Below are 144,179 nucleotides of genomic sequence, written 5' to 3'. Positions count from 1 at the left end.
ACAAAATTACTGAGCATTCAGCAGGTCCCCTACAAGGAACAGCCCTGTGAAGCCTGCCTCATTCATCCTCCCGTTTCTCCTAAGGCTGAATGTCATCCTTGGTCCAAACCAGGAGATGCACTTTCCTTGGCTTCCAGGGCAGGTCAGCATGGAGATCTCACCATGTGGAGCCACAGCTCTCTGGGCTTTCGTTGTGTTTGTGGTGACATTAGCTCAGGCTTTGCCATGAAGAGCTGGGTGTGGAAAGACATGGAAAGGGGGATGTTTCCTACAGCTGAGAGCCTGAACGTAGCCATGACTGAGGAGGTAAACCTGCTGGCTCACATGGTTTCCCTGCTGCTCTTCAGGCTCCATCTCACACCGCAGGGAACCTGCTAGCAAAGCAACCCTGTCCAGAGCGCTCCTCTGTGGAGTTCCTCCTGTCCCTCCCAGGCAGCTCAGCTCTTGGCCAGCGGGGATGCAGAGGCTCTCTGCAACTCCAGCAGCTTTTCCAAAGGCTCAGATGGGAAAGGACCTTATAACCCTTCTCTTAAGAGAACCCTTAAGAGAAGGGTTATAAGGTCCTTTCCCATCTGAGCCTTTGGAAAAGCTGGAGAAGGGAAGAGCCCTTCTCCAGCAAAAACCATCTTTCATCTCTTGTGTATTACCACTGTATCTCCCTTGTGACGTGGTTCTGTGAGAGCGAAGGAAATGTCCTTTGGTCCCAGTACCCAGGTGAAGGTATGGCTCTCATGCACACATGCTAAAAGTACACTGCCTCGTGCTCCCAGGGAAATGAGGACACTTCCTACTCTCTCCCTGAGGAGCACAGCTGAACTGCTTGCAGTGAAAGTACTGCCAAGCTTCCCAGATGAACCGCATGTCACTTCCCACGTCTCTGGAGTAGCAGCTCTGACATCAAGTTAACAAGTGCTGCCAGCACGCCAGGAGCGTTCACCCTTTTGGATGTTTTTCCAAACCGAATCCTAGCTCTGAGCCCCTTTGAACTGGTGACCCACCATTACTGTAGAGTGGTGAGGCAGAGCAAACTACATGAGACCCAGGACAACTATAGCAGGGACCAGGAGAACCTTTGGAGCAAGTCCTTGGACCCATGTTTCACATTGCAGTGGGTGCCCACAGCAGCGGGATCTGCAGAAGATTGGTACTGTAGGATCCAGGTAGGATTGAGCACAAGGTGCAGCAGGACAACAAGGTTGTGCTGTAATCAGAATTTCTGCTCAAAAGCAGCTTTCCCACAAACAGCGCTGGGCGCAGCCTTACACAACCATAGCTTTCCCAGCCAGCCCACTCCTTATCAAAGGGGAGGGGAAGGAAGGGAAAAGGAATGAAAACTGTTTGATATTTCTTATATAAGGGAGACAGATTCAGAGGATGGACATTGGCCATGGGGCTTCAAAGACATGTCTTCAAGTTTCTTCTTTATGATAAACATCATGTGTGACCCTTGGCAAATCATAAACTTACATTCTGTTGGAACATCTAGTTTGATTTCTTGTTTGACACTGAATTATAACATGTAACCAGCTCCTCCTGTTGAGTTCAACAGCTTGTGTTTGACTAAAGCACAGATTTCCCATCTGTTCTTCAGCCTCAGTTCTTTTTGCTGCAACATCACACCGTGAGCTTGTACAGATGATCCCCCTAAATCCCTCAAATCCTTTTCTGGATAAGTTGAGTCCCCATCCTATAGGCACTGCCTGTGTTCCTTGTTCCCCAGTATATCCCATTGCATGGAGTGATACTCATCCTATGCTGTTGGAAGAGAGACAGGGCACAGTACAACTGCTCTGTCACTGCATTACGGATTATCCTACCAACCTTTCTGCAATCCCCAGCTTTTACCAGCAATGTTATTTATTTTTGCCCTCAAACTAGTGGCAGAGTTGAACAGTACTGGAATTAGCAGCTCTCCCTCCAGTTTCCAGTTAAGGAAACCAAGTATTTTATTTTGGCTGGAGCTATCTGCACCATTTCAGGCTAACTAGGCGTTGCACAGGTCATTCCTTTCAGTAGGCCTGGATCATCCTACACCCCGTGAGGCTCTCACACATGGGCTACTGCCCTATAGCAGCTCCTCCATGGGAAGGCCTCAAGAAGAGCCTGTCTTCTTTAACAGAAGAAGGGAAGGAAGCTGCTGGGAGCAATGCAATAGAAGGATATGGAAAGTCTTGGGCTTTAGCTTAGTGTAAGACCTTGTTGTCCTCTCCTATAACCTTGCTTCTTGCTCTTCTGGAAAATGGGCACAGTGTTCCCTAAAATCAGCACAGTGGTCCCTCCATGTCTCAGCAACAGGAGACACAGCAGAGGGGAGGTAAGAGGGCTGACAATGCCAGAGCAGACTGGGAAGCCTGATTTCCTTAATATTAGGCTGGGATTTGCAGAGTTATTTTCATGTGGAATTGGAGGCAAACCTCAAACAATGTTAATGGAACCAAAATCCTGCACAGTTTTGTTTTGGAAACACAGCAATTTTTGAAGACGAATCTGGCATCCAAGTTACCTGGCAGCATTTGGATAAAACTAACCGGATTCCCAGTGGTTTCAGGGCTGCTCAGGGGAGGGGGAGCTGCCAGGACAGACCATGGCAGATGCCTCCATTCAATACAATAGGTACATGGAGAATTGTTACTGATTTTGTTATTTTATTACAGAGAGCCTCTGAATTTGACGTTAGATTTTGAAGAAGGTCAACGATAGAGGTCATTGAGAGGGGAAGGAGGGCTCGTAGGAAAGGGAATAACCAATTTCATACCCCTCAAGGGGACTTAGCCAGGCCCACCTCAACTTATCATGAGGCTGGCAGAGCACAGAGGTGCAGTCAAGGCTGCGAAGGAGGCCTGAAGTGAACAAACATTTCTTTCAGATGTGGCTTTTCTCTTTCATTCCTGCACTCACAGGCAGCCAGCCGCATGGCCATGCAGCCAGAAATCCCCCACCCACATCACTCCCCTCATTGCTGAGGGTCTCTCCGAGACGTATCTTCTTCCGACCATCCAACACACGTGCAAGGGTTGCTGTAAGCACAAACCTGAAATCCAGGTCCACACCACACGCTGCCACCCTTGCCTCCGCTCCTCCACCCTGCAGGCCCTCGTTGTGCACAAGCTCAGGGTATCCCGATGCTAATTTGAGGCTCGGGGCAACTGCCAGGGGTAAATGTTGATGGTTAAATAGGGACAAGGGTTTTACTGCTGAGAGAAGAAGCTCCAAAGGCCCTGTGCTTCTGCATATCAGAACTTAAAATTGCAGCAATGCATAGCTACGCCAGTCTGCTCAGCGATGAAGGAGCTGCTGTATTCCCTGCTGCCGTGTACCAGCAGGCTGATGTGAAGATGATGCTCAGGGAGGAAGATGTTTCAAGGAAAGTGGAGGCTCAGCTGAGCTTTTGATTACAGATTTCAGCCCTTGAGCAATAACACAGTCAGGGTCCTGAGACAAATCGCCATGTCAAGGTTTTTAGACACAGGCTATTATCCTTTAGGGCTGCTTTGAAACACCTCTTGGGGGCTAATAAAGATCATAATTCTAAAATGGTGGAACCCATTGAACAGCAGGGTAAAGCAGGCATTAATACGTTAAAGTCTAGACATCAAACACACCTTTCATTCAGAAATGCCTGAGAAACTTTGCCATTTACAAGTCAGCCCAGCCTAGGATACTTTGGGGATGCCTTTGTATGCCACCCCAGGCCCCAAGACTGAGAGCAAGACTCCTTGTTGCCAAGAGTCATGAAGGCATCCTTAGGCAATAGATCCTCCAAAGATTTTAGTCCCCCCTAAGGCTGGCCCTTTAAATGGCATCAAGCATCCTCCTTGTGCAACGTTCACCATGTCCCATCCTGCCCAAGCCAGATGAGTAATGATAAAACCCAGCAAGGAGGCCAGTTCGTTTGTTTTTATTTTCAGTTAACAAGACTGAGCCTGGGGAGAAGGGCCCCAGGTTTTGGCCATGGTGTCAGTCTGGAGCCTGCAAAGGCAAAGGCAGATGAGTGGTTTGCAGCTCAGCTCAGTGGGAAGGAGACAGCGACCAGAAAAAGAGGAAGGGAGTGACCGGAGGACATGTGGAGACACAGCTCAGGAGATGGACGAGGAGGGAGGAACTGCTGTTCTTTCCTAAGGCTACTACCTACTAAAGCACTGCCCTAGCGCTATGCAGTGCTGTCCTGGTTTAAGTTATAGGATTGCTGAGCCCTGCCTTACTCCTCCTACACAGCCTGACTGAATGGTGCAAGGATGTCTCCTTCCCTGTGCTCAGGAATGAAGAAGTGAGGCATGGAAAGGTCGAGGACTTCGGGGTGCTGACAGCCCCGGGCAGCCTCTGCAGCAGCAGATTGCACGTGGCTTGGGTGGCCCTTTCAGAGCTACGGGGTTCCTCCAGAGGAGATGTTGGGACTTCTTGCAAATTGCTTGGTAAAAGCTAGAAATCTGAGCAGCCATTGAAGTCCCCTGGCGACTGCTGACATAGGTGACTTGCCCAAATGTCGACTGCAGTTAGGGGTTGGACCTCCTGGGATGTATCCTGCAATCTGGGCTCTTGCAACACAACACACAAGCTCTGCCCAATCCAGCCATGGTGCCTGACACTGCTCTGTCACCCCGCTGTGACCATGCCTCCTGCAAAAGCAGAGCAGGTGGGACAGAAGGGAAAGCACCTGGTGCCTTTCTTGCTCTAGTTCACAGCTTCACATTTCTACCAAACTGGTCCGTGACAGTGGGTTTGCAATAAGATGCCTGCATTGCAGTCCAGCCCAGCCAAGGTATGGACAGGTTCTGCACAGTCAGATCCATTTGGGGAGCTGCAGCTCCAGTGAGGACATGGGACTGAGTTGAAAAGCAGTCAAGGACTCTGTAGATGGATGCAGCAATTTTTTCAATGCATGTGAGCTGGAGCTCTTTACATTTCCCTTCCAAATCGTGCTACACAGTGCCTGTGAGACATCCCCCAGAGAAGCTGGTCCTGCTGAACGCTGGGCTGCGTTGGGCAGGTGGGAATATGCAAAGCGTGGTTTGTTCTGTGTGCTGGGCAGGCTGTGCCAGCGTCCCTGAAGGAATGGCTTTCGGCCGGGAAAGCGCTGTCTGTCCAAATGAACACGCTCTTGCCTTGATTCGCCTGGAATTTGTCAAGGGAGCCAAAACTCAGCATTGCTGTGAGAGAACATTTTGATTTCCATTTTGAAACTTCATCCCTTTCAGTTTTATCTTATAAAACTTCTTTGCCTTTTCTCTGACCTTGAGGTTGCCTGGTGTGGTAAGGCCACATCCATACTATTACACTTTTACCTTTTAAATGGGTGGGTGCATCCAATTTGCGGCTAGAGATGGTCCCTGTGTTGGGTTAAGTCTTGAATCCTCCCTGGGAATTGCTTGGGCAGAGCCGGGGCCAAATTTGTGCCCAGGACTGTCCCACCAAGATGAGCATGCTGACAACTGAGCACCAGTGGCTGGACATTGCACTCATGCAGATGTGGCCTTTGTGTCCCTCTTTGGTACCAGGCACACGGCCACCAAGCAAGTATCTTCTCCGGCACCTCAAGGGTGAGGATTTTCATTTGTGGAAATTCAAGTGGGAAAGCTTCTCGCTTCACTTCTTCATGTGAGCAAGCGCTCAGACATAGGGAAAATAGAAAAGCGGAACTAGTGGAAGGAAAGGCAACAAAATTTAAAAAAAAAAAAGCAAAATATTGATGACAATCTTGTAGTATCAGTTTAAGGTGAGGTCCCAGCTGTGGAAATGCTCTGCACAGGCAGAAGAACATGTGCCTCCTGGGGAGGGAAGGTCTCTGAAGGGGCTCAGCGTGGGAAGGGTGGTCTTTTCAGCCCGGATCTGATGACATGACCATGCTACCAGTTCAGAGGCAACCTCCTTCAGGTCAGTTCTACATGTTTCAGCCCCCTGAGGAAAAATTTTCCGTGCCTCTTCAGTACATGACTGTAGAAATGGCACCATCCACTACCTTGGTGACTTCCCAGACCTTTTCTAATCATACCCTACGTGGTAAGGGAGAGGACACAAAACACTGTTACAGGTGTAGTACCAGAATTTTAGAGAACAAGCCCATCTTTTTAGATGGATAGGTAAAGCTGCAACCCCGTATGCCCAGCCTGGATGCTACTGTGTAGGTAACGATCTGTTTACACGATTTAAACTCCCCAGGCTCCCCAGGCTTGCCACCCATGACAAATCTTCCTGCTATTGCCATAGCAATCTGCTGCAAAGGGCTCTAGCTGGAAAGGATGCACGTTTTCCCTGACTGTTCCAAGCCTATGCTGTTCAGATTTCCATGAGAGTGTTTTTTAAATTGGCTTGCATCCCCAACTTAAATGTATTATCTATAAAATGCAATTTTTGAATGTGCACGGTCACAAGAGAGAAACGCCAGTAAAACTGAGGTGCCAGATAGGAAAAAAAGTCAAGCAGATTGGACCTCTAGAGGCTTCCAGCAGCAGGCGTGGAAAAGAGATGATAAAACACTCTGTTCCGAGTTGTATTTTCTGCAGTATGTTAGAAGGCAGCCGCTGACTTAACCTATTCAGTGCCTGACAGTACGCCGCAGCTAACAGCTGTAGCTCTGCCGCAGGCAGAGATGTGATGCAGCATGTGTAAACGTAAAAATGTGAGGTGGCTCGGCAGCTGCAGGCAGGAGGGCAGGGCCGCAGCGCTGCCTGCCCAGGCCCGTGCTGATGTACTCACCCAGCTAATGTCATCGGCGTTCAGCTACCGATGTCGGAGCGCAGCTGAGATGGGGTATGATTGAAGGACTGTGTGCTCATCGTGGGCTGGACCTTCAGAGAGGACAGGATGGGAAGGATGTTTGTCAGAAAAGAAAAAGGTCAGGGTGGGAAAGATGTCAGAAAGAACAAGAGTTAGACAAAATCCGTGGTTGTTTGCAGGTTTTTGGGCACCTCAAATTTCCCCAGGCAGAAAGCAAGAACTGCACAAAGGCACGCAGCCAGGCTCCCACTCATCTTGAGCCTCAGCTGTCTCCACGATGCAATGGTTAACTGGGCAACACCATGGCTTGCAGAGCCATCTACTGACAGAGGGATGCAGGACAAGGAATTCTTTTTTTCCCCTAATGTGTATATTTTTTCCAACTTTGTCCATGCAATTAATGTTCCTTGAAGTACGCCCTACGGGCAGTATGGCCAGTATAGTCTGGCTCCTGCACACAACTCAACATAGGAATTGTTTTACTGTCCCAGTCTGATATGTGCTCTTCTCAATAAGAAATGTTCAAATATTGCCCCATCTTTAGATATGGATCTGTGGTGCAAGAAAAAGAAGGGAGAAATGAAAGTTACTGGAAATTACGAAACAGACCTTTCCCTCCTCAAATAGGAGCTATGCTTGAAAATCATGAACGGGTAGACGTGGTGCTTAGGGACATCATTTAATGGTGGACTTGGCAGTGATAGGTTAACAGTTGGACTCGATGATCTTAAGGGTCTTTTCCAACCTTAACGATTCTCTGATTCTATGTAAAATTATATATACTGTGGACACAGGCCTAAAAGTTGGTCAAGGACACAGCAGCGTCGGGAGAGAGAGGGACGAGCTGAACAGGGCTGTGCCGAGGCCGCAGGGCTGCGGACCCTGAGTTACCGTGAAGGCAGGGGTACATCCACTCTTAACCAAGTTTCCTTCCACGCAGACGCTGCTCTGCCACATAAGGCCCCTTCACTTGGCAGTTTTTTATCTGCTCCAAATGCATACAAGCTCCGGCACTTTTGTTTTACATCAGTTTGTATAGATAGAGGGCTGGACCTCTGCCACTCCACCTTCCCTCCCACAGCCGTAGAAACAAACCTTTTCTGCCTGATCTGGGTCTGCAAAACAGACTGCGTGTTTATTCCTCAACAATACCGACTTCTTTTATTTGTGTGCGAATAGCAGACTTTAGAATGGGTACGATTCCCATTTTCAAAGTGCTCCGTGCCTTTGGGGTAGAAATGCACCATTTCTTTAAAACTGTAAACAGATGCTGGGATTCTTAGGTTTGCAGAATTGGTGTTTCGTGGAAAGCAGAGCTTACAGTTATCTAGAAATAAATTCCTACCCCACTAAAATGCATCACGGCATTTTTAGTAGGGAAAACTAATTTTTTCCAAAACATTTTATTTGTTTATCTATTTTAAAATAAGGCAAAATCAGAATGAACTGTATGGCTCAATACTACAGGAAAGCGTTGACATTTTCCATTGACATTTTCTCCCCACAGGAATACTCAGGCTTCAACAGGCAATGCCATCTCAAAATGGAGATTCTGACTGCAGGTCAGTTTTGTCATCAGCTCTCTTGGTGAAGAGCTGCTTTTGCGGCAAAACGTGGACGCCTTCAGCAGCACATTAGCAGGATGGAGTTTGAGAGGATCACAGAATCATAGAAAGGCTTGGGTTGGATGGGACCTTTAAAGATCACCTAGGCCAACCCCCCCCTGCCATGGGCAGGGACATCTTTCATTAGATCAGGTTGCGCAAAGTCCCATCCAACCTGGCCTTGAACCTTAGGGTGACTGTCACTCTCCTGACTGCTGTAGTTGGCGCTCATCATGTCCCAGATGAGCATCTACAGATGGCCCATCTCCTCTCTGCTCCGGCCCTGGCCCACCCCGCCGGTTTCAGCTCTTCTGATACCTATCTGCTGCATGCACCTGCACCTGAAAGCCTCTTTCCTGCCAGGGCCTGGACTTGCTTTTGCAGTTTGGAAGACCCCTGGGGATTCAGCTTGTGATGCTTTGGTGGAGGTGAAGTGCTGTCAGAAATAAAGAAAAAAAATACTAATCAATATCAGGCTTAAAAAGTTAATGGTCATGATAGCCATTCCTCAAGGAAAAACAGGGGGGGAGGAAGAAAGCTTTTAAAAGGAAGGTGGCTGAGAGAGCTAAGTCTTTGCACTATTTTTGGCTTGCCCAGAGCAGTGCAGGGTGGAAGAGCCTGTGTGCTTATTAGAATATGCAGACAGGGTGAAATGCGATCAAGACACTCCTGACACAAAGGTTGTGCCCATGGCACAGAGCAGACATCTGACCTCTTTTCGTGAGACTGGCTTTCATGCTAGCATTACCTACGCTTCCATGGACAGGGGCTGACATATATGAAACAACTAAGTTTTTCAGTTCTGTGTTTGTACAGTGCAAATATGGGATCCCTGATAGGAACGGCCAGGTGCTATACATTACATAAATAATGAACATGCTAATTCTCTCCAAAAAAACAACCACATGTGAAATAGCATGCTACATACTCCGAAAAGAGCCTTAACTCTGCCCATCATAATGAAATGCACCTTCATTATGTGTGCCTACATCTTTGCATTTCAAGACCAAAGTGTGCAGAAAGGCCTTTGTGTAAGGGTTACTTACTTATAACTTTTTATTTGTTTGTTTTTAGAGGGGGGTTTTATGGTCCTGTAGCAAGCCTGGGCTGAAATGTCGTATCTCTGGAGCATTTTGGTTAAGGCAGCTGTTGCTGGAGTGCCTGATTTGCCTGACTGATGTGACACATCTCTCTCTCTTGCACCACGTTCCCTCTAAGGTTTTATTGTCTTATCTGGTGTTACGTTAAAGACCAGCTACAAGTCAGAGACATCCTTCAGCACCACCTAACAACAGGCCCGCTGTGACAGTCCTGTTCTCAGCCTGCTCCCAGTGGGAGACACCCAAAGGGACATGATGCTGCAGGTAAGAAGGTATCTTCCTTTGCTGGATGATGAGAACAGTCCATAATCCCATTCTTGGAGGGCCTGAATGGCTAAGGAGAAGTTGTAGCTGGTAAAGAACTAGGATCAGAGAAATACTGGAGGAAGTCAGACAGATCAGTCTCAGCTGGGTCAGTTTTCTTCTTGTTTTGCATCAGCTTGGTCTGAGTTGCAAATACAGACTTGTTTTCAATTTTCAGTTGAGCCCCTTCCTCCAGAACTGCTGCATGTCATGGACAGCAAGTGACAAACATTTGGTAGGGTCGCCTGCTTCCCTTCATCCCCACTGAGACCTTCCTGCATTCATGGAAAAGCAGAGAGCATTGCAAACTGGGTCACCATAGGCTGCTGTGATATTTGCTGTCAATCAGCTTGCAGCCTCCTGTCTCTTCTCTGTCCCTCTGCCAGACTGCAGTGGAGAACACCAAGATTACAAGAAGCAAGCGTTTGTCGGTGCGAGAAGCACAGGACATCTTTTCAAGCACCCTCCCACATGCTTGTTTGCAGCCAACCCTGTTCAGGTTTCCTCTTAGACCTACATGGACAGCAAGCCCTCAGTTTTCCTGGTGAACTTCACTCAGTCTCCCTTGATTGAGCTGCAGCACTTCAAGACAACTGTGAGCAATATCAGATTCCTTTTTGGCCCCGACCCACTGCCCCACGCAAATCAGCCAGCTATACTCTACACAGAGCTGTATGCGTGGACCTTAACCAAACTTGACAGCTCTGCATGGTGGGACGCATCAGGTTTGCCACACCAGCCTTGAGGCAGGTGGGTTTTGATCATGTGCAATGCCACATACATGTACGCGGTAAGCACCTTAGGACAGTCCAATGGCAGGACCATGGCCGAGCGATGTACCAGCTGCCTTTGGCCACGTTTCAGCAGAAGCACCATGGTGCTAGGTGGTACCTGGAGAAGATGGTCTCTCCTTATCTCTGGGGATATCTTGTATGGCCAGAGTGTTTACGGGTAGGTAACAATGTTCACCCAACCACCAATGCTCGGCACTTGGCTTCACATGCTTGGATAGAGGCTGTGGGACAGGCAGGGTGCAGAGCTCAAGGGGAAGTCAATTGTGGGGATGTTCTCCTGTTTGGTTCATCATATCGACAGGCCTGTGTGGAATATGAAAAAGGTGAATGCTTCTTGTGACTACCTCTCCTCCATGCTCAAGAGATAGGGTGAGCCTTGGTATAGAAAATCCATCTCCTTTGATTTTTCAAAGATCTTATTCCAGGCAGCTTCTCCATCTAAAATCTTTCCTGACTGAGTGCCATGTCCAAGAAACCAAGGAAAAATATGGGGGATTTTTTGCCAAATGCTTCCTTCCTCAAGGGAGTCCTTGTGAGATCTTAAGTTTGGCCTGGTTTTCAATGTGTTTTTTGAAATAATGTTACACCATCTTGGACAATGACCAGACTGGGCTTTGTGGACCAACGCTCCTGCTGGGTCTGATGAATGTGCAAAAATGGCTAAGCATCTTCGTAATATGGGTTGTGATCACATGGAAGGAAATTTTGGCATAAGGCTAACTCAGTGCATCCAGTTTTGCTTGGAGAGTTTTCCCAATATTTACACATAGGAAAGAATAGACAGAGAGAGAAATGTCTCTCTAGAGAGCCATGCTGGAAAGCGAATTATTCATGCATTTCCTTAATAAAGGATCTTTTGTATATTAAAGTAACTTCAATATTCCTACTAGAAATTTCCCATGGAAAACATCAGGTTCTCTACAAATGCTATGGTTAATTAAGGGTTGTACACATCAGCATTAGTTATTCTTTGTTAGATGATAGCTAAAAAGGTTTCATTTCACAAGTGATGTTCTTCATGCACTTTAATCTTTGGTATGAGTTTATTAAGTCATTCTGAAAAGGAAAAATATTTGGATCATTAAAAGAAAAAAAACAAACAAACCCCTCAATGTTTTTCATGTTCTTTTGAGATTCAGTCTTCCAATTTTACTTTGACGTATACCAGAACATATATATTAGATAGATGATTTCTAAATGACATGAACTTGTGAAATTGAATTTCTAGAAGTGCTTTTGTACCTGCAAGCATTTACACTAAAAACACGTATGATGCAATCTTTACCATCACCTGTCAGCATAGCCCAAATACTTCTGCACCACTGGCATACATAGTGGCATGAAGAACAGATGTCTATTTTTTATATCATTTATTCCCTAACCCAGAGATTTTACTAATGTGTTATCCCTTATGACAGGCATATCAAATATATGGCTGTAGAACAATCTATGCAGACTTTTTCCAAAATATGACACAGATATTTTGTTAAAAATTTCAAATGAAGAATCAGTCTGGTGAAATTTCACTTTGGCATTTAGTGGCGAAAAAACAAGGCCAAGGTTTGGTACAACGTATTTTTTTTTTTAAATGTCTTTCTCTCCTTTTGCAATTATGCAATAAACTCATGATTTCAACCATGCTGCTGAAATGAATCAGAATACACACCTGCCAACATCTCCTGCCAAAACACAGGGGGCTGAAGCGAGCGTAGTTCAAAACTGGTTTCATCTGAACACTGACTAGTTTTTTTTTCCCTATGCACACACAGTCAATTCGCCCTTTATTAGTTCTGCCTTCTTCAGCACATCATTCATTCATTAGTTGCCTAATTCCTCATGAACTTTGCTCCAGTACAGAGAGTAGCTTCCCAGGAATGTAGGCTCTAGCATGGCTCTTCACCCCTCCAAATTTTACCTTTCTGTATCTGCTACAATTAGAGCAGCTTTATTCTTCTCCTCTAGTATTCTTCCCATACAGGCTATTCCTTTTGTTTAATAAGTCAGTTTATTGTGGAAGAAACATGTTCATTCATGGACTTGCCCTGAAATAATAAGGAACGTGTAAGAACATTGATGTAATTATTTCAGAGTAAGCTTGTATGCAGACAAAAGCCAAAATTTGCTGAAAAGACTGTGCCCTGTGCTTCATGAATGTATTATACAGACATGGGGCATGTAAAAAAAGAGAGCACATCCACCTTGTATAATTTAGAAAAAAACTACTTTACAGAAATGGTGATTGAAGTTAAGAATTTAAAGACTGTTCACATTAGAGCTGTTGCTAAGGGACTGGGTATTAGTCAGCTGAAGCTCAACAATCCTGTAAACTCCAGCCGTTGCACACCCTGTATGGACACCACGCAGGGATACGGCTTCCAGGAGAAAGGAGGAGCAGCTCCATACAACACACGTACAGTGTGTGCGCACGTGCGCTTAAGTACCCGTATATGCAAGACCAATTGCTAGCATGACTGAATAGTCCTTTTCCCCCCATGAATACAACTGCTAACATCAACTAGCCATGAGACAGAAAAATAGCCACATCGCTGAGCATCCCACCCGTCCACCCTGAGACTGGACTGCATCTGGCTGGAGACACTGGTTTTGTCATCCTGATTCACACTGAGTAGCTGTAGTTAGAAAATAAAGCTTAGCTACTCTCATGAGCTGCGCTGGAGCATGGGTGAAGAAGGAGCTAGAGAACGGAGTAGGGCCATGGAAAGCCCAAGATTTTCCTGCTCCTTCTGCATCATTTCTCTGTCTCAGGAGGTTCTCAGTGTCAGCCGAGGCTGACTTTGGATGAGAAAACAGCCATTCTTCCCTGTCCTAAATTGAAGGATGGGTTGCATGGTGGCAATGGATGGGGACTAATCCTTCATCTGTGATTAACAGTACTCAAGGCTTGGAAAGTGCTAAAATTTGCATGTTCTGGGTTATGTTTTGATTCCAAAAAGCACAGGGATTTATTTCCATCAAACAATGGAAATCTGGCAGTTAAAGAGTTAGCGTGGAGACCTCTAAGATGTTTCATGCCAGAGCTGCCAAGCAGGTGGGAAATGATTGCTGGCTGGCTGTGAATCCTGCCACCAGAGAGGAGGAACCCCTTTTCTTGGCTCAGCCCACGAGGAGGTGCTACAGACTCGGGAACAGACCAGCTCACCCAGAGCAGAGACCGACCATATGCAGAGACCCAGCACCGCAAGTTATTACAAGTTATTTTTTAACAGGATTTTTTTGGTGAAACATTAGAACACTTACACTTTATCTTTTCCCATAGTTATTTTGTCATGATGCATCCAAAAAGAAAAGGAAGTATCAGCTGGTGTTCTTTAGCTCAAACAATATAGTTCTTGTAGAACTTCACAAGCAATTCATATCTGATTAAAGTTGGGCAAAACATCTTTTTCCCTAACTTCAGACCTGCCTTTCTATTATGCTTCTCATAAAGGAAAATGTTTGTTGTGAACAATAAAAGGAAAGTCCCACTTTCCTGTGAATAGCTGTAACATCAAACCTCAGCCTTTAATATAATGGGTTCCTATTCTCTCCCTGGACTAAAGGGCAGCCTACGTGAAACATTCCCAAGAAGACATGGGGAAAAAAATCCCCTAGAAACAATAAAAAAAAATTCCCAAACAAGGAAACACTCAGCCTCTGTCTTGTGCCAAAGCTCTCTGCTTTGCTTTCTACCTGACCGTCTGCCAAGAAATGAAGAGATTGTCCAAAAGCAAGACACAGGATCCTTTCCCCTGGGCCAGAGCTTTCACGGGGAAAGAAGAGATCAAGCAGATGGAAAAAAGAAACAGAATTTCTTTTGTAAAAAGCAAGGGGAGAAAGATGTGTAATATAGATGAGAAAATGTGAAAGAGATGGATGACATGTAGCCGTCATGTAAGGATTAATTAAATCATGTTCTGAATGGGGGCACTCCCTCTGTGGCTCTTCAACTCACTGTACCGCTTTGTCTCGGTTTATTGTCTGCAAGATGGGAAGAAAAAAATCTACCTGCATTGCTGAACTGTGAGAAATCAGTTAATGACTGAAGACGATTTTAAAGATGGGAAGTGTGCAGCATTAAAATTGGTCGTCGGTAACTACCAGGTGGCTCAAACTTTGCCCTTGGCTGACATAGGCAGCCAAGCATCTGGGCTTTTGACATTTTTGCTCATTAGTAAAAATATTTTAGAACAGGCTCACTTTGTGTTTTGAATCATGCTTAGAGAAATGGTACAAAGATTACTGTCAAATCTCTCATTCTGTTTAAACAAAAACATTTTAAACAGTAGAAATGAAAAATGACAGAGAAAAACAGTATTAAGGAAACACTTCAGAACTGTCAAAATACTGTTTCCTGGTTAGTGTGGGAAACAGGCAAACATTCAGAAAATACTTGGGTTTAGGTTTATCCAACCTTAACCAGAGCAGCTGTTTAATCATACTGTTAGGTTTCAGGTATTCAAATAGACTAAAAATATGCTTTAAATGGTCAAAATGTTCCTCTCTCACATGTTTATTAATAATCCTGGAGCAAAGTACTACTTTCACCATTGGCAATTAACCTTGAGTCATATATTTTGTTTCAATAACTAAGTTGCCATTACATCACAGTAGATGCAATATTCCTTCTCCTTTTACTGCACTTACCTGGCACCTCCCTGCTGACTTTGCACACATTGAAAATAGTCAGTGATTTTACTGTATGAGAGAGAAACACTCATATGTTATTTTACTGAGGCTCAGGATAATACCTTCACCTCCCTGGATGTAAGGAGGAGTTTCATCAGGAGTTCAAGGGGAACAGGACTAGCTGTCCCTTTGAAAAAGAATACAGAAGTGATATCATTGCAAAAAAATCTGTGGTATTTTACTTAAATGGTATTTCCTTACTATTATCTAACAGACAACAGCTAAGCTACTGCACTATGTGATGGAAGTCCTGTATCAAATCAATTTTGGCATAATGTGGATACTGATTGAATTCCTATGACGAGTAGGGACAAAAATGAAGAGCAGAGTAAAATACAACAAGGAAATGGAATGAAGAATAACATGAGGGCATTCTCCAAAGATATGAAATATGAAAGAATTAGTCCAACATGTGATGGGAAAGGAGAAATAATAATGGATGACTGGTTTAATGCCTTTTTTCCTTCAATAGTCACTTAAGAAAAAGCAAGTTTATTTAAAATGCTTAAGCAGCTGGTGTAAGCAGGATGAGATGTTAGTGATCATCCTTGAGAAGGTGGTGAGGACAGATGAGGTTCCAGGGCACTGGAGGAGAGCAAGCATGGTGAATATTTTCATAAAAGAAGGAAGGGAGGTACATAGCAATTATCACTAATCAGTCTGACTGCATTTTCTGAAAAAAATATCAAAGCAGTGTTTGTAAAATGCAGAAAACATCTAATTAATAACAGTCAATGCTGTTTTGTAAAGAATCAATTTGTTCAACCAGTGTATGGATGGCATGGAAGATGTTGAAATAATCTTTCCAGTCTAGATAGCATTGCTAAGGCTGCAGATGGAATAACTGTGCTTGGTTCGGCAAAAACACTTCAGAAAAGATGTGGACAATTCATCCATTTCTAGAAACTTGTAGACAATTCTAGAAAAGAGAACAGATGGAGAAGGTTGTAACAAACTTTATATAAACAAAAAGACTTCTGAAAAGAGGAAAAGAACTGTTCTTCCTCTATACTGCGAAGGGACATAAAATAATCAGCTTAAATTACAGAAATGACACTTGCACTAATGTTTTGAAGTCCCAAGTGACTGAACCGTTCCAGCTTGTGTTCAGTGTAATAAATTCTGTCCTCTTTCTCACTGCAAACCTGCTCTACAGTAACAGATTTGTTTACACTAAATGCTCTGCTTTGTTGGAAGTCGATCTGGCAAAAATCATTATGTTATACCTCAAACAGTGAGTCACTGAGCTTCCTCTTTAGAAGGACAAATGAGATACGGTTCACAATAAACTACAAATAATCCCCACGGATCATGAGTTCTGATTGTTGGAAATCATTGCAGATAATCATTTTAAAACTTCCTTCCTCTGTACAGAGCCTCCTTCTGAATAATAAAGAGTGGTACAGAACCAGTGTAACCATACTGTATTGCTCCTGGTAGAAGAATATCTTCCTACGAGCGCTCCACCATCTGTGGAAAAGCTCTTTTCTTTGAACCTGCGCACAAGAGGGTAGAAGATGGCAATAGGGGTAAGGTAGTAGTCTGGGAATCTAAAGATCTTGGCTTGCTTTCCACAGCATGTTCCTAAGACAGACCTGCAAAGGCGGGTGGTAGCAACCGACGCTTCAGGAGCAGAATTCACAATGCCCAAATTCTCTGTGTGCTAAATGGGGAAGTTTCCAGGTCAATGTGAGGATGTTAACCACCAGCAGGAAGCTCACGATGAGGGTAAGAACTGCCTGAAGGTCTCTCTTTGCTCTTTACCAAATGATTCACGTAAAAAGCCAGAAGGCAGTTCCCTAAGGCTCCCCAGTCCCAAATAAAGACCCCTCAGTCAGGAAAAGTGTTTTGGTTGCAAGCAGTCTATGTTTATGGGCTCATAACGGACTCACCTTAACAGAGGTGGAGGAGGAGTCTCTGCTGAGATGATCTAGTTGAGCAGAGTATGGTAAGGTGGGAATTCAAAGCATTTCAGGAAAAAAATGCAACTGTAATATGAAGTCTTCCTCCTCAGCAAAAGATCTGGGCAGCAGGGTTCTTACAAAAGGCAGGCATTGCCTTCGGCTGTGTACAAGAGAATACAACGTTGTAGTGTATGTTACACAGCCAGAGAGAATCAGCCCTGCCAAGGGTTGCCTAATTTCTAAATTCTAAGTAGCCCTTGGCCAAAAATTAGGTCCAGAGAGGCTCGATCCAGACAAGTGTTTACTGTAAAACGTGTGAGTAATCCTGGGATTCACATGTACCAGGTTCCCACTGAAAACGCTGAAAGCTCAGAAGCAGGCTGTGTACTTCAGATGTCCTCCTCAGTGCTAGCGAGGCTCTTCATTTTTTAGACATCATAATTTTAACTGAGCTTGCTATGGCACGGAGCTCCTGGTAGTTAATTTTAGATTGTGCCACTGTGAACAGAAATGTGCCGTTCTGATGCAGCATGTGTGCAGTGTAGATATGGGGCAATTTACTGCCGTGGCCTATTGCCATATCACAATATTATTATCCCTTGGGAGGGAAACAATGTAGATTTATGACTTGCTTGAGTTCTTTGTTTTGGTTATTTTTTCCTGTGAGGTTATTTTTAGTGCAAAATTGTTCCAAGTTATGTCAAGAACAGGAGAAGCTGAGCTAAAACCGTGATCAGAAATGCTGCTGTATATGAGGGATGGTTCTGCAGACAACAAGAGCCAGTGATATGTTGTATTGCATAACCCTAAAGAAATCTCTAGAAAGCAATGTGTTACCTCGATTATCTTCAGACAGTCCCCAATCCAACCCGCCCTGGTGTGAAGAAGCAGCTCCACTGCCTGTCAATTTTAGCAGCTGCAGGGTCAGTGAAACAGCCACTTTCAAGAAAAAACATGTCTCTGAGTAAGGAGACAAACTAGCTGACACAGTCCCCCCTCTTCCACTGCTTTTGAAGAAGACACAATATTCAAACCCTTAAATCACTTGCAGGCTTGTGTCCTCTGTTCAAGACATTTTACATCTCCTTGGGCTATTTGCTTTCAGAGACAGAACCATGGTGTTTCTCAGAAATTAATTAACAAATTCACAACTTCTTTTAGGTGGCTTGGGAAACAGCAGCATGGATGAATGCTCCGCTGATATGGTTTTAACGTTGAGCTGTCGGAGGTACAAATACCTGACAGTTCTTGAAACCTAATTACGGAGCACAACTTTCTCTGTTGCCATCTGCCTGCTCCAAACAGACAGCTGTGTTTCCTTCCCTTTAATGAAAGAGTGCTGTAATAATAGCTTGCAAATAGTTTATCTCTGGAAGCAATTATTAGTTTGTTTTAAAAGCTGAGCTAACACTGGAGACATGTTTATTCTCCAAGTAGACACCCTGTATTTGAGCTATTAAATTTCTCATTACTATTTTTAAACCAGTGTTGTGCAGTTGCGAATGCAAGTTGCTTCATCTGCTACAGAAAACACCCTAATTTGTTAATAAATTAACAAAAGGCGAGTTAAGGGGGAGGCCTCAAGAGTAAAAAATTGTGTTGGGAAGTCACCTCGATTCCAAATTAAATTAGAAGTGTGTGATGTTGCCAGAAAGTCCCAAAGCGATAATGAGCTGTGTAATGCTCACAGCCCCTCCGCTCCCCTCCCACCGAGTGCCCTGCGCTGTCGGTCTCCATCCCCCGGTGCCTGCAGCCTCCTGCTCGCTCCGCAGCCAGGAGCTTTCATCTCCTGTGGGACGATGGCAGCAGCCACGGCCGGGGCTGGGACACGCTGGCCTCCACTGGCACTTTCTAATCCTTGCTATAGCACCGTAAATCTTAATCAAAACCGAGCTGTACAGACTAGGGCCAATCTCACTTGGGCTGCTTTTGTGAGTGGCCTCTGCAGGATTTTGTCCTCGGTTAATCGTTGCCTCAGGCTCTTATGACAGTGATTGCTCATTTGGTGGAGGTGACCATTGCAAGTGGCTGCTGGCAGGAGTCTGAGTCAGAGGCAGAGTCAGATTCAAGGGAAGTTGTTCTTTTCTGAATATGAGAGAGCTGAGGAACACGCAAGCTGGACAAGGTAGATGATTTCCATTTTTTTCCAGAATGCAGTTATTTTTTTTTCCTTTCCTGGGGGAAGCACAGTGTCAAATTCCTTCTATAGCAATTATGAAATGTAGGTAGTGTGTCACATACCTTGTGTTCATGGCTATCTGCTCAAGAAGTAATACCGCACCTTTTGGAAGTGGCAGGATGCTGCCTTATAACCACAACGGGTGATACTGTTTGAATTTTGCAAAGCGATATCTCCTTTCCCCTCAAAAATATGGTGCTATTACTGTACGCTGTGACACTGTTAAACCTGTGCACCAGTCTGATCTGGGCCTGTGTGGGGTTTCTCCCTGCAGATGACGTGGTGCCCTGAAGGGGATGCAGGGCCAGACAGAGCAGGCTGCAGTCCAGCAGAGTGTGGGAAGCATTAGAGCCACCTCCTCTCTCTGGCACCACCCTTACAGATTCAAGGCCAGGTTGGACGGAGCTTTGAGCAACCTGATCTAGTCAAAGATGTCTCTGCTCATTGCAAGTGGCTTGGACTGGATGATCTTTAAAGGTCCCTTCCATCCCAAACCATTCCATGATTCTATGGTTCTATATCAACACAGTACAGCCCTCTCCCTCCATCCTTCCTTTGCTCCTTCCCCTGCTTGGACCCCCACTGATCCCTTTTTGCACCACTGCTCTTGTCTGCTTTGGCATTTTGGTGAAGAGAGGAAAAAGGACAGCAGGTGGAAAATGGGGGTACAGCTCCTCTCCCGTCCCTGGGCCTCCCTGGAGCAGAAAGCCGGTGCAAGTAATACAGCCCTGGTTCTGTTTTCTTCCTCCACCGGGGGAGCTTAAGATCCTATCACACAATGAAAGTACAAAAATCCTTCATTGCTCCAAAAAGCCATGTAAGAATATAAAGCCTGTTTTTGCACAAAGTCAATGAGAGGTCTTTCCACTAAATTAAAAGGCAGCAGGATCAAGTCCATACAAATAAAATGGGAGCTCCATCATCAAAGGCAGGCAAAGAAAGGGCACAGTGTGAACTCATGGGACTGTTTACTACGTAACGTGCTCGCCACATTTTTTATACCTTTTGCTTGGATCTCATTTTCCTTTGAACTCCAGACAATGTGCACGTTTAGGCCCAAATCCGTTCCCAGTAAAATAAGTGAATGTTTTCTTACTCATTACAACGCAGATTAGATCAATTCATTAATCACATGTTTTCCTCTTGAACATTATAATCAACCATTTTATGCTCGGTTGAATATAAAATTAACCCAGGCAAATTAGCTTTATTTCAGAATGTTGTGTATTCTAAACTATCTAATTTGGCTGGGAATACGCCAGGGTCTTCTCATCCATAAAGGTGAACATAGCCCAGATCGAAATGGGAAAACTGCACAGCTACTTTACTGTGAAAATATTGGGTTAGGTGGGAGCATGGACCATTTTGATGGGTATTAAAGAGAGGCTACAGTCACAGGCACTTCTGCCCTGGGATGAATCAACAGCGCAACACAGGGTATGCTGGTGAATCTGATTAAGCGTCTTCAGAAGAAAAATCTGCTTAAGAAAACATTTCAAAGATCTGAAAAATCTCAACAAGAAAAACACCCTTGATGATGTGAACCACTCACAGTCACTATTCCAGTTACTCTCTGCCTGTTACTCTCTGCCTCCGTCCTCTTCTATGAATCGGCAGTGTTTTCTTTGAGCACATGTATAGCGTATGGTAACAGTCAGAGCTCTTCTATCTTGTAAAATAAAGGTCTCGAAAGTACTGGGAAGCTTGTGGATAGATCCTCGTGACACTGGAAGGGAGACAGACGCATTATGTAATTTACAGGAAGTGCTTTTGGCAGCTTTGTGACTACGATTTCTATAAATAGCTGTTGTAGAAAAAACACAGGGACACAAAAGAAGGTTTGTCAGAAAAACAACGATACACTGTCGTAGGGAAATAATGTTACTAGACTTTGCAAGAAGAACTACACTCTGAGGCTGTTGGTTTGTATTTTGAAGGAGGAACCTACAGCCTCCAGATCCTACTGGGCTAAACTCTGCTTTCCTAAAATCTGCCTGTGGCTGGATCCCTCTCGTTTCATTAAGTCCTTTTGGTTCTCTGCCTGGGCTGAATTAGCACTGTTTTCTTGTACTTCTTGGAATAAAGTTTTGTCCTGGGCAGAACTGTGGCCCCATGTCATTTCCCACAATTTGAACTCAAAGTTTTTTGGGGACAGGTGTTGCTTGCACAGCGCTGGGCACAGCTGCAGCCTTTTGCCAACATAAAAGTACTATCAGCTTCTCTGCAGTACATCTGGAAGGCCCTGCTTGGCAGCCATAAGGGCTGGCCTTGATTATCTCTGAAGGTCTGTTGTGAAGATTGGTTTGAGCCTCAGCCCCAGACACCTGGGAAAATTTCCTTTCATAGAATCACAGAATGGTTTGGGTTGGAAGGGACCTTCAATGATCATCAGGTTCCAACCCCCCTGCCATGGGCAGGGACACCTTCCACCAGACCAGGTTGCTCAAAGCTCTGTCCGACCTGGCCGTGAACACTTCCAGGGATGGGGCACCCACAGCTTCTCTGGGCGACCTGTTCCAGTGCCTCACCACCCTCATGGTGAAGAATCCCAGTCCCAACACAATAATGAATCACAGTGTTTAAAATGATAGTAGCTTATTAATAGCATGTAGTGACCGGGTGCACTTTTCCCAAAGTCAAACAATAAACAAAGTAAAACAATTTGAAGTCTTCCTCTATAATTTCATGGCAAGCAAACTGCAGGCTGGTTTGTGTCCCCAGTACTAACACCCCACCGGCAGCCTGTGAGCCTCGTCTCTCCGCCCAGGATAAAAAAGCTGATGCCTGAAGTCTGAACTGCCCTTCAGCCAACCTGAGCTCCTTCTCCCTTCGGGTTCCTCTAGGAAGCTGTCCCTTTTTCACCATTGATCCTCTTCTTCAGTGATTTCTACCCCAAGACCCAATTTTCCCAAAGGATCCTCTTAACTATGGTTCCTTCTCTCTCTTTTTTTAATATGTACTCTCATGCCCTAAAGCTACAAGCTATGTGAAAGATCAGACAGATCAGTCACTCCAGGCCTGTTCTGGCTTGGTTGATTGGCTCAGGTTTTTCTTGTGTTATAGTAACTGTGTAATTTCCTCCGCTTTCACATGCCTGTTTGTTTGGGGTTTTTTTAACAGAAATGCTCCAAATATGAAAAACTTAAATGAAAATCCAACATTTTTCAGATGCATGCCTCAAACATGCCCGTTAATCCATTTCCCTAGGTCCCTTCCCTGCCACCAGACTCCAGCTATTTATGCTCCCTCCTTCCAGGCTGCCATCATTTTAGAGCTTTCTGGATGGGGTCCCCCTTCTCCTTTAGACCTGAGCCACCAGCCTTATGGCTCAGCGGCTTAGGCCGGACCTATCTGATACAAAGACTATGTATGAGGTCAGTTTCCTCTTGAACACTTGTGCTTATTTCCTGGAAAAGGCAGTTGCCTGGCCTGTGTTTGCTGTATCGGCTACAACTCCTTATCAGCCTTCTCCTCCCTCTGACCTCAGGCTCCTGTCTTTTCATCTCTCAGGTTTACCTCTGTGCCCAGAGCTCCTGTCCCTTCCCAGGCCATGGACTTTCTATTCTTCTGCTCTGGTATTGCCCCTCTGCTGCTCTAATCAGACTGGGCTCCGATGTTGGGACTGTCTTAAATCGGCTACAGAAGTCACTATATGAAAACCAGGTGATTTATAAAATAACCGGTAAGGCAGTCAAAAATAGAGGCAACTAAAATATATTTGTGACTGTTATAACCTCTTTGGGGAAATGACTTGAGTGGGTTTTTAAGGCAACAAGTATATAGCTAGTGCTCCAAAAACAAGTACCATCTTAAAGCCTAGTACAAAGAGGATTATCAGCATCCCCTACAAATAGGCAAGATAGACAGAACAAACCTGTGGATTAAATACCATCTCTTTGGCAAATGGTTTTACGGAATTAAATAAAATGGATACACAATTTAAACAAAATAAATAGTGTATGTGGAGGTGAGGAGGAGGAGAAAAAGTGGTATGGGCCAAGGGAGAATAAGCTCTGTTTAAAAAAAAAAAAAAAAATACACATGAAAGGAGACAAAGTAGAGGAACAGGAGACAGAGGACTGCATAAGGCAGTGCTGTTGTACTTACAAAAATAAGTAAATGGAAGGAATAAGGATCTTCTGTTCTAAGACAAGAAGTTACCATGTAAAAATGACATCATGGCTCTTGTGTTTTTTCTTTCTCCCTCCCTGCAAATACAGCCTGGGAGCACAGAAGAATGAGGTTACTACATCTCATCCATCATCATTTCTAATGGAAGTTACAGTGCTGTTACCACACACAGCCATGACACTTATCCTACTATGGCTTTTTTCATGGACCTTGTAGAGCAAAACTCCAGATCTTCCTTCAATTAGACACATTCGGTGTCTGTTTGCTGTCCTTGGTAGAGGTAAAATTCAACTCTGTGCATATTTTATGTGCCTTGTAATAATACCCACTCTTTCATTGCAGAAGAGGCATCCTATTGTCCTCCTATGACGCTTCTTTGGGATTGCAGCTGGAAGATGTGTCACTGGGACTTCTCTTTGTTTCCTCACTATGAACTAGATGCTAGTGACAGATGCTGGATTGGCAGCCCCACAGAAACAGATACTCCAGGCCACCAGCTTGCACAAATGGTGATAGTTCAAGTGTCTAGCTTCTGTACGGCACCTCTCACTTTGCTGCTAGACCACACAAGTTAATCAGCAGCTGTCAAATAGCACTGTCCAAGCCCTTCTTCTGGGCCGGGGTGGTAACTCACCTGGGTAATGTCATGGGAGCACAGACAAAGCTGATACAAGATTTCAGTTCTTTATTTCAGTCTTTTTTTGTCCTGTTAGGGAAGGAGATATAGTTGCACTCCTTGCTGCAGTTCTGCACCTCTACCTGCCTCTTTAGGGATGCCCTTCTGACAGTCTGAAGGCTGTCCTTCTTGAAAAGGAGAGGAATAGGGTGAAAGTGGGACCGTGATAGCCCACTGCAGACAGCAGAGTTCCCTAGCTCATCATGATCTTTATACTCCACTACCAGTACTCAGATTTGGTAACGCTAAGCTTGCTCTGGCATCTGTGCGCTGTATTGCAGTCACTCCTAAATATTTGGATTCATTTGTCAAAGGCAAAATGGAAATGGTGAAGTCCATGCCGTACAAAACATTGTGTCAGCCTATAAATATACATGGGTGCCTGTGCCCTCTGCTTCTCATGGAATGGTAAGAACTTGAACCTTGTGTATAGAACTCCTAAAAAAATAAACATATATGTATATACATACAGCACATGCACGCATACACGTAAACACAAATCATATATATGTGTGTGTGCACATACATGAACTTAGGAAATAATGCAATCAAGTCCTTTTCCCTGCTAGTAAAGCAAATCACATAATAACAATCCATTACATAAAGTGAGCAAGCTTCATCCTGAGAACCGGTAACGTCGCTTTTCTCCAAACTCCTGTGTGAATGTTGTCCCCGAATATCATGGATGTGCTCTGCAGTAATATTTCCTTCCTGATTTCCGCTCTAAGCACATCCACTGCCATATTGTGTCCATCGATTCGGAGCAGTGCTGCTTGTAAGCTGTAGTCGTTTCCTCTCCCTCAGATCTGCCTATGGATGTATTTACAGAGAGCAAATCCCTCCCTTCTCAGTCTTTGTTTTGTGAGACTAAACAACCTCTTTTAGACTGCTCACGCCCCAGTACGGTTCAAATGGTCCTTTTCTGTACGTATTTCAAGCTGAATTTACTCTTCTTGAATGTGGTCTTTGCATTCATTTTTCAAGAGTAGGTCTTACTAGTTAAATGATGACATCAACATTTCCCTATATAATGGAAACACCTCTCCTGATAAACTGAAGAATGATATTTGTAATTTTTGTGGCTGCATCATGTTAGTGGGTACAGCCCATGACTACTTGCATTTTTCTTCTCAACATCTATCTTTTCAAACAAGTAACTTCTCACCATTAGCTTAAACGCAGGACCAGTACAGGACCTTGCACTTTGAACTACTGTCTTTCTCACTGAGAGGCTTAAAAATAGAAGGAGCATAGTTGGATTAGGCCAGTATTTTATAACTTTCTTTCCATTTCAAGACTTCCTCTTTAAGCAGCTGTGTCTAGGTCTTGTCTCACTTTTGGGTATGTGAAGCAATCTCCAGAAACATGAACTAAATCTAACTCTAGATTGTCCAAAATGCAGTGCTGATTTTGTTTGCAAGGAAAACATTTTGATAGCAGAACATAAAGGGAAAAATAATACAGAGATGCTGCAAGAGGAATATGTATCCATCTACTCTAACGATGGCATTTGCTTTATCAAACTTTAGTCATTGAAGTCTAAGCTAATTGTGTGGTTTCCCTCTACAACCACCAGAAAGATGCTGGCACCTCTCCAGGGTTTTTATCACTCATACTTTAGGCACTTATTTTGGGATCTGATGAACTGTTTCCTATCAGTGCCTGCTTCTTCCTTTCCACAGATTGTCAAGTGAATCCGCACCAGCAGAGCAGCTGAAGCATGCAGCTAAAATCAGGTGAGATGAACCTCCCTTCACTGTGTATCTTAAAATTCAAATGAATATTCCAGCCAGTGACCGAAATGGCTGGGTACATGAAGCACATGAAGTGCCATGCTGCACTTTGCTAAAAATTACATGGGGACATAAAGCACTTTTCTGAACATTATTACAAGGGCGGATTTCATGCATGGGTGTTCCTGTGTCCCTTCTGACCACCAGCTCTAGAATAACTAAACGTTCCAGTACAACACAGGAGTAGGGCTAGTCAGCAAGAATTAAAAATGCTGAGGTTTTGGCATTTGGATTTTTCATGCACTGAGAAGAAAACAGATCGCAGAGCAATCACCTGGGATGTCAGAGAACTGTATAAAAGAACTGTGCTCCCTAGATCCATTCATTACTGATACATCATGAGACAAATATAAACACTGAAAGAAAAACATAGGACATTTGAAACTTTTTTTTTTTTCACAAACAAGTGTTTTCCAGAATGTTTATTGCAAGAATTGCTGTAATTTTAAATCGGAACAAGAATAAGTTTTGGAATCCTGATTTCCCACGAGAGAGATCTGATTAATTGGTGTACAAAATGGCCGAGACGGGAAATTGCCTGTGACCAATCCTGTGTTCCCATCTGTCCTTATATCAGAGCGATCCTGTTGTCTAAGAGCTCACTCTGAAAAAAATGAGGTCTTTTAGCAGACCGGTGTGTCTAAACAAAACTATTGTTTTCGCTCTTGTTTGTGACAAAAGGTCATGAAGAGAGATTGGGAGTTCCTGAGTACAGCAGAGCTCTGGAACAATTATAAACTGGAATTTCTAAAAAGGAAGGAATTTGATGTGAAGGGCCAAGTCATAAGGATTAATTAGATTCAAGAAGGGATGCTGACTTTCAAGTAGTCTGGGCTGGAAATAACACAGATGGAGAAGTGAAAAAGAATAGAAAACATCGTGTCTGCACACTGTTCTCTGAGTGGGTGTCTTTGGGAGGGTGCCAGCTAAAGGATTCAACTTTTGGTAGGAAAAGCATGAATTATCTATGCCCATATCTATGGGTAATCAACTCACAAATCATCTGATCAGTTAATGTTGCTTCCTTAGAAAAAAACCTCTGGTTTATGAGTATATTTGGTGATACGCTTTTGGCGACTCAGATACCGTGGCTGGAGCACATTCCCTTTTTCTGTCACACATCCCCCTCTGCACCTTCTGGTGGGCAAATGCGAGTCCAAACAATGCAACAAACTATTCCGTATAATTAATTTCTTCGTGGTGTTTTTCTCTGACTGCACACAAAAAGCCTATAATTCTTTGCACCTTAATCAGGAAAAGTAAAAATAATCCCTGTTCACTGTTCCACCTAAAATGGGAACTGAAAAATATTTTACTTGTCAAGACATAAATCCAACCTTCTGTTTACCTCTCTAACTTCATTGTCTCTGAAAGCAGAATAGGAGCTGCTTTTCCTCCTTCAGGTTGAGATGTTGATAACTGTTAAAGTGGAAATACAGAGTCAAGATTTCCACTTGTAGCCAGTGAGTGAAACGGAAAACTCATCTTCTGCTGTTTTTGTGGGAATATGCTCTGGTAGAATGAATAATCCCCAATCCTCTAACTTCTTAGGAGGGAAAATATAAAGCAATCAGGTGCTTCTGAAGTGCTCAGTCTGTTGTTAGGCTGAGTTTGCTGTCTCTAGAAAACCTGATGTGCGTTGTTGGCAGCACACATCAACGCCCCGAGGGAGAGGATATACAAGCCTGCAGGAATGTAGATAAATATTTAAGTTCTTACTCTGCATGACAACAACAAAAAATAATCAGTGAAAGCCTCCAAAGCTCTGCCAAGGGGCCCTTCTTCACAGTCACAAGTACCTTACTAAGAGGAGAGCTAACCCTTCTAATTGAAAATATTTTATATTTATTAGATCCAATCACAATTCTGACTTCTTTAACAAACAAAATTGATAGGTTTTGTTTTGTCTGGGGAAGGGGAGGGAGAAATGTGGGTCCTTTCTTGATCTGGGCAATGTTTTCTCTGCAGTAATGCCTAATGGTTTTGTCAGCTGTAATTTACTTGATAACTCTCAGAACTGAAAATGCAGGAAACCAACTTTTTTGTAAAATTTAGTAGCTTGCTGCAAATAGTTATACACCTTACAGAAGCACCTACTGATTATAGCAACACATCCCAGAGCTCACTTAGTGTAACGGAAGGTGAGGGTGTGAAATTCTCAGGGGCAGTAATAATTTATTATAGAGTTTTCTAAACAGTGGGTATTTGGTCAACTCTGGTTATTCCACAGATGTACAAACTGCCCCTTGGGAATGCTATTTATAAACTCAGAAGCGGCTGAACAGCACTTAGAAAAAGGCTGCCACTTTCAAGAAAATTAATGACAATCTTATATTGTTTGAGAGTGAAGAGAGAAGAGGCTTTGTGTTAAGCTTAAAGCACGAAGCAATAGACAAGTATGTTTGCGCTCCTTTGTCTTGAGCTCGCTATTGAGGACTGTGATATTGATGAACATGCACTACTCATTGCATTGTCAGTTTAGAAAAATCAATACAGGAAAATGTAAGCATACAGGTAATTCCACATCCCTTTCTCCAAAAGGCTCCTGAGTCCCCTATAGCACATTACTATAGAGAATACTGTGTCTTCACGCCCTGGAGCTTGCAGGGTGTGGCTTTGCTGTATTTCCATTAAAAAAACCAAACAACACAACAAAACCACAAAAAAACCCCAGGGCAATCATACTCAAAATAAATAGTTCCCTGAGTGCAAGTAACATGTGCAGAGTTTCTGCACCCGATCAGTCTTTTTGGTGATAGACTGGTTTTATTTGGAATCTTAAAAATTACAGTTGAACATAGTTTAATTTCAAGCCCAAACTGCTCTGAAGACAATTCCCTGCTTTAAAAGTTTCCTGCTGGATTTGGAAGCCGAACAGACTGAGCAAAGCCATCAGATGAGCACCAGAACTAACACAACAGCGAGACAGCCAGAAACAGAAGTTCAGTGTCAGAGAGCGACACTTTCCAATTGCGGTGGCAGTGACTCCGCTGCTTTTGGCACCACACTGACAGAACAAAGGGGCTGTACAGGTACCGTGACTGCCATTTGAATATGAGAGCACTTTCAGTTGACACCATTGTCTTACATGTGGCACAGAAATGCACCCTCATACATAATGTGTGTGCATTACAGTGATGCTTTAATAAAACTTACTACCTTTTGAGCAAACTTTGTATCTTTAGATCATTGTAATTAGGACTACACTGCTGTTACTGATGGAGCAAGGGAAAAATTACGTTGCTAATACTGTACATTTTGTGTGAAGTCGTCTCTGCAGAGAAAAGGCTTCTTATCTCCCTCTCAGAGCACGTGTGAGAACTGTTACAACAACAAGCAGTTTTTCCTTTACTTTTATTTTGGTAAGACAAAACGGCTGAAGGCCACAGCTGTTGATTTATTCAGATGCCGAAGGAAACCATTAGCCCATTGGACCCTGAAGATGAGATTTCTTTGTGCTAGATGTTAATATAAGGAAATCCCAAACAGTGGCTGCCAAAGGGACTTAATACAAATGCAAAACGCTGAACGTACCTAAAAGGGAAGGAGGAAGGCGGTTGCTTATTAGAGAAAAAAATAGATATGCCAGTGAAAAGCACAGTTTGCTTTCTTCCTACTTCTTCTGCTTTAAGTACAGTGTGATATACTAAAACCAAATTGTGGAGATGAAAACTCTCCTGTATTTAAATCAAAGAGAATACCTTTGAAACTACACGTATGGTTACACATATGGTTATACCGTTAAGGACTACATGTCCACGTGAAATGGTTTTTATCAGCATGGCACGGACGGAGCTTCTCCACAAACTCCCTGCTGTTTGCAGCTTTGTATTAATTAGGTGTAACAGCCCAGTAAAAATGAACTGAATCCGCGGAAGATATGTCAAAGAAAAAATGTAATAGCTGCCATCAGGGTAGGTAACTACTCTTTCAGATTACTGTTATAACGGCCTCATGGCAGGAACTTGACTAATGGTTGCCTATACTTAGCCTGAATTTCAGATACACCCCCCTCTCCCCCAATTCTTTTCTTTCAAGATTCAACAGTTACAAGTCCTTTCTTTCATACCTGTGCAACAGAAGTGACATTTCTAATACTTCATTCAGGACTTTAAAAGTATTTAGTACTGGACAAGCTGTCATTGCCAATAATGTTTTAATCAACATTGGGTCCTAGTTGAAGGAAGTATTTTTACACAACAAAATGAGGCCACAGAATTGAAACTTGTTCTGGCTCCCTGTCTTGTGCTCAGCCCAGCAAAACGGAGTAACGCATAGGAGTTTTTGGCATGCGGCAAAGGAATAAGAGAAGGAAAAAACAGTACTTGCTAGTCAAGGCTAGAACTGATTATGGAGAAGAGAATGGGATTGACAAAAGAGGTTGATAATAATGGAGGAAATAGATCAAGAGTGGTTAAACTTGAAACAAACGACAGAGAGGCCGATGTTCCTCAACATTTTCAACCAAGAACTTAACCAATAAAGAACAAACCATTTTTGTGGTGCTGCCACAACAATTTCCAGTTGAAGACAAATAAAATTAGGATAAACTTCCAGTGTCCATATTATTTCCCCTATTTTGGTTGGTTGCTTGCTTGTTCGATGTGTGAGAATGCAAGTGTAGTTTGTTTACAAAGCCATTTTCAATTATTTTGCAGACGAGCTCCTGAGTTCTCATAGATCATCATTGATCCACACTCCACGGTTTGAAAAATACGGCGCTCATCCATGATTCTTTCGATAGCCTGAAAACTGGCACCCCAAATTCCTTAGTATCACCAGCTGTCTGTAGGGACACAGTATTGCATCCTCCTTTAGCAATAAGCCGCAAGAGAGACTAGGACTAGTTGCTCTTTACCTCGATGGAGGGAGCTGTGCTGTAGCTGCAAAGGGTCCAGCCTTTCTAAGAGCCCTGCATAGCTGTTATGATGCCGCATAAAGGAGTGTCTGTAGGGGGGCAGGAAGAAAAGAAAGACAAAGTTGGTTTTGCTTCTTAAAATAATGCAACCCCTCCCCCCATCAGCTAAAAGAAATAATAGGATTAAATGTTAGTGTGCAAGCTTAATTTGCTCCCTCCTTGGAAATCTACATTTTGATACAGTTTTTATTTAAAAAACAACTGCTCTGTGTTTTTACATTTTCTCTCTCTCTCTTTTTTTTTTTTTAAAGAGTCCTGCCTCATTCTGTGGAATAAGCAGATTCACTCTCCACTGAGTATGCAGCGAAGGGAAAAATACTGTGCGCGCTGAATGAATATTTTCCCACAGTTTGTATTTTTTTAAATGAAATATATCTGCTGCTTCTTCAAACCAGCAGAGGGAGTTTTCCGATCTAAATAATTTTTTAACTTCTGAAACACAAACCTGTCTTTTTTTAGCAATGTTATGTTACCTAGTAGGAACCGCTACTGAAAACAAAAGGTGAAATTTTACAATCAAGACTGTTTAACTCCTTAGTGGTAGAGGCTGTATGCTTCCAGTCAATTTTTTATGAGTGTTACTGTGGAAGAAGTTGCTGTTGTGAAAAATGCAATAGAATATTAAAAGCATGAAAAATTGAGTCAGTTGGAATGTTTGGGAGCAAACTCTTTGGTTAAAGCGGAATGCACAATTATTGCAGTACATGCGCCACTCGAACATGCGTGAAACCATAACTTGGTAACAGCTGACACATGATTTTTGTTTGGAAAAAGTCAGTTCCTTTATTTTTTTGTGCTCTAGGGACAAATTTTGAAAGTTCTGGGTTTAGGTTTCTTTATTTGGAAGTAATGGAGTAATTTTAAGATTACCACAGTGGAAAAAAGTTGAAGTGAAATGTTCACTGTAGCACTACTAGGAAAAGAGTCTATCATTATTTCTAGTTTTTTTTGTGAAAGAAAAAAAGCATCTTCAGTGGTGACAAATGGTATCATTCTTATTTTATGTTATAAACCTACATACCAGACTCTGTACAATGATCCCTCTTGTATAATAAAATGATAACAGTTACTGACGTTAACAGTGAATATTTTCTTGATCTGTGAACATGTCACAACTCTTCCTCTCTCACAAGCAAGCAATAAATTCAGATATTCCATTAAGCTCAATCATAAACCATTTAAAAAGCTAATCTTTCATTTTAAAAAGTTTTATTGAACAAATTCCACCTTGGAAGAAAATAATCACAGTTATTTTGGGGAACCTAATTGGATTTGAAAACACTCTGAAACAAATATGCACTTTTATAATTCCATAGACTCAGAGTATCTATGTTCTACATTTTGCTTGAACTGAAAGAAATGACTGAATAAAAAGCAAGATCCAGTGTTCCCTGCATATCTATCAGTGTAACAGCAAGACTGTATTTTCAAAGGACTGCATAAATACCAATCATTGCATAATATCCAAGTGAAAATGGCTAATTAAATGTTTTCAGCTTTTACCGAAGTGGAAAGTGAAGAAGGAACTCATTGTAGGTGATTTAGAAGGTAATTATTGGTAAATAAGCATTTAGCACATGACATCAGACATAGAGCATATAGAAAAGAAACAAAGCAGTCATGTGGCTTAACAGTTGAGCCATAATAGTTAATAGTTAATAGCCTAGCACAGATGTATTTTCCTTATAGGTATTATAACTGCCAACTCATATAAGAATGCTAAATACGGGTCCTTATGCTGCTTTGAGTTACACATGAGCGGACTCTTGCATTTTTGCAAAACTCACTGCAGCGAAGTCTTGCCAAACTCAACGAAGCATGAGGCAGATACAACTGCTCAGCGCCATGTCACTCACCGACCAAAGCCCCAAAGAAGGACCAGCTTTAGACATGGGCAAAACAGAAAATGGTACAGGGCTGCAGATGATGGATTCAGCAGCATCGCAGCCAGTCGTCCAGAGAGGAAAAGACTTTTGGGCTCAGCAGGGAACCATCCCATTTCTGCCTTGCTGGTACTGAAAGGAGACGGAGGCTAAAGCACGGGACCGTCTGGATGCTGGTGCACCATCATCAGAGCAGATGGGCTCTGAATAAAGTTCCGTTTTTGTACTCAAACTGCTAAAAGGCTTTGAGCCAGCCCCAGCCACAGTTATCAAGACATGTAAAAATAAAAAAGCCAGCATCGTGCTAGCCCACAGAGTAAGAATTGAGAACCATCGTTTTGCTCTCCAGCACGTTCTAGACTGAACAGAGGAGGGCAAAGGTAACTTTACGTCAGCATGAGTATTCAGTGCTGATTCAAAAGTAGTAACGATGCTTAAATAAACTGGAATGAGCTTTTGCCCTAGTTCAGACCAGCTTCCTGAAAGAAGGCTACATGGAGCTCCTTCAACTCTCTGTAAAGACATACACTGTGAGTATTTTATTTCTCACCTCTTGTACATGCATACTGAGCCTTCTGGCAGGGCTTAAAAAGGTAAAAATTGCTACATCAGATCAAATTTATAATTCCTCTTATCCTTTATCCTTTTTTTAGCACGTAGCTCTCCAGAGGAAGGAAGAAAACTACAGAGAAGATAGATGAGGGTAATTCATCCTCATGGAAGTTATTTTCTGAATTTTTGTTGGGAGTGACTTCAAGCTCTAAGGAAGATGTTTCCTTTCTGTCCCAAAACTCCTCCTGCTATTAACTATTGTAAATCTGGGGGTGCGGCGAGGTTGTATTTTTATAAAACATAGATTCTCCTTTTAAGGGGAGTATCACGGGGCCATTTATCAGCATTAAACACTATACCTGCTTCAAGGAAATTCTCACTGTCACTTGTGCATTTCCAGTTCTGCTGTCAGAAGAAAAGGAAGCACAGTTCTGCCTCAAAGTACAGTGAAGGAGGTAAAATATAATATGGTGTATGCTTGTTTACACCCTCAGACTTCACATTTTGTCTTCAGTAGTCATTATCTCAGTTTCTGTTTATATGCCATGAGAAAGATGCTAAGCAAAAGCTGACTCCTGGAAATACTTGACATTCTTTTTAGGCTAATTTTGTCCTGAGCTTGGCTGAAATGGCTCATTTTGAACCACTCATAAAAGGATGTCTGCAGCAGGGAAGACAGAATATTTTCATTTCAGAGAGCCCTGCTGTGTTATATTCCCTGATTTTCATTAAAACCAGACCATGTTTACTTGTCCTTTTGGTCTCGGGGTCAGTTTTTTCTTTAAATCGGTTTAGTTCTAAGTAGTCGTTTTCACTCATTCCCTAGTTTCCCACAAAAACCTAAACAGTGGCAGCCTGCTGTAGCTTTGAACACTTTCCTACTTTCTTAAGTACATCTTGAGTAAATAAAAAAAAAAAAAAAACAACAAAAAAATATCCCTACCCTATAAACTCTCCAAAAGCAATGCACAAGCCCACAAACATGCACAGGACATTAGCAGGCTCGAAGGCCAAGGGGCGATGGTGGCTTTCCTCCCCAGGCCTCCCTGCACCCACCCGTGCCACCTTCCCTCAGCCAGGGGGAATGGGCTGGCCCCGGCCGCCAGAACGACCCCAAATCTCAAGATTTCTCTGCCAAAAAGGGGCTTCCTGAAACGATCCCAGGGCGGGTGGTTTTGGGGAAGGACGGGAGCCAGGAAGCTGCTGGGGAAGGATGCCCCGGGGTGCACGGGGCAGCCCGAGGGCCTCAGAGAGCCGGGGTTTTGCTGAGGGGCTGCAGGGCCGTGAGGCGGCCCCTTCCCGCGGGGGAGCTGTGGCTGCGCGGCCCCCGCCCCGTGTGGGAGGGCGAAGGGGGCATCGCCCCTCGGGGGAGAGGGGGGGGAGGCGGTGTCTCCTCAGGAGACCTGAGGAGAAGTGAATGCGGGGCGAGCGGGAGAGACGGCGGAACACCCGCCCGGGGCAGGGGGAAGCGGGGCGGCACCGCGGGAACTCGCTGCTCCCGCCGGCGGCGGCGGAGGAGGAGGAGGAGGAGGAGGAGGAGGAGGAGGCGGCGGCGGCGGCGGCCCCGGCGCCGGGGCACGGGAGGGGAGAGAGGGAGGGAGGCGGCCCGGCGGGGCGGGAAGGGGCGGTGACGTCACCCCGCCTGGCAACGGCGGGGCGGCGTGGGGGCGGTGGCGCGCGGCTCTCGCGGGACTTGGCGACCCCCGCCGCGGGCGGGGCGGGGCGGGGCGGGGGCGGTGCCGCCGGTGCCGGAGCCGGAGCTCGCCTGAGGCGAGGCGCGGCGGTGGCGGGCAGCGACGGGACGGGTCTGCGGCCGCCTCTGCCCCGGGCCGCCGGCGGCTCGGAGCAGCCCCTTTCACGGCCGTAGCGGCACGGATGGAGCCGCCGTGCCCGGCTTGAGAGCGTCGGCGGGACCCGGAGCCGCTCCGCCGAGCCCGGGCGGGCGGGCGCAGCATGGGTGAGCGCGGCGGGGGGCGGCGAGACCGGCCCCTTCTTCCCGCTCCCCGGGGCCGCCTCCACCGCCCTTTGTCTGAGGGGGAGGGCGCGGACCTGGGGTGCCCGGGAGGCGCCGCCGCTTCGGGGCAGCCCCCGAGATCCCCCGGGGAGGGAGCGTTGCGGGTACCCGGTGCCTTCGCAGAAGGTGGGGGCCGGAGGAGCTGCCGCGGGTGCCCGGGCCCGGCGGGCGGGAGCTGGCGGCGGCAGGTGCCCGCAGGTGCTTGGGTAAACACTCCCTCCTCGGCGGGACGGGGAGCGGCGGCGGGGCTGGGAGAGGCCGGGGCCGCTCCCTCCTGCCCGGCCTGTCCCGGGGGGCAGCGGCGGGGGCCCGGGGCGGGAGAAGGCAGCCTGGGCTTCGGGGGTTTTCGGTGCGGGGAGCGAGGTTTAAAGCCGTATAGCGAACCCTGATCCAGTGCTGGCTGGAGGGAGCTTGGTTGGAGTCGCTTGGTGAAGAGTGAAAGTTGTCCTGATCAAATCCAGCCCTTCGGGGCTGTTTTTACCTAGCTTCAGTTTGAGCTGCGCCTTCACCCGTTTCTCCACCAAGGTGTTGGCTTAAGAAAAGCAAGCGTACAGCGGCTCGAAGTATTCCTGTTTTCATAATGTGCCAGTGCAGGTTTACACTCAACACAATCAGTTGTGCTGGGTCTGGTTTTTAATGTAAGAGCATCTGCATAGGGAAGTATGAAAGTGTGGCTTAAACACCACTCTTCAGAGCCCGCTTTCCTTATTCAGAGTTCCCCCACTGGGGTCCAAAATGGTCCATTAACCGTTTTGTCTGTCTCAGTTATCTCCACTCGTATGTCATCCCTTGCTTCGCTGTTCTGTATAACATCAGCGGCTTGATGTGCTTCTGGAGGGGTATGTGCAAGGGTGCCTGCGACAGTGGCTTGCGTGCGTGGTGTGAAGCGGCGTGTGTGTGCTTACGCTGCCGTCTGCAAACGTGCCAGGTTCGATGAGCGTGATTTAAGCTTTTTAAGTGGAAGCATGCCTGGGTTTTGTATAGCTTTGCTTCCTCCCCCTCGTGCATAAAAAGAAGGGTAGAAGTGCATGGTGTGCCGATCAAATGTGCAGTTAGCGAAGCGATACGTGCTCCTCCTGACTTGTGTTCCTCCTGATTATAAAGACATGCTTTCAGTGTTTTCATTTTAAGGGAAGTTGTCTTATGTGGTCAAAGCACACTTAAAATGAAGTCTGAAAATATAAAGTGAAATTGGTATTTTAGGTTCTGATACAACCCAAACTCTAAAGAACTCACTTTTTGATGCTTCTTGTGATTGTTCAGAATAGGTAAAAATTACTGTTTCTTTCTTTTTGGGCTGCATTGTCTTACTTACACATGAGAAGTGTCTTCCCAGGTCAATGCGGTGGCCTGCGATGGTAGTTCCTGTAGCATAAAAGTTTAGTTTAAACATTTTGAACTCAGACTGTGTAATGCTGAAATGTGAAATACCTGAGGATTTACATATGGTAGGTCTGGGTTATAAAACTATTAGCATGCAGTTAGGAATACTGTATAAGACTGTTAATAAAGGACTGAGGCCAGTTTGTGACTAATGATTACTATATGACATTGTTTTATGTATTTTTTCCTTATGTTTCCTTAAGCGTGGCTTCTTTCTCTGCCTCTTCTGATTGCAGTGGTGAGCATAGTATTATTGCTGCAGAGGTGACTGAATTGCGTGGGTGCATACACTCCAAGTCAAGTATTGTTATTGCATGGGTGGTTATAATCATAACAATTTGTGTGCACGGGCAATTATAGAACTGTTTCTGCCAGAACACTGGCAAACCTCTATAAATGATTGCAGAATGATCCCAGAGACTTTTAAATAGATTTTCTATGAAGGTGTGGTCCTTTATTCAAATTTTCAAGTGTTACTCTCTTGTGACCGAAAGTGGGGAGGAATGTACAGTAAAACATCTCTCAAAATGAGTGGAAAAAGAGCTAACTGTAGCTTGCACTGCACTTGCTATTCTTAGTGGTGGCCTCACGTTTACCTTGAGAAGTTGTTATTTGATTATTTTATTAATGACATCATGGTAGAGCTGGCTGTTGATAAGAGATTATTTGTCTTTTTTGTCAGCTTATGAAAGAGATTTTACACGTAAGAGGTGGCTTGGAGGGGATCATTGAGGTATCTGTTTGACAAACTCAAGGGTTTCTGAGATTAATGGAAAAGTAAGAACAGGGCAGCGTGACTCCTGAGGAAGCACAAGGAGAAGGGCAGAAATACAAAATGCCTTGGAACAGGTTCTTTTGTGTTCTTGTAGTAGCTGGAAATTAATGTTGCAAGAGCATGTGTCATTCAGGTGCTTGAAAGATGGGGAGGAGGACGTTATCGGAGGTGACAGGCACTAGACCATATGAAGGTACTGGTAATGCCCAGATACACACTTAAGCTCCATCATTATAATTCTGTGCCTTCTGTCCTAGATTAGTCATGTGGATTCAATATATGGCTCTACAAATTGAGAAACAGATTAATTTAATTAAAGGGAAAAAAAAATGTATTCAGATGTTCTGGGGAAAAAACTTTATTTGATTGAATTACCTTTTTGCTGTCTTGGGTTGATATCCACTTGTAGGTAGAGTTCCATGTACTGGTGCGTTGTAGCATCTGTCTGATTTACTTATATGGCTCAATAACAGATAATATTTCTAATTATAGTTGAGAAATGGTTTGACTGTACAACTTGCACATTAACAGCAAGGTTGAGCTAAATTTGCAGTGTCCAACTAATTTTTGTATGGCTTCACAACTAAGAATGAAATAGTCCAGCAACAACTGATAAATTGCCACAGTGGTACACTGAAATCTACTGGACTTCTGTCAGTATCTTTATAGATATATGCTTTTTTCCCCCCTTTTTTTTATTTCCAAAAAATTGGGCAAGCTTTTATTTGTGGTTCCCACAGGTTAGTACATTAGAATTTTCTGGATTTCATCTTTAGAAAATTTTATAAGTTTAAGAAGCCAGACATACTTCTTCATTGCTAACAGAATGAGTATAAATATGTGTAAATATATTTGGTCTACAGAAACTATTTAGTAAGTTCATCGAACATTAAACTTGTGTGAAGCCTTTTGCTTTCTCGATCTTCATGTTGCAACAGAAAAAAATCTAGAAGGTTTTTCTAAGCAATCTGAAACTGAATACTTTTAACATACTATCACAGGGACAGTGACAGATTGTTTCAGTGTTCGCTAGTAGTATTACAAGAACCAAGTAAACCATTACTGTAAGGCTTGTTCTCTACTAATTTTAGAAACAAACAATTAAAAAACAACAAAGGAGTGGGATAGATCGAGTCCTTCAGCTAGTATTTTTACCAAGAAATATGTCAGTTGCAATGTAGAGTTGAACTTTATTCACAGTAAACTACTGAAGAATAAGATGACTTAATCAGAAGTACAAGCTATTGCAACCTTTCTGTACTAGGGTACTCAACGACCCTAATGTTGACAGACCGACTGTACTTGTACTGGCAATGTTGAGCAAAGTGCTTTTTTATTATCGTTTTCCTTTTTCTAGACAAAACTATAAGGGAAGATGGTGGAGAGTTGACCTCTGGAGGAGAGGTGCCTCAGCTACTGGGAAACCAAATGACAGTAACTGTAACAGAAGAGCTAATGGGTACTGGGTTTGGGTCAAGGTAGAGGAGAAATCCCCTCAAAAAGTGCTAGAGATTCTGTCAGCTCAGCCTTTTTTGTTTTGTCAGCCTTTTTTGTTTTTCCAAAAATGTAAGAGCTGCTGCGCTGAGTGTCCTGCTTGTGGGCCAGGTAGGGAGAGAAAGGATATGGAAAGCAGGTCTGTCATGGAAAGTTTTTTATTTTTTTTTAATAAAAACTCGTGGTTTGGCAATTAGTAATTTATGGACTTGCTCAAAGGTGTTTGTACTTTCACTGGACCTTTTTTATGGATGGGGGGGGCCATCAGGGACTTGTACAAAGGGGGACAAAGAGGAACGTGGCTCTTGCCCTCCACAACTACCTGTGGCAGTGAGAGTCCCTGTTTAGCATGAATGGGGGTATGTAGGGGAAATACGTCCTTTCAGCGTGAGGTTTTTTCCCTAAAGCTGCTGCTTGTTCTGCCTGACTCCTTTGTATTTTTGAGAAATGGTGGATGGTTTTTTGGTGGCTTCAGACTGAGAAGTCTCTCTACATCTATTTTCCTCGTGTGCCTGGTCGCCTTTACTGGATGGTTATTTTAATTTGATAGCACTTTCATCTTGCTGTGGAGAGTTGTTCAGGACTGTGTTTGTGTTATTCAAGACTTAACTCCATGCAGGGGTGTAATTATATTTGCTGTCTTGGTTTCTTTTGTTTTCCAAATAGTTCTTACAGTTTTTGTGTCAGCTAGGTAGGATTTTTTGAAGTCTTTTCACCTTCACTGGTCTTCTTCACTCCATTGTCTGCCTGTGTTAGGTTTTTTTGTCCCTTGGTGGGTTTTCGTTGCATAAATACAGGAAACGTGTGGTTGGCACATTGTACTGTCTGGGGCTAAGCGAGGCGGCTGCCCGGTCTGTCCCGCTCTGACTGTCATTGCTCTGCTCTTCCCATCCATTTTGCTTCCTTGGAGATGCTGTCACATATGACTGCTGGTCTGGTATTTCCCTAACCCAGTTTCATAAAAATGATTTGTTAGGAAAGAGCAGCAATGAAAGTGCTTGAAGTGGCTTAGGTCATCTTGACAGAAGGGGGTAAGTCGATCGGGTGAAATTCGTTGCTAGTGGGTCTAAGGTGTAGTGATTTCTGGCAGCTAGTTCAACCTGTGATTACCATCTGGGCACTTAAAATGGGTCTCTGCTGCACTACAGGGGCTTAGCTGTTTTCTTCTGTTGCTTTTAAAGTTGTTTTTGTGGGTTTTTTTGGTGTTTGGTTTTTTGTTTTTTTGTTTTTTTTTAAACTGGCTTCCTATATTTTGTACTGTAGCTAAATTATGTTCAACTTTTTCTTCCCTGACACTCTTCCTTTCCATAAACGTTGCTTTTCTCTTCTACTCTGAATTGTGAATTTGCTAACAATCTAAAACGTGCCCCACCCCCTGTGAAGAGGATGCCTGTGCCTTTGCTGTCCCGTATCTTCTTGGATGCGAAGTGGTGAGAAATAGTTTTACATAACTTTGTCGCTGTGGTGGTGCAAGCGTAACTCTGCTTGTGCGTCGCCCTTGGCTGTCTTGTCACACTGGTTGTTAGCAGGGCTGAAGTACTAAAACTGCCTGTTCAGTCGCCTCTTTCCTAGAGTGACTCCTTGCTATGTTAAATAAAGGCAATAATTTTGATGCTAGCCTTGCGTTGAGCAGGATGTTTGCCTAGATGGCATCTGTAGGTTCCTCCCACCCTAGATTATTTTGTGTTTCTTAGTGTAAACTTCAATTCATTTGAATAATATTGTGATGCCAGCACAGCTATTTACTTTCTCTGACTAATGTCAACAAGTATTTTTGGGTATGATTACGTTTTATTGCTCTAGCCATATGTAGAATTGACTTTCTTTATATAAAATCAATATGAAATGTTGCTTTTTCAGAAATCTTGAATGAGGAAAATGAAGCGTTATAGATATTTTTGAACAGTATATCTGCATTTCCTGAAAAATGTAAGACCTGCCACTGCCAGAGTCCTAAATCAGGCTGAAGGAGGTGTCGCAGTATGTGTCTGTCTGCCAAATGAGTTAAATCTTTCCACTTTTGGGGTGATGTACACTGGAGAGTATATATAATACGAGGTCATTTAGAACATTAAGTTAACTTTTCTTAAAGGAATATGTATTGCCTATAACATGCTCAAGGTATTAGGCAGGATTGCTTTCAGCAGAATAAATTAGAATCTAGTATTTTGAATTATTAAAAAAAATGCACCATTCTCCTTTAATTTCAGCAATTTGGACAGTGCTGACTTGTGATGTTACAGGAGAGGGTTGCAGTTGAGCTCTCCACTGAACTCTGGAGAAGGAAGCTGGGATCTGTCTGCTTGTGCGCCTTAGAAGAGCTTTGTGATTATAAACTTTGAGTTTAAATTTGATGTTATTGTTCAAGAAACTCAGCATGAATTTTATCACCTTTATTGGTTCAACCAGATAAAGTATTATTTTAAATTATTTAAATGGCTTAAGCTCATGCTGTTTTCTTAACAGTACCTAAATTGCCATGAACATGATACTTTTTGACAGTAGAGGAATACGTAAATGGTTTTGGAATTAAACGGTACTACGTAATCTAATTTTTTTTTTATTTCACTAGCGCAGCAGCTGAGTCTCAGCTGCCATGAATAGATTTTTGTGGATTGGAGTTATTAATGATTTTTATTTTAGTTTTAAATTAAGAAGGCAATTTTGCTTGAGTTCCTGGAAACTTGCCTGACTTACCATTTAAAGAAGACTCTTAAGTCATCAGTTTCTACCTCTTGGATAAAATTACTAAGTGGTCAGTCTTAGTCAAATGTTTTTGACTGTATATGTAGCTTGAGCTTTTTGAGCTGGCACTGAAATAAAGTCTCACTCTTCACTTATGTCTGGCTAGTGAGTATTGTCCTCTTCCCTTGCTTGTATGAGCTGAGTCTTCTGAAACTTCCCTGTCGTCCTGCATTAGCTTTCAGCCAGGCTGGCTCTCCAGAAACTGAGACTAGGCTCATGGTTGCAAAGAGTGAATGGAAGCAGGAGGAAGGTGAGGATACTGCTTACAGCGGTGTCAGCTGCAGCACATTTACAGCAGTCATCGAAGTTGTGCCTGATAGAAATCGTCTTCCAATTTTAGCTCTTTAGTTCAATTGTGGATTTATTGGAAACATACCAGATTACCTTAATTCCATGTAGTCCGTCTCCGCTCCCCCCCCCCCGCCCCCCCCCAAGCTGCATTGTTTCTTCATTTTTTCAGGAAAAATACAAAAGCAGAACAATAAGCAAACTTCTCAGAATGGTTCAAGTCGTTTCTATTCAATGCATCTTTGGGACTGGGGGGAGAAAAGTCTTCATCTTTGCTGCTTGAAGAAATGAAACCGCTAGTTTCATGAAGTTTTCACTCTCTAGTAGAGGAGAATCACATCACCTTACTCTGAACTTGTATCTTTGGTTATAAAGGATTTGTTTTAAGACTGCTTTGCATGTAATCTCTCTTCTCCTGAAGTCATCCTGTGGGTGCAGTTTCATGCTGTGCTTCAGCAGAGATAACTTCAGGCTGCTGTCAAAAAGGGCCAGAGCTTTGCAATGCCTCTTCCTGGCTTGCCATGGCTCTAGTCATTGTGAGCCCGTGGTGTGAGCTGATAAGCTGACTGGTGTGGAAGAAACTCTTGTGCCAGCTTTGCCATCATGTCAGCAAGCTGAAGGCCTTACTCTGACTGCACAGTCCTTAGCTCCTGTGCAAAAGAGTGGATGGGACTATTTCAGGAGCCAGGGAAGAGAGAGTGTTTCTCCTTTTCCATTTTAGCCTGCAGTTACTTTGCACTAGATCCAAGCTGAAATTTCATAAGCTGCTTCTGAGTGTCTATATTAATTGTCCCTAACTGTCCATGATCCAGCAAACTTATTATTTCACAGCTTTCTTGTTCCTGATCTTTAAAATGTTTTTCTTAAACTCCTTGTCATCTTCTCCCATCCATTTTAAGCCAGCCAAGTGCCCTTTTTAAACTGTGCCTCTAACTTGCATTCTTTTTTTTTTTTTTTTTTATTGGTTTAATAATACCTTTAAAGAGAAAATACTTCCTGAACAGCTAGAACTTGTTATTGAGGTGCTTTTTGTATTTCTGTGGATTTTGGTTTTGGTTGTCCTTAGTAATGTGTATGTTTTGAGAAGACCGAGCACAGTATATAGAAAATACGCCTCAGTCCTTCTATATCCTGATTTTCTGCAGTTGGGCTGGACTTTAATGTTCCCATCACTTAAATGCTTTTATGGAGTTTGGCTTATTTAGTACTGTCATAAATCGATAAATGTAAGATTAACTAGAATAAACCTGCCTGAAACTTCAGGTAAATTATACTGCTGTTTGCACTCATTTTAACATCTGAATGTTTCTATTGAGGAAGTTATTAACTACCAGAACAAATTGCCAAGGGAAGTGCTAGATCCATCATTTCTTGCTATGGTCAGTCCCCTGGATGATGCCCATATCAGCGCATTCTTTAATCTTCCCTTTTGGCAGATTTAGTGATCATGTGTCCATGGGATGATCTAGTTCAAGACACTGGCCAGAGCTGAATCCAACTGGAAGAGAACCAGCTGGCTGATTTGGCAGCAAACTAAACCGGCACACCCTGGAGCAGCACAACTGTGAGACCAGCACAGGGGAAGAGGCAGCGGTATGGGAACGAGTAGGGGAGAGCATGCGGGGTCATTCCTTCATCGTCAGATTGTTGGGTTAGGTGTAAGAAACTGCATTCTCTGTAAATGACTAAAGCAACTGTTCCTGAAAAGCAGAGCCCATCTGTTTGGTTTCCTAAGTGGTTAAGTGAAGCATATTCTTTTGTTCAGAATTTTTAGTAGAAGATTTCACAACTTTAGCTAGATTTGCAAACTGCCTGGGAGTGTCGGCAGTTTCAGATGACTATCTGAAGCGTGGGCCATGGGCTGTTTGTTTGACACCTCAGTGTCCCACGCAACAGTTCTTTTTGTACTCATCTGAGTTAGTGCTGTTCTGAAGCCAGGTAAAATGAGATGCTGTTCTGAAATTGGGGCAGTGGAAGTGCTGAGGGGAGTCAGTCTTTTGTAGACATGAGGACAAAAGCGAATATGTTAATCCCATACTATCACAGGTGTGGTAGATAAGGAGACAGCAGATCTTTCAGAAGGGTGCAACCAGCAGAATAAAGTCCTTTCGTTAAGTATAAACTATTGTAAACTGTGCTGTTTTGCTCTTGAAAATCAAATACGGTGCATTTTTGCCTTACTCAAACTATGCTTAGTACTGAAAATATGCCTTGTTCTTCAGCCCAGGGAAGGAGAATTTGTCTGTGAAGTGGAAGACTGTGGTTAATGTGAAAATGTTAATGTAATGTTTTTATGAGAAGCCTAATTACAACAACGTCTGCTTTTACAGTGTACCAGTATCTGTGTAAGGATACGGTGCGGGGAAGCAGGGAAACTGGAAACCCTCTTAGCTTGGAAACCCTTTGCAGCTTGAGGAGAACTTGAAGGCGTTGCCTGTAGCGTTGCTTGTAGCTGTATGTGCTATCGGGCTGTATGTGAGTTAACAGTGTGGTTGTTCTCAAGTAAAAGCACAATTGAGAGTGCATAAAATTGTTCCCTCTAATTTTCATGTGTTCATCTTCTTACTAGATGCTTATTTTGTGGGAAGAGGATTTGCTCTTTTAATGTTGCATCCTTACTGAGAGAGAATCATAAAATATATATATGGATTGTAATGTAAATGGCTTCTAATGTGTAGGTAGTAGAAGGAAACCTGCCCTGGTAGATAACTAGTAACAGGAAGCCTTTGGCCTGATGAATAGCAGATGAAATAAAGCCGTTTCTGAAGCATGTCAGTAGAGTAAGACGCAGCCTGCCATCTCCATGCAGCAAGAAGACCATGCTGATTTCCTATCAAGACAGAGTTGCTGGATCTTTATGTACGCTGTTGTATCACTCTTTTGCAGTTCTGAGCAGTGCTTGAAGTGGTAAATCCTGACCTGTGTTTTTTAAAAAGCTGAGGTATATTGCTGATTTTTCTCTCCTCTTGATTTTACTTTTTTTTTTGTGTGTAGTTGAGTCACCAAGGTTGTGCCTGGTAGTTATGAAAGACATGGGGACAGTCAAAAGGATTTCCTTTGTGTTTCTGGAATCCAAACTGCTACTTCAAGCAAATGTGTTGAGAACGGTGGAGGTGCGGGTTAGCTTTCTATGAACTTGCGTTCAGGTGCTTTGTCTCCTGACCGCAGCGACCAGTATCCCTTGCCCCAGACAGCTTTTCATAACCTCCTGTAGAGCCTCTGCTCCCTCCCCAAATTCTTCAAATACCGATCGTTCTGTGTTACTATCAATTAGCTCTGCAAGACACAGCACATGCTGTAGCTGCTTCCAAGCTGCATATTTGGTGATTAGCCAACCATCAGGTTAAAAGAGCAGGAGTGTTGGGGCAGTCCTGAAGTCTTTTCCTCAGGGAAGACTGTGATTTGGGTGCTTCAGTGCTGACTCTGGAAAAAAAAAAAAAAAAAAAAAAAAAAGTACAGCTCTTATTTTTGAGACACTGCTCTTCTGGCATGTTCCAACCAAATGGTGTACAGGGGAAGAATTACTGGGAGTGAAGCAGGAGGACAGGCCTATAGGGACACTCATGCGAGCCTGGTTTCTTCAAGTGCTCAAGATTATGTTCAGATACCTGAAAAAACCCACAGTGAAAGAGTGGGGGATGGTTGATGTGCTGCAGTAGTACTGGGGGAATGGGCCAACAGGAACCTCCTGCAGTTCCAAAAAGACAAATGCATGATCCAGCACCTAGGAGGGAACAACCTCGCTGTCTACTGGGTGGCACAAGCAGGACAGCAGCTAGCAGGTCATGGGGAGTGGTTGTTCCCCACTACCTAGCGCTCATGAGGCTGTCTCTAAAATACCATGTCCAGTTTTGCTCCTCTTTCCCCTCAAATGCAAGGGGGAATGCCAACAAACCAGAGAGTCAAGTGTGGTTGGGAGCCTAGTGCATATAGTGTGCAAGAAGCTGTTGGTCTAGCCTGGAGAAGTGAAAGCCATACTCTCCTTGGAGTCACAGTGAAAAAATGTAAATCAATAGCTGCAAGTTAGGACAACGGTAATTCCTATTGAATATAATGGGGAAAAATTAGTATGAGAATTGAATACCAGAAAAGGTGCCCAGGGTGGCTGTTTTATCTCCATCCTTTGAAGACTTTCAAAATTTAGCTGGACAATGCCTTGAGTGACCTGATTTGACTTTGCTCTGACCAGTTTGGAGTAAGTGACCTCCAGAGGTCTTTTCAAACCTTGGTTTTATGTGATTGGAAGTATTGCGAGCCATGCAGGTTTAAATCATGGTCTTAAGATATGCTTAAATCCTTGTAAATTCAAGTTACAAATGGATGTTTAAAGGACTCTATCTCCTAACTTTTAGAACATAATTGAGCTAATGAAGCAATTTTATCTCCTTTAAAACTATCTGATTGAGATTGTAGGGTGCCCTTGAGCATTTGTGGTTTTGACTGGCTTTTGTAAAAATCCATTGCATAAGGATTTCTCTCTGTGCTTTTCGGTCAACAGTTCAGTTTTTTGTATTGACTAAAATGTCCACACTAAAACGTAAATTAACTTTATTAATGCCATAATTAGCGTGGACCATCCTGACAGCATGAATTCGGATAGGAACGTTTGTCCCTGTTTTAATGCTAAGCATATTTTGTGGTTTTTGCAAGATCCCAATCTGGGACCATTCAGACTATTGCATCATGCCCGTTTTTAAAGATGAAGGGAACACTTTGTGCATGTTCCGAATGATGCTTTTAAGTTTCCTTAAATTTATTTCAAAGCCAGATTCTTGCCATGTTTGCACAAATACTAATTGTCATTCTGAATTATATATGTGCCAAATTGTAGGCCATTTATCAAAGCATTTTTGCATTTTTCTAGAGCGTGAAAGGAGTTTTCCTTTGGTTTAAACCCAAAAGACTTTCAGAGACTTTCTTGTTTTTGTAACTCATGAATTCGTAACCTGGAGCTATGATCATGCTGTCCTTTTTGGCTAGAAGAGTCCTGAAAAAAATCTGCAGGAGGAGCTGAAGCTTTTGTAGTAACATGGGCTCCTGATACTGAAGGAAGGAAACTTCTAAAATTCAAATACAGATTTTTTTTTTTTTTTCTTTTCTTTTCTTTTTTTTTAGCAGGGGGATGATTTGTAAAAAAGAGTTCTAACTAAGAGAAGCAACAGAGTCTTCAGCTTCAAATGTATTTTTGTGAGTTAATTATCTAGCGGAGGTTTGAAGGGAAAAACCTATAAATATGGTGTTGGCCCTGTGGTACTTTTACTGCTTATTTGGTGCTTTGGATTTGAACTAAATCTAAATGAGGTATGATCTTTTTGTTCTTCAGAGCTTTTTGGCATGGCTTTGTTTTAGCAGCTTTTGTAATTTGGTGTTTTGTGACTCACCTTGAATGTTTTGCCAAATAAATGTTATAAAATTAACTTAAGGGAAGGAACAGAGGAAGAGGCGTAAATCTATATATGGAACAGTGTCTGAGTCATGACTTAAGAAAATGTGGTGTGCTTTTTTAAAGTACATCCCCCTGTGCCCTCTTAAGATCCGTGGTTTTCTCTGCATATTAAATTAATAGCAGTTTTTCACCGTTGCTTGTGAAGACATTTGCTACCTTTCCTCCAGGTGTCACCTCTCACTTCCAGGCTGGTTTCTTGCAGTGAGCTCTACTTAGACTGAAGGAAACAGCAAGCAGCACAAAACATCACTTTCTGCTACACGTAACTTCCCAGGTGAAACATTTTGACCTCTTCTGTCCTTACAAGGTAGTATCAAATACCCGGAGGTGGTAGAGATTTTATTCTAATACTTCCTATTTCCCGTCTTCTCTTGCTATGAAGGGAGGAGTCTGGCAATTCCCGCCCATAGAAATGAGGGGGTAAAAGCAAATCCACAATTTTAGCATTTATTAAGTTTGTGACCAAGTTTAAGACAAGTATTTCTGATAATATTGGAGAAGACATGATTGGATGCTTCTTCTAGAGTCGGTGTAATGTATCTGCAGTGAGGAATGTATTACTAAAATGCCTTTTTCACAGCTGGCTGGTAATGATGACTTACCATCTACAGGATACAGTTGTAGAATGATGAGGGCATGTGTGGCAATGATTCGCTTTAAGGAAGTGAAAATTGACAAACTTTTAATTTTTTAAGTGTGTTCTATCATACACGGTGGTAAGCACTAGAAGGCACTCTAGAAGATTACGGGAGCCCTGGAGTAGGAAAATGTGGCATGTGTGGTTTGCATCTTTAATACTTCAGGGCAGGCTGTTGGGCAGGATTTCTGGTGTACTGTTTAATTTCCTTCACAAAGTATCTTGCTAATTGTACCAGAGCCAGCTTGAGAAGCTGGTGTTTGAGATGGTTACTGTTAGAATGCAATGAGTTTCTTATTACTTGAAGTAGTTTGGGAGGAAAAGCATACTTTTTTTTACACTTTTCAGTTGTTCATTTTCCTAATTACTTCAGCCATTCTTATTGGGCTGTAAAATTAGACATAATTTTTTATTAAAAATGTGTGGTGAGTCATTTCTTGGAGAATGCACCATTGACTTGCCCAATCTAAAAATGCCAGGCGGATCCAGGGCAGCTTCCAGATGGACCGGTTCTGTGCTGGCAGAACCAAGCTCCTGGCTTTTGACTGTGTCATGGGTAGACTGCTATTTTTGTTTTTATTTTCCTTTTTTTAGGCAAGCTACTGCTGTAGAAGGATTGTTGCTCTAAGCAGAAAATGTTTGTGCTAGAACAGAGTGATGCATCATAGAGCAAATTATAAAAGGAGTAAGGAAAAGTAGCAGACACTGCAGGGTGGAAAGAAAAGAAAGAAAAAAACCAAAACTTTACTCAAATCACCTTATCGCTGGCTTTGACAGTGACAGGAGCTGGCTGGGGATTGTACTGTCTCGGAGTTCATGACTGGGGCATCAGTGGCTTAGCAGCGGGAAGATATTTTTGGGAGAAGTGTTCAGTGGCTGAAATTAATTCCAGTTTGGCCAACTTCTGCAGAATTGCCTGTCAGCTCTAGATGTAAAATTGGAATTGTGAGAAACTTTAATGAGGGATCTGACAGATCTTGTAGATCACAAGTCTGTGAAAGCCACAGGATGCCTTTGAAAGAGAACATGCCAAAGCCAGTTACTGATACGTTCTTTTATTTGTATGGTATATCTAACACCTAGGTAAAATCTCATTAAAAGATTTTTGTGTCTGAATCACAGAATGGTTTGGGTTGGAAGGGACCTTTAAAGATCATACAGTCCAACCCCCCTGCCGTGGGCAGGGACATCTTTCACTAGACCAGGTTGCTCAGAGCTCCGTCCAACCTGATCTTGAACACTTCCAGGGATGGGGCATCAACAGCTTCTCTGGGCAACCTGTTCCAGTGTCTCACCACCTTCATTGTAAAGAATTTCTTCCTTCTATTCAATCTAAATTTACCCTCTTTCAGTTTAAAACCATTGTCCTCTGTCCTGTCACTACAGACCTTGGTAAAAAGCCTCTCTCCATCTTTCTTATAAGCCCCCTTTATATACTGAAAGGTCTCCATTATCATTAGAAAGTATAAAATGCAGTGGGACCCCATACTTGGATTGGAAAGACTTTGATTTTTAAATTCTGTTCTAAAAATAGCGTTTTTTTAATCTGATAGAGGAAGGGGGGCTGGAAGTCTGAGCTGCCCCCGCACAGTGCTGCATGAATGCAAGCTCAGGCGGGGATGGTGCTGTCTGATCAGCTCTTATGCTGGGGAAATGGAAAGAGGGCTCATTGGGAATTTGGCCTGACGCTGCAGCGTGGTGGCTGCTTGCCATGGCTCATCTAATGCTTCATCAAACCTAATGAGCCTTCTGAGACGTGGGGTGTGTTGGAGCGAGTATAAAGGCTGTTGCTTCAAATGGAGCAAATCCTGTTGGGATCCAAATGGAGTCCCTGCTGGGTGGCAGCAGGCTGTTCGTGGTGAACCTGGAGTTTGGGTGGACACAGCTGAGCTGGTTTTATGGAGAATCAGCTTGGGTCCAACAGTGTATATTTGTTTGCATTGAAGGTGTCTTTATTGCTTGAAAGCAATGTTTGTTTGCCCAGCAACTGAGCTAATAAATTCTACAGATTTAGGTTCTGTGTCTTTGAAATAATCCACTACTGGAATAATCAGCTTACTGCAAATTGGGAGTTAATTGTATATGCTTAAAAGAAAATGTACATAGAATGGTATGAAAATCTTTCCGTTCCATTGGCATTATGTTGTTTTATTATAAACTAATGAAAGGATCCTGATGACTCAGGGCACTTTGTTTAAAACAAGACCTTAAGTCAATATTTGAATATATGAGGTTGGCATTACCTTAAACTGCAGAGTGCCTCCTCTGCCCCATCCCTTCGTTGTGGCAGCAGAAGTTTGCTTGGCTGGCATATAGGGGATCAAAGCTTTAGGAGAAGGAAGCAATATGACTGCTTTGATAGAGAGCTGTTTACCAGGACTGGAGCTGGCACGACTGGTATGGCTTACTTGGGAGTAGGCACAGGTAGAAATGGCTCTGCTATGTGTCACTGCTGTTTCCAAGGCCATACAGGAGGCACCCAACCTCCGTTTGAGCTACTGTGAAGGTAGAACATCTTATTTGTGACGCTTTTGGTAGTCCTCATGATGCAACTGTTTTGCGAGTCCTCCGTGAATGTGGTGGCTCCGCATGGTGCAGCTCGGTTAAGTGTCTGCTGTTCTGTATAGTGTGACTTAAACCTCTTGACTTACTGAAGGCTGTGGTGAACTGTACTGTAAAATATGTGTAGACTGCATGGTCTCTGTTAGATAAATATGCTCTTTCCTTGTTCGATTTCTTAATAGCTTGGAACTGCATCCCTGCCATCAGAGTTGACAGGAATCCAGTGGCCTCATATTGTTTATGCATTATGTTAGGATGTGGTTTCGTGGCAGATTTCAGCTATATGCAAAGCAGCAAGTGATGAGGGGCAAGATGAGTGGATCCATAGGGGGAAACTGCAGGTGTTAGGAACCTGACGTTCATATTGCATGTTTTGGACATTTTTATATCATCCTAGTTCTAGTCTCATCCCATGGACTTAATGCCTATTAAAGATTAGCATGCATTAAGACTGTTCCTGGGCTGCATATCTTTGATTTAGTTTCAGTGAAATTGCTCCACGTTGTGAACTGAAGCACGATAAATGAGGATGGCTTGGAGCTTCACTGGGAAGCGTACTCCTGACCTGGACTGTAACAATGATGTAGATGTTGATCTAAGTTGGGTTTGGTGCAGTCCTGCTCCCGTGACCCTGCAGTGAGCCATGTTAGGGAGATAAACTCGCAGAAAGTTGACACTAATAGTTTTCTCCCAGGCTGTTTTCTCTTTAGCTGATTCACCAGTAATGTAAATAAGTACTAATTTAAGTGCAGAGCAGGGGGAAGGGACCATGTGAATGCATGCAGAAGAGAGGATGGGCTCACAGCATCCCTGGGTTAAGATGTCTTGGAAGTACTACTTTGAGGTTTCCCACTTTCCATTAGTGATGTAGCTGTCTTGGGCACCATGAGAAGGAAAGAAGGAAATATTACATGTTTCCATCTGTTCAAGGTTCAGTCCCTAGGCTGCTTCTCATGCTGATGGCTACTGGGACGTGAAAGGAAGGGGAGTACCTTTTTGTACAAGACCAGTGGTCAGAGTGGTTTCCCCAGTAGTGGGAAACGTGAGGCACTTCCCTACTCAGTGTGAGGAAGACGAAACCCACGTCCGTACCCCAAAAGAATACTCTGATCTTTGGGGAACTGGTTATTATGGTCATTGTGGGTCATCGTGTAAACAGGAGTGTGAATCACAGGAGCAGACGCAGAGCACAGGAGGAGGAGGCTTGCTGCAGAGCAGTGGAGGCTCTTGGCCAGGAGGGATTTGTCTTTGGTTGCCAAACCCTGGTGCTCACCTTGTGCATGTGTCTTACCAGGAGAGCTTTGTAGGACAAAACTCACGCAGTTTTGGAAGCAGGGGATGGAATTTTAAGGGCAATGGGGAGTCCACCAGGTCTCTTTGTTTCAACATATGGGCTGTCATCAGTGACTCAGGTCAGGGTAACAGGGAATTATGTGGTGCTGAAGTGGAAAGAAAACATAATCACTAGTTACCTTAACACTAATGGAGGTGTTTTCATTGTTCAGCATTTAAACACCTGAACTACTTTTTCAGTGTTAAGATCTGTCTTCAGTGGCCAAACATATACTATGGAATTACTATTAAAATAGCCAGAACTCCTATCTCACAAATTGTAGGAGTGTTTCTGGGGGAAAGCAATTGGAAGGAGCTTTCTCCTTCAATCCATCACCTTATTTTGAGATAGTTGTGAAGAAAAGTATGATAATTAAAAGGATAAGATTGTCTTTTGTTGTCTTTTTGTCTCTAGTGTAAGCTTGCTGTCTGCTATACAACTAAATACTTTTGAAACTCGGTGTATACGTATTCATACATAGTGACAAAAATGTTGGCTTGGTTTTATAGGAGACTAAACTTTGGGTTTTTTTGCTATAGATGTACAAGTGGAAATAACAGTACTAATAAAGTTTGTTTCGGGCATCTAGCAACTGTCTGTTATGATAAATTGGAAAAGCAAAATCTCAGTTTCTAGCGTAGCTGCAGTTCTGCTGGCAAGATGCTTCTGGAGGCCACACAACTTTCCAGGGTTCACGTTCCAATAAATGACTCTTAATCTGAATTGATCTAAAACCTGCCTGAAGAAACCTTTGAGGAGCATGGCACACAACTCAAGCTCCTCTTGCTGCTTGATGTCGGACTCTGTCCCTCCAGGTCTGCTGCAAGTTTCGGCAAAGCTTCCTGAATAGCTTGAGAGTTATATGCAAGGATTTCAGTCACCCTACGAATGATTTTTTTTTTCACTTTATAAGCTATTAAATGTGTTTTTCATGGGATTTATTTTGTGTCTGGTTTGTGTCTTTTTCTGGCTACTACAGAAAGGTCACTGGATTCTGACAGTATTGTAATATCCTAAACAGTATTGTAATACCCTACCAAGAATGTGAAATTGTGCTCTTTGCTGGACGAGTGTCTGACACTTGCTTGAGCCTTCTCCCAGCTCTTTCAGCCTTTTCTTGTATGAAGATACTCCAGTCCCTTAATCATGTTCGTGTCCCTTTGTTGGGCTCACTCCAGTATATTCATGTCATTCTTGTACTGGAGAGCCCGGAACAGGACCCAGCACTCCAGATGCGTCTCACCAGTGCTGAGCAGAGGGGGAGGATCACCTCCCTCGTCCTGCTGGCAATACTCCTCCTAATGCAGCCCAAGATGCTGGTGGCCTTCTTTTGCTGCAAGGTTGTGTTGCTGTCTCGTGTCAACTTGGTGTCCACCAGATCCTCCTCTGCCAAGCTGCTTTCCACCCAAGCAGCCCACAGACTGTAGTGGTGCATGGGGTTGTTCCTCCTCAGGGGCAGGCCTTGGCAATTCTCTTTGAACTTCATGAGGTTCCCGTTGGCCCATTTCCTCAGCCTGTTGAGATCCCTCTGAATAGCAGCACACCCATCTGGTCTGTCAGCCACTCCTCGCCGTTTTGTATCATCTGCAGACTTGCTGAGGGTGCATTCATTCCCATCATCCAGGTCATTAATAAAGATAGTGAACAACTCGGCATTGTCTCCTGGGGCACACCACTGGTGACTCTCCTCCAGCTGGACTACGTGTCATTGATCACAACCCTGTGAGCCTGCCATTTTGAACATTTTTCAGTCCATTTCGCTTTACGCTCATCTGGCTTGTACTCCATCGGTTTGTGTATGAGGATGTTATGGGAGACAGTGTCCACTGCTTTCCCATCACCCAGTGAAGTAGCCATTTCATCGTGGAAGGCTGTTCGGTTGGCCAGACATGATTTCCTCTTCATACATAGTTGCTGATTCCCACTGTCACCACCCTGGTGCTTTTGGGTGGCGCTGGCTCAGCTGCCTCTGATGCTTCATGGAACAGAGCTTCCAGCCCCTCGACTGCTACCAGGGCACTGAACGTAGTCCTGTGTTTCTAGATCTGTTCTGTCAGTTCTTACAGTCTGTTATAATTTATCTTCTATAATACCCTCATCAACCTGACTCTGATTTGGCTTGTCACTTTTTTGTTTCCTTCCCTCTTGCCTTGGTTGGAAGCATGTGCCAGGTGATGTCTTATGTTTATATTTGAATTCTTGCCAGAACAAGATTGCCACTTATTTGTTAGAGATCCAGGATAAAGACATCTTCTTTGCACACAGTGTAGGAGGTGGTTTGTGATGGCCCATGCTGCCTGTGAAAACTTGGAAGAATGTTGTCTCTTTCTCAGGTGAGCTTTGGGCCTGCTGGATGTGCAAGAAAAGCACAGTTAACCTCACAGTGTTCATGCTTGAGAAGACTATTTTTCATGCAAGACTTGGTCATTATGGATTTTTAAGCTACAAATAATTGATTTGAGCTGTGTTTGAAATTCAGAAAGCTGTGTAAAAAGCAGAGGGGAGGTAAGATAGGTATTTTTGGTAGTTTGTGTTGCTAAGGTGTTTTGCTGCACCTTCTACCAGTTGAGACTTTGTGGTTTTTGAAAGTTTTGACCAGCTTATATTACTGCAGTCCAGCTTATTGCTGACTGATTTTAGTATCACATCTGTTCTTGAGTAAAGCTTTTAAGTGAGAACTTGAAGCATTCAGAAGTGTAATTCAGAAGCATTCAGAACCACTTCAAGCATTCAGAAGTGTAATCCATGGACTGACATGACTCCTAATTATCGTTATTATAAGGAGTTGTGTTTCCTTAAAAACATTTTCTGTGACCACTGAACACTGTTTTCGCTTGGGTAAATATTGCACTTTAAGTCCTTTCAGAGGCTTATTTAATCTGGACTGTTTTGGCAGTAGAATAGTTTCTTGCCCATCACACTGCAGTCCTAATGACCTGGACGGTTCATCTACTGCTACTTACTAATGTTGAAAAGCAAAACTGGTAAGGGTTTCTCTTGAGGACCAAGTAGTAGAGGGATGTGTGGCTTCTTGCTGTTTCTGTGTCATCACATGAAAAAAATGTATGGGATGAAACTATCTCGACATCCCTCACTTTTCAGGTAAGAGAACAGAGTTTAGATCTGTTTTGTATATGTATCCATGAGAATGAGGGTGGTATTGAGTATCACTGACAAATACAAGAGGGAATTCAGCACCTGAATCTCAAAAATAAAAAGCTGACATTCATTTGCTGATACTTATCTTTGGAACACAGACTCATGGATGATGACTGGGAAGTTCTCAAGATCTTCCTTTGGTTGTTGGCATGACTGAGTCCATGTTTTACAGTCTGGAAAGGTGACCAAAATGAATGTATTGTGCATTTCAAGCGCAGATATAGAAATGTTTCCCCAAGGAAATAAAGAAGCTTTCAAAATAATTAGTTCCTGTTGACATAGTGTGGCTATGATTACCTGCTACTTCTATGGAAAAAGGACCAGGTGTTTGGCAGTTGGAGTTGTAGTCTGCAATGCTGTAAGCATTTACCATGACTGACACTGTTCTGATCCATTTTCCATGTTTAACTTCATAAAACTGTCCCATGGTGTGTATATTGAAATATAATACCTGCTAATGTGCTTAAAAACAGAGTTTATCATGAGAGAAATATGTAATGTGGATAATTTTTACATTTTTGTGCATTTGTAGGTTTCCAAAATGGTTGGATTGAGTTGGTTGGAAGATGACATTTTTATTTCCAGACTGTAGGTGATGAATGGCAGTTGTCTTTATGATCCGTGGCTGCCAGAATTTCCTATCAGTTGGGCAATATTTCATGTCAGCCACTGAAAAAACAATTCAGTGCAGAAGCAAGGCTAAACCACTATGCTTGCTGCAGGCAGTCATGGGGAAATACGATGTTTTGAAGCAAGCTTAGAGAATATGTTTGGCAAAAATAAACGTATGCAGTACAAAAAGCATATGTTAGGAGTTCCAGAGCATGTATCATGAGCAGATAACTCTGGTGATGACTTCTGTTCATAATGAAGAAGAAAAATTTTCTTTCTTAAAGGAAAAAAATGAAAACTAAGTCTTTGTGTTTATATTTGACTGGCTTCTTTGTTAATGGGTGTATTCAGAAAATAGTTCACCAGACAGATCATTCTAGCTTCTTTTGTATTCATGGCACTATCATGTAGTTCTGTTTTTTACTAAGGGTTTTCTGACTTCATCTATAGGCAGCAGAGGGATAAAGGCTACGTTGCAACATGCATGCAGCAGCACTTTTGATCAAAACTTTCCACAGATCAGAATTATATACTGATTTAATGGAGTTGTAAGTTCAATACCAGGAAAAAATACTTTCTCCCATTTGATTCCTTAGTTTGTGAATTAATTATTGGATATTATCATGCACTGATCATAAGGAGTAATCTGGGGAAAAACTTGTACAGCCATTCAGGATTTCTGCCTTTTAACCCTGTTATGGTCTCAGCTGTGTGCGTTTGTTGTGCCTGTTGTTGAGGAGAGGGAGGTTTTGGTGACAACAGTGTTACATTTGGTAGTGCCTGGGTGTCCTGACTGGATTTGGGTGAGAGGGAAGATTATTTGATTGCTGCAGGTTTGTGGAAATTTCTGGCATAAACAGAATTTCTTGATGAACAAATGAGTTTTTATTGCCAAACAAGCCTTAAGCTGTCAGTAAGCAACTCTCATGGATCTTGTGCAACAGATGGACAAGTATGTAAATAGATTGCTATGCTCCTCTGAGTAAACTTAATTATATCAGAATTAAAGCTCACTTGCTTATTCTTCTTCATACAAAACCAGAGGAATCTGAAGGAGGGTGCCTTTTACATGTCTGTGCAAATTAATTGTATGATATTGTCAATCGTACACCTTCTGGCTGTATTACATTTCTTGGATCAAACCTGCAAAAATATTGTGTGTGCAGCAATCAATTTTTTGCAGATATAATAGCAGATGCAAGTATGAGGATTAACAAAGCATTGGAGTACGTACCATACATGCACAATTTGAACCTCTCTCCCTCCTTGGCCCCAAATATGTGTTGAGTAACAAACGCTTGCACTGCGGGCAGTGATTCATAATTGGTAAATCTTGGGCTGAGACTTGGCGGTGCCAGGGGAGGGGGGTACGACTGCCAGTAATCCCTTCCACCACATATGCACAAAAACCTACCCACCACCACTGAAATATGACCCGGTGTCGTGTTCCTAAATTCACTTTATTCTAATAGGTGACTGTCTGGTTTTTTTCCCCTCTCCAAAATGGTTGGGAACACTACAATTCACAAATGAGTGTTGCTGTAAGGGAAACGCTTGTTCTTAGCATTTGCCGTTTGGATCTCCCGTTTTGTACATGCATGGCTTTCAAGTTGCATTTCCACATCTGAGTTCCATTCACTGTGTTTTTTTTTTTTTTCTTTTTAGTGGACTATATTGTGGAATATGACTATGATGCAGTGCATGATGATGAGTTAACGATCCGAGTTGGGGAAGTCATCAGGAATGTGAAAAAACTGGAAGAAGAAGGATGGTTAGAAGGGGAGCTAAATGGCAAAAGGGGCATGTTCCCTGACAATTTTGTGAAGGTGAGTTTTCTGCATTGACTTGGTTTTACTGTGATTGTACAGCAGGCTAGTTATTGTTGAAATGGTTAGAATATACATCGGTTGTATTTGTAACATGATTTTTTTTTTTTTAACTGGAAGATCTTTGAGATGATTACATTTTTTTTAGTATACTTTTGAAGGCCTTTCTCATTTGAGTAAGTTCTGCTGTCTGTTCTTACTCTCTTTAGCATTCCCTTTGGTCTGCACCCTTGCACTGTATGTTCTGTCTTCTTCCTACTGCTGCAGTGCACTAACAGTTGTCTGTAGCTATGATGACCTGCTTTAGTGAGAGGAACTGATTAAAAAAAACCAAACCACAAAAAAAAAAACCCAAACCTACCCCTACAGAAGACATCAAGTCATGAGAGAGTTGGGCAAGTGGGGTCACAGCTCAGTCAGCTCAGCTATAATGAAAAACTACATCCTTGGGCTGTGGTTGTGTGGGTGCTTCAGCCTCGATTAAGCCGCTTTGTTGAAAGGAGCAATTCTGCCCTACTCTGGGCTCCCTGCTGCTGGCACTGCCTTTCTTGTGACTGTGCAAAGGGACAGGGCAGGGAATGTGTCCAGCTAAAAGGTAACTGTGAAGTCAGGGTGGCTTTCAGCTGGTTTGTTTTCCTGACGATTTGTCAGCAGCCAGTATCTGAAATGGGAAGGGTGTGAGGTAAGTGCTCCACTGGGCTGCAGCACTGCCGTGTCTTTGGATTAGTCATCATCTCTTTAAATATGATCCTCTTCTCTAGGATCTGTGCTCACTCAGTGCTGTGTGACTGACTTGCAGAAGTTGTCTGCTGCTGTGAGATATTGCTTCTCAAACCTTTAATTTAACCTTTTATATTCATTCTATGTTTATGCCCTGATTTTAATTGAAGTTCTTGTTTGTACCTTCCACATTTTTCATATTTTCTCTGTGAATTTTCTAAATGTGATAATGAGTATGCACCTATTTATTAGCTACTTACAGTGAAGAAGTCTGCAAAGCAGCTAGGTGTGCTGTTCCACGTGTAACTTCTGAAATTCCGAGTCTGCAGAGCTGCAGATACTTTCTCATCTAAAACTACGCAAGTGTTATGGAGATGTTATGCTTTGCTTCTTTATGCTTTCTAACCTTGTTAGTAACTTCCAAGGATTCCTTAGTGTAACTTCTGTAAAGTATAATCAAGGAGAATTTAGGTATTTCTGTCTCTTCTGAAGTGAAATTAATTCTTTGCAAAACAGAATTATCTAATGTATCTTACTGTGATATTTTCATATTGTTAAACCTAAGGGGAAAATTGTCCAGTGCTATGAACACTTCTTTACACTTGCTTACATTAAATTTGACAATTTTTATGTTCAGCTTACTGAAAAAGCAAAATTACTTGTTTTTGATTTACTGCAGAGGGATTTAAGTATCTACCTTTTTAAAGCTGATGGGAATAATCCAGTTGTTCTCAGAGAGGGTCTTTTACCAAGGAAAAGTTTGAAAGAATGTCTTGTCTAATATTTTTAAGTTGTTTGTAGTTTAGTTCAAAATCTATTTTGGGTTTTGAGTCCTGAGTAAATAGTAACTGAATTTCACCTTAAGGGGTGTTTTGATGATTGCTGTGTTGATGTACTTAATAAGCACTCAAGTGCCCTATAGGAAGAAAGCGTCAGACACGGCTCTTCTCTGGTTCTTGTGTCAAGACTGTCTTTCTCCTGAACAGCAAGGGTCAAGATGTGGCTTGTTGCTATGTTAAAAACTAAACTTGTTCTGTGTTTTCTGGCCTTTCTGCAGCTGTGGCTTTTATAAACTTTGTTTTAAAGTATTTCCATTCTGAAAAATCTTTATGCATCTCAGCTCCAGGTATTTTTAACCAGACAACTATTCAGTATGTGCGTGGCATGGTCGGATATCCTGAATTATAGGGGACAGTCAGTTTTCTAGAAGGCGTAGGGATTTGGAGAAGTGAAAAGGAAGTTGTGTAGAAGAAAATTATCTCTTTGGTTTCATGACAACAGGGGATAACTTGCTTTCTTGGTGCTAGAGTTGAGTGCAATTATGAGGCTGATCTTGGGAACTTTTTCTTTTAAGATGGTATGCATAGGCTGGAAGACTGTTGTGCAGTGGGAAAAGTTTCTTCTTAAAAGTTAAAAGTTAATTTACAGCTAGTGATAGTTTGAGAGACTATTTCTGGGAAAGCTGTTGCAGAAAAGTGGGGGGTTTCTGCCTCCCCCGCAACTGTTCTCATTTGCTGCTGCAGCAGGTTGTTGATAGCGCAGCATCTATGAAGCGCTACTGTGACCGGAGCGCTGCAAATACCAAGCCTTAACAACTAAACTGAAATGCTCCAGCTTGGCCTGGTGCAGTGTTAACACCCACGAGGTGTGAGTGAGCTGCAGGAGGGAGGTGGAAACAAGCTGAAGCAGGGTTGCACTTTGGCCTTGTGAACAAGGAAGGTCCCTTGAGAAATGGATTTACTCCTTTGCTGCCCTGCCCAGTAGCTCACCACCATCAGGTGCTGGTGGCCTCTGTGTCCTCTGAGCTTTCTGTGGGAAGGGCTGTCTTACTGCTCTGAGCAGGAGCCTCCCTACAGCTCCTGCAAGGGGGTGTAGGGTTGAGAGTAGAGAAGTGTAGCAAGTTGATTGGGAGGGGTAAGACAAGAAAGATGCTGAGGAGGGACAAATATTTCTAACTTCTCATGACCCACATGAAAGGGAAAGGAGGCTGAAGGTCTGAAAGATGCAGTGAGGAGGGAACAGCTGGAAGGACACTAGACTGGGAGGGCTGGGGGGACCTCGGGTGTATGGGGTGGATCTCCCAGGTCAGGTCAGCAGAAATGTGACCAGAGAGAACAAATGAGTGTGGACAGGACCAAGGGTTGCACCAAATTTGGATGCAAAATTCTGGGACTGTACTTGAATATTCAGTCCTTCCTGAAAGGATCTTCTTATTCTCCCATTATGAGTGTAATTTCATGCATTAGATGGAGATCTGGCCTGAACTCAATATGTGGATAAATTTGGGGTTTTTTTGCAGTATATATGCTGGTTTGTTAAGAACTGAACTGAGGCCAGGGTATAACCATGCAGAATTTGGATGGTAAATCATGATCTGTGCTGATCTGAAAAGGATTAGCATTTGAAGCTGAAAGTGCACGTGTTATCTGCTGGATTTGCCTAGCCTCTTCATGTATAAAGTAATTAAAAACATAATAAATACGTGACAGATTAAACTGGGTGAAGATGGACATGTTTTCTTTTTCACATGTTAGATGTTCTTGGAGAAGATGAGTTCTTTAAAAGAAGCCCTTGATTTTCATCAGACAACTGCAGGAGAATTGGGGGGAGGCACTAATTCCAGATAGTTTGGTTTTTGCTCATTCTGTTGGTTTGTCTCTTTTTGGTCGTGTCCGAGGGCAGGAAAAGAGCTTGTTGCTTTGGTGGCAGCTGCGAACTGCCCTTGGCTGCCAGGCAGCGTGTGGCTGCCTTTTGGCTTTTTGAAGGGCAACCAAAATGTCGTCAGGAGGATTATGGCTGCATGCAGCCTGGATGTGTTGGATGCCCCAGATTTAGACTGTATCGTCACTGCTAAAGCAGATTGGTCCCCTTCTGTTTCCTCCTTCTGGGCTCCGCTAATACATAGGATTTACCGACATTTTAGACCACTCCTCATACTTTGGCTTTTCCATGCTTTGATAAATGCGGCCTTTCTGTTTGTAGCATGACCAAGTGCTATCAGCTTCATTTTGAGTTGTTAAAGTTGTGCAGGAGATAGCTTTATGATTACATCTTCCTTTTTTTCTCAAGGCTTCTAAATATTGCAAAATAGTTTTATGTAGTGGTAGTGGGTTTATGTTTCACATAGTAGTAGCGATTGGGTCATCGCTGTTAGAAGCGCAGCAAAGGACGCTGACCTTGTTTTCAGATGGGTTAATTTGTTGTACAGACAAGTAGGTGAGATAAGAACTATACGACTTTGAAATACTCATAAGCAGAAGGGAATGTATAGAAGCCTCCTGTGGATACCGATGTGATGCTGATGCTTGGTACCTTATAACATCTGCTGGTAACTTTTTGGTTGGGTTTTTTTGGCTTCTATCCAAACTTTTTGCCCATTGACAGTGAGATCCTGAAGAAGGATCGGAGCTTGGTGGTGCCTGGTTCCTAGTGCCAGCTGGGACCTGGGCATTTTCTGCGAGCTCATCACTTGATGGGTTAACCAGCAGTCTGAGATGGTCTGTCCCAAAGGTGCAGTTCTTGGTCCTGACTTCCACTTGCGTTGTTTTGCATTAGAAGAAAGAGAACAGGTAGACTCAAGTTAAGGGGAACCCTATAAAGCCTCCAAAACACCCTCAGATAGTAGTGTAAAAGCGTCACTGCGTTGGATGGAGAGTGGGAGGTATTGTAAAGGTTGGGAGGAAAGTCAAGGGGTGGGATGTCCAAAGCAGTCCTGAAACCGGAGCTCAGGGGTGGTGGAGAAGCTTGTGGTGACTGTATAGTTGAAAACAAGTAGGTAAAAAAAAAAATACAAGCAATTACACTGCCCGCTTCTGAAGCTAATTTCCTTGAATTCACTTTTCACTACTAGGCCTTTTTAAAGATTTTCTGCCTGTATTGCAGTGCTGAATTTTGTAGTGCATGAATTTCCAATTTTATTAACAAAACCTGATTTGAAATTCCCATCTGAACTCTGTGTCTATACACTTTTAGTGGGGTTGAAATATTTGAATTACAGTTCTTGTTCCTCACATTGTTATTGCCATTTTTCTTCCTCTTCCTGTATGGGCAATTTAAAATAAACAACTTCATAAATTCCTGAAAGGAATTAGCAGTGGAAACCTGGCAGACTTTTTTTGTTTTCTTTGAGAGTGGCTTTTCCTTTGTAAAATACATCACAGTGCAAAATGTACACACGGACGTTCATCTCCAGTGTGGGTTAGAGCAGTGCAGTAAGGTCGTTAGAGTGAATGTGTGAGGCCTTTGGAGACGTTAAGGTGTGTGGGATGTGAAATGCTTTTTGGGTTTGGGTTGGGGTTTTTTTTGTTTGTATTTTTTGTTTGTTTGTTTATTTTGAGTAGCTCTATTCACTCTCCAGCCAACTATTGTGTTGATAAGCTGGAAGTGATGATTTGGTGTTCATCCTTATGCTCATTTTGGGAAGGTTTTTGTCTGTACATAGCTGAGAAGGTTTTTAAGAACTTAAGTTTCTTGTTTTATTTCGTTTATTGCTATCTTAGTTCAGTAACTAGCTATATTACTTGCAATATGGCTTTTCACGGTGGTAAAACCAGTTTGATCGTAAGCTGAAGGCAGTAACTCGAATGAGGGAGGAGCAGCGGATAGATTTATCAGTAGCTTTCATCAGTTAAGGTAGAAAAGTTTGCCGGTAGGCTTCGGGGGCATTCTGGTGAGCAAGCTGGAGACTTCTACCAGCGTGTCTGGGATATGCACCTCCTCAGCCCCGCGCTCAGCGGAGGACGCGTCTGCGATAGAGCTGGTTCGGAGAAAACTTTTTGCCTGCGCAGGTGTGTGCAGCTGCTCCCGCATAGCTTAGCGCCGAGCCTGGATCCTTTTCAGGTTAACACGTGAACTTTGCTCGCTGTGACATTTTTCTTCCTCCCCCTAAATAAAAAAAAAAAACCTGCAACACTGGGTGTGTTCAGGCAAATATGTCCTTGGAAGCGGTAAGCTTGCTTTATTTTCCGTATGTTCTTAACATCAAATATTGTAAATGGACTTTGCATTTCGGGGTAATGAACGTGAACAGCAGCACAAATTTAAAAGTTGTGATTGCAATATAATTTTTAGATTTTTATTTAATATCAGGCCAAGAATTAACACTATAGAGTTGTTTATGTAATAAAATTACTTGGTTTGGTTTAGCTTATCTACCCTTCTGTAGTGTATAGAGATGCTTAGGAACTGCATATAACTATGGTGCTTGCATGAAGAATTTCTTTTTAAAAGGGTGATTTGTTTTTAGGAGTTACTTTCTTGTTCAACTTCCCTGTCTGTGTGTTTGTCCATGTAAACAAAACAAAAGCCAAGCCCCTTTCCTTCCCTTAAAAGCCCCCCCTAGACCAAAACTTTAGCGTATTAGCATAGCTGACCCACCTTCTTAAGGCTGTGTCTTTGCTGCCTCCTTCCTAGGCTCTCACTGGTGGGATGCTGTTAAGCACTGAGCGTGCTGTGAACTGGTGAGAGAAGTTTTGGCTGAAAACTCCTTCAAGCGTAGTGTCTTCTGTAATTCCTCTTCAAAAACAGAAAATTGACCTCGCCCAGGACTTTCAACAGGAATCGTGGAGTTGGGAGGGATCGTGGGCGAGACAGTGTCACTCTCTTCTGGGCCGTTCTTAATTCTAACCTAGGCACAATTAAATAGTGCAGTAACATTAATTAAAAAAACAGATTAATAACTGTGAGCTTTTAAACAATGTCTATAGGATAAGCCGTGTGCATCTAGTATGAAGTATTTAGGATGTCTTTATAGAATGGAATAAAACATGTCTCTATTTCCAGAATTTTGGGGTTTGCTGCTCTGCTAGGTGTTCTGTCTGAATTCTTTGCATCCAAGCAAGGCTTGGAGAAAATTAGATATGCAGTAATTTATCAATCCTATCAGTCAAATGATATTTCAGTTTATACAGCTTTTTCCTTTGCTTTATTGTTATTTTGAGGGAACTGTCATCTCAGTGGGTTGTGTCGGGAGGTGAGACTGAGGAGCTCGGAGGTGTCATTAGCTTCCCAGGGAGAGGCAGGCAGCCCTGCCGGTAAGAAGGCGATGCTTGCTTTGAAGCTGGCAGTTCTCGTTTTTCAGAAACAAAGATAACATGCAAGACTGAAAGCCATATTAAGTAATTTTGGTTTCACTGCTGAGTATATAAGAGAAACTATGGGTGTAAGCTGGCTCTTTGTCTCCTGGCAAGGAGTGAAACTGAGAGTTCAGGCTGGTGCTTTAAGACCTGTTGCTGATACGATGGTGCCATCCATCAATCCTGCTGATTTTTCTTCTGGCTTCTGGAGAAAATAGTGCCACTGGAGAGTGTGTTATCAGGGGGTGCCGTGTGGGTTTGCCTGAGCTGTCTCCGCTGATCCCATCCATCGGCACGTGTCTGGGATTTGATAATGATTCCTGTGCTTGTGGGGTGAGAGACGGGTCTCTACTAGCCAGCTATTTTGGCCTGAATAAACAAGGAAACAGGTTTCTTCCAACCAGAACGTCAGGAAAATGGTTTGGGTGAGCCTTGCTTATGATGGGGGGGCCATTGTTTCTAAAAAATGAGATTTTTAAAAACCCGAACAGCTGAAAACATTGGCAGATGTAGCCACTGGCACTGATATAGGCATGTAGTCATATATAAGAGTTTTCACTGGGATTCAGAGCTCATCATGGATTATTCTTATTCCTGTGACTTTTGCAGTCAAATTACTGGATTGACTGCTTGGCTTTATACCAGTTGGGCCCTGACCCTGTGAGTTCCCCCTGTAAACTGGCTGTATCTGGCATGAAGAGGTGAAAAAGCAGTCTTGAGGTTGGTTTGGGTTTGCAGATGGTCTGAAACTTTGAACCATAGGGCTGCTGTTGCCGACACAGCTATGGCAACACAGCCGCTTGCGGGCACCTGCGTGCCAGGTTGTCTTTTCATATCGTCACTGTGTCTACACTGGGATTTTATTGCCATATTGGTGTTGCTTGGGGATGTGTGAATTATTTCATATTTCAAGGTGGTACAGGTATATTGATTGTAAAGATATGGCACGAGAAAGTTTTATATGGCTATATGAATTATTTATCTTGATGGGCTATTAGATCTGAAATGTCACAAATGCTTTCCTCAAAAGTTAACTATTTAAGTGCAGAAAATTTGGTGAAATGGTATGGCCTTTTCCCCCTTCTAGATGAGTATCCGTGCTTTAAAATGTTTAAAAAAAATCATCTGCCAAGAAGTTTTCCGTTTGCTTTTGAAAATTGTTGTTTCACTGTAAGAGTAAAAATCTGTAGCATCGGGAAGTCTTCTGTGGCTGAATGTGAATGCAGAATGAAGTAAACACTGGTGCTTGTTTTGATATTTAGTATTTTAAAATATATTTTTATAGTCCATATTTTAAAAAGCTGTGTTGCCAAGAGCATGGGAGAAATGGAAAGAGCTCCTAAATTTTGCTTCAGTGGCAGTACTGGTATGGGAGGGAACTTGAGGTGCTATTCCAAAGGATGGCAGGATAAAATGTGATTAATGACTTGTGTAAATCCTGCTTAATATGCTAATTATTGTCTCTGATTTCAGTTATCCAAGTTTCTTGATTGTGCATGTGCCTCTTGCTTTTCTAAATGGCGTATTGGCTTGTGATGTTACCCTGTTGTAACTGCACGCTCCTGGGTACTCATAGTGCCGCTCAGCTGGGGTGCAATGGTTTGTGGCACAAGCTAGTCTGGGAGGGGCAACAGGTATATACAAATAGTTACTCCTTTAACCACATGAAACAGTCTGCTCTTTTGCCCTTCCTTATTTAATTTTTACACTTGATTTGTGCATAATTTCTTTGGCTGGGAGCTTGCAAACAGGGTGTGTTGCATCAGATGGCGTTTGCAACCCTTATCGAGTAAACCCTACAAAGCATTGCCAGCGTCTTGGTCAGCAATAATTGACTGGACACGTGCAGAAAACTTACTTTTAAGTTTAGACCTTTACTGTATACAGAAGTCTAAAATACAGCTGTAAATATGTACTCTGGAATTAGGGTATGTAATAATACCAAAAAAGTCAGTTATCCAGGTAATGTAATATGTAATGTTTGTTACATCCTGGGAGGCTCTGGGTGTGCATTCCAGCCCTGTATTTTTAGTACTTTGCCATATGTCTAATAAATCAACATATGTGTACACCCAACACAGTTAATATTAAATCTGTTCTTTTGCCTTTTTTTTTTTTTATGAGGTTGAATGAAGTAATCTACTTGTGAACTTGAAACTTAAACTTGCATGAGGCTAGCTCATCTGGCCTGTCATCTCATAACATTTGCACCATTTGTGAATTTTTTTTTTTGGCTGGGCCATCATTTTGGAAGGGGGAAGTTAGCTTTCTACTCCTGTAGTGTTTTCAGTATTAAATTTATTTTTGAATATATGTTTTCTTTCCTTGAACACTGAGTTCTATCTATTAAAATGAACCGATCTCAAAGTTAGGTGTGGTAAATGTTTGCTAGGCTTAACAAGCTTTTTGTGTACTTTTCACTTCCTAAAAATGTTACTTCAGTGTATGTATGTGAGTTTATTAGCTTTGGACTTGGTGCAATAAGCTTTCAAACTGTTAGAAACTGATGATGATGGGCAGATGCCCTGTCATCTCTCTCTGCTTGTAAAACACCAGCAGAAAGCAAGATGTGTTTTTAGTTTAAAATGTTAGTTAATATGTGAATCTTTGATAAAATGTAATCTTCAAACCTGTTTTAATCTTCACTGAGATTTTGAAGTTTATATTTTTAGCATTTAATTTTGTGTCTTAGGCAAGAGTTGCGATGGGACATAGATGTGGCAATGTTTTAGCTTGCTTTAACCTTTGTGCAGAGGTGGCCACGAGCAAAGTGCTGGAGGTTTTACAGGGAATGGGGAGAGATGGGTGCCCTGGAAAAGGGATGCAGGGAAAAAAGCTGAGTACGACAGCGGATGCAGGAAGCCAGGATGATGGCCAGGAGGAACAAGGGATGTTATGAGTTAAACATCAAAGTGGACCTGTAGTGGTTAATGGATCACACATTTCTCTGGACCAGCAACAGAGGCACTTAACTGGGAGAAGGGAAAGAAATGTGTCTTCCTGCCTTCCCTTGTGGGGGAAGCTTGATAAAACACCACGTGCTGCAGGAGCTGGGCCTATGTCTTGCCCTCTGCCACATGCGATTCTTGGTTTCATTGATCTAAAGCACTATTTTGTGGCTGGTGGTTGACAGGACATTAGCTGTTAGTCTATAAAACAATTACAAGAAATATAATTAGATTTTCATGTTTATAAGCAAGTAGAATAGAAAAGAAATGCAATTAACATTTTAAGATGTTTTTATCTGGCTGTGAATGTGGCAGCACCATAAAATATTATTTAGGTATTATTTTTAGAAGTATTTTAAGATTAACTTTTTTTCTTAATTAAATGGTTGGGAAACATTGATGTAAACATCTGTGCTTCCTGTAGTTACTCGAGTTAATTTAGGATTCTTTGCTCCACTGTTGGTAGACCTTGTGATCTGACTACTTGCTTTTCTGCATCTGGGCTTTGGTCCTTGTTGAAAGCAGATGGAAAGAGTCTTTTCAACATCGGCAAAAGCTTCTAAGGGTGCTAGGGCATTACACGTTTTTAGGTCTCCTGTATTTTGCAAATATTGACAAGACCTCAGATCAGAATCTGTTTTGACGCTTGTTTGGCACAAGCTTTACAGATATCCAGTTCTCCACGCTAAAAATTAATTTTATATATAGATATTTTTATATATAGAAATAAAATACATGCATGTATAATAGATTTTATTTTTATATCTATATATAAAATTGTATCAAGATCTGAAATTCCAAGCCTTCTTCTACGTTCCCTCTAGATATGAGTTTTCCTTATTTAGGAAAGTCCAGTTGTTTGCCTGTTCTTCACCTTCAAATGTTACATTTATTCAATGGCTCAAGTTTTAGTCTGTAAATCTGAAGTGACTCGGTAATTGTTTTATGCTTCCCAGAGATCCTGCTGATTCCACGTGTTATGTATTGTGAGAAAGAAGTGACACCTTGCCTGATGGATGACGCCTTTCTTCCTAACAAGGAGGCAGTATGATTAGATGATCTATATTTAGCATAGATTATGGCACATGTAAAAATATTGGTAACTTGTTAAACTTCATGCTGAGTGACATGATGTGGGTGTGATTTAATACACAAACTATCTGCAAACTGGAGAAGTGTGAGCCTGGCTTGACTCACTTCTTCTGTAGCTAATTATATTTTACTCTTGGGGGAAAAAATTAGAAATTGTGATTTGAATCTGCAGCAGGCACAAGTATTAATAATTCAAATTTCTGAAAATATTTCTCCAACCATTTATGAAACTCTGCTATGCACAGAGAGTCCACAGATGTCTTCTGGCATCACTTGACGGTGGATAAGCTTATCTACCAGGACTTTGCATCCTTGCTTTCTGTACTTTCATGTTTAAAGCACGTGAAAACTTTAGATGTAAATGGATAGCTCTGGAAATTCCCCTAAAAGTTTCTTATAAGAGTTTTACGCAAAGCCATGCTTAGCTGATAATGGCCTTTGAGCGAGTGGTGTGCTGTGTTGAGGAACTACAGCACAGTCGCTCCCATAGCAGTATGTGTCTGTAGCTCCTGTGAAAACTGCTGGGGATTCGCGTCAGCAGAAAACTTTTTCTAACCTTAGTCTTGAATAGAAATGCCTTTGACTGGGGTGTACAGAAGCCAGAATATGAAGCAGTTTCAGTTTTGGAAGAGGCAAAGACAAGGAGTGATGCTGCCTTACTGTTGGTTCAGCCTGATCCTGGGTCAGCACTTAAAAAATAAACCCCGTGATTTACTGTGAAACAGCCCCTACTTTGGCCATAAATTAGGCCAAAAAATTCAACTCATGATGCATGTTAAACTGCCAGGAGGTAATTTGTCTTGCAAAACAAAGGTTATCCAGTTTGTCTGTTCTTCAGATGGTAACTACTGTCATCTTTAAAATGTTTTGTTTCTGTTTTCAATAGTAGCGTTTAATCCTCTGGGGAGTTGGAGACCTCTCCTAGCCCAGCAGTTCTGCCGGGAGGTGGAACCTGCTCTGACCTCCGAATGATCCAGGGAAAGACCTCAGGAGCTTCTCAGCTATTTTAGTTCATAAATTGTCTTGATATGTCCCTCTAGTTCATGGCAAGTGTAGCAAAGGACTGGGGCAGATAGGAGTAGCTGCAAATTATTCATCTTTCTTTCTTTGCCTTTATTACATATTTCGTCTCTGTGGGCGCCTGCATTGAGGATGAGAAAACGTGTTTTCTATTCAAGGAGGAGACACTGGCAAAATGCAAACGTGGGATATCTTAGGTTTAAGAGACTGGAGCTGTTAAAGCTGCCCTGTGCCTACCTGTCTGCTGCTATAACTAAGACTGTAAATGCGAGAGGTAATGGGTGCTTAGATAATTAGCTATGTGAAGATTTTTGTGTTACAGGAACCACAGTGTTTCATTGCGCTTGAACAGATTATGGCTGACTCTCATCTGTATGCAGCTATACAGATTTTTATATGTATTTATCTACAGTCACACACATTATGCGTTGTTTTTCAGTGATGGGGTTTTGCAGGCTGTGAGGGGAAGAGATAAACTTGTATGAACAAAACTATTGCCTGTAGATTTATCACAAACTTCCAATTCCTCCTTTTCCCCTAAAATAAGTGACAGGTTCAATTCTGACTTTCTTGTTTTCTGCCCAGTAAAATATGAATCATAAACTTAATTTGCCAGTCCATAGGTTCTTCATTGCTGTTCTGGTGGGGAAGAAAAAGAGGTGAGAAAAGGCGAAGAAAAAAGATGAGAAAATCATATGTGGAGGCTCAGACACTTGTATTTGTGTGTTCTTCATCTCAGCCTCTTTAGATATTGAGACCATTTTCTGCTGCTTGAGGTCTTGCTTTAAAATGTGCTCAGCCAGTAACAGAAATGCACATTGCTTTTGTACAAGCTGATGTTTCATAGTTTACAGTGGAAATAATGTAAAAAGTCTGAAGATGATTGTTCTTGGTATAATGACATGTATAGAAGGAGATGGGCAGCTAAAGTCTTAATATTTATGCTTGAAGAGTGTAGCTAAGGATTTAGGTTTGCTGGGTAATGAACTTCTCTGTGCCCTGTAATTCAGGAACAGACTTGGTATTTATAACTACCCATTCCTCGTGTCCTTTCAGACGATCTGACCTGCTCTCTCTATCTCCAGTGCCCAGCTGATGTTAGTGCTCTTCGCTTCTGGCAAGGGAAGCGGGGAGGACGCTGCTGTCCCCGCTGGAGCGATGTGTGGGCAAGCAGCTGATGGTGGGAAGGCTGCTTGCTCGCTTGCTTAAAAAGTAGGTCAGGACTGCCTGCTTATTTGTTTATTTTAACAGGCATCATGAGGCTATAGGCGAATTTAGACGCGTTAGATTTTTGTCTGTGTGTAAAGAAGAATAATTCTTTTTTCGCATGGTGCTGTACCTAAATGATTTTTGAGATTTTTATATATAAATATATACATTTCCTTGAGGAATTGTTAAACTGTGACAGGTGCAATTAAAACAAAAGCCCCTTAAGGTCTCCCCAATCTTTTTTCCCTATTGAGTTAGATTTATATGCATTTTTGCATATCAGCCCGTAGTGACTTCAGCAAACTTGTGTTGTGAAATATGCGTTTAGTGGAGATTATGAAAACTTCAAACCTTTGTGACTGGTGCTGTAGTTTGCAACAGAAAGAGTGGGTGGTTACTTCCCAGTTGAGCGTGTTGTATGCCAAGAGACAGTCTGTATTGACCTTCTACTGCCAAGTCATAAATGCATAAAATCTGTGTTGCTAATGGAAACACTGACAAGCCTTGAACTGCAGCAGACTGGCATAATAAAAATACTAAAATATCCAGCTGCAGTTAATGTCAGATTTTCATTTCGTTTTTGCTGGCTGGCAGCTGGCGGTGGCCTCATCTCAAAACAAGCTGAAGTGTCCTGGAGGCTTTTTGCTGGTATTGTCACAGCACAGACTCTCTCTGTTAGTTTGGATATACGAGGCTGACTTAAAAAACAACAAAAGCAAAGAAAGAAAAATGCCTTACTTGTTGTGAAACCAATGAATGGGGGCCTTGGGCATGTTCAGGTTGGATATAGTGGTGCTTGGGAGATGGGACCTGTGGGCAGTGTCATTTTCCAACCACTGACATTCAGGCCAGCTGTTTGGGCAGAGGTGTAAGAATTGTAGACTCTTATTAACATTTAACGTTAATTGCAGACTCTTAATGTTATTAGTGGGGCGTGTATTGTTTGCATTGATTAATGTCAGTTTTCAGAGATCCAAACCGATATGCGTTTTGTTTAGAAATTATTTCCTTTGTAAAATCTTACCAAGTCCAAAAGGTCAGAGAGTCGTAACGATGATGCTGAGGACGAAATTGCTGGCAGTGGTGATGGGTACGTACATCAGAGGATCCTGATGTGTGCTTTTGAAAATGAATCTTAGAGCAGTTTCGTGCTGTTAGAGGACCGATGTGAAATACAGGTTTGTGGTGCAGTGGACCGCTTGCGGGTGTAGACACCAGGGATTCCTGAATTTGCTTTAACTTGGTTTGGATTTAATGTAGTTTTTAATGCCCTGAGGAAGGATAATTAATGCTGTAGTTCCTCTTTAACAACAAGAAGAAAAAAAAATTGTCTTTACAAGCATGTTTTAAAGGTTAGTAGGTTAAATGTGGAGAAAGCAGTTGTTGGCTTATCCATGCGCTACTTACTTACCCTTTTTCTGTAGTACTTTGTCAAAACTAGATTTATCACTGGTTGCTGTTGCAGTAGACTCTTGTGTGGTTATTTTTCCTCCCCTTGCTGCAAAGCAGCTTCGCTAGATGCTATGGTCACAGCGTGCTTTCTGATACATGAAGTAAAATGTCACCATCCACTCTGATTCAAGCGTGGCTGGCATCACTTCTTTACCCATTTATTGCAGATATTTTCCAATTATTTGCAGCTCTCTGCTCCTGTTTTTTTCACAGAGGCATCTTGATCTTTTCCTTGCATCCTCTTTCCTTTTATATGTCTTAGATTAGGAAGGTTTCTTTTACCTGTGTATTGAAGTATTCAGCTTTCATATCTCAGCTGTATTAGGAAGGTCTGGTGGTACCAGTCTCTCCCAGTGTCCAGTTGTTCTTTCTGGTTTCTGCTGACGAAATTCTTGACTAATAAGTCTTCAGCCTTTGAATCTGTCTGCAAGATTTTCTTCATGTAACTGTTCCTCACAGAATTATTTTAGATCTAGTATCTTTTAATCTAATTCCACTATATTTTCTGATGTATTTGCCATTGCTAGTCTTGTGTTAGACTTTGGGTATTTCCTGCTTGTCACCACTTCAATTATGGACTCAAGCCAGGCAAGGCAGTCGCTCAAGCATTCCTCCTTTCATTTTTGGGTCTTTGGTCTTTTGTTGTGGTCACTGCTTTTGTCTCAAATAGTGCCGTGTTGTTTGTAACCTATCAATTACTTTGCTGCCTTTGATACTACTGCTGGACTTAAAAGTTTATTGTCTGTTTACTACAAATTATTGATAAAGGTGATGCTTACCTTACAGCCTGTTCTAGCATTTGGAAGTGTTTTGGGTTGTTTTTGTTTCTGTTTTTTCTTAATTTATTAGAAGAAGTAGGTCATGTTTTTGACCAGGCCACCTGCGTATGTCTTCCCCATTTCTCTTTTGCCTGTCTCCTTTTCGCAGAATTATTGCAGCAGATAGTTCTGAAGTCTTGTGCAAAGTGCAAACCTGGGGAAGGAGCCTGGAGCTGACCCCTCACTGGAGAGTGTTATGATTGAGAAACCAGTTAACTGGGGAAGCTTTGGTTCCTGGAGCAGCTGGAGGCTTTTGGAGGCTGTATAAATTGCATAGCAAAATATGATAATTTTAAAAATCCAGGGACAGATCCGCTCTAGGCAAGTTTTCAAGCGCCAATATGTTTTTCAGTTGAGCAGAATGGCCTTGTCAGTAAGGCAGTTAGAAAGGTGTTTTTGCAGGTGACAGCTTTTCAGCTGTAGCCAAATTTAATTCCTCATGGTTTATCAGACTTGCAAGTAACTGGCCAAAAAACAACTATAAGACTGAGAATGACAGTCTTTGAAATGTGAAATGCCTACTCAAATGGGAGGTAGACACGATGCTGTGCTATCGTGGTATCCTGGAGCTTTTTTTTTTTTTTTCCTCCCCCCCTTCTTGACTTGGGAGATGGGATCTCAGCAGAGCTAAGAGCTCCAGGGCAGAAGTCCCTGCAGATGAAGGAGAGTAACAGCAGGAACTACTCGCCTGTTTTCTGAAAGCCTCTTTATGTAATGCAGATGAGTGGGAGGAAAAATGGTGCTGTCTGTAGTCTTACGTATTTGATTTGCTCTGCTCTTTTGGGAAATAGGAAGGTGCTTTGGATGGTTTGAGCTGAGGTTCGTAGTTTGTTTGAAAGCATCAGTAGCTTTCCAGACCCGCTGAGTTTTCCAGCGGGACAGCTGCAGTAAGCAGCCTGGGTTTTAATGTTCCAGAAAGCACCAGAGAGGTCCTGTTGAATACTCTTCGCATTTTTTGGCATTTCATCAATGCATGGGTTTTGTTGTCTTAAAGCTCATGTTTAAGAGTTCACATGACATTAACAAGAGTGTATATATATAATTGCCAATATTGTTTTCAAATATTATTAAATATTTTATTTCAACTGTAGCTGAAATAACTAGTGGAGTTGTTAACTGGTGGCTACTGGTGATGGATGCAAGAATTGTTCTGAAATGGATCACGAAAAGCTGCAAAGTACTTAGGGGTGTTTGCTTTCCTCAAGGCATTGTACTGCTGCGGTGGTGGGAACGCTGATGGGCTTTGAGGGTCTTGCTAAGCACGCAGGTGCTTGAGAGTCAGTGGATGTAACACACTTGGGTTTTCAGAAAGTCTTTATGATAAAGTTTTCCATCAAGTTATTGAAGGAATGAAGTTGCTCTGAGACTGAAGGAAAAATTCTTTTATGGATTGGAAGTTGCTTAAAGAGTAAGAAGGAAAGGACTTACCCGTGACTTGTCAGGATAGAGGAGGGTCAGCAATGGGATTCCCAGGAGCTGGTTGTGGTACTGGCTTTGTTCAGCATCTCCGGTCATCTGGGCACTCCCATTTGGTGAGTGCTATTAAACTCTTATGTAGTGTTAGCTGAGAGCTGAGCATCAGCTCATGAACATCTGGCGGTGCTGCTTTCAGTTCTCCCAAGTCCTCAGCTCTGGGTGCAGTGACAGCCCAAAACACCGGCAGGATGCCCAGTGCCATCAGGTCTGTTGAGACCAGGGTGGGGGCAGGCAGCTAGATGTTTAAGGGGATGGAGCAGCTGCCTGCTGAGGTGGGGGCTGACAAGCCTGGGACTCTTCAGTTGAGAGGATAAAGCCAAGGGGGGGATTTCATCAAGGTTTTACACAGCCATGGAGGTAGTGATAAACTAAATGCAGTAGTGGGGAACACACGCTGGGACTAGTAAGGTGTCAGCTTAGAGCAGATGAGAGAGAGGAGCTTCTTTACATAGCAGAGAGTGAATATCTGGTGTCTGTCCCCAAGGAAGCTGTGGAGGCAGACAGGACCATGGGTGCAGAAAGGGACTAGACAGCTTCATCTGCAGACATGAAAGGGAGAGAGGAGGGGATGTATCTCCCTAATGAAACCCTTATGGGTGCTCTGGGAATGTGGGAGGATCTGGGTTGCAGGCTAGCTCTCTAAGTGTCTGGGACTGCCACTGCTGAGAGCTGTGCTCTGCACTAGATGGGCCATTGATCTGACTTAATGGGTTTCTTCTTGTGCGCAGTGATGATTTCCTTCTTTCAGAGTATCTGTTCTCCAGTGGAACATTTAATGAGCTGATGCAGTAGAGTAGCTGCTGCGTACATGGCCTTTTCTGTCAAGAACTGATGCTTTCTTGATTATAGGCTTCTTAGTCTTGATTGGCACATTCAATTCAAATGCTAACACCTTAATTTAGAAAGATAGGAAGGTGGGAGACAATTATCAGGAAAATGATGCCTCTGTTACTTTACTTTCCTCCTACACCTTTCCCCTCACTTCCTCCCACTCTGTTTCTTCTATCTCACTTTCTTTTCCACTCGTGTCTTTCAGCAGTGAGATTGCATCTTGTCTGTAAACAACCTTTGAGTTTTATGAGGCAGAGATGGTCACCTAATACAGTTTTATATACTTAAATTTATTTAATGCCCTACCCTGTGGGTCTGTCATTGAAGTAATATGTATATTTTTAAAAACGTTTTCAAATCGAGCTGTGACTTAAGAATTATAATATGGGACTTCTGGGCTCAAAGCTGCTTTTCTTAGGGTTTGAGTAGACGGCTAAAATTGTGCCTGGCTTCTGAATTTTCTCAGCCCATCAGCTTACCTGTTTAGTAACATGACTGTATGGAAGGGTCAAGTTTATTAAGGCCTTTAGTATGTTTAGGTGCAGGATGCCATGATTTTTGAATATAATATGTCATTACACACCAAATGGTAAGTACCTGAAATCTGTTAGTCTATGGAGCGCCTGTCTAAAAACACTGACCTCTTGGGTAATTTAAATGGCCTCTCAGTCTTCTAAATCTCTTGTTTCAGGAAGTTAAGAAGGATGTAGAGCCCAAGGATGATGCCGTACCAGTCAGGAGGGAGAAATCTGGCAATGTAGCCAGCCTTGTGCAGCGTATGAGCAGCTATGCGCTTCCAGCAGGAGGATTTCAGCCTCATCCCCCGTCCAAAAGCTTCAAGAAGAGTACGTAGTCTTTCCAATTCCTTCAGTTGCATAAGCTGCTGACGTGCATTTTTTTTAATAAACATGAATTATTTAATGTCTGACTTTAGTTTTCAGTACAACCTTAAAACTGAGACATAGGAGGAAAAACTTTGATTCTAAGCTAAATTCTGCTCCTGGATGCATGGGCAGAAAGCTTATATGTAGTTCTTAACAGCAGCAATAGGGATGAATTTTCCTGGGAACAGGATTTAGACCCCTTCCATATTCTAGAGAGTTGCTCTGTAACTTCATGTGAGCTCTGCTTGTATTGTCAGGTACTTGAACGAGAACTGCGGGCCTGTTCATGATAATCAAAAATCTTCCTGTGGTCATGTCTTCTAAACAGAAAAGTTTTGCTACAAATTCAAGGCTTTGTGACAAGGAAGCACTCTGTAGTTCAGGTTCCTCTTGTTTGGTAGGCTTGTTTCTAGTGTGAAATAAGGTGGAGTTGGTGGTGTCTTAAGAAAAAGTAGTGGTCGTCTTTGATTGTAGCTGCAGCCCCCAGGATGGTCAGGAGTGCAGACATGGTGCCTCTGTATCTGTGGTTTCTATGTTTTAATGCCAGTATTTAAATCAAGGTGACAAAAACCTACAGCAGAAAACTTAGTGTTCCCTGCGTCCAGAAAATTGACTTGCGGTTTGTATTTGGACACCTCAGTCTTACAGGAGACATTGCTGCAAATTACTCTAGCATCCTCTCTCTTATAGGAGATTGCAGGCATTTATGATTTAAGGTAACTTTCTTTAAAAGAAAGAATTCAGATCTTACTGTTTCTGGTATGTTTATGCTTTGAGTTTTTGCCCATAAAAGGAGAAGAGCAACTAGTCGTCTTTTAAAGCCCTGAAATGGGACCACCAGATTTACAAACTTGTTGAAACCTTCTTCTAGGCAACTAAAGAGGTTACCTTCAAAATTTTAGTGAATCTGATCTGTGTATGCATATTGGCAACAGCACATACGTGCGTGTTAAATGTTTGCATCAGCAGGCTTTCGAAAATGTAGCCTGAAAGATTAATACTGTTCCTAGATTAATGCAACCAAGCTCTGAAAGGGAATCAACATGATCCTTATGGGTCCTTCCAACTCGAGATGCTCTAGGATTCTGTGATTCTGTGAACATGATCTGATACCAGTTCAGGTGTCGGCTGCTCATTCTGGTCTCCCTACCCCTGGAACAGTCCCGTATTCAGCATGTCTCGTCCTCACGCTGGTGGCTGTGGCCAGGGTAGTAGGTACAACTTGGTCTCAAACTATGCAATGCTCTGGCTAGTCTCATCCTCCTAGAAGAAAACGGTGTTCAAGCACCTTCCTTTAAGCACACAACTGTTTACTTGGCACAGTGACAATCTCTGTGTTTCCATTTTACTCGCCGTTCCCTCTTTCCTGGAAGACTGTTTAAACAGCTCCTGCAAATCCTGTTTGCTCTGTGCCTGGGCAATCGCTCACTCCCTTCAAAAGGTTTCCAGTGCTTAGTTGTCTTTCCGTTTCTGGTCCCTAACCTGGTAAAATGAGGTTTACAACGTTAAAAACAAAGTTAAGCTTCTTTAATAGCAAGTTTCCAGTGTGCGGTGAGGTAGGTTGTCTCTGCCTGGGAAGTCCCTTGTGGTGTTCTCATGTGCAGCTCTTGCTGAATTCAGGTGTTTGGTATCAGGTGAGTAGTAAGCTGCAGGCAGTATTCCTATCAGATGGCTGCCTTTATTCAGGAAGAGGAAAATATAGGTGGTGTGCTTAAATTATGGCAACAAAGGCCTAAATTTGATTTACCTGGTACAAAACAAATAAAACCTGAAGCCAGACAAGTTGTTTTGGAAACGGACAGAATTGCCTGGGGGCTGCCAGCCCAGTGGTCCTGCGGCACCACGTGAAGCTGGAGTGTTGTTTTCTGAGCAGATTGGTTAGCTTTCTAGGTTAATCTGGGGATTTTCAAAACTAGAAGGCAGTACTTCCTAAACTGGGTATCACTGAAAACAGACTTCAGGTGAGAGAGAGTTCTGGATGTGAAATGCATCTGTGGGATTGTTTTCGCCCCCTTTTCCCCATTTAGATAGCATTACAATATAAAGAGGAATGCTGAGATCAGATTTATACCAAATGGCCATGACTTTAATTTGCCTTTTTTTTTTTCGGTATCAGTTAATCTCATACAGAGGAGAAGCCCTGAAAGCGCTGTAGGAGGTAGTAAAGGCCAGTGAACCGTTTATTGCAATTACTGTTAACCTAACAATCCCTCTTGGCTGATCTATGAGTTTCAGTGCAGTTAAAAGAAGGGTGTATTATATCAGCAATTGTGTTACTAGAAATAACCCAGAGAGCTTCATACTTTCGGTTTCTTTGTTTTGTGCCCCTTTTAAGCTCTTCAGAGCACAGACGATATACCAGCATGTAGAAAATTCCTGACTTGGTGAGCCCTCTCTCAGAAATTTTGGATGCCGAATATTACGTGGGTGCCTGGTGTGTTTTGTACTGAGGGTGCTGGGTGCAGCAGTCTTCTAAACATCTGACTTTGGACTTTCGACGCTGCTATAATAACACAAGGATCAATCTTGGAGGCACTATCTGTGTTTTGAAATGTTTTTACCCAGCTAATCTTAATTGCTGAAGCTTGAGCGTGGAAGGAGTGCAAAGTATAAGAGAGAGTATGGAAATTATACAGATCCTTCAAACTTAAGCTTTACCACTTTGACTTTTTGAGTCATATTTTCACTTAGATTTGGCAAATTCTTTTTGAGGAGGACAGGGAGTACGTGTGGGTCATAGCTCGGGATGACAATTGCCTTCAAAAGCGTGCTGGCTGCTCTGTTGTGGAAAAGGTCTGAAGGCATGGCCTCTTGTTTGAAGGAGAAGTGCCTAAACTCTTCGGGTTCAGCAGTAGCATCACTCCAGGGTATGTGCAGAGTAATTGGGCAATCGTGGGTTCACACCACTCTGGCTGGAGGGGTTGTTGGAAGCCACTTCAATGCTCTCCCCTCTCGGGATGTCATTTTGTCTTTTTAATGCATGCAGAGCTTTAATGATATGTGGCAAACATCTAAAGACTGCACTTGAATTTTGCCTTTGTCAAACACTGCTAATTGAAGCTTAGGTTGAATTTCTTGACTCCATGGTGGCACTGAGAAAAGGGAGGTTTTTTGCATTTGTGGATAAAACTGAGTTTGGATTTTGAAATATGAGCTGAGCAAATGTTAGCGTTACCTCAGACCTGTAGTTAGCAAGGTCTTTGTTAGAGGGCGGAAAGGCTATTGGCACTTCAGTGTTGTGCAGAACAAAACACTTGTTATTTCTTTCAGGATTCCTTAAAGACTGGAGGCTCAAACTTGCACATTTTCTTCCAAGCAAGTGTTAACACTGCAACTGGCAGCAGTTGTCATTCTTGCAGATTTTAGTCAGGAAATAGCTTGAAAATCATTGTACTAGGGATTTATCTGACTTGCTTGTATCAACATGTTTTTTTGTAGCATGTTGGTAATTGGCAGTGTAGTGTGTGTGTTTGTAATCGGCAGTCTGTGAAGCTCCATGGTTTTCAAGCTCTGTCTAAGATACAGCTCGCTAGCCTCAAGTGACACAAGCAAACTGGAAAACCAGCAGCAAACGCTACATAGCTTTTTGGGATGATTTATGGGTGTTCTGGTCAAATTTGATCCTTGGGAGTTGAGTGGAGGAAAAACTAGTTTTCCTTTGCAAGCATTCTTACTTTCGCCATTTCCCTTGAATCAGGGTCCAAGAAGCGGCAGTGCAAAGTGCTCTTCGAATACGTCCCGCAGAACGAGGATGAGCTGGAACTCAAGCTGGGGGATGTGATTGACATCAATGAAGAGGTAAGCTGTTTTACAGAGCTGATCGTCTCGTTACGGGGTGAAAATTGAATTACAAGGATGTTGGAAAAACAGCATAGGAAGTAGCATATCTGAAGCTAAAACTAATGGTTTAGAAGTTCTTTCTCTCAGGATCTAAACCTAACCCCCTAGATATGTAGGGGAAGTATTTGATCATCGCAGCAATAAACTGTGATCTGTTTGTTACACAGATTCCTTTTTTGAAAGAGTTCTACAGTTCTTCGGCCCTGTCCATGTGATCCTTGTTTTTAGGATGCTTATGTTAAAACTTTTTGACCAGTTTCTTTTAAGTTGACATACTCTAACTTGGTTTATGTGAAAAATGTTATTTGACTTGATTTTCCAGTTTTATGCTTTCTTGCAAACTCTTTGAAGCTTTAAACTAATAGTAACAGTATTCAGCGGAGAAGCCTGTACCTGTAGTACAATATATTTCAACCCACTTGCACAAAAATATGGAGCATACAAATGCACTCAACAACATGTTATTATTTCTATTGCCTTCCTTTTCCACTGGGTAAGAAATACAGTTAAAGATATGTCTTGATGTTCAGACTTTGATGGCAATGGCCCTATGTATTTGAGTGGGGGTTTGGGGTGTGGGTTTCTTATCTTTTCCTACCCACGTCCTTCATTGGTATCTGGTCTGTTCAATAGCAACTTGTGTGGTGGGAGGCTTGAATATGTGGGAAGAGCATCTCTTACAAGAGTGGAATCTGTCAGGGAACCTGCGGAAAAGACCAGAGCAATTGTGGGAGGAACCTTTTCAGAACTGAGGTGGAGAACTTCTGCACAGCATGCTCTGACCTTCACTGGTGCCGTCTGTTCTTACCACCTCCCTGAGGGCCTGAGGGAAGGAGAAGGCTGAACTTTTCATGCTCGCCATGTGTCTGCTGGTGCTGTTTAAGTAGCTGTATGAGATTGTGGTGTTCACATGCATGACCTCTTTTGAAGAGAGTGCTAACTCTCCAGGATCCCGACAGTTGCCAGGAAGGACTTTTCCATTCTCATAGCAAGGAAAAAGTTATACTTTTAGATGCATTTGTACTAATGACTTCTAGAATTTGTTCTCTTTGAATAAACAGAGCAAGTGATTTGTAAAACCTGCTCACTGAAATCACAGTTTCATAAATACCATTGTGTGTGGGTGTTTCGTAAAGGAGTGCTCCTGGATAACCTCACCGGTTTAATTTGTGGATAATGCCTGTACACGGCAGTCATGACTTTCAATGGTCCAACGTAAGCATTTACAAGAGGTAGCACTTACAGTAAACTGTTGTGCATGCTTCTGTTTCGGGTCGCACATGTCAACATATGGAATTATTTTGGGAGGGGTGTATCAGAGATGACCAAGTAGCCAAACAGAATAAAAAGATCAAAGCATTTCCTCATCTGGTTTCTTAAGGGAAACATAGATTTTATTTTATTCTTTCAATTTTTTTGGGGGGTCAGTCCCCACGCTTCTTCCTTTCCTAATGACTTGAAAATGCTTAGTTGTAGTACCCAGCCTTTGCTATTTCTGAGAAAAACTGTTAGTCGATTTTTTTAAGCAAATGATACCAGGTAGAAAAATATTGTGGCTAACTATTAGCACAGAGCTGTTTGCACACTGTTTTTATGATGGTGTAGAATAGACCTTACGGGTGTAGGCTAGGTCTGCTTCACAAAACTGTACTGATGGACCAGAAATGTGAAGAACGGTAGAAAATACCATCCATTGGTTGTGCAATATGCTGGGATAACTTGTCGTAGGTAACTTGTCTTCACTACTGTGAGACGATTTACTTCCATTTATATATAAAAAGTGCTATTTATATATATGCAGGTAACTCGTAACAGTTACTTCAAGGAAAGATCATTTGGTCTCTTTTTTTTAATAGGGAAAATAAGGCAAAGTCAGCTCCCCAGGGGGATCAGTTCTACCAGTTACCTGAGAATAATTCCGTATTTAGCCCTTGCAATTGTTTTCATAAATTGAGTAGTTCCAACTGACACTACTGATCGTGAAATAAAAGATGGAAGCAGATGGAAATTAAATGGCTAATATTGAACAATAGAGAGCAGGCTACAAGGATCAGAAGTAGCTTTTAGGGAAGAAGGCCCTTGTGCTATGTGCTGGCTGAATCCGCAGGGTTTTGTGTTTACAGAACATGTGGGTTTTGCGTGCAAAATACACACGCGAAGTGCACGTGATAGCTATATCTTTGCTGTACAAGTTTTGTTTCTCCTTTGTATCTTCCCCCCGCTCCTGTCAGATGCAGCGCTAAATAGCAGATTTATTTTTGTAGTATTATATTTGTAGTATTTGCATGCTGTGTTATCAAGCATAATTGAAATTCATATGACTCCACTAATGGAGTTTTTATTAAAAAAAAATATCAGATTGGCAAAACTGCTTGTTTCAGCCTTCCCCCCCCCCCCCGGCCCCTTGTTTAAAGTCTGAATTTTCGTCATCTTATAGAAGTAAGTTGATGGGATTTACACTCAAAAAAAGTACAGATGTGCGTACCAGAGCTGTAACTCCCTCTTGTGGAAATTGTATCGTGGTAAGATTTTGAAATGGAAGATAAGAGTTGTGAAATTGTCATCTCTGTTGCTAGTGCCCAGAGATGCACAGATGCTGTCCACCAAAGCGTGTAGAACTTTTTTAACCTGTGTTTTAATGTCGATTAAAGATACTTTCTCTGGTAATATAGTTCTTACATGGTCAGGTTTTTTAAAGACAGCGTGACGAGGAGGCTGAAGCAAGTCCGCTGAAGAAATTTTTGTTTTATTTCTGACTGTCTCTGAACGGGCATCGCTTTGCCTTGCAAGTCTGTAAAGTGCTTTACTGACCTTATTTCTTGGCAGAAGAATAAACGGATGCTTGAGTTGCTTTCTGTCTCATAAGCATTAAAAGTCCCTTTCTCATGGCTCTTGGTGAGTCAAGACATTTGAATTTTAGTTTTCTGTAATGTATTATGTGAAGCATGAGGCGCCGGAGCCTGGTCAGCACTTGTCAGTAATCTATGCTTAAAATTTGTTTCAGAAGACCAGACTCTGAATTTGAACCATCCACAGCAAAGCTATTTTTGATCACCAGGATGTCTTTAAAAATAACAGTGCTCTTTTCATTGCCTGTCTGTCTCTGTAGCTGCCAGGTTTTGCATGCGTTCTGCTTGCCTGGAGGTAGGCTAGCGTTTAAAAACTATGCCTGTGTGTCAGGCGTAGTGACCTACAAAACAAGGCTAAAAAAAGATAATGTAAACAACTGCTGGGTTGGTTCCCCCCCGTTGCATTTCTTTCTTATCTAAAAACAGCTTTCCAGCCCCAAAACAGAGCAATTAAAATGAAACATTTTGAAGATTCATCTTAATTATAGTTTTAAAATGGTGCTCATTAGGCAAATACAAGCAATTTATTTAAGATATTTTGAAAACTGTTCATAAATGTGAAGAGCACAATTCTTACTCGGTCTTCTGGCATTGTTTTACACCGTCGCCTATGCATGCCCAGCTTTTGCTTGTCCTGCTTTGGACTGTGAGGTATTCCTGGTAAACGTTCCATTAAATTTTGGAGTATTGCAGTGTAAATGACACACCAGGAATCCGAGCACATAACCGAGCATTAGAGTCATTATGTTCCCTAATTCCTGAACGGGTTTATTTCCAGTGCAAAAATGAGGTTTTGTGAATAGCAAAGCCAACAAAATTTGGCATCCAACAGACTTCTGCCCTTTAGGACTGCTGTGTGGCACCACAAAATCCTTGTGCATCTCGGCCGCCTTCATCGGCTGGCCAGCTCTGATGGGAAAGTATCTGCACCTTCTCACACATCTAGAGCTAGGCATATGCTGTTCAGCCAGTTGCCTCCTGCTAGAAGGAATGGACAGCTTAGTTTTCCATTGCTCTGTGATGTCCTTAATGACTCTTCTCTGTTCTACTCGACATGATCTGTAGAAATTATATCTTTGAAACTTGTCTTTTGATCAAAATTGTTTGAAGCTGTTCAATGGATACGAGGCCAGTGGGAATAGGACTGGTGGAAACTGGACAAGACAGAGGAAAAGACAGACGGACAACAAGAATACATAAAAATTTCCTTAGAAAGCCAGGCTAAAAGTTGCATCTTTATTCCATAAACAGTTTAATATTTTCTTCTTCTGTTAGATATGTAATGCCTGTTGTTCTGTCTTACCTTGAACAAGTTGATGAACGTTTTGCTGCTCTTCTGGATTTACTGGCATAGGGCTAGTCTCGTGTTTCAGGATCACTGCTGTAGTGATAGAAGTGACAGTAAATTATTTTCCTGCTCTTCTTTTTGCCCACTGTTTCTACATCTTTGGCAGGTTTCTTTAAAGAGAAATCATGGTCATTTGAACTCTCCCAAAGTCGTTTGTAGAGTTTTATAAGTGAAGTATGGATGGAATTGATAGGAATTTCCTTTTGCTTTATTGGTAATGTGCAAAATATTTCTATACAGGTGGAGGAAGGCTGGTGGAGTGGAACACTGAATGGAAAGGCAGGGTTGTTTCCTTCAAACTTTGTGAAAGAATTGGAATTGACGGATGATGGAGAAACACAGGACAGTCTGGATGACACAGGTGGTATTCTGTTTGTTGTAAATCCTTAGCAAAGTCATTTTAGATCTCAGGTATAATTTGGAGTATTATGGTTGTGGTACAACAAAAGTTGTAAAGAATTCAAGCTTCCTAAGAATGGTAAGTATTTAATTTCATTCTAGAAAATATTGATGCTGAGTGTGAAACCTGTCTTGCTCCCACTACACTTCTAATAAAATTGCAGTCAAGGTCTTGATCTTGCAAATGTATATTCTGCATTTTATCACTAGAAATTTTATCATATTCAGAGTCGAGCTTTTTTTACTATTGGATATAAAATTATTCTTCTGTGTAGTAGCTTTTTTCAGTCTTATTCTCACAGACATGAGTTCTCTAACATGGAAAACTTAAGCATTTAACCATGCCAGCTGAGAATTTAAAACTTGAATTGAGTCAAAACAGTGTAGACAGCCTCAGCTTAAAATGAATCCTGGGAAGGGGGCCCTAGTTCTTTATTATGTTTGAATCTAACAATAAAATGTTTTTAAGGCAGTGTTTACACTTAGCCATTCCTTTGTGGCTATGACCGTATAGCTCGGACAGAAGGAGACGGTCCATGGCGGAGCATAGTTGAGTGGTGCCAGGCAGGTGCATGCTGTGCAGGCAATTACTTTGTTCCCTGAAACTGCACTTTAGAGGCATTCTGTCTGTGAAGACCTGTTTGAGGACTGGGGATTTGTGATATGATACTGCTGGAATGGGAGTGTTCTTTGGGAACAGCGTCTTAATGTGAGTTAATAGATGCTTAAAGACAGCTGTGTAATGTTCAAGTAGAAGAAGTGATATTTTTTTTTTCTGCTTGTAGTAATGTGCACCCTCGTTTACAAGATGTTCTGTATTGTTTCTAACAAGGGTTTGCTGAAAGACAGGAAAGAAGAGTCTGGCTTAGATTTTTTTGGCAAATTGTGGACATAATTGCAGTAGTGTAAAACAAGAGTTGTTTGACTTGAGCAGTCCCAAATAGCTCAGTGGCTGTCTCCTTGGAGGTCAAGTTCACTAAGTTTAGTGGGGTCTGGTGAGATGAATTTACAAATGGGTATGTGTTGGTCTTAATTCCTGAATACTGAGATCAGTGGGACTGAACAGTAATTTGAAGTAATTGTATTTTCTGTCAGTAACTAGCAAGTTATGGTTATCAGCCCTTCACACCCCCAGGGGTTACATTTAATGCTCCGTGCTTTCACAGTCAGGATCTCGAGCATCTGCTAGTTCTTTTTGCACTCCCGGGAAACAGTAAATGCCCCATTCACTGAGCTATGGTCTTTCAAACATGCAACCTGGACTTTTTTCATCAATGATGAGAAGCTGGCACAGGAAGGACATGGACCTGTTGGAGCAGGACCAGAGGAGGCCACAAAAATGATCAGTGGGATGGAACACCTCTGCTATGAGGAAAGGCTGAGAGAGCTGGGGTTGTTCAGCCTGGAGAAGAGAAGGCTGCGGGGAGACCTTATTGCGGCCTTTCAATACTTAAAGGGGGCCTACAAGAAAGATGGGGATAGTCTTTTTAGCAAGGCCTACTGCAACAGGACAAGGGGTAATGGTTTTACACTAAAGGAGGGTAGATTTAGACTAGATATAAGGAAAAAATTTGTCCCAATGAGGGTGGTGAAACACTGGAACGGGTTGGCCAGAGAGCTGGTAGATGCCTCATCCCTGGAAACACAAGGCCAGGCTGGATGGGGCTCTGAGCAGCCTGATCTAGTTGTAGATGTCCCTGCCCATTTCAGGGGGGATGGACTGGATGGCCTTTAAAGGTCCCTTCCATGCCAAAGTATTCTAGGATTCTAGGAAATCTCTAGCTATCCTTTTAGATACCTAAGAGGGATAAAACTAACTGAAGAATAACTTATTTGATGAAAGGTAAGAAACTGAAGTCAAGAGGCTATGTAACTTTGTGGTATTGTCAAACCCCTTACATTTATGGTTGAGGGAAGAGGCTTTAATCTTTATTGCAATTCCCAGCCATGCATACACTGGGAAAAATTTAACTGAAAGGCTAAAAGATGTGGAGGCTATTTTGAATTTGGTTTATAAAAGCTGTCTATTTTTGCATGACTATCTCCTGGAATTCTGCACATGGAAATAGTTTGCCCATGAATACTAGTTTGTAGGTTTTAACAGATTTGACTGTAACTTAAAAATTTAAAAAAGAAAAAAAAGTCTTAAAAGCTCCTAATACCTAAATTAAGCTCTTCTCTGAACTACATTTTTTGGGGGTGGATAAATGTTGTCCCCTAAAGCTAAAAGATTTAAAGAATCTTAAATACTTGTTATCTACCAGTGATTAATCTCAAACAACTGTATCTGATTTAATATATTTAATCATTTAAAATGGGTTTTAAGTGTTATCAGGTTAAAAAGCTGTTTAAATAAATTTGCAAGAAACTTTTCAGGTATTTTCGATAGTGCATTTTGAGCAATAGGAAAATTTCACTTTGGTGCCTTGAGAGGCATCACTCTACTACTGAAACACACTGTTTTGTCCTGTGGCTGTTGAAACATGGTAGGACTCATTATGGACCTTTATTGATTTTTTTGCTTTCAGCAGCTATAGCTGTGCAAATGACAAGCTTTTAAATGTTGGACTAAAAACACTTCTTCAGAGAATGCCTAAGCAATGTTTCATAAAACTAATGGAAAACATAACATTGACAGACTGTGGAGCCTGAGTGATAATTGAAATAGCAAGAAATACGGGTGATCTAATGACTTAGTTGCCAGAGTATTCAATGCAATACTGGTGTCACTTAAAATGGTCTTATGTTAAATATACAACTAGAACAAGTGAGAGATATTACAGCTACAGTAATGTTCCTGGAAAAGCTGTTTGACAAAAGCAGTGCACACAGATGTGTTACTTCCACTTTTTTTTCTAGAAAAGCAAAATAAAAAATTTCAGATATTAAATCAATTTGTTCTTTCTTTTTGTACTTTCAGAGTCTGTTTTTAGTGGTCCTACCTCACCTGTGGTCTCTCCAGGAAATGGGAGTGAACCTGGATCTGGACCAGCACAGCCAAAGAAAATCCGAGGTATTGGGTTTGGAGATATCTTTAAAGAAGGCTCAGTGAAACTTAAGTCAAGATTATCCAGTAATGAATCAGAAGATAAAAAGCAAGATAAGGTTTGTATCAGTTCATATTGTTATTTTGGGGTTTCCTGTAAAAATAATTTAAAAGACGTGGAATCTGAAGACATAGTATCTTACAGATGTTGAATACACAGGCCATTTAAAAATTTGTCAATATTGTTCCATAATCAGACCATAATCATCTCATAGGGCTCTTGCCTATAAAACAAAACAAACCCCCTCAAACTTCTTTCATAGTAAGTTGTATTTAACATTGATTCCAATACATCTGTTCAAATGTCTTGGTATTTAAAACATTAGAGAGGGAAAACCAAGCTGATATAAAAATTGTCGTTTCAAAGCCATATGGTGTAAGACATGATAACTTCTCAAACACATCTACAGTACAAGGTCTCTCGGAGTTCTCTTTGTAACAGACTTTGTATACAATCTGGGACAAGACTGTTAAGTCTTCCTGTACAAGTTAAACTTGGCCTTTAAAACAAGGAATACTTGGGGGTTTCTTTAGTTTTTGGTTTGGGTTTTTTTCCAAGTTTTGGTGGATGTTGAAGTTGCTGTTCTAGGTGTCAGCCATCATTACCAATGTAAATGTCCTTCAGTCAATGCTGCAAAGCTTTTGGCTTTGGTGATGTCATAGGTTAACGAGCTACATAAAGTGCTGATTCTGTAAGCCTGAAAAATACTGTTCTGCAATTTTGCATCCTCTTTCATTTTCTTTTCCCCCTTTTTTATGAGTGGAAAAAGGAGCGCTTTTATTTTCTGTATCAAACTGAAAGCTTAGGAGAGAGCAGATAATGTGATGATAGTGAAATTCCTTTAGTTTGAGTTTTATTTTGATCTGAACCCGAGCACGCTCTTATCCCTTGGAAGCAGAACAGCGATGCTCAGTCCTTTATCTTGAACTTATGCATTGTTTATACCAGGAGCTTATGTATGGATTTTCAGCTTTTGATAAATTCAAGGAAGCTGAGATAATCCAGTGTTTCAGTTTTTACTCAGGTGATCAATTCAAGAGAGCTTTTACAACCTTTGTCCAATTTCAATTTTTTGTCTGTGGGTTATGGTCATCAATGCTGTTTTGCTGACTGATTTGCTTTCCTCCGCTGCTATGGAAATAATTGGAATGGTGTAGTGCAAAAGGTGGGGTGAGTCCCTGGGAAGAGGGTAGGGACAGAGACTTCCTTGAATGTGTTTTCCCTCTGTAGCAGTGCTCATCCGCCTATAGACATGGTGTGTGTCCTCTTTGTTTTTGGTCCAGTCAAAACATCAGATGATTCAGAAAATGAAAGTTACAGCAGTGTTGCCTTCTGTTTAAGGCTTGGGGAATGTTATCTTCTAAGGAAGACATTGTTCAGCTTGGAGACGAGAAGGCTCCGGGGAGACCTTATTGTGTCCTTTCAGTATATAAAGGGGGCTTATAAGAAAGATGGAGAGAGACTTTTTACCAGGGTCTTTAGTGACAGGACAAAGGACAATGGTTTTAAACTGGAAGAGGGTAAATTTAGATTGGACATAAGGAAGAAATTTTTTATGATGAGGGTGGTGAGACACTGGAACAGGTTGCCCAGAGCAGTCGTGGATGCCCCATCCCTGGAAGTGTTCAAGGCCAGGTTGGACGGGGCTCTGAGCAACCTGATCTAGTGAAAGATGTCCCTGCCCGTGGCAGGAGGGTTGGACTGGATGATCATTGAAGGTCCCTTCCAACCCAAACCATTCTATGATTCTATGAAGGCACATGAATTTTCCTTGGTTCTCTCCAGGCTTTGTCCCTTGAAGTAAGAGTCTGTGGGATCACTACATCTTTGTGCGACTGCTGTTAGACTAGCGCTTCAGGACCTAGCTTTCAGTTTGCTCTCTTGTCATGAGATTGTTTAAAAGTGTGTTTCCCTACTTTCTACTTTGTAACTTGGGACTATAAAGATCCTGTCTAAAGTATGTTCAATTCATGTGAAATCTGCTCAGACATTTTGAATTATGTTATTTGACTGTGTATAAACACTAAAATATGTTGGCCCTCTGTTTTGTTACTTGGCTTGTCTGGATAGTTGTAGGCCATTTCTCAGCAAGAGGGGAAATGAAGTGAGAAAACAGTTTTGCATAGCTTAAAGACAATGAAATAAACAGTTGAGTTTAGCACTTCATTTTCCACTTATGCTTGTTGCTGAGTCATCCCAAAGGTGGACAGACTTACAGAACAACCTGGAGAGCCCTAGGGAGATAATTCTCATGAAGGTCTCACAAAAATGGATGGCTTTGGATTTGTGCTTAACTGGCTTTGGAGTTAGGTGGAGGGATGCTGGAAGGGCATTCTCTAAGCCAGTAAAGAAAAAAGCCATCATCAGGAAACTCTAGAGCAGAGAGGGCTTTTTTCCCTTGGGAAAAACTGGGAGACTGTTCAGCCCAGAAAGGCTGAGCACTGATGTATCTGAAATGCTCAAGAGTATATATGCTCCTGCGGGAGAGAGAGAGAGAGGTTTCAGCTGGTCCCAGCATCCTGCCTGGGCTCAGGTTATTTATACCCCCTCTTGCACTTCTAATTGCATCTCGTTTTGGAAGGGGGAAGTGTAGAAACTATTTCCATGTTGGATGGACTTGTTTAATCTCATAGGTGGGTTATTTTAGTGCTTCCTTCATATAGCATTTTGGAGCGAGTTAAATTGCATATGTACTCCAAGAACATCCCAAGTGACTGTGGCTTCCTCTATGGTATGCCAGAGGTATCAAACACCAGCCCACAGGCATCATCTGGTTTTAAGGACAGTAGGTCTGGTTTCTCTGGCAGCAGAAAGTCTGCAAAGTTTAACTGTAAATGAAAATGAACAGAGTAACTAAAGGCAATGGGATTTTTCACGTCAGTAACACTATTAGGGCTGCTCAGGTAAGTACTGACTGTAAGATCATATTCTGTGTTTGTAGCTCATAGGGCTGTGAAGAAGTGGCTGCAACTGAAGCTGTCTGAATCTTCCTGGCAGCTCAGTAAGCCTCCTGGGGGAAAAAAAATAATATTGGAACAATTATTTTGGTTAGATGTTAACTCTGAATCTTGTTACCGGTTGCAATGCCTCTGTGTTTTTTTGGTTCAGGAGAAATCTCTAGTGACATTTTTCTGTTCTGGTTCTGTTCGGTACGAATCGCTAAGAGTGAAGGGAACCTGGGATGGGCTTTCATGTGCTCCTACATTTGTCTGAGCAGTTAAAACCTGATTGCGTCTTCTGCTGAGGTGGTGTATGGCTACTGAATATTCCTGCTTTATTCCAGTGCAAAGTAAGCGTGGTCAGTGAGTTACTTTAGCAGACCTGTTAAATAACTGCTTCTGCTCTGGGCTGGAGGAGGCAATTTTCAGGATAATGGAATAGTAACGCTTGGAACTGCTGAAATATGATTGCAGAAGTGTATCTGGCAATGTCCTGACATGGGTTTCCAGTTTGAAAGCTGTGCTGTGTCTTTAACTGGTAGACAAAATTCTAATTGCAGTGGCTGTAATGAAGTAAATACAGTAACTTAAGTACTTAATGGGAAAGCTCATTGAATCTCTTGGAGATGGTCATTCCCATCATCTCAGCTACTGAAAGCCTGAGTATGTCCCGTAGCCTAATCAAAAGTAAAACTCAATGAATTTTTGTTAACAACGCTCTCTTTTGTTCTTTAGCCATCACCTAACCATCCCCCTGGAGCAAAGCTAATTCATTTTCCCAGTACAACAAAAACTGAAAACTCATCAGAAGTAGTAAAATCAGAAGCTGAAAGTAAACCAAAAGGTAAGGCTGATGGAACTTTACATCTATTGCTTGGTAATCTTCCCTACAGAAGTATTTGGTTGTCACTTTTTTTTGCGTTATACTTTTGTGTATATGGGGGTTTTGTGTTCTGTTCCTTTGAAGAGTTACGAAATGCGAGAGTCTGAAGGATTTTTTTTTTTTTTTTTGCTTGCATTTCTGTGGAAAATGAATCAAAAACATTTATAGGGTTGTCTCCCAGAACAAAATAAGGCTGGGGTATGAAGTTTTATTGCAGCAGCTCCTTTGCATTAATTTGTGACGTTGACGTGCTCAAACTGACTTACTTTCTGCCTAGCTTTTAGTCTTCAGCTAGGATGCTGGAAATCTATTGCTATGGAACAGTCCCCTAACTCAGTTTCTGTCCCTAGCCTATAGAAGTGACTCTCCAGGCTCAGGATTTACCGTGGTGTTGCTAGTGTGTTGTCATAACTGTATGCAAAGTTTCTTGCATCAGAAAGTTCATGCTTATGTTATGTTGAAGTCTGTTCCCTAGATAATCCAGTTCCATTGTGATTCTGTTTATAATAACTTCTTTTTTATTTTTTTTACTATCACTAAGAATTTGTGACTTCATCTAACTACCAAATTGCATAGTTTTATCTAGAGAGATATTTTTAAGTCAACCCAAAACATCTTGTGGGAGTGCCAACTCCATATAAAAAAATTAACTTCAATTATGTGATGCATAGACAGCTCATTTCGCCTGGTTCCAGAGCAGACTTTTTTGACTTCCGTATTGTAATTTCAAGTATATTTTTGTTTTATGTGGAAATACTTTATTTTGGTGTAAGTGGGTTGTTTGACATGGAATGCATAGTTTGCAGAAATAAGAAGACTATGACAAACAATTGCCTTTTTGCCTGTGTTCGGGAGTTGTGTAATCTAGCACAACAGGGCACTTGAAATGGCAGGTTTGTTAGTCAGAGCCCTAGTTTATCTGTAGCTATAGCAGTATATAGGGCATCCATGCCATTTTAGCTGTATTTTGGCTTTACTGAATTGGATAGCTATAAATAGCATTGCCATGTTTACAAACAGCTGATCAATGTCAAGAAGTGTTTGATGTAATGACTTGAGAGTAGTTAATACTTAAGTTCTGCCATTGCAAAGGATATATCAAAAATTTATGTACGATGCATTCGAAAGTTGATGCTTACTTGCAACTTAAAAAGCTTTACTAAACTTCAAAATTGGGATGCTCTTGGGATCTTGCTTTTAAGCTATTCCAGTGTTATTGCTATAAAAGCCAGCAAGACAACGTGCAGCCCTGAACATTGTGAAATTTGACTTGTCTAAAATTTTGCATAAAAATTAACCCAAGTCTGCCTAAAAAATCTGAACATTCAGTACTGAACACTTAGAACATTCAGTATGTAGCTCTTTTCATAATCTCAGGTGCATCTCGTACTAAGAGCATAGAAATTGGAGTAATCCAGTAGTCATGCTGAGTCTCTGCTCCCCAGAGAAATGAATATGTCAGAGAGGAACTTAAATATGGTAGTAATAGATGCTGTAGGAGAACACCAGTAGATAATACCTATAGACACCATTTAAGAACATCTTAGAACCTTTGGAAGAAATCTTGGTTTTCTTCCTTAATGTTTTTATTTTAATATAGAACATATTATAGTTTATGTATATCATCCTCAGTTTTGAGAGAGCAAGTTTAACATAAACTGTGTTCAATATGTTAGCAAATAAACAGAGATCTCTAAAATGTTTAGACTGGTGTGGCTTATTTTGTGGTGTGGTGCTGCTATTTCTGGGAAGCTTGTTTTGGCCTCTGGTGCAAGTATGTAAAAATATTTTGTTTAAAAAATAAAATAATCACAATTTGACCGGTCTTTCCCCCCGTTATGTTAGAATACAACATCTGTGATTCCTGCTACTGCATTGTTAGTCCCCAGTCTTTGGAAAAGATACAGTTTTAAGCTACCTTTTATTAAAAATATTTACTGAAGTTCAGATTTACTATTTTGTAAATACCGTCTTAGATTTAAATGCTAGAAAGCTAAACTGGACTCTATCTTAACTACTGGGAGAGTATCAGGCTCACAAAATAAGATGCTGAAGTGGCAAATTGTACATACTCTTAGCGTACGTGGCTGGGTTTCTCGGGCGGTGCTGACTGCTGGGGTTCGCAGCCTGGCACACATGGGGACCCCGGCAGCCTGCGGGCTGCAGGGCTCCCTGGCTCCAGCCTTCCTGGCGGCTGGAGCAGAGCGAAAGGTGCCCTTTCTGGCATGGTTTTCTGTCTGTTGTGAGACTTGGTGTACGTGAGGAGAGGAGAAGCGCTTGGAGGAGGAGGAGAGAAGGGAAGGATTGCGTAGTTCAGCTATACTGGCCAAATCCCCAGGCAGTAAGGAAATGCATGTATTTTTACTGAATCAGGATGTATAGAAATGTATTACACTTGTGTTGCACTTATTCATTAGTAATGAATAAAATCCCTGAATTTGATAGATATTTGCAGTGTGCTGTTGATATTTTTTTTTTTTTTTTTTTTAGTCTGTGTGAATTTTTTTTTTTTTACTTTGATTTAAACATTTATCTCTGACATGGTTCTGCTTATGTTCCTGTAATTCTTCACAAACCACAATACAATCTATAGTTGAGCATTTTTGATCACTAGATAAGGCAGTAAAATAATACAAGTTCTTGTACCTAGGATTACTCATGTGGTTACATATCTATGTATATCTATATAGATATCTGCATATATATATCTATATCTTAAGCTTGGCATACTTTTGCATTTTCATGAAGTGGTTGTCACTGACCAGGTAGATTTTTATTTACGAATACAATTTGTGCATTTTATTTTAACTAAAGATTTTTATCTTGATTAAACAGAATACAACAACAAAAAGATTCAACTGCATCTCACTCATTTATTTTCTTACCATCCAGCAAAAGGCAGTCATTAAGACTTGCAGGTGACCCCAGTGACTTGATGTTGTGCTACTCTCTAACTGGGGGCTGACGAAGCCGCTCACCTCTGCGTGTTGTCAGTGCCAAATACCTGATAGGTTATGGCAGCACATTAGAGTCCTTTTTGTTTGCTTCCTCTTCCTTAATCTGTCAGAGCCAGAAATCCAGCCTTGTTATCTGCTAAATTCTTTTAAATTATTTTAAATGTGCTGGGGTTAAAGGTGTAAAAAATGCTTTGCAATCAAGACTTCTATATTAATGTATTTTGGCTTTTCTCACGTTGTTTTTGTTCTAGCATGGAAAAAGACAACAGATTGTCCTGCTTTTTCACCTGAAATCATTAATTAGTTATTGAACTGGAATTATTCTTTCTACTTTTGCAGCAGAGGCTGTGACTGTCTGAGTTGATCACTCAGATGAGCGCTGGTTTCAGATGCTTAGCCAAGGGATTCTTTTACCTCAGTTACTCGATTTCACTGCAGAATTTCAGCAAATGTGCTGCTTGGGTATTTGAAGTGTCTGTAATTGTACATGTTAATAAAGGATGTCACCTTGAAACGATTGCATGTATTTAATTAGGATTGCAAATTTAAATTTAGATCAATTTTGAGAAAATATCGTATAAATTCTCAATAAAAAGCTTGAAACCATTTTTGTCTAAAGTAGCTCAAAAATGAATATATAATGCTATGGGGAGGATTAGATAAGCTGTTACAATTTTAACTGAGTAGGCTCCTCTCTTCTCCCTCTGATGTCAGAGTACTTGGAATTAAGTTGCTGTTGTGGAAAAAATGTTTTAGAGCTTAAACTACTGACTTCAGAAAGATTTCTCTTCATTGCTCTGTAAATATATAATCTTATTTTTCTTGTGATATGAATGACACACTGAACATTTGTAAAGCAGTCCCAGATGGCTGGTGTCTAGAAGAGAAGTATAATTATAGAGTTAATTTCTGAACTCTCCTTTCGGACAGCGTAAGTGAGCTGGTATTATGTATGTTACTTCCCATGGTATGCAAATGTAGTTAATTGTGCTGCTTTGTTTCAGCCAAGGAATATTGCAGGACAGTATTTTCCTATGAAGGCTCAAATGATGAACTCAGCTTTAAAGAAGGCGAGATCATTCAAATAATCAGTAAGGTAAGATGTTCAATCTGCTTTAACCATTTATATAGCTTTTGTGGGTTTTTTACAGTAGATAATGTGTGAAATGTGAAAGCAGGAGAGTCTGTTGAAGTGGATATTCCTGTAGACTGATTTGCCTCATGTGAGGGTCAACTCTTTGCTTCTGCACTTGGTGGAGATACAGATGTCCTTAAAGATCATTCCAGAGTGGGAAGTTATCTTAGATCCCTCAAAGGCCAGTCGGATCAGTATCAGTACCCAGTACCAAATGCCTTTTCAGTGAGGAAACTGGAAAAGCTTTGCAAATAGCTCTTTTACCTTCAGAACTTGCTGTACTTTTTCTCTGGTGATACAACAGGCTGACCTAGAGGAGGTGGTTGGGAAGTATTATCATGTCAAAAGGTGAGAAATTAAGTTCTGTACTTAACTGGTTTTGATCCAGGTATTGTGGAAAAAAAAAAAGAGCAAATATTTTCAGTAGGAGAATGAAGTCCAGGTGTTAGAGACACTTGGTATTTCAGAATAACCATACAGAAGTTAATGATACTGTCTGGCTATTTAGAGAAAGATGATTATTTAGTTGAATGTTTCTGTTTGTGTTGAATATTGAAAACACCTTTTTGAAAGGTCATCTTGTTACAGAGAGGGTTTTTAGCAAGAAATGAGCCTACCTGTACTTAATTTTCCTGCAGTACTCTGCAGTCTCTTGTTAGTTACTATTTACATGCTGCTATATTAAGGAATCACAACTTGCCTAAAAAAAGGGAAAGTTTCTTTTTTTTGTTGTTTTTTTTGTTTTGTTTTGTTTTCAGCCTTCAGAAGGTTGCACAAGAAAAATAACACTTTGTTTCTTTAGGAGGATTTTAAGTTTATGGAAAAGACAGCCACTTTTCTTAACAAGAAAATATATTATCAGTATTATTGACTGTAACTACAGTGGAAAAGAGTAGTTATGGAAGGCTCTTCTTTTAAACGTGACAGCCCTCGCCCCAGGGGATTATCTTCACTGTATCTCTCGTCTCTCTGTCCTTTTAAACCAATTTACCCAAAGCATGTGCTGGTCCAAAATGGGGTGAAGAAGAGTTATCCAGAGCAGAGCTCCCCCTCCAAAACCATCTTCTGAAGTCTGAGTGCATTGATGTATCTGTCAGGTGGTTGACTCAGTCCAGATCTTGCCAAGCGTTAAGGTATTTTTCTTTTAGCACATACACTTTGTGCAAAGCCTGTCCCCCTTGGCCACTTCTTTTCTGTTTTTTCTGCATATGATCATTTTCTGTGGAGTTGTCTCTGACTTTGTAGCATACGTCAGCACTGTCTAAACAAAGTTTAGCAATAGGTGCCTTATCCCATTCACGACGGCACCCTGTTCAGAAATTGGACTCTACAGTACTTAACTGAAAGGGTGACGGAGGAAGAAGTGAAAGAAAACTTTAGCAAATGTTTACTTTGAGCACTAATCACCTATTCAGGCCTTTTCTTGTTGATTCCTCCTTTAGTTTAATGTGGGGTGGGATTTTTTTTTTATAATTTTATTTGATATTTTATTTCCCCCCTCTCCTTTACTAATTCAGTGTCTCAGCTGAACCGAGTGCTGAGTTGTCAGTGTTGTGTGCTGAACTTTGGAATGAGCTACTTGGTGCTGCTAACAGTGGCACATGTCACCAGTAATCGGCTTGGATTTGTATGGAGGAGTGACATTTGCAGTATTTTGGATCTGAGGCAAAGAGGAAAGCTGTTGTTTATGCTGCTAAAATATTCAGATGCGGTCATACTTTCTGTTATGGACAAACTAAGGCCTCGATCCTGTAAGATCATGTAATGGATTTCTGTGCCACTGAATTAATTCGCCTTTTTTTTTCCCTTATGTCTTAATGTGGTTATTTTTTCCCTCAGTAGGGTATATTCTCTTGCTTCTTCACCCTTTTCAGACCAGCGGACCTGATCAATCACATCAGAAGCACTTTTATTCAGTAGAATTGTGTGTTACTTCAATGGCACTTGACGTATTTACTGAATAAGTTGCCGATCAAGGAAGTCGAGAATATTGAATGTTGTGCATTGGGTCATAACTGGTTTTATGTGCTTTCCTTCCCTTTGCAGGTCGTATCCTTATACCCTTATCTTATATATGACGTAATATAATTTCATCCTGCTTTTTAGACAGCAAACAAAAAGTGACCAAACCTGGTCAGATCTGTAGCTATTTCCCGTTGTTAAGTTGACTACATTATTCTTCTTATAAATGTGATATTTTCGACAAATTATTATTTTATATTGTGGGTGAAAGCAAAAACGTTGTTCCTGTAACTGTATCTGTTCTGGGGAAGAAGTAAATATTGATTGAAGTGTTCTGTTGTTTGTTTTAGGACACTGGAGAGCCAGGCTGGTGGAAAGGAGAACTCAATGGTAAAGAGGGAGTCTTCCCAGATAATTTTGCTGTTCAAATACAAGAGTCTGATAAAGACTTCCCTGTAAGTTCTTACATGTATCGTTTAGTATCACAAAAAAGTATTGATGGAAATGCAAGAAATAAAAGACTTCACAGCACATTATGCTGCTTAAAATGTTAATACAACTGTGGTAGTTTTTAACTTTATCTTGTATTAGCTATATCAAAGAAGAAAGATTTAAAGGATGATGTTTGTGTTAAACCTCTCCTTAAATATTAAACTGAGACGTGCTTTTCGAGATTAACTGTAGTTAATGAGGATGATTACGTCATATAGAAAAGGATATAGTTCTGCTCACATGGTGTTATGTTTAACTGATTACTGAATTAAACCCTTACTGTTTTGAAAGGAGATAAGCAGTGCGTCTTTTCCATCTGTAGTCCTGTAAGTAACTATAATTGGAAAATGCTGAATGACCCCTGTGGGACTGACTGGGATTTCTCCAGGTTAAGACTTGCCAGTAGGTTGCAGTGCGTGAAGGATAATCTTTGAGTGGGATCTAGAAATAATTTTTTCACCAGCTCATGTGCTATCTTATAGAAATCCACGTTTTCATGCGGTACTCCTTTGTTTTGTAATTTTGATTGTTATAATTTTTTTGTTGAGATTAGCATGATATTTTAGTTCTGACAAGTTTGTGTAGCGAAGATGGCTGTCTTAATTCACAAACGTACATCATCCCCAGATGGATGGATTCAGTTCGGGATCAGGACATCTGGATGTTGAAGCCTGTATCCTAGCAGAACAGAATTGGAGTTTCATGGTACTTTAGTGGCATTTGGTCTGAAATTGGAGACATTCACAGAGGATTGCTAGATACAACCTTGCAGATAGTTATTAACTTAGCATTTAGCCTCAGTTACCTAACATACTCAGAACATCTAGTTACACCAAGTCAGCGTTTTCTTTTCAAATAGATTCTCAGCTTTTCAAGGATGGCATAAATGCTGTAACATACGGCTGACTTGATTTGAGGGGTGGGTAGTATCACTCTTCTGAAATACAGAATTGCTCCCTTGAGAGAGAGAAAAAATTATTCTTTTACCATAAACAATGTTTCCTGTAGACAGACCTTGCTTTGATCCTTTACTCCGCTTTGTGTAGCGTGTCACAGTACAGGGATTCACCTTGCACTGAGCAGCTTTGAAGTTCAAGGCATTGGATGGCTGATTATTGTAATCAGCTATTTGATATCGACTTAATAAAAACACAGATCGGAATTGTATGATGTTGAGTGTATAACGTTGATGCTGAACTCTCAGTGTAATTGTTTTTGATATAGGCAGCAGTGCTACACAGCTGGATAATGTACTTGCTTTTTGGGGAAAGAAAGGAAATACGGTCTTGTTACTTAAGTTCACTAGCTTTTGTGTTCTCTGGAACTAAAGAAAGGAATTTAATATGGGCTTTCATGCTCGCTTAATTACATTTCACTCGTCAGAATAAAATCTTTCTGCATTAAGAAGAGCTTATTCAATAGCAGTAGGGGCACAGAAGTGAAATCCATCCATAGCAACTGTTTCAAAAATACCCACTACATAGCCCACTTTTGGAGGGGCTATATTAGACGTAGCCCATACGGTTTCAGCAGTATTTGTATAAAGAACAAGTGTTGTTGTAGGCTTCTGTGATCATTTTAATCAGTGAGTCTTGTCCTTAGCACAACCACAAAGACACCTCTTCTAGAGCATTTTCATGAATCAGATTCTGAGGATGAGGTGGCTTGAGATGTCTGTCCTGGGCGGTGCCAGTACTCCTTCAACAGGAGAGAGATTCAAATTAAAATTCAGTTTTACCCGTTTAAGGGAAGTGATGAGTGACTGCATTTTTAATAGAGTTATTTTCACTGTACAGACTGTGGCACCATAATACTTTGTAAATTTTTAATGGCTAGAGTAGTTTGTCCACCTTTCCCACTTAAATATCCAGTGATAAAGGAAGCTCAAAACAGCGTTTTTCATTTAACTGCAGTGTTTATGTTGCAAACGCTGCTAACTGCTTTTTCTTTTACACTGTTGTAGTTTAGAAGTCAATTAATTGAAGTAGTTCTTCTGATACTTAATTTAGAACTTTTTTTTTTTCAGTGAAAGTGACCATTTTTGGTTCAAAAATTTGCCTGATTACTCCTTTAAACTTGCACTGTACTAACTCAGAGTGAGGTTTACATATTGAAATTAGAATGGGTGTGATCAGAGCAATTCTTTGGACTAGAAAAGATGTAATTCTTAGTTTTTAGTTCTTTGTGCTTCTACTGCTTATGCATGTTGCTGAAGCACCAATCTGATTTGAAGAAACATGCATTTTATTCCTGTTTTTGCAACGGGTTGTCTGGGAGATACCAGAGGAATTACTCCAGTCCCCGTGTTTCCTGCCTGTGAATTGATTGCCTCCTTTGTGAAATACTTTGAAATCAGCTAGTAAACAAGCTAGACATTACAGTATGCAAAACAAAACACAAATAAGTCTGTCTTTGATAGAGAATATCTGTTTGTTTATTTATTTGCCTTTTTTTTTTTTTTTATTTTATTTCACAGAAGCCAAAGAAACCTCCACCTCCAGTTAAAACTCCAGGTATGTTGTGTATGTATGGTGGTACGTTGTGTATATATGGTGGTACGTTGTGTATGTATGGTGGTACGTGTCTGAGGAAATACTACATTTCAGAAGCAGTGCATGACTTCAGAAGAAAATTCAGAAGTGGCTTTGTATTTCCTAGTAATGCAGCCACCCGTAGTCACAGTTAGAGGTTACTTTTTATGCTTTATGTATTATGTTGCTGCTATGTATTTTTCAAAATTATGATGGAGCCTACTTTGGAAACATTTTAATGCAGGCCTACAGTTTGCTGGACTCATTTGAGTGTTTATAAATGGTATTACACTCCTTGCAAAGGAGAAAATATAAACACAAATTGGTGTATGTCATATTTTTAGTTAGTGACTAAGATAATTAAAGCTCTTTGAAAAATGTCTATGGTTTGTTTTTGCATTCAGCTCCAAAACCTGAATTGCCAACTGGAGAGAAGAAATTCCCTTCTTTGAGGCCTGAAGAAAAAGGTGAGACCGGTTTTCTTCATAGTGAATTTCGGACCATGCTCTTGTAAACGAGTTACAATTTTTAGCTTGGCTGCTTTGTGCCATAGGTGCCTGTTTGGAAGACGACATACAGATTCTAGTGATACCATCTACTGAAGCTGTCGTGTCTGTGATGTTATGGAAATGTCGTTAGAGTGATTAGAAAAACGACACTTCTATGAAACGTGTATTTCTTGTTATTGCATTACGTTCTGAAAATTGTTGGTTGCACTGCATAACGACATAGTTACTATTGAATTTATTTAAGTATAGTTCTGTGATGGCGACTGCAGTTTTGAATAGCAATAGTAAGTTATTGGAAATGAAAATGTTTGCTGCTGCTTCTGAATGTTTTGTCCAAAATCAGTCTCTGATGGAAAATATTTTTGAAAGAAATACACCAAACAGTTACAACACTCCTTAGACAGATGTTACAGTCACAGTGCTCAGAAATTGAGATTTCTTGTCCTGTTAATTCTTGCTATATTCCATGTTTTCCAGTTCCACAGAATTTGGATACATTTACCACTTTATTCTTAAAATTTAAAGGACACCTTTTTTTAGAAGAAAAGCTACTATTACCACCCAAACACATTTCCAAAAGGCTTCTTTTCATATTTGAAAAACTTGCCAAGTCAAACTGTTAGGCTGTTTTGATTGTGTTTAAAAGTCAGAACCTTAGACAAACATGCTGGTTGGGTCTTAAAGAAGAAATTCTGATGTTACTGCAGCTTAAGCATATTACAAAAACATACTCTGTTCTGTGAATAGCCTGACCGTGGCTAAACAGCATTTCAACAGCTGAGCCTGCTCGGTGGGTTTCTTGGCTTCCTTGGGCAGTTTTTATAACCCAGACTTTAAACCAAGCATGTTCTCAGGTGTTTCATATGAAGAGTACTTGTTAAAATCAGCTATTTTTCCTCTGCATGTGAGCAAACAAATTATTTTTGTCTGTTGGAACAGTATCTTCAGGTGCGAACTGAGATCAACTGTATGATTCTAGAAATTGTGATCACTTAGCTCTTTATAAGTTTAAGTTTATTTAAACTGAAGTAAGTTTAATTTTAGACTGGTTCTATTTGTACTATGCTGTTAACCTTTGCATGGTTGAGTTCAACTGTTAGTGGAGGAATACAGGAAAAAGAAATATTGAGTGACACCATCCAAAATGCTTAGGAACATGAAAGCTTCTGAAAAATTAAGTAAGGTAGAGAACAGTCCTTTACTGTGATACGGGAAATGATGGAGGAAAAGTTTGTCTTGTATTCAGTTGAAGGTCTGGTCTTAAAAGTTACTTATTTAGATAGCAGTAGTGTGTTACTAGAAGAAATGCCCATTTATCAGTGCAGTTTTACTTGTGGAAAAATAACCATGTTGATACTAGTGATTAAGTTAATTAACTATGAAACGGTACTGTAATTAATTTTCAAAAAAATATTAATTGAGCAGCTCTAATCACAAGATATCAAACCATGTAATTTTTTTATGCCTATTGGGAGACTAGTAAATCTGCCTTTAATTGCAATCAAAAATTGATCAAAAATTAAAAGCAGTGCTCCTATAAGTATTTCTGTATTTATAGTAAAGGACACTTAGTGATATCATGTAGAAATTTTTGTCCAGTGTAAATGTCTTCAGATTAGTATTTTTATTTCCATTACTAAACCTCTCATTTTTAGCCAAGTCTTATCTTTTTCACGGCGGAGCAAAATTAAAAAAAGAAGCATGCCATTTTGTCCAGCAACATCATCTGATTTCTGTGCTCATGGTGAATCTTGACCTTTGATATTAACTTTTTCCACTTAGCTGTGGAGGGGTTTTATATGCAGATTTTGAGTGGGAGTAACTGAAGAGAAAACTGACAGATGTTAAGGCAGGAATACGATCTGACGACAGCATTTTTCCTGCCCTGATTATGAACTCACTTATTCCTAAAAAAAAAAAAAAAAAAAAAAGGCATAATTCTCAGCTTGCGTTCAGCATAGCTAAAATAAAGCTAATTGATCTTCAGGAATACTAACTGCTATTGGCTATTTAAAATTTAAATCTTGCGTATAGGATCAGTAGGCAGAAGTGGCTAGCACTGTTAACAGGCTGTCTTACACAGGACAGTCAGCACCATCATGTGGCAAAATCCTTCCACTACTGCAGTATTTTATTTTTTTAACTCAACACTGAGACTGGAAGGGTTGATGACAACCAGTTTAGGTTTATTGTTCATAACTCCTCCTAATGTTCAAATGTCCCAAAGCAGGAAGACAATTCTGTCCTGGATAAGGTGGTTTTTTTCAGAAGTATCTCTATGATCTGTTTACTTCCAAGTATTCCTGTGAAAGAAAATCGGTGTTTTCCTGTTTTGCGGTTGGAGGGCTGACAGTCAGCGGCTGCAGGACTTGTCCGAAGGCAGTCAGTCATAGACCTGGCAGTTCGGGCACTCAGCTGGGATGGAGCTGAAGCAAATTTGCAACCCTACCCCCAGATCCATAGCATATGTAAGCATTTTACATTAGACGAATACTTGGTTAAAAGCAAAGTTATAGGAGGGGAGGATGGAAAGAATCAAAGCTGAAGGTCAGTCTCCATCCCAGTTTACTGATTTACTGCCCTGTAAGGGCAGTAACTGTAAAGGACTGTAGCTCCTTAACTGTAACCTAACAATAATCTTTTAAATCCTCAGTACTTTATGCATGCCTGACTGAGCTGTAGCATAGTTTTACAAGGAAAAGTAGAAGGTATGCTCTGGATATCCCACAGGGTGTGATAGGGAACAGGGGCTGAAGACTATTCAACTCACATTTGTGAAGCAGCTTGGATTTTTTGGTGTCCTGTATGTTCTATGTCAGCTCCTCTGGACAGTATTCAATTAGGTCATGCAGTCATTGAACAATAAATGGTTTTTTTGTTTGATTATCTATACTTAATTTGCATCTTGAACTTGTAGGAAGGTATACTTTATGTAAAATAAATTCAGTTATTCAGATAAATAGTCATTTTTTCCCCCTTTTTTCCATAGATAAATTGTGCTGCTTGTGTGTATGGAAGAAGTCTAGTTACAACAAAACTAAAAAACAAAACAAAACAAACAAACAAGAACAAAAACCCCTACCTTTTTAGGAGGAGACCAGGTGAATTCATAGAAAAGAGAAAGCAGTAGCAGTACAGAGAGATTCTTGACTCTTAGCTGTCATTTGCAATGCAATAATGTGAATCCATAAATGTGAATCCATAATTTCTTGCTACTGTTTCATGTCAGTAGAAAGACATTTTGCTTGCTTTAACATAATGTTTTTTAGGTTCAGGTAAGTAGTTTATGTGTTTTGATAAGGTATCACTTAAGACACTTGCATATCTATTTTTCACTTTTATCCGATGTTCAAAGAAAGTATTTCTGACAGCAGTTGCTTTCTAATTGATTAGCATTGGAAGAATTCTAGACAACATGGGTCTTTAAAATGTTACGGTGACTTATTTTGTCAGATGAAAAAGGAGCTTTGGATCAGAAGCCTTTGAAGCCACAGGCTCCTCAAGTACCACCCAAGAAGCCTATTCCTCCGAGCAAGACTAACAGCTTACTGAGAGCAGGGCTTCTGCACCCCAAACGTCCAGATAAACCTGTTTTGCCATCATCTGTATCCAAGTCAGTATAACTTAAATCATATACACCAAGTATATTTTATTTGATTTGTTGTTCGATCTTCCTGCATGGATGAGGTGGGAAGAAACGAATGTTTTAAGGGTGAAAAGGATGCAAGGATAAGTTTTGCCCTACACCTACCAGTGTCTTGGTTCACCAAGTTTTTATCAATGTGAACTTATAACTTTAATTCTTTGAGACGTTGAATCCATCTCAGAATAAATACTACAGCATAACTAACCCTGGGACAGATGAAGTTACAAATCTGTGGGCTGCTTTGCTTTAAGCCTGCCCCATAATAAAGAAGTTGTAGCTACAGTAGCAGGATGGTGTAAAAGAATCTGTGGACATGGCAATTGAGAATTATTATTGTGTTGGAAGATTTGAGCTGCATCAGCGTTCAATATTTCAACGCTTTATATAGAATAAGGGAAGGGAAGAGCTGAGCACAGTTAGTACCTGTGCTAAAGGTACTCGGTGTTGCTTATGTGCCCTGCTGGGGGAGAAAGCACACACTACAGAACTACACCCGTTCTCTATAGTCTGTCTTGAGTATTCTCAGTTGAGTTACTGGACAAATAAGGAGGGTAATAGCAAATAATCGCTCACTATTTCTTTTAGATCCACTTTTAAATTCTTTTTTTCTCATGAGTTTGAAACAATTATTGATGGTGTTTCACTAAGACTAATTTTGTATCAATACCCTTCCCCTCTCCCCCCTGCCCCGCAGTTTCCCTTTCTGTCTCCATCAAAGTATTTGCTAGATCCTTAACCAAAACTGTAAATAAACTGCTGACGGGTAACTATCCCTCTGGGATGTTTAGTTGACTTGAAAGAACCATGAGAAAGTAAGGTCATGATGGATTTGGCCTTGTACAAATAAAGGAGCAGACAGCTGCTACATCAAAGAGCTTGCACCTTAAATACCTGCAAAGATACAGGGTGGCAGCAAGCATTTCTCAAGGTTTATCTCTTTTTACAGCAGGTCCTGTATAGCTGAACCAAAAGGAAGAATATCTAAATGGAGAAAAGAGTGAGGAGGGAGGGCAGTGGGGAAAGGGAGTGTGGGTAAGGCACACACTTTGGACAGTTGGCTCCAGCAGAGGATGATCGAGGCAGAGCTGTCTCTGATCCCACCCTGTGCAGCCCTGGGAACACTGGAGGCCTGACTGAAGACTTAGACCATTGTCACTTCACTTCTGTTTAGGTTTTCAGTATGTAATTGTGTTCTATCACTTGGTATTTTGGAGAGTTTCCCAAGTAAAGTGTTTTTTTTTTTTTTGTTTTTTTTTTTTTTTTTTTTAAACCACAAGTCATGTTCCCCTCCCCCATTTTAGAAAATAATTATGGACATAAAGGGATACACATGTGCAGTTAAATAGAGGTCTGTAGTAAACTGTGGTCCTTTAATAATTGAAATCTTTAAATCGTAGGGGTATTTAAATATGATTAAATGTCTGAAAGTTTAACGTTGCTCTAGGAAGATAAGGCTGCTATCTCTTTTTCTACTGCAATAAAACTTCCAAATAAAGGATTTGGGAGATGAGTTAATGGTAGGGACACACTGAAGCTGAAAACTGGTCCATTTATCTACTTTACTTTTATGCTGTGTCATAAATGATGGCAAGAATTGTAAAGAAAAATGTTCTCTCTCCTTTTTTTTTTTTTTTTTTTTGGTTGGTTGGTTTGTTACAGTGGTGTTTTGGTTTGTTGTTGGTTTTGTTTTGTTTTGTTTTGTTTTGTTTTTGTCCCTGGATGTTGTGACCAGACATGCAAAGAATACATGGTAGAATAAAAGCCATATATACAAAGTACTTTATTCTATACCCAGAAAGACGTAACTTGTTCTTGGCAGCTTTTCTCTTTACAGGAAGATTTTGATGTCAAGGAGTCTGAGTATGTTTCTGAATATTTCAAGAGATATTACTGAAGGTGCTATTCAGCTCTCTTGTTTTCCATTGCACTGAAATGTAATATTTTAGATTTCAAGTGCCAAAATGTGCCATGCAGTAAAAGTCTTGGATTATTTTTACAAAGGGATTGTACATGTTTGACAACCTCTGCAAGAGCTGGAACACGAGAATTGGCTTTTATAGGAGTAGAATTGCTCTCCAAAAGACTTGATTTTAAGCAAGGCTTTAGGAAATGATAAAGTCTACTGAAGTTTTTCCATTTACTTTTAATTTTTGGTATGTTTCAGTTGTAAACTATTTAATCTCTTGATTACGTATGTCTTGTCTTTTTTCTTTTTTTTTTTTTCCCCCTTCTTTTTTCTTACTACAGATCTAATGGAGAAGTTGTTTCTCTTCGACCAAAATCTGAAGTTGAGCCAGGAGCAAAACCAAAGTTAGACTCTGAACCATTACCACTTAGACCAAAATCAGTAGAGGTAGATTCACTTGTGGTAAAGAGCTCTAAAGAATCAGGTAAGAAAAGAATAAAAAGCTCTTTTGGGTCTTTCTGTTTGGATTGAAGTACTTTACAAGGTTAGAATAAGCTTTTTAAGTAATTTACTCAAAATGCCACGGAGCGCAATTATGCCTGTTCAGTAGAAAGTCTGTTTTTCTACAACTGCTGTAGGAAGCTGAAGGTAAGAGTCAGCAAGCGATGAACAGATGTGAGTAGGCTGTTTGGAGGTAGTTGATGAGCTCTGTGTTGTAACAGATGATAGGAAGGGAGGAACATAGGTAGTGGTTTGTTCTTCTAATTTGAAAGCATGGGTTTTTTTGCTGCCACTTTTATCTTGCGTTTTTATTAAATTGTTTTCCTTACTGACTGGTTCTGTTTGTTCTGCTCTTGCATTTCAGATAACTTTTGCTTTTCTAGCTAACTTGTGTATTTTTAGTAATACCATTACCTTCAGCATTCTGTGATTAAGTTCATAGCTATTCCAGATTATGACTTTATCATACCTTAAATTTGGGCCAGCATGCTATATTACATTTGAATTTCATGCTTATGGCTTTGCTTATTGCACCTTGAGCCAAACCTGGCATCTCTTTAAATCTAAATTTGTCCAGTAAAAACCTTGATACGGGTTAAAGCAGCCACATTGATGATCAGGCTCTCTGAGCTATTACACAGCTACATTTTGTCCTTTACTTGACACTGCAACTGATTTCAGTCTCTATGTGCCTCTTAAGCAGAGATCATCTGCTGTGGGCATATTTTTTTTAAACTCTAAATTGTTTTCACTTTATGACTAACCACTGCAGAAAAAGCTTTAGTGGATTGTACCTGCAGTGTTTGGCTTGCATATCTCAAATGCAACCTTTCATCTCTGAAGAGGTTTTAGTAATAATACATTTTGAAATTGTACTATAACTTGATGTGTTTTTTTTTAAGGCCAGTTATGATATTCACGTTGTAGAATAGTTGATCCTAAAGTGTAATAAATTCATCTGCAAGATAAAAATAACGCATTAAAAAACTGAAGCAGTTTATGAATAGAAAAGAGTACTCCTGATTTTTTCTGTTAGGCATTCTAAAATGTGCTTCTAAGCTTAAATGCTTCGTATGAGGAAAGGTTAGTTCATGTATGTTTTTAATACAGAAGTTATATACTTCTGAACCACAAAAAGCTGGACTTCAGTAGGTAGTAAAATATCCTGGAAATATTACAAATACTATCAGTGTTACTTATAAATACCCTAAAGTATTTATAAGGGGCTTTTTTTTATTCCCCAGTAAAATCTATGCGTATGCCGTGGTACGCCTTGTATTAAAGATTTTGAATTGGCAGTTTAACTATTGCCTCTATTTAAAGGTGAGTTTGAGTGAGGGTGCGGAAGAAACACTTTCAGGCCAAAGTAACCTGAGAGATGAAAGAGCGATGCACAACTTAGCCTTAAAAATGTAAGCTTTGTCCTACTCTTCAGATGTTTATCTCTAGGATTGTGCTAGATGTGTTACTGTATGGCATAGTATTATTTATCCCTAGGAAAAAGCTCCCCATGAAAGCAGATGGAACTTTTTCTTTAGGTGCAATTATCTTGACATCTTTAATAACCAGAGTGCCAACATAGTAGCTTTGGTATTAGATATTCATATATATATATACAAAAATAAATCTAATACAGATTCAAAAAAAATCTATGACTTCTGATTTGCTGACATAAGATTTTACAGGCTCAGAGAGAAATTAAAGATTTTAATATCTAGGTGGGGCAGGGGGTGGGAGTGGGGAATTCGCAAGTGGGTGAGGTCTGTTCAGTGGTCCCTGTTTGGCGCAGAGCAAGCGGAGGCGGCTCAGGCAGTCCGCCTGGGGATGCGGCACTGACAGCGTCCAGGAGCTGCTATTAGATGAAAGTTTCAAAAGTCTTCTGTTGTGTGAAATTGCCGTCGTTGCATGAGTCACTTGTAGTTTCAGTGCTTTTGTGAAAGGGGTCTAGTGCAAACTCCTGCCAGTAGAATACAGTGAATCTCATGCTTTATGTCTCTGTATGCATTCTGCTGCTAAAGATGTAATACTCCATGCAGCAGCTAATGCTATATAAAGCTCCAAAGGTGTTGGGTCATTATAGAAAGTTTAAGATTGTTTAATCTTACAAGAACTAGATTAGATACTAAAACATGGGGAAAAATATGTGGCTAGGGTTGGCAACTCCATTCCCAGGGTCTCTCTCTTTTTTTTTTTTTTTTTTTTCCCCTTTAGCTTGAGATACTGAAGCGAATGAATTTTCTTTAACTATGGGTTTATTTTTTCGCAACTTAATTTGACCATGAAGTGTGATGTAGGTTCAGCCACTTTCAGTTTAGCCTAAGGAAAAGCTGTAAATATTTTGTATCTATAGGAAAAAACAACCCAACCCACACCAAAATTAGGTCCCCAGCCATCAGATGAGGATAAATACTCAAAACATTCAGAAACACTGATCATGTTGAAATACCTCCTCCTAAAGCTTTATTTGAAAAATTGCATAAATGTTTCTCTGTCCGGTTAGAATTAAAGTATTGTAAAAGACTAAAGCTGTAATACTAGCATGCTGAACATGTAAAGCGATTCTGTTTCTTCTACAAATGTTTCTTTTTCCTGCTTTGTAAAATAATTTTTTTGTTCAGAATCTTTTTCTAGACATTCCTCTCCTTGACTTTTCTTTCCAGATTTTGTTTCCTATCCTGTTTGCCATGTTTCCCTTCTTACGTGTCAGGAAATTACCCTACCCTTCTCCATTTTGGTAAGATAACAATCTATAAGGAAATCCAAATGCTTTATGCCATACACATAGCCTCTTCTTAACGTCATAAGCGTAATTTTCAGTTGCAGTTATTGATACTAAAATTTTTGGGTTTCAATTTAAAGTGCTTTTTATGTTTCTTTGAATGCCTGTTTTCCTTAGCTGTTAAACAAGAAGTTACTTTAAGTATACTTTTCAAATAGGAACTTGTAGAGGTAACAAAATAAAACAAGAAAAACTTTACAGTCCAGCTATTTATAAGACAAACATAGTGTTTATAGTGAAATGTGTTCAATATCTGTAGGACTTCTCGTGTATTTAGGTTGAATGGCTTTATCTTTCAATAGCACAAATTAGCCAAAGACTTCACAGTTGCGTATTTAGTATTATGGGTCTTGTAAAATAGTATTTGTGAGAGTCACATATTAGGAACATGCTTAATTGTAGCAAATACCTTACTATTGCTCAACTGCAAATTTAAATATTCTAAAGCTTATATCTGTTCCCTAAATTTTTGGGGTGCAATCTCAGCAAGATGAGCAATAGGAAAAAGGGCTGCCATCTTCTCTTACTCTGCAGATTAATGTGAGGTCTTGTGTTCTAAAATATGGGATACGTTTCACTTCTATCATGGGTTTTTAAACCCCAGCCACATGAGGTCTTGGAATCATAATTTCTTTAGACACCCCTTCAGCTTTGCTTTTTTTTTGTGAAGGCTTTTTAAGACAAACTGGTATGAATACACTTGAAGCGTCCACAAATCTTAACACAACCTCTCACCTAATTGTATTTGTTAAAGCTCCTAGCAGTTCTGTAATGTATGGATCCGTGTTAAGGTTGCAGAAGAGACATTTCTAATAGTCTGTCTTAAGAAACTGCTTAAATTAGCTCGTCTTTCTAGATAGAAAGGTGCTCTCGCTCGGCTTTAAAATAATTTTTCTTACTCAAATTATCCCCAGATGTATGGTATTGCTCATTTGGCACTATATGGGATTCCCTTTTACGATTACTCACAGGCTGTCTGTAAGAACGTTGATTGATAAATCACTTTATTGATTTAAATGGGTGTAAATTGTGAACTTTCAGTGGGTTTCACTGGTATCTCTATTGGTTTCAGTGGGGCCAAGATTTTTTCCTAAGATAATTAAGAATGCTGTTTAAAAAGAAAAACAAACAAACAAAACCCCCAAGCCCACAACAGAACAAACAAAAACACCACCACCAAAACCACAAACCCAAATCCCCACCAGCCTGTGTTTAATTTCTTCTCTATACCAAAGCAACGAAAAGGAAAGGTAAGAAGGAAAATGCAAGTACAGTCAGAATTCCCTCTGACTGTAATGGACTGGTAATATTTTAATGCTGAGAAATTGTCTCAGGTGTAGCAATTTCCTTTAGAAGCTCTTACAAATAGGGGGGAAAAAAAAAACCCTGGCTTTAGTGTCATCCCACCATCATAATAGCAACTCAGTTCACAATTCTGATTTAAATTTACTGCCAAATGATCTGTCATTTCTGCAGAATGACAAAAGGAGGATCGTTTAAAGGCAAAAATTACTGAGATGGGGGAAAGGGCATATATATATATATTTTTTTTTTTTTTTTTTCTTGCCTTCTTGTTACCTTTTTAGTAATACCTAACTAAGGTAAATGCTGATTTACATTTTGGCATGGGTTAGTGTTATGGGATTACTGACGACTGGGTAAAGAACATGAAGATAGACCCCTTGGTCACTGTTGCTTGACTTCTAATAAGTTAAATATTTTATTGGCACAGACTACAACAGAAATACCTTCATAGTTATTTATTTTCCCCTCATCCTCTTTTCCGTCAGCCACTTGCCATTCGTCACTCTTCTGTTTCTTCCTTCTTTGTTTTTCTTCCCCGCTTTTTTAAATTGCAAATATGATTACATGTTTACAAAAGAATGTCTTTACATTCTCTTTAATAAAATTAAAAAGCAGCGAAACTGATTGGTAACAAATAGTGTTATAAAAGCTAGTGTTTCAACAAGGCAGCGGATGATGAAGTAGATATGTTCAGGGCTGTCTGAAAGATGTGAATATTTTAAGGACTTCAAGGGTAGTAGCACAGAGTAGAAGACATTAAAATCAGTTAAAACACTCAGTGGAAAACTTGTTCCTACAGGTATAAATTAGCTTTGACCATGCATGAGTAAAACTTGATTTAATCAGATGATTTTAAGTCATCCAAGCACTGAAGTGGTATGAACGGTCTGGCTCAGTGTTCTTAGGCTTTTTTCTTATCTGTCCTGTTGCTATAGCTTCAAAATGAATGTGGAAATCGGGAAAGAAGTATGATAGCTTCTGTTTGATAAACGATAATGTAATGTAAAAATCAGAGCTTTCAAGGAAAAAAAAACAGAACAAAACAAAACACACCACCACCCCGGTCCCCCTAAAAAAACCCAACCAACCAACCAAAAACAAACCCCAAAAACCCGAACCTCAAATGTTACTTTTGGTGCCCATAGTAAATGCTGTGTGGCATTTTCATTAAACATTTAGAGTCTCTAGAATAAGTCTAATGAATTTGTGTTGTAAAAACATGTAGAATACATATAATCTTATGTCGATGCTTAAATAAAAAACCTGTCTCATTGCACATCTATTGCCAGGTAAGTATTATTTTTGTGGAGAAATGGGTAAGATGTCAAGTTGTTAACTAGGTGAACTACTTAAGTTATTAGATTAGGTATGTTCTGTTCTTCCTATTAATAGGTTTTTTCCTAAGGTTGTCTCTTCCCATAGGATGTAAAAAAATTTCTACTGATCTAAGAGAGTTTACCTAGCGCTATGAGCATAAAGAGACTAATAAGCAGAGAGATCTGTCTGATTTAATAAAGTACGAGAATGGAGTTTTGAAATGTTCTATTACAGACTTCATGAAGTCATGTATTGTCTTTAGACGAAGTACTGCCCTGCACAGAAATGTTTGCAGTTGATGTCTTGTTAACTTACTTTCACCAACCTGTGGACATGTACTTTACCGTGTTGCTTTTGGTTTTGTCTCAGTCACTAAACTTGCACGAAAAGCATGAAAATCCAAGTTTAGTGGATAGCAAGCAAATATGCTCTCTTTAATTGTTGAATATGGCTTCTCTCAAAAAAATGAGTCATAAATATATTTTTCTCCAGATTCTTGTTAGGTCTGTTTTATGCTGCCATGTTACTACAGCACTTCTTCTGTTGAGAACTTGAATTTAAATGCTAGTTGAATTAATTCTGAACTTTTTTCAAGGGGGAAAATGTGGTTTCCCAGATATGCCAAAATCATGTAGCTGTTTCATATGGCTCATGTGTTGTATATGCTGAAAATCTTTGAAACAATAAGAATTCTGATAATTTTTTTTTTTTTGTCTTAAGGAAAAAAGTGATAAAAAAGGATGCAGCAAAACCTTGTGGTCTTGATGGTGGTCTGTGTTTTCATCTTTTTCTAGATCTGTTAAGCTTTGATGATGTAATAGCTACCTCAGATAATCTATCGCACCCTACTGCAAACCGACCCAAGATGCCTGGTAGGAGGCTGCCTTCACGTTTCAATACCAGTAGTCCTGTGAGTATATTGGGTGTGTTTTCCTAGTAGAGAACTAAGAACTAACTTCCTAGGAAACAAGGTGGAACTGGGAAACAGTCTTATGAACCATTTACCTGAGAGCAAAATGCAAAATGCCGCAGGGGTTCAGTTCCTATAGGCTTTGTCTACAGGAATATGCATTCCCAGGAGGGAAGGGTGCGTAAGAGAAACAACGCGACTGCGTTGCAGCTGAAGGAGTCTTTCTGTTCTGTGGGGTATTACTGCAGTAAGTACTCAGCTTTTCTGGCATCGCTGATGATTAAATAGTTGTTGTGCATACACACAACTCTGAAAGTGTCTTTAGTGCCTTACAAGCCTAACAATATATAGTCTTTGGCCACAACAAATTTGCAGTTTGATGTTGCTGTAATGCGGGGCTTGTGATCTCATGTGCTATGACATGAGATTGTCAGACCATGAGAACCAGGTGGTGCAGAGTCCTGGAAGTCAAATTATATCATCAGATTTGTATAGCTCAGTCATGTCAGTTACCATCTACAGTTACTGCCTGTTAATGTTTGTGTTTTAGGGAAGCACCTACAGGCTCCCAAAAGCATCAAGTACTTGTTAAGTACTGCAGAGGTGCTTGAAAATCCTGCCCAAGATTCCTATGTTTGATTTAAATTCAGCTGAATGAGTATTGTGGGGAAGGAAAGTTCTGACTGGCAGGGAAAAAAAATTATGGTAGTCTAGCAATTTAAGGTGGTTTGGTTTTTTGGTGGTGTGTTTTTTTTTTTTTCTTTTGCTTTTTACTATTGCATCTTTAGAAACATGTGACAGTTCTTTTTTTATTCACTTTTTCAATTTTTTTTTTTTTTTGATTCTGAAAACCTTTTCATTTTTTATGTATGGTTTACCAGGCAAGTCAAAATGTGAGTCCAGAAAAAGCTTTGAAGGTGCAAAAAGAAGAAGAATGTGCCAAACCAAAGCCAGTTGAAACAAAAAAGGTATGATGCCAAGGAGCTAGAGAAGCACCGGGCAGCTGGGTGTTCTGTTCACCTTGCTCGTATTTCTAGTTTAGATTGATGAAACCATCCAGATGCAAACAATTGTATTTAAATGCAAGTGAGTCATGTCATATAGTATAAAGTTCATAGTAGAAATTTTAGTGTAAAGCTCATTTATACTTCAGTATAAACTGCATCAGTTCTGATAAGAACTATTGTATCAGGTAGCATGAAACTACAGTGGTATTTCCCAAATAAGCTTTATGTCTGCTCAGCCTTTAGTCTCCCAACAGGCAGAACAACTGAGCAGATCAGAAGGGTGCACAAAAGATTGTAACGAACCAATGGGCTCCATTAAATCACAGTGGGTTTTTTTCAAGTGTAGAGAACTGCAGTGTGAGTACTTTTTTTTAGTGACTACAGGAACCTCAGGGAAATGCTTAATAAAGAGCTGTATAAAATAGTTACTTCATACTACAGTAGTCCATTTGAACTGGGCATTGTTTTTTACCTTTGGGTAGAAAATTAAGAAAATTTGTGCACATGTAGCTCCCATACCAGTACAACCTGTATGCTGTAGGTGTTCATAAAGATTTCATTTCTTAGCTTTCTACCGATTTATTTTTTCAGCCATCTGCATTCAGTCCACCAGTTCCATCTTCATCTCAGAGACCAAGTTCTGTTATAGTCAACTTTTTTCCTGGAGACATCCAACTTAAAGGAGAAACGGATGATGAAAAAATTTCTGTGGAAGAGCTCAGGACTCAGATGAATGATTTGATAGGTTTAATAGATGCACTGAAGAAAGAACATGGGTAAATATTTTCATTCTCAATCTGCAAAAGGATATATAGACATCTTCCAAGTGTCTTTAATGCCAAACTTCTTAAAAATAAAAATCTATTCTATATTAATATATTAATTCAGAACTTCTGTCTTTAGAAGTTGATCCAACTAGATGTCCTAAATAGGTACAAACTTGATGTCAGGGTATTTTTGGAATTTGTACACATTTTCCCCTTCCTACTTTGCGCTCCTGAATTCATTACAGCTTTTTGAAAATATTTCTTAAATGGTTAGTACTTTCACCGTAACGAAAAGTAGATAATTTTTGTAGTATTTAACATTAGTACATGTGCTGGCCTTGTGTAACACGATGCACAAGTAATTGCAGTATTGACATCACTGGTAGCAGGGAAAGATATTACTGAGCTTTTCAAATTGGTGATCATGGTGGCCTCATCTATGTGCATGTGGTAGGGCTGTGTTTGGGGAATGAGGTAGAAGAAAAATGTAATCGGTATTAGAGTAAACATAGTAAAGACCACTCTGCAGGAAATGGACTTTTTCTGGTTTTAGTTTTGCAGCACAAACATTCATTTTGGTCCTATTTAAACTATGACTAGTGCTAACCAAACTGGCTTTTAGAGTGACTTCTTGATAGGTTATAAAGCATCAGGACCAATTAGTCTCCAAAGTAAATGAGTAAATTATGAGTTCTGAAGATTAGTGAAAGTCTTCAGTGACTTGCTAATAATTCTTATCACTTTCTTGCCTGAACATAGTCATGAAATAAAACATGTTTTAGGAACTTCCTATCCTAAAGAATTTCTGTTCTCTATGTAGAACTTGGTTTAAATTCAACTCTCCAAGTAAAATAACAGTACAAATTTTTAAGTAGTCTACTTAAAATTGTCATAATAAGTTAGGGATAAGTGCATAGTGATAGGTAAGTAGTGTTGAGAGTTGGTGGAAGCTTGTGGTCCCCCAGATTTGAGTACCTGTTCACTAGTGGGCATGTACTTACATGTAAGCTTTATTTATAAGAGGTAGCATCAGACAGTTGTTATGTGAATTCATCTTGTAAAATTTAAACAAGGCCTGTCCTTCCTGTTCTGAGTAATGTGAAATTTTTTTACCCTTCTAACTCATCTTTCTGATATCTTAACTACTATTAGGAGAGAACTGGAAAAACTAAAGAAGGATTTGGAAGAAGAGAAGCTGTTGCGCAGTAATCTGGAGGTAATATTGGCAATTTGAAGGGAGTAAAGTTTAGAAGTATGTAGGCAGTGTTCTGGAATTCGATGCCACAAGAATGTCTTAATGAACATGCTCAACCTTTTTTTTTTTTTTTTTTTTTTTTTTTATTGCTGTGTTACTGTGCAAGTGAATGAATGCATCAAAGGCAGTTAGATGTGTATAGAAGATTCACAGCTCATCTTAGTTCAGCTTGCTTTCTCTGGAAAATTACTTTCAACAATACATATGGGTGTTGGGATGTGAGTTCAGTTTAGTGTTGCTAGATTCAGCTCTTTGCTAGAAATATGTCCAACTGGACATGTTCCAAGATAGAAGATTAATACTTTGCTTTTGTAAGACTTGAAAGACAAACTTACTTTATGTAATCAACAGAAAAACAGAGCAAAAGTGAACTTTCCTAAATTTTTGATGAACTGTTTAAATATTAAGTGGATCATTTGCCGAAAGAACAGAATGCATCTGAAAAATTTCCTTATGAATGAACGCCACTCTTCTCAATTTATTGATGAAGAAGGCTACCTGCAATACAATATGGTGCCATTAAGTAGTTAATCGGATGAGCTTATTGTAGAAAATTATTTCAGTCTGGTACAAAAGGGCATTTTATTTGTGAAATAGTACTTCTTAACTACAAAGCTACTTTCGAAACTTGAGGAGAACTTCTGGTGATTCCTCTTTTTAGTGCATCTCCAAAGCAATCGGTGAAGTAGCCTTAAATATGCACTGGGAATGAAGAGGAGGTAACTTCCATGTGTCCTCTAAATCCATTTGAAGAAATACAAATTAATCACAGCACGGTCTTTTGCGTGAAGACTGCTTTAGGAAGTTAGACTGAGGTGATGATGCAGTGTTACGCGGGGATATGTCAACTGATTTCACAACCCAGCTTTGACTGCTTTATTCAGAGTGAATTTCTCCAATGAGATGTGCCAGAACTATAGGCAATTTTTAATGATTTTAAATTCTTGTTTGTTTAGCAATATAGTAGTATAAATAAGCTGTAAATATTGAGCTGTCAAATGCCTCTGTGTTACGATTTTATTTACTTAACTGTCTTTGAAATATAAAGATTATAATTTTGATGAAAGCTCTGAAGACTTTAGGTTATTGTTACTTTAATACTGACTCTTTTTCTTTTCAAAATGTCCATTTTCCAGCTTGAAATAGAAAAATTGAAGAAAGCAGTGATGTCTACATGAGACAGCTATGGACTCAGTGTTTTTAACTTGCCAGGAATTCAAAGCTGAACACAAGGAGAACTGACTCTTACTTCATAATAATGGATGCTGGTGTTCTACAGTCTTAAAGAAAAAAAAAATATAGTAAAAAAAGGAATATAGTCTTTTATTCAGAGACATAAGAAAACAAAAGAGAATAATGGTGTAATTTTTCTGCCAATATAAAAGAGGCCTTATTTCTTACTGTGCTGGAATTGCAAACCTTATTTTTTGGTTTGCTTGAAAATACTACTGAATCTGTATAGAAAGGAGAGGGAATTCTTAATAGATTTTTATTGAGTACCAGTAGTTTAATTTTTAAAGAGATCTATACTATAAATAGGGTGATCTATCTTTACAACTAATCTGTAAAATAGTCTATTGCGAGGGCTGTAATAAATGTATCGTAATTGTAGTCACTACTTTTCCCCTACACGCAAAAGGGAATATATGATATTTGTACAATTTTGGCAGTCTTACCCAGGGTTATGCTGTTGTGCCTGTCTGCAGTGAGAATATTAATAATATGCGGTTTATAAGTTGAGTAATGAGATAGGAATTTGTTAATGCAATGAAGCAGGTGAAACTCCTATGCATTGTAGCAAGAACGAATGATCTAATCTGGGTAGTTTAGCAGAACGTTTTGTCACTTGCACTATTGGATTAAAAGGGGATTTAGGACTGAATCATGAAGTTATGACAAAATTGACTTTTACAACCACAAAATGCAGGAAATACAGAAACAAGACTAGAATCTAGTCTTAACTCAACCTGTTGTGCCTAAAATATTACAGCATGAAAAAGTAAACCTGAAGTCACAACATCTGTGGTTCTGTGTATCTAAACTGAAGTCATCAGTCTTTCTAGTGGTTAAATATGCATCTTGATCTGTTTTTACAATAGTCAGGTTTTGTTTATAATATGTCTCCAAATAAATCCCTTTGGAACTTTGATACTCTCAAAAGGTCTCAATATTTATATATTTATGCCATAAACTTTATCAGTATATTATGTACCTCTAAATTTAATAACATCTTTGTATTTTAATGAGTGATTGGAATGGTTGCTTTGACAGCATTGTGCTGGTTTCCAAAACAGCATCTTTCACATTTTATGGAAAACAGTTGAAATCTTGTGGATTGCCATTATCTTTAACAGCTGAGCTCAACACAGTGCACCAGAATAATATACAAATAATATGCAAAGTGATGGGAGACAATGGTATATATTCATTTGGTTAAAGACTTAAAAAACCTACAGCTCTAGAAAGCCAGTCAAATGCATTAGTTCTGTTAGTAATCACCTTATCTCCTTTTGGTCTACTAGAATTTAAATGACAAAACCATGCCACATAGTTTGGCAATTTCACCAGTAAGAGAAGTAATAAAGTTTCTATTCATGGGAATATTCATAAATATAGCAATTATTTAATATGTCACTTGAGGAAGTGAGATGGAAGTGTTACTTCTTGAGAGTATACTTTTTCCACAGTTGATGCATCATAAAATACAAACATCAAAAAGTCAATTGGAGGATGTTTGTCAGTTGCTGATTTAAATTGTTCATAAAATTTGATTAGTATACTAGGCAAATATTATGTAATATTTGGTAGTCACATTGCTAATAAGCTGATTCAATATTAATGCTTTTAACTTTTAATTGCCTAGTTGCATCACAAATGAAGACTTGAGCCAGATCTTTATACTGAGGAATAATGTACAGCAGTAATGCTTCTCGTCAGACACTAAACTCTTACTTAGAATTTGTACCTCTAAGTCGGGTGATGAAAAGCAAGAATTGAGCCTAATGGAATAGCCCATTTTGTTAAACAAGCTCTTCACTGTGATTAAAGCATGAAACAAATCTTGGAATGGATTGCTCTACAGAAGTTGTGTCTGCGTGTGAGCTTGTAGCAGACGAGCAGAAGACGACAATCAGTTAAAACCACAAATGAAAGGTGTTTGTTATTTAATGGCCTTTGTTCGCTATAGCAATAAATGACCCAAGTGCAATGACTTGATTTAATAAAACCCTCCTTTAAAAGTAGCTGCTATGAGTATTTTTAGCCATAAGGAAGTTGCCCTGATACATGTCTGTCTTGTCTTCAGCTAGTGTTATGTACTCGAGTGGAGGGGAAGAGGGTAATGGTTTTGAAGACATTCCACAGTACAAGTTCCTAAAAGCAGTATGCTTCACTGACTTGTTTACCGGTGCTGTAAAATGATGCATGCTATCCAAACTCAGCAAATAAAATAAGCTTAAAAACCTCTTGAAATGTCTGCTCAGTTCTGTTCAGGAATGTTTCGTATGCCATTAAATCCTTTGCAGGAGGAGTCTGGGGGGTGGGAGCAAAGTGTATTATTATTTATCTAGTCCCCCTTTTGAGGCTTTCGGATTTTAATTTACTCACTGGGATGCTCTGGTTCCTGACTGTCAGGATGGCTTAGGATCCAAACAGTTGGAAAGCTTACTGGTTTTCTTTGCAAGTGTAACTGGGAATCTTAACTTCTCAGTATCTCTTTATTTCCCCCCTGCCTTTTTATTTCCTGTTGGTCCATATTGGACTGACCTTACTGTGCATCTTCAGAGCCTTCTTGTAAGATCCCTGTTGCCACTCAGTAACGTGGATAAATGCATGTTTGAATCACTTCTTAAATATATAGTGAGGAACCGAAGACTGAGAGTATGGCATGTTTAAAAGGGGTATGGATGAGGGAAAAGGCAAATGGAGACCAGAACAGAAGGGCATTTTTAAACTGCAAGGTTTTTATTCATTTATCATAAAGTTTTCTAAAAAGCTTTTGTTTGCATACAAGGTACAGTTTTAAAAAAATATATATAAATTACAGGTCTACTTAGGTTTGTTTTAATTTATTTGAACAATCACCGTAAAGATAACATTTTTCATTAGTGTTCCTTCAGGGGAATGAAGTTTCTGATGAAAACCTGTAATGTATTGCAAGGTTGGACTTTGAGTTGTGTAACAAAGTATCTGTTGAACTTTTAAATAAATACCTTGTATTCATTAAAGTAATAAATTAGCATAAGTCTGTTAACTCTTTCCAAAGGGAATGGTAAAAACGGGTTTTCACAGCTGCCTTCCTTTTGGCTGCTGTTGAAGTTCTCGGAGCTGTTCCTGACTGCTGCCTGTTTGCTTTCTCAGAGCAGCGTCAAAGCAGCTGCTCACATATCTTGGGTAATTGGATTTTGCAAGAGCTGAAAAGACAAACCACTCCCTTTTGGGTGCCGAGGCACATACCTCCCGGCTTGAAGAATGCAAACAGCCTTGATCAGCTTGTAAAGCGTGAGACTGATGCTGCTGGTTCAGGGTTTGGAGTAGGCTCCCTGCTTGTTGGAATCCATGGTGTGAATACCTTTCTAAGCCCTAGGAAGCGCAGATCGCACCTCTCCCTTCTGGGAGAAGCATGTGCGGGTGTCTGTGTTGAAGTGTGCCAGCCTTCGTGTCCTTCAGAGGACTCTTGCTTAGGCTGAGGTGTTTGAGAATCGAGGGGTATTCGGTCTTGCCATCATAGCAGAGGTTCAGGGAGGGGGGGGTTGTGTGTAGAAGCGCAACTCCAAGTGCCTCCGGGAAAAAGCCTTTTAAAACGGGCATCCATACCCTGACATGATCTGGTCTTTGGCCTTTTTCTGACTTACCAGGTTGCTAAGGTGCCACCTCTTAGTTCATCTCTACCTGGTACTGTATCAAGAGCAAGTCGTGTAACCTTCCCAGGTGGGTTGTGTTGGCTGTGTCTAATTGTGCTTGGCTTAATTCCTGCTTGATACCAGTGTGAGATGCAAGGCTGGCTGTAGCAATACAGAGCAGTAAATAACACCTACCTCTAGGCTAAAACTGGAGACTTACTGTGTGGCTGAGGACGGGCTGAAGTTGTGGTAGCGGACAAAACGACATTACTTCAGGAAACCCTATAAGCTCATGACAAACACGTTGCAGGACTGTGGAAAAAATTAGTGACCAAAGTTCCAAAGCAGCCCTGAGTAGAAAGCATTAGGAATTGCTCTTCTGTTATGATAAACTACTTGCTGTAAATTGCTGGCTTTTGGACAAGGAGGCAGAAAAGGAGGAACGGAGTTGAGCCAATATTAAGAGAGCCAGCACTGAACATGGCACAGGATCAGACAACTCTCACCCCTTAACATGGGTGCAGCCTGTAAAAAAGCAAAAATTACCTGCTCATTGAGCTTTTTAGCTGCACAAGATACTGTCAGTAGCGTCATCTGTGATTTTTGAAGGGTAATGCATTAACTTGACCGGGCTTTGATAATGAATTTCTTTTTGGTGTTCAAAGTCTAGAAGATCTGTTAACTACAGCAGAGCAGAAGATACCTCCTCCACCAGGAGGAGAGGTACAAACCACGCAGGCGTGATTCACCTGCATGGACTTATGGCAAAGGTGGCAATCTGGAAGGTTTGTGGGTGTGTTTGTAACTTGTTTTGTCATTTTGCAGTGCAATACCTTTATCGTCATCTGCAGGTTCCTCAATGTTAATCCAGTCGGACAAGAAAAGAAGCAGGCTGATGCCCAAGGTTATTTCTTCATGGGAAAACTAAATGAATCGGAGCGCCCGAGCAATGCTGGGTAAGGCCGTGAGAGCGAGGCTGGGGCGCGATGGCAGCAGATGAATGGTTAGACGCTCGCCCGTGATATCTTGAGGATCTCTGGCCGTGTTAATTTTGCTTATAGTAGAACCCAGGCTTCTGAAAACGGTGAGTACTATCACAAAACAACATTTTTGCAGAGCTGCTGAAAATTATCAGTGGTCTGTGAAATTGGTTCATTCATAATCTGAAATGCCCCTAACTGCTTAGGCTGTATTTGCTTTGCACTTATTTCCTCAGTTCTATATTCTCCTTACATCTGCGGAAATAATTATACATCTTAATTATCATCTTTTTGCTTGTAGTTTTGTTAATTGGTCTGTAATTACGGTGTTGTCACTTTTAAGAAAACCTGAAATTTTTTAATAGCTAAATTGACTGTAAAGATCACTATTCTCTCAGAACGTGCTTTACTTAAATTCACATTTTCCAAGTGTGATCCCTTTAAAAATACAGCTAATACCATTCTCTACAATGAAGAGCTTTAATTATTATCCTTGGATGGCCACATTGAAGACTCTTAAGGCTCCTGATGCAGCCTTTATAACTTAAAAGGTAGCAGTGGCAAGTGATCACATTATGGTAGTTTATGAACTGTTTGGGTTTTAAGATAGCCATGTATCCATTCAAGCCCTAAAAATAATAAATTAGGCTCTGTAACAAAGGATTTAATATTTTTTTTTTTTAAATTTTGAATACACACAGTGTAAGATTGCAGTGAGTGCTTGAGGGAATATATTTGTCTAGCTAATTATGGCAAGCCCAGTGTAAATTTTTATTTTGTACAATATGTCCTTGTAATTTCTGTGCAGGATACCTTTCCCCATAAACTTAACTATAGTTTATCTTCTGGAGTAGTGGAGAGGGGCAAGCTGTAGCCCCAAGGTGATGGAGAGCCCTTTGGCCAGAGCTGGGCCCACCAGCCTGGGGGTGCCGTTCCCCCCCTTGTCGCTGCCTGGGCTGAGCCCTCCGGTAGCTGTGACCCCGCGGGGCCAGGCTCCCTTGCAATGCATCCTGCCAGAAATTAAAAGCAAGTGCTTGGGGCAGAGGAAGGAGGGATAGTTTTGTAGGATTTTACCAAACACTTTGATTTTAAACCAACAGAAGTCGCAGAGTAAGGGCTTTGAATTTGAGTCTGTGATACCTTAACCAACATATGGATTACTTTTTAAATACATGATCAGTTTACCTTTTTTTACTGTTTTAAGAGGTCCTTTCCACTCTCATAACCACTGTCTAGCCACTCACTCCTCACTCTTTCCCTCTTGTTGGGGGCTTTGCCTCCCCTGGGGTGCTGTGACCAAATGAAATGAGCTGGAGAAGGAGGATCAGCAGCAGGTGACCATCTCCTGAGTTGGGTGGGAGATACCTGAGGGTGTGGAAGTGTCCTCTTACTAGAAAGTCCCTTCCATGTGAGAGGGTTTTGGCAACTTAGCTGCTTGTGTGCCTCTGCCCTGATGGAGCAGAAACCTCTGGAAGAGAGGTGTGACATGTTTCCAGCTCCTTAAAAAAGGAGGCAAAGTTAATAGCCTGGTGCTCCTGCCATTGCCCTTCAAATGTGAATGAATCCCAGCAAGGATGGGTGCATGGAGGGGCAAGATGTTCTTCATCCAGGGGATGATTTTTCAAAAAGTGTCAAGTTTCTAATGGTGGTGTCTTGGATCAACAGCTCAGTTGCTCTTCATGGACCTTTCTCAAAAAAAAAAAAAAAAAAAAAAAAAAGTGCATTGCCTGAGTTTGGACCAGGAGATCACTGTCTGATACCCTGCGTTCACACTCTGTGTTCCTGTTAATGGCAGTAGTTTATGATTAGATATATATCATCCTCTATCTAAAGTACCATAATTGGATGCTTTGGAGGGAGAGGAATAGCTGTATATGCTTTCACATGGGCTTATGTCAGTATATCCATGTTTTTTCCCTAAAGTGACAGTGACTTGCTGCTGAATTACTGGTTTTGCTCTGAGTTTCTATTGCTGCACAGTAATCTTCACAGGTTCTTGCAGTGGTGAGACTGGGTGGTTTCCATGATGAGTCAAGCCATGCAACTGAGCGAGACAAGTGTTTCGCTGGTAACATGGGCCAGTATCTCGGTGAGCCTTAGACACCTGGAGCTGTCCCAGATTTCTGCCTCACTTAAAGGTAACAGCCCTAGGTGGAGTTACATCAGTGGCTAAATACAAAATGAATATGAACTTACTAATGATCACACATGATGAGCGCAAGGATTCCCAGGTGTGAAATGGAATTAGGGCTACGAGCATACAATAAACATTTACTGGCTGCAGAAATCAGAAAAGAATTTAATACAATCCTTTGCCTCAAACCTGTAGGTGTTTCCCAGCCACCCCCTGTTCTTCAGCAATATTGATCCAAGTCTTTTAGTTTACTTCTCTTTATCCATCAGTACCTATTGGGGGGAAAACTGAGTGGCTCCTATCAAGACATGGTGATTTGACAAGCCTCCTCCTGTGTGCATCCTCTGAAAACCAGCCATCATCCTGCTTTGTCACCTTGCATTCATTTTATGGATTTTATTTTTTTTTAGTACATGGCTTAATCTACTTACACATCCAGTGACAGAAGATCAGTGTCTCAATTCTTTTGAATCCACAGCAGCTGTAGCTTTTGCTTTGGACATGTATGGCATGTAATCATCAGATTTGAGGTAATGCATTATTTTTCCTTCATTCCCTTTACTGGATTATTTTCCTCCAGCAAATATGCCTGTAACAAGTTGCATCCCAGGATATTAAGGTTTTACCAAGGACCATGGGAAATTTCATGGAGGGACAAAGGCCTGAATCCTCCTGCAAAGCAAATAACGCTTTACTTCCGTCTGGTCCTTGTTTCTCAGATTTTGATATCCGAGCCCCGAGGGCCTGAGTTTCCTACCCCACATGGCAGGTCTCGGCAGCAACTGCCCAAGGAGAGAGAGCGGCAGCGCTGAACCCAGTGGAGACAAGGCTGTCTTAAATCACTTCGAAAGGGACCCACAGGCTGAACTGCTTTAATAAGCTCTTCACCTCACAGTTTACAGTAAATTATTAATGCAGTAACTTCCAGTGTTGGACAGTTTGGTTTGTGTTTTTGGTTTGGTGTGGGGTTTTTTTGGTTTTTTTTTGTTTTTGTTTTTGTTTTTTTTTTTTTAAGAAAAGGTTCACAAGTCACTCTCAGTAAAAAAGTTAATAAATTACAAATGTCTGAAAATCACCTTGCAAGCCCAGTAAGGACAGTCTTTGGGATGGATTTAGCTGCTCTCTTACTAGCAACCGAACTGTGTTCAAAAGTGAAAACAGAGATGCCTAAACTTCTTTAACATATCGTTCTTCAGGAGGAAAGCAGTAAACGTGAGGCGATGGATGTGAGGGTAGCCCACTGCCTGCTCCTTTGGGCTGTGCACTTCTTCCCAGCCGCACCGTGCACTGCTCTCAGGGTGAGTTTCACTAGATCAGGTTGCTCAAATCCCCATCCCACTGACCTTGAACGCTTCCAGCCACGGGGCATCCACAACTTCTCTGGGCAACCCATTCCAGTGCCTCACCACCCTCATCGTAAAGAATTTCTTCCTCATATCCAATCTAAATCTATCCTCTTTCAGTTTAAAGCCATTGCCCCTTGTCCTGTCACTACAGAAAATACTTCGATGTATTTAATATGTTCAATATGCCAAGCAACCTCCAGCACAACTTTTGTGTTAGAAATCTGCTATTGAGCCTGCTCTGCCCAGCAATAACAGTGCAATTTCCAATGCATCGCATAGACAAACTTTGCCTCCAGACTGACAGGGTTTGGCCGGTTGTAGATGACAGACCATTTGACCAAGCAGCGATGGAAGCCATTCTGGATTGTGCCTGGCTGTACAACATCCAGTCCCAGCAAGTGCTCCTGCCCGCAGGAGCCCAGTACGCCTGCCTTGGGGTCACCTCCCAGTCAGGAGAGGAACAAAGTGGTTATTGGTATTTGTACAGCTACAGCTTTATCTTACAGTAAAAGTCATATAGATCACATAGTCTCACCAGCAAGTCACATATTCTCATCAACGTGAGAAATACTGGAGAACTGAAGCCTAATACAGGCTTTTTGACTGAGGAGTAACTGCTGGAGGCACGTGAGATCCTGTCCACTAGCTCCGTGTGTCACTTCAGTAGAAAGGTGCAACTGAAGGCGTAATATAGAGAGACAAATTGTTAGTGGAGAGTTCTGAACTGGTCTGTATGAGCAAGGGGCCATGAGCTCTGCATTCTAGATCCTTGAAAAGACTTCTGGAATCTCAAAAGGACTATTTTGTCCTTGAAATCACCTTTCTGGTTTGTGCCAAGGAGTCAACTTTTACTTATTTATTTTAACATTCAATCTACATTCCACTTTTCCTTATTTTTCAGGTTCTCAGTAAGGAATCAAAGACTGGTAATCAGCAAGGTACAGTGACTGGCTATGTGTCTTTTTAATTCTTTGTGAAATGTTATCGGTTATCAATACTTTGTACCCCTGATACTCACTTCATGGACCATGGTATGCTGTCTTACACCTTATAAAAATATCTGCTTGACTTGTTTTCCAGATAGGTGTATGAATCTCATTCCCTGCAAAGATCACGGAGCTATTTGTATTCAGCCTTGTTTGCCCTCCTTCCATGGGGAGACAAGCTTTGTCTGCAAAGACAGAAAGTGGCACATGTTCACAGACGCCTGTGCAAGCCTGGATGTTCGGTCCCTTTTTCAGGTGAGGTAACTGTTATGCATCTACTTTGGCCTATGCTCATAATTTCTTGCAAAGACACCCCCTTCCTACTTACCTTTCAAAACGAAAAGGATAGAAGATGGGATCCTAAAACACAGATTACTTCGGTAACCGGCTTTGACTTCATCTTAAGTTAAGCGATGGGAAATGAATTTGGGAAATTCTGGTGTGGAAACATAATTCAGAAATGAAATTGCCTTTTCACTTGGCTGGTGTTCTTTGTGTGGATCTAAACTGAGACAATGATACACTAGGATGAACATAAGAAAAAAGCAACACGAGTATCTGGAATAATCAAATGATTCACGGTAAATTCTTCCCCGGCTACAAACTACAGAACCTTATTCAAGTCACCTCAGAATAAGGCACTGTACATAGTTCTGGGCCCTTCCTTCACGTGCATTGTACAAGCAAGATATTCTTCTCAGGTGAGCTTTGGTCCTGGGCTTCAGGCCATCCTGCACATTCATTGCACACGCCAGCACTGTACCTCTTGCCTGGTTGTAGCTGTAGCTTCACATCGTGGTTTAACCCCAGCGGGCAGCTAAGCCCCACCCAGCCGCTCGCTCACTCCCCCCCGGGGGGATGGAGGAGAGAATTGGAAGGGTAAAAGTGAGAAAACTCGTGGGTTGAGATAAAGACAGTTTAATAGGTAAAGCAAAAGCCGCACGCACAAGCGAAGCACAACAAGGAATTCATTCACTGCTTCCCATCCGCAGGCAGGTGTTCAGCCATCTCCAGGAAAGCAGGGCTCCATCACGCATAACAGTTACTTGGGAAGACAAACGCCATCACTCTGAACATCCCCCCCTTCCTTCTTCTTCCCCCAGTTTATATACTGGGCATGACGTCATACGGTATGGCATAGCCCTTTGGCCAGTCTGGGTCAGCCCCCCTGGCTGTGCCCCCTCCCAGCTTCTTTGTGCACCCGGCAGAGCAGGGGAAGCTGAAAAGTCCTTGACCGGTGTAAGCACTGCTTAGCAACAACTAAAACATCAGTGTGTTATCAACATTATTCTCATCCTAAATCCAAAACACAGCACTATACCAGCTACTAGGAAGAAAATTAATGCTATCCCAGCTGAAACCAGGACACTTCATTTTCATTCTGTTCATTAATTTTCTCAAATTTGTTTTCCTTCCTCCAGAGGATTTCTGAACGTGAACTCATTCCAAGCTCTGAAGGCCATTTTAGTGTTGCTGGAGGACACCTTCCTTTTGTAGGGGACGGAAAGCCAGTGCATGGGAAGCCTGGAAATGGAGCAAAATATTTTGGTGCTGATGACCGTGGGAATAGTAACTGCCAAGCTGATTTTTCATGCATCATCCCAGATATCCTGTCTTCACCAGCCATTCCAGGAAACATTGCTGATATAGTGGAATTGCTAAAGAAGATTTCCCTGCTGTTATCAGAGAATGTCAACAGAGAAAAAATGCAGGTACTTACTTTCATGGGCTTCAAGAGGTGTTTCTGAGCTTCCCAGAGCATCCCTGCAGTGTTTTGTTCTTATAGGCGCTCTCCAATGAAGTGGTGGCTGCAAATCACATGGAGATCACCTGGAAAGAGTTTCCAGGGAGGGTCATGTTTTGATGTCAGAGAAACAGTTTAATCTGTCCATGTGTGGTGGAAATCCTCCTGTGGAATTTGCTTTCTTTAAAAGAAAAAGTTTGCAGGAACTGCTATTGTAGACATGGGAGAGCAGTACAAGGAAGAATTAATTTTTAAAGTATGACATCATAGGGAAGGCAGCCATGGAGACGCTGACCCGCAGCTGTGTTGTCATGTGTTGCACAATGGCAACTTAAATCTTTCCCTGATGAACTTGGAAACTGGAGAGGTGGGGGAAGAAATGTAGGGAGGGAGATGTAAAGCAGACCTGCGTAGCAGGTCAGCATCTGGAATAGAACTTAGGTGTCCTGATTTTTGCTTTATACTTGCTTCTCCAAGCACCTTTTGAGCTATGATATGAAGAGGATAGGACAATTCTGTTAGTGACTCATTCCAATGAGATGTTTGCGTTTGACTGGGATGGATCATGGGAACCTGTTCATTGTCAAAGAAGAATATTCCCTTTATAGAAATAACTCTTGAATTAAATGAGCCTTTCTGGAGGCTCTGCCAGTGGAATAATGGTTGGTTTCTTTTAACATAAAAAATAACTTATTTTTTCCTTGTTTATTTCAGAGTTACAGCAGGATAGCAAACCATATTCTGAACAGCTCCATAATTTCTAACTGGGCTTTTGTAAGGGACAGAAATGCCGGTTCGATACTACTGGACTCGGTGAATTTATTTGCTGGGAAACTTCTTCTAAGAAATGGGTCGGAAAGCATACAGGAACACTTCATCTCTACAAAAGGCTACAACATACATAAAAATACTTCAGGCAAGAGCTTTGATTTTTCTATGGAGTTCAATAACACAGGCAATATCACTGGGCATGTGGTCATTCCAGAAGAAGAGCTTTTGAAGTTACCCGAGACTTCCAAAGCCGTCAGCATTGCCTTCCCAACGCTTGGAGCCATTATAGAAACCAGCCGGTTGGACCCTGGTTTTGTGAATGGAATGGTGTTATCGGTGTCTCTGCCAGAAGAGCTCCAACATATTTTGCTCACCTTTGAAAAGGTGAATAAACTGGAGAACGTCAAGGCTCAGTGTGTTGCGTGGCACTCTACTGAAAGGAGATGGGATAACAGGGCATGCACAATGAAGTCTGACAACATCAGCAGCGTTGTTTGCATCTGCAAGCATCACCATTGGACATTAAAATCCTTCTCCATTTTGATGTCCCCCACCATACTGCGAAACGCAGTGCTGGATTACATTACCCGTGTAGGGTTAGGCCTTTCGATTTTCAGCTTGGTTCTCTGCCTTATCATCGAGACCGTTGTCTGGCATCATGTTACAAAAACTGAAATAACCTACATGCGCCATTTTTGTTTGGTCAACATTGCTACCTCGCTTCTCATTGCTGATGTTTTGTTCATCTTGGCGGCTATTGTGCACAATACAGCCCTAAACTACCAGTTGTGTGTGGCAGCCACTTTTTTCCTTCACTTTTTCTATCTTGCCTTGTTTTTTTGGATGTTTACCCTGGGCATCTTGATTCTCTATGGATTATTATTAATTTTTTTTAAGATAACGAGATCTGTATTCATAGCTACAGCCTTCTGTATTGGATATGGATGTCCCTTGGTCATATCTATCCTCACTGTTGCTATTACTGAACCAAAAAATGGATATTTAAGGAGTGGAGCCTGCTGGCTCAATTGGCATGAGACGAAAGCCCTTTTGGCCTTTGTTGTACCCGCTCTGAGCATCATTGTTGTGAATGTGGTGGTGGTGGTGGTGGTTGTGGTGAAGACGGGGAGATCCTCTGTTGGAGAAGGCTGCAAGTCACAAGATTTGAGCAACATGATCCGAATGAGCAAAAACGTGGCCCTTCTGACACCTCTTCTGGGTCTCACCTGGGGGTTTGGATTAGCAACGATTGTCGACAGCTACTCGCTGGCGTTCCATGTTACATTTGCGCTACTGAACGCCTTCCAGGTAAACTCTGCGAGGCTGGGAATAGGTGTGCTCAGACTTCATTGAACTTGGGAAAAGGCAGCAGACCTAAGAGGGGCTGGCACCTTGAGCTGCACATGAAAAACAGGATCGAAGCTTTCGTTTCGACTTAACTATTTTACACAATGTGTGCACTGGGCATCCTGTATTGATGTAGTAGATGCAGACGGGTAATGGAACAAACTAGGTGGTGTAAAGTGTGATGAAAAACTTGTCATCTTAATTCATGTTAAACATAAAATACACTGGTTAATGTCCAGTAATTGCAAAGAGGTCTCATCACTTAACAAATACACAGAAAATTCTCACTTGCCGTTGAAGATGGTTTTGTTTAACTCATCAGTATAAACATCCAATGTTACCTGACATAACCTTGTATATCCAGTCTGCCTTAGCTCTTCCTGGCTAATGCTGCTACTAAGTGGGTTGAGAAAGTCCTGGTATGTAACCCATCAGTCCGGTTCGTAATGAGAATCAGCATGGGTTTTATATCCATTCTTGACATTCCCAGAGAGCCCGTGTGACCTGGGTGGATAAACTCATTTTGCGCATTGCTGTTATCTGAATCATTGGTGAGGATATCTATCACACTGACAAAAATATTATTTTATCTATCCTTAAGGAAAGAGCATCTAGAAGCATTTAAGAAACACCATGTGGTTATGCTGGTTTTGTTAACTGTTTTTGCAATTTTTTAGGGATTCTTCATCCTGTTGTTTGGGACACTTCTGGACAGAAAGGTACTTGGGTCACTTCAGCACTTGCTCGGGATTATATGAACATTTTCTACACTTTGATGAACTGTTCCCTTTAATATTTTTTTTTTAATCTACAGACGAGAGAAGCCTTAAGGATGAACTGCTTTTCATTAAAGCGGAAGTGTAGTCGAGCAAAGGTAAAGATTTCCACTCCCCCACCCCATAATGGCTTAATTTAAAATTTATACTAACTTACACACCTTCTTATTTGTACACAGAGAGAATGGAACTATTCACTAAATCTTAACTAGTTGAATGCTTTTTCTAAGGCTAGTGCTTGCTGAAGGAAATACAGGTATCTATCTCAAAAGTATGTTGAGGTTATTAAGCTTCTAAATATTAGAAGTGGCAATCCGTAGATTTAATAACCTACTGCTGTTACAAAATTAAAAATGGTATTTTGATCTGATCTCTTCACCTGCAGATATCAAAGCCCTTTAGACAGAGAATTCCTATGACTTTTCCCATCTGTAAAATAGATCTACTTTAAGGTTACTGACTAAGTAAGGAACAGAATGAGGAGTCCAAAATCTCATTGTAATGACCTGTTTGCCGCCTTCACAAAAACATGGATCTGTATGGCAGCAGGGCTGCTCTAGGATGTCAGAGGATTCTTCTGCTTCCAGCTGAATGTCAGCTCAGGATGGAAACCACTCAGAGCCCAACCGGTATGTTTGGTGCTAATCAATGTTGTGTACTCATAGGAGCTTGAGTTTTTTTTAAATATCAGGGCAATTCATTAAAAGGAAATGTTTAATCCTGGAGAAAACAACTCTGTTTCAGCAGCTTCCTAGGAAATCATTGACAGAATCGATGTGCTGACATCATTGAGTTAGTGTTTCCTACCTCTGCTGGAAAACTTTTGTCTTTTCATACCAAGGCTTTAATGGTTTCACGCTGTATTTGTAAAAGGGAATCCCCTTTACAAGAAGCGTCTGCATTGTTCCTGCTATTCACCAGAAGAAACTGTCGGTTCAGTTTGGACTTTGGAAAAATAAAGTTATTTCCTTGCTTTTCTCTAGTCTATTTACTAATAAGCCCTGATTCCAGTATTGAAAGCTGCAGAGTGCCTTTTAATGACAATGTGTCCAAAGGTACTTGGTTTATGAGGAAAAAATAGAGTGGTTAAGTAAACTATATCTCCTTTCTACTATTAGCATTGCCTGGTGTGCTTTGGGTCTTACAGTGCAAGAGAGGCTGCGTGTTTGTGCAACTTCTGATTCCTCTGCATCCTTCCTCTCCAGTTCAGTCTTCAGTTGCATCCAGCTTTGCTGTTCTGTGCTAAGTTTAAATGCAGTGCAGAAGGTCCTCTCCTAAAAGAAAACAAAAGAACCACAAAAAAACACCCAACCAGAAAACCCAAACAAAAACCCTACACCACAAAACATAACCCAAGACAAAACCCAAAAAAACAAAACCAAACAAAAAGACCAACCCCAAAACCTCTGCTAAAATTAACTATTTCCTACCTAACAGAGGAAGAAGAGAAGGGAAGTGCTTGAAACTGCTCCAAATTTAATAAACCAAGATTACAATTCATGCTTTTACAGATTGAGGATCCAAATAACAGTGAAGATATGAAACCTCTTGTCAGGCTTTAGGTCAGGATTCAACTTTTGAAAGTTAAAATTCTCTCGTCACCACCAACACAATACTCTGGAAACAAGAGATGGAAATATCACTAATCCCATGACTCAGCAACATTTACTAAAAGCATTAAGTGATCTCACTGGGCAAAACTTGATGTGGAAACCATGGCTGCATGTACCTAAGAACTTGGGTCGATGTTGTCACTCACCTGGGTGGAAGAGACCACATGTAGGTGTTTACCATTGCATAACAGAGAAGGCGAAAATGTTACTCATCCACTTCTGTAAACTTGGGTGTAAATATGGAGTTTGACTCATGAGAGCTGGAAAAGTTTGTTACACCTGAAATGATTGTTAAAAAAACCCAAACAATGAATCTTGTTTCAGAGAGCTTCAGAACGGGACTGTGTATCTGGGGTTTTAATGGTGAGTACGTAAAACATCTAGAAGGGTTATGCAGACTCTTGCTTCAGGCCTCCTAGTTTCTCCAGACTCATAAGAGCCTTTCTTCTGGTCAGATTTTAAGATGGGCATCTTGTGGCATTTCTCACAGGACTCTGAAGCACCTCCTGTTTGAAATGGAACCTCCACCTACATGGATGATATATCTCATCTGACCTGCCGATTTCTTTTCTCTTAGTCGTAGCAGAGGGCATTTCTCTTTAGTGGATCTGACCAGTGAGAGGAAAAGGAGCACTTCTTACGCAGAAATCCTGGTTTGAGATGAGCTGAAGTGGCTGAGCAGCTCGGAGCATGGACAGCACTGTCTGGGAGCGTGACCACGGGAAGCATCGTGAAAACCAGAAGAGAAAAGGTCCTGAACCTGCTGTCAGGAGCAGGAAACTATCAGTGCTCCTGCAACCCTTGGAGGAAACATGATGATACATAAAGGTTGTTTCTTACCTTTGTGAAAACGGCTGTGAGGAGAGTTTGTCCTCATTTGCCATTTCAGTGCTTCAATTTCTTACGCTTTTTTTTTTTTTTTCTCGTGTCAGTGCAATAAGGAACTGTAAAGCATGGGAGACTGTTCTAAAATTATTTAATTTTTAATGTGATGTACAAATATTGAGCATTATCTAGTTGGTTTTGCCTGTCCTTGATCATGAGTGATTCTATTAGGTGATACCATATTCAGCATTTCCACCTGTCCTCTCAGACTGATGGATAATGTAAGTCTGTTTCTGCATTACAGCTGTTCTCTCCATCTCAATACTTGTTCTCTCCATCTCAGTACTCGTGTGCCACAGGAATTGTACAAAGCCCTTTTTTGGTCTGTCAGGACAGAATTTTCCACTCTTTTTCCAGTCCTGCAAGACAATGACAGAGATAAACAAGAAAGAGCACTCTGCAAATAATTAGTTTCCCCTCTTTAGATATGGGAAAGCAGGCTTCGAATATGCCTTAGAGTTGAATGAAGTGGATGGAGATCTCCCATGTCCTGTGCAATGTTCTAACAAAGGAAATGGTTTATCTATGTGAGATGGTGTACCTGGTTTCATTAGAAAAGAGAAATCTTTTCAAATGAAAGCTTTGATGGAAATGTTATTGTCTCTTGTCAGGACAAATCGATACTTTCAAATGAAAATAAAGTTGAAATTTTTGTCATTGTTACTAATAAGGGGTCCTTCTCCTCCTCTACCAAAAAAGTGGATAAATGCCATTTAATATTAGCTGGTATTACTCAAGTCAGAAATCACTTATCCCCTGTGGTTTCACATATGTTTGAAATATAGAAGGTATAATCAAAATAATATTATGTCATCAGCACCCCTTTATTGAAGAGGGAGAAAAATACCCTGGCAGATGAACTGTGGGATGTGGGGCATATGTGATGTGTACTGTGGAAAAACCCACAGCCAGGTGTCTGGTAGGGAGAAGCTGGGGCTCTGGAGGGGGTGATCTGGAGGGCAGAGCTCTGGCCTGGGCCATGAGTCAGTTCTTGTCCCCAGGACTCTGTTGCTTCCTTCTGGTTTCCTTTCCTATTTTATCTCCACATAGACTGTAGCCTTGTTATGAGAGACTGTCCCTCCTTTCGTACTGCAGATTTGCATGTTGGAGAGCTTTTGATCAAATGGAGGTAAAATTGGGCTTATGTGCTGCTGTAACATAAATTTAAAAAGACCATTACCCCAAAGTCTGCTTCTTAGTGTCAAGCAGCATCTTCTGTGCTTTACCTTCTTTCTCTCCTTGAAGTGCTTAGAGGGTTTTCTTTCCTTCCCTTTTCCCTCCCTTAATAAGTTACATGTGTCTTGGAGTTGTCTCTGTTAAACCTTTTTCAGCATCGGTAGCGTCTCCTCCAAGTCCCTGCATGGCCTTTTTCAAAGTAGTATCACAGCTACACGCCTCTCATGCTTGAGGGAATTGTTTCATTGTGGTGGTATTGTACACCTGATTTATGAATTGGCTACTGTATTTTAAAGAATAGTTCAAAGACTGACACGGGATGTGTAGTGTCACGTGAAGATGTTGGTCAGTGTTCAGCGTGTGTCCTTTGCAGCCACGAACCCTTGTACAGTACCTCTGTCACCTCTGAAGGAAAGGGACTGCACTGTAGGAAGGCTCTACAGAGGGACCTGGACAGGCTGGATCGTTGGGCCGAGGCCAACTGCATGAGGTTCAACAAGGCTCAGTGCCAGGTCCTGCACTTGGGTCACAACAACCCCATGCAAGGCTACAGGCTGGGGGAGGAGTGGCTGGAGAGCTGCCTGGCAGAAAAGGACCTGGGGATGTTGGTGGACAGCCAGCTGAACATGAGCCAACAGTGTGCTCAGGTGGCCAAGAGGGCCAACGGCATCCTGGCTTGTGTCAGGAATAGCGTGGCCAGCAGGACCAGGGAGGTGATAGTGCCCCTGTAGTCGGCACTGGTGAGGCCGCACCTCGAGTCCTGTGTTCAGTGTTGGGCCCCTCACTCCAAGAAGGACATGGAGGTGCTGGAGGGTGTCCAGAGAAGGGCAACCAAGCTGGTGAAGGGTCTGGAGCACAAGTCTGGTGAGGAGCGGCTGAGGGAGCTGGGGTTGTTCAGCCTGGAGAAGAGGAGTCTGAGGGGAGACCTTATTGCTCTCTACAACTACGTGAAAGGAGGTTGTAATGAGGTGGGGGTCAGTCTCATTTCCCAGGTAGCAAGCAACAGGACGAGAAGAAATGGCCTCGAGTTGTTCCAGGGGAGATTTAGATTGGATATTAGGAAAAATTTCTTCACGGAGAGAGTGGTTATGTATTGGAACAGACTGCCAGGGAAGTGGTGCAATCACAGTCCCTGGAAGTATTCAAAAAACGTGTAGATGTGGTGCTTAAGGACATGGTTTAGAGGTGGACCTGGCAGCTAGGTTAATAGTTGGACTCGATGATCTTAAGGGTCTTTTCCAACCTTGATGATTCTATGATTCTGCAGTTTGCAGCATGGAGAAAACAACTGCTTTGCACCTGAACTGGCTGCAGTACATTTAGAAAGACCTCTGTTTCCCCCTACTCTTTGGGGCCACATTTAATTCAGCTGGTGGTGTTTGTTCATTTGATTTATTGTCAACAGTGAAATTTTATTAATGAAATGTTGGGATTTTTTGATAACACCTGAAGATTTAGGAAAACTTGCCTCAACCTGGCACCTTACCCTTCTCTCAGATGTGCACACATGTGCATGTGAAACCACAGTCCGTTATAACTGTGGTTTTATAGATAGTCTTGGATGAGGCTTCTCGTATTACACGCACCCCCTCCAAAATCCTGGGAAATTCAGCAGGATCCTTGCCCAGGCAATAGCGCTGTGAAAGGAATCTGTTTCATCTGCAGTTTGCTGAGAAAAGTATCTAAGCTGTTTATCAAAGGGTGTTTGAAGAACAGTGCTTATTTTCAGAAGCTGGAACACAGCAGAGTGTTTTACCCTGTGTTTTATGATCATTTACCTATTTAAAAATAACTGGGGGCTTATAGAGAACCAGTTAATGGTACAGGATGAGGATGAGCACTGAACTTTTATTTTTAGTACTCTGAAATTAAACTGACCAGGAGCATTTCATGAATAAATGTTTTTGCGAACGGAAAGCTGTAGCTGTCCTCTATGGGTTGTGAACTGGTATTTCTTTAAATGCTGTGGGCTGATGGCCCGGTTCTAATTGCAGCCAGGGGGCGGGGGGAGGAAGGAAAATCACTAATGTTGGAATTCTGCCAGTTTATCAAATTATCAATGTAGCAAAAGCTTAATAATGTCAGTGTTGAATGGGTCAGATAGATAGACCTCTTGATGCACAGGAGCTTGTTTTGGAGCTGTTCCACCCTGCTTGCCAAAGTGGTCAGGCTTGAAAACCCCAAGTGCTCTTCTTCATAAGGTGTCACAATTAATGGGACAACCCATTTTTTTTCCATACTTACAGTGTTGGTTGAGTGGCCAAGCGCGGAGACATCTCACAGCTCCTTGGCCAGGCAGGTAAACTTGAAGTTTCTTGTGTCAAGTTTGACACCAAAACAAGATCTTGGGCAGAACATTAATTTACCTCAAATACCTCACATTATACATTGCCTTTCCAGAGCCAGGCAATTTTTCTGCTCTTTTTCTATCTAGCACAGGCATCTCCTTCATGGTTGGTGAATCAAAAGAGAGGAAGATGCCAAACCAGCAGAGTCTTGGCAGGCTGTTAACAAGACTGCTGGGCTGCCCCATAAAATTTGCTTCTGGTAGAAGCTTGCCTGCACTGTGAGGCTGGGCACCGCTAGCTCCAGGCAGGCTTCCAGCCTGCTGCCTGCGGCTCCAAGAGCCGGTGGGTGCTTGACCTGTGGTACTTCACAACGGCGTTGCGTGGCTCTAGGTCTGGCTCGCTGGTTTGCCTCACTGAGAAGAGTCATGATGCCCTGTGGTCAGTCTGCTTGGCTTTAGGTGTTAACAGTATGTGTTGCTAGACAAGCAGGGTTTGTAGGATAATGTCCCTCCCAAAGTTAAGTCTCATTTCAGGGTATGGGGGGAAAGCAGAGTTTTGGACATGCAGCACTTTTTTCACCTCTGCCTCCAGAGTGAAGATGCACCTAAAATTTCTGGTGGGTGTGCTCCCAGGAGAGACCCCATTGGGAGCACTGCCTCCTTCTCTGGATCCAGTTTCAATGTTTTTGTTTAGGCTAATAGTACTATGTGAATGTATTTTCAGCATGTCTGTGAATGTGATTGGGTCAAAATTTTAAAACCAACAGTATTCCCCCCCTCTGACCACCAGGTCAGAAGCCCCATTTGTGTCCTGTAGGCAGAGTGATGCTGATGCCTTAGTTTATGATTTCTAACATATTCTGGACTATAAGCAGGTATTTTTGATTTCATTCTGCCAAGGGGGATATAATCAATACAAATGCTGTTAGAGTTGTATATAATTTTAACTTTTTTGTTATCTTTTGAAGTAACCAAATCTTTCCATGGTTTTGCTCTAACACTGTAGTTGGAGGTGTTTTTCTTGACCGGCTTCCATCTGGATGTAAGAGAGAAACATTTCTAATGGTATAAAGTTTGTAAACTTGTTTACGTGCAATCTACATTTAGGTCAAATTTGGTTGGACACCATGTATCTTCGGGCCCTCATTCCCATTGTATCTGAAACCCAGCCTGACTTCAGTGACACCTTGAGGCTAATTCAAGCTTTTGGAGAAGGTGCATGCCTCTTCTGATTTCACAAAAATAGTTCATCTGTCACTAATTACTGCAGCCACGTGCTAAGGTCATTCTTTTTCACAAATGGAAAAAGTCATCTTTGGTCAATTTATTTACTTAACTGCAGCCAGTAAATGGAATTGCAGTTTTATTTGTTCAGTGGTGCTAAACTTGAAAAGCCCAGTGCTCTCTTGCTTGCTTAAGTATCGGTGTTTAATTGTAGCTCTTCAACCCACATGAAAGATGCACATGTACCCTTTGGGTACTTTTGTTTCAGGTTGAGACCAGTAATAAATCATCTGTTTGTGTTGTTTGAAGACTCAGTGTTGAACAATGGATTGATTAGAAAGATCATTCTGACCCTTGGGGACTGCAAGTTGAGTTTTATAATTTACTACTTATTCATATTGCAGTGTCTCTGGTCAGGGAATAGACAATTACAATTACTGGGCTATTGGAAGGTTGAGCTATATTTAGCTTGAATTAGTCCAGCTTCAAATACCCCCTCCTTAAGAAGGATTAGTTAGTAGTAGAACCAAGTATTTTGAGAAGCAGAGGGTTTTCCTTTCTCTGGTGTTGCTAAATCAGGCTTTCAGTAAACACCAATTATTGGGAACTGTACAGTGGTGTGAAGGCAGCTCTCCAGCCTGTGAAACAGTCCTTTCTGGCCCTAACACTTGATAACTATCCCAGGCCTTCTTTTCTATTGCAATATTGTTATCAGTAGCCAAATGTGAACTTCTAGTATTATAAGTGGCCAACCCCAGGCAGAGCTCTCTGCTTTGGCTGGCTCTTTGGTTGCAATCGTAAGGAAAAGTAAGGCGGGGTAATTGCATCAGTATACTTGTATTGGTGCCAATCCTCTTAGTAAATGCTGCTATTCATTAGTAGTATCTTTGGTCCCCTTTGGAAGAGTGTTTTTCTTCCAGAAATACTCTATTGGTGTCAGTGGTTAATCCTGACTTCTTGTGGTACAAGAGAGCAGAACTGGACTTGGGTAGCACTTGCCTGTCTAAATCACATCAGATCCATCACAGTGCTGTGTGTCTCTCTGAGCCGTCGTTATTTCCACACTGCGCTGGTTTTGGCTGGGGTAGAGTTAATTTTCTTCGTAGTAGCTAGCATAGGGCTCTGTTTTGGACTTGTGTTGACAACAGTGTTGATTGATAACACAGGGATGTTTTAGTTACTGCTGAGCGGTGCTTACACAGAGTCAAGGTCTTTTCTGCTCCTCACCCCACCCCACCAGCGAGCAGCTGGGGGGGCACAAGAAGCTGGGAGGGGACACGGCCAGGACAGCTGACCCCAGCTGACCAAAGGGATATCCCATACTGCATGATGTCATGCTCAGCATATAGAGCTGGGGGAAGAAGAAGGAAGGGGGTGATGTTCAGAGTGATGGCGTTTGTCTTCCCAGGTCACCGTTACACGTGATGGAGCCCTGCTTTCCTGGGGATGGCTGAACACCTGCCTGCCGATGGGAAGGAGTGAATGAATTCCTTGTTTTGCTTTGCTGGCGTGCGCGGCTTTTGCTTTCCCTATTAAACTGTCTTTATCTCAACCCACGGGTTTTCTCACTTTTACCCTTCCAATTCTCTCCCCCATCCCACTGGGGGGGAGCAAATGAGTGGCTGTGTGGGGCTTAGCTGCCGGCTGGGGTTAAACCATGTCACACAGTAAGGGATTCATTTTTTCTGGGTAACAACACTTACTCGTGCAATCTCTTTTTTTCTGTTGTGCTGTAGCTGAAAATCTCCCACATTGCTGGGATGGTTGGCTTGGGAGCTCTAGGGCAGCCTGAATTTCTTTCTCAGCTACTGTGTTATTACAAAATGTTATCTTAATCTTTGCTTGCTGCAAAGAGCCCAAGCTATTCCTCAGCCAGCTAGAGAAATACAGCAGAAATCCTCTCATCTCCTGTACCGCAAGTATAGGAGCTGCTGGGCAGAGCAAGAATAAAGCAGTAGAACAGAGGATTTTGACCTTTTTATCAATAAGCTGTAAAGCTACTAGAGTATAATGTGTGTCAGGATCTGCCAAAAGATCTATTGAAGACAAGACTTGAAGGCTGACTTTGAAGTGTGCTTATTAATAGTAAAATTCCCACTGGCTCTAAAACGATCTGCCAAGCAATACGTGTCTTGAAAATGAACCTTTTGGGAAAAGGTTCACTAATACATTTTCTGAAGCTTTTATTTTTTTAGGCCAGAATAAAATGTTGAGGTTAACCAGAGCCTTCTCCTCTCAGATGTGATCAAACCACCTTTCAACCTTCTTTTGGGCAAGCTAGATAGATTGACCTGTCTTTTTTCTTTCAGAAGAGGAGTTGTAGTATTGAACTTGTATTGATTTCCATTTTTGTTAGCAGACAGAAGAATTAATTCAGTACAAAAATGCATCCTGGACATGAGCCGGCAATGTGCGCTCACAGCCCAGAAGGCCAACTGTATCCTGGGCTACATAACAAGAAGCGTGGCCAGCAGGTCAAGGGAGGTGATTCTGCCCCTATACTCTGCTCTGCTGAGATGCCACCTGGAGTCTTGTGTCCAGCTCTGGGGTCCTCAGCACAGGAAGGACGTGGACCTGTTGGAATGTGTCCAGAAGAGGCCACAAAAATGATCAGAGGGCTGGAGCACCTTTCCTGTGAAGACAGGCTGAGAGAGTGGGGGCTGTTCAGCCTGGAGTATAGAAGGCTCTGGGGAGACCTTATTGCGACCTTTCAATACTTAAAGGGGGCTTGTAAAAAAGATAGGGATGGACTTTTTAGTAGGGCCTGTAGTGATAGGACTCTCTTTGGCTGGAGAGCTGCCTGGCTGAAAAGGACCTGGGGGTGTTGGTTGACAGCTGCCTGAACATGAGCCAGCAGTGTGCTCAAGTGGCCAAGAGGGCCAATGGCATCCTGGCTTGTATCAGGAATAGTGTGGCCAGCAGGAGCAGGGAGGTAATAGTGCCCCTGTACTGGGCACTGGTGAGGCCGCACCTCGAGTGCTGTGTTCAGTTTTGGGCCCCTCACTCCAAGAAGGACATGGAGGTGCTGGAGGGTGTCCAGAGGAGAGCAACGAAGCTGGTGAAGGGTCTGGAGCACAAGTCTGGTGAGGAGTGGCTGAGGGAGCTGGGGTTGTTTAGCATGGAGAAGAGGAGGCTGAGGGGAGACCTTATTGCTCTCTGCAGCTACCTGAAAGGAGGCTGTAGTGAGGTGGGGGTTGGTCTCTTCTCCCTAGTAACAAGTGATAGGACGAGAGGAAACGGCCTCAAGCTGCGCCAGGGGAGGTTTTAGGTTGGATATTAGGAAAAACTTCTTCACTGAAAGGGCTGTCAGGCCCTGGCACAGGCTGCCCAGGGAAGTGGTTGAGTCCCCATCCCTGGAGGTATTTAAAAGAAGGGTAGATGTGGTGCTCGAGGACATGGTTTAGTAGTGGACTTGGCAGTGATAGGTTAACGGTTGGACTCAATGATCTTAAGGGTCTTTTCCAATCTTAACTGTTCCGTGATTCTATGACAAGGGGTAATGGTTTTAAACTGAAAGGGGGTAGATTCAAATTAGATATAAGGAAGAAATTTTCTACGATGAGGGCGGTGAAACACTGGCACAGGTTGCCCAGAGAGCTGGTAGATCCCCCATCCCTGGAAACATTCAAGGCCAGGCTGGAAGGGGCTCTGAGCAACCTGATCTAGTTGAAAATGTCCCTGCTCATTGCAGGGGGGTTGGACTAGATGACCTTTAAAGGTCCCTTCCAACTCAAACTATTCTATGATTCGATGATCCTTCTGGTTACAAACTGTGTTAAACTAATAGGAATTTGGATCTTCTTCCTTTAATGAATGTGTCTGAAAGCCCACAAGATAAAAGGAGAGTTAGGATGAAATTTTTGGTTACTGAGACTTAAGCTGCAAATATAGGAAAGAAATCCATAAAAATTAGTGGTTGACATCTGAAACAGATACAAGACAATTCAATTGCGATGTTGGCAAAGAAAAAAGCTACAAAACTTTAGGTTTTTTGACTAGCTTGTGGGAAGCTTTGTGCTTTAGCAACCAGCCCTTGAAACCCCATCTGGGACCTGCTGTGATAGCCAGACTGCAGCTGGATGCAAGGTTTAAGCCATCAGGCTGCTTCAAGAGAGTACATGCTGTTGTACATCTCCCCATTGGGTTGTGCAGCCCCACGTTGTGTTGTGTGGCTCCTCTTGGGTTGGTCAGCTCTAACTTGCACCAGACCCGTTTCACGGTGAGGCCCGCATAGGTTGCAATGGTGCAAAGAAGTGGGAGCATGCTGTGGGGCAGAGGTGGGAAGACCATTAGCTGGTACTACCATGGAGACCTTTGCATGGAGGAGCTTTGTCCCAAAGTATTTGGGACATCTGCGAGTTTGGTGTGTGGTGATGGGAGGTAGCAGATGCCTGAAACTGAAAGCAAAAGCTGATGCGGAAGGTGAGACGTCCAAAGATTGCTCTCCCAGGTAATATGGAGCTCAGCAGTTGTTTGGCAGCAGCAGAAGGCTGCCTCTATGTAGGATGCTTTACTATGGAGGGTTTAGGAGGAATAAGCATGCAAAATGGGATGCTCCTGATGAATGCGTGACTCCTTCCTTCTAAAGGAATGCTTCCCTTTTTACTGGTCACAATCCTAAATTGTCTGAATTATAGGGCTATATAAATAGCTGGCATGTGTTCTTGATCTCTTGAGCTACTACAAGTTTCTTGAAAATAAAATTCTTGCTTTATGGAAATGGAAGTTTAAAGCCAGAGGGGAGACAGGAGATTGGTTGAGTGAGAAACACCGTTGGTGCTTCCAGCTCTTCTACGACTACTAGTTTGCAGGGAGGCAAGAAATGTAAAGGAAAGCTGTGTAAGCCAAATGAGCACGACTTTCAGCTGAAATATGCCTAAAATGTAATTGATCTGATGACAGAATAGTCATCTCTCTGCAGAGATTAGATTAACTGCTGTCGATCAGTCCTAATTTCTTCGTGTGTAAATTCTCTTGGGGAACCTCAAGAAGTGAGGGGGATGTAAGCCCGAATCCTCCTTTTCTAAAGTCAGTGTGGATAATTGTATCCAAGAATAGCTCTAAGGCTAGCATCCTCTGTGGAAGAGATGCATAGGGAGTCTGAGTGCATAATTTAACACTGGATGTGTTACATTATGGGCACCAGCCCTGAAGCAGAAATGGTCACAGGTAGAGCTGCTGAAAACTCAGTGGCTGTTCTTTAGAGAGAGAAAAAAAACATTTTACCATGGAGAAAGTCTGATACTGGTTTGCAACTTTGGTCCTGCTATGTAGCTCCCTGGTCAGGATGCAGTCATTCGGAAAGAAGGCAAAATGTTTTACTGATTCTGTGGCTGGGCATGTCAGGCTGAGCGTCATCGGGACTGGGACAATCCACACCTCATACTAAACCCACTCAGAATCTTAATGCTTTAATTAATCTAATCATTCCTGTAGCAAGGCATTAATACTTTCAAATGTGGATCTACCTAAATGTTTATTACAGGGACTTACACATGATTGTATTTTTTAGCTCTGTTAAAAAAAAAAAAAAAAATCCATGCAAGTTATTTATCTTAATGAAAGTTTTTGATAACTTGATTTTCATAAAAGATGGCCAGTCCAATCACTTATGTGGATGATTACTTACGGCATTAAGACTCTAATTTGGGATTTTATTTCTTAAAGGTCTTCACACTGGTAGCTGTATTGTCTGACCTCGGTTAACTTCTCCCTTGGTAAAATGGGGTAATACAAACCTGACCTAAGTA

The 144,179-nt window shown here is 41.3% G+C and overlaps 2 protein-coding genes across 2 annotated transcripts; both read left to right on the top strand.

The window, feature by feature from the left end:
- Window positions 1-35,030: 35,030 nt before the first annotated feature.
- Window positions 35,031-119,826, top strand: CD2AP (CD2 associated protein). The gene is made up of 18 exons (XM_082305626.1): window positions 35,031-35,194; window positions 57,351-57,511; window positions 75,843-75,996; window positions 79,733-79,833; window positions 84,313-84,433; window positions 87,392-87,576; window positions 91,193-91,301; window positions 95,302-95,393; window positions 97,745-97,849; window positions 100,363-100,399; window positions 100,822-100,884; window positions 104,380-104,539; window positions 106,820-106,962; window positions 113,175-113,290; window positions 114,172-114,258; window positions 114,889-115,073; window positions 116,217-116,280; window positions 117,456-119,826. The coding sequence occupies exons 1-18, from the start codon at window positions 35,191-35,193 to the stop codon at window positions 117,495-117,497; spliced, it is 1,929 nt and encodes a 642-aa protein (XP_082161752.1). The 5' UTR covers window positions 35,031-35,190; the 3' UTR covers window positions 117,498-119,826.
- Window positions 119,827-125,494: 5,668 nt separating this feature from the next.
- ADGRF4 (adhesion G protein-coupled receptor F4) lies at window positions 125,495-132,806 on the top strand (the record flags this gene model as incomplete). Its single annotated transcript, XM_082305500.1, has 8 exons — window positions 125,495-125,572; window positions 126,522-126,558; window positions 126,701-126,861; window positions 128,028-128,318; window positions 129,065-130,429; window positions 131,146-131,187; window positions 131,283-131,342; window positions 132,756-132,806. The coding sequence occupies 8 exons, from the start codon at window positions 125,495-125,497 to the stop codon at window positions 132,804-132,806; spliced, it is 2,085 nt and encodes a 694-aa protein (XP_082161626.1).
- Window positions 132,807-144,179: the final 11,373 nt, after the last annotated feature.

Source organism: Platalea leucorodia (genome assembly GCF_965183815.1).
Source record: "Platalea leucorodia genome assembly, chromosome: 3".
Taxonomy (NCBI): Eukaryota; Metazoa; Chordata; class Aves; order Pelecaniformes; family Threskiornithidae; genus Platalea; species Platalea leucorodia.
This window is presented reverse-complemented; position numbering and strand designations above follow the sequence as displayed.

Excerpts from the sequence above, each read along its gene's own strand:
- CD2AP (XM_082305626.1), top strand. Across the intron at positions 91,302-95,301 it reads AGCTGAAAGTAAACCAAAAG|CCAAGGAATATTGCAGGACA; the intron begins GTAAGGCTGATG and ends GCTTTGTTTCAG. Across the intron at positions 114,259-114,888 it reads AGCCAGTTGAAACAAAAAAG|CCATCTGCATTCAGTCCACC; the intron begins GTATGATGCCAA and ends TTATTTTTTCAG.